Below are 144,179 nucleotides of genomic sequence, written 5' to 3'. Positions count from 1 at the left end.
CATATATTTTATCACTACCCGTGCATTTGACAGTCTTAATTTTCTCTAAATGTTAACTAATTAATTAGTTTATTCAGCTATTTTATACTCCCTCCGTCTCATTAAATATGCAACATTTGTTTTTCAGCACATGATTTTATGTTGTGTTATTTTGTGAGTTAATGAAAAAGTGTAAAGTAAGAGAGAAGAAAAAGTTGAGAGGGTATTGTTTCTATTTTTAGAAACGTTTCATTTTTAATGAGACAGACCAGAAAGGAAAACGTTTTATTTCTAATTGGACAGATGGAGTATTAGTTATTTTTGGGTAAAATCGGTTAAACAAAACTCTACTAGTTTCTTTAATAAATAAAATAGTCAAATTAATAATATAATTTGGGTAGTGATCAAGCCTTAATTTTCTATTTGCACAAAATTGAACCAACTAGCTAGCTAGATACAAATCAGATTTTCTTCGTCAGTAGAACTCGATACAATTTCAACTCACACTCTATCGCTACTGACTCAATGCGTTGGTTTCTACTAGATAAATTACGATCCGGTCTTTAAAAGTAGGCATTTAAAATCATCGATACCGTTAAAAATGAGATCTATGGTGGTTCCCATCCATATCTACCATGTCAATGTGTCTACCTCTCATCACTTTGAGGTCACATCGCCAGTTTAATTGCAAAAGCAAGTTCGGCACAAAGTGCTAAAATCTATTGGATAACAATATTGACTCAATCTATATCCATATAAAAAAACTAATAGCAATAAATAATACTAATAAATAAATAAATAGCGGACATTATTGATCATCCATCTAAGTCTATAAATTTCAACCATTCTCTTCCCATCATTCATCAATTCATCATTCATCAATCAATCTTCATCTAAACTTTCTACTTCTCTCTTTCGAAAATCCTAAAAATGGCGAATGCCCGTCTAGCGAGATTCATGACCGAGGTGGCGCCACCGCAGTTTGTGAGCATAATGAGGAATAGGGCATCGAAGATGCTTGACACCATACATGAGGAGGAGAGAGAAGCAACAATCAAACTCTCCCTATCTCTGCCCTCATCTTCTCACTCTGCATCATCTGTCCATGCTCAACAACTCCTCAACAATGTTCATAAATCGTTGTCCCAATTCCATGAGTGAGCTCGTGTTTGCACACGGGCTCACTTTATGTGTATATGTGTATATGCCCGAGCATCGTAGCTAAGTGGCATTTTATTTCAACTCTAACTCTGTATGTGTTGTTGCTGCTTTTTTTTTCGGCTTTGGGAAATTGAATTATGGATCTAAATTTTGCAGCATATGGAATTTGGTTTGTATTTGTAATAGAATTAATTGAATATAGTTCACCTGTTTGACTGCTTTTATTGTTTCTTCTCTTGCAACCACCCAAGTTATGATATATTTATATATATTTCGTGTTAATATCATACTCAAATTAAACGTAAGAGGAAAAAATTAAAGAGTTAATTGTTGTAAATAACAAAAATACGTTGTAAGTAAGCTTTTAACTTTCAATCAAACAAAAAAGTAAGATTTTAACTACGAACTCTATTTTTAAAATAGCAAATTAAACATCGTTAGAGGGATTTATTTAAGGGTTGATATTGATTGACTTGTTGCACAATTTTCACCCCATTTTTTATTTCAACACGATTAAGTTAATATTCTTTATTTTTAATAAACAAACTATGGGTATTTTTTAACCATTTTACGATAAATATCACGAGTTACTAAAAATATTTAAATATTGTAATTGAAAGAAAAGAAGTGGTGTTTGTAGTTATAACAATTCATAATAGTAAAAATTACCATATAAATTTAGGTAAATTTGTATTATTGTGACCATTACTCTAAACATAAAGTGGATAACAAAAAAAAAAAAAAAAACGATGCTGGTCAACCTAAAAAATGAAAAAAAACGAATTTTCAAGCAACACAGCAGGTGTTAATCAAGAAACAAAGGGGTCAATTGCTTCTACTTTCCCAACATAAAAATAAACGGTGTTCATTCTGGAATTTGTTAAAATAATGAGATAATATAGAATAGGGCATATAAAAGGCGAGTTTTGACCTTCTTTTGAAATATTTATAAATTTTATCTTTATTTTAAAATATTTATTCAGTTATGGACCAATTTTAATATTCATGAAATAATTAATTCCTTCCGATGACCATTACACGTGAAAACGTATAGCTATCACTTATCACCATATTAATCAATCATTGATGCTTGCAGTTTTTTACAGTAAACCTGATTTCCTTTATGCTCTACAAAATTTACTTTATAGCACAAACAACGGTTACAACATTAATAATTTTGAATATAGCACAAACTAGACGTCCATCAATATATGATTCATATTCTTATCAATTAAATGTAAAGTAATGACCTTATAATCATAGTTTTACTAACATATATATACATACATATTACAAACAATTGAATTGCGTGCAATTACTATTAAAAATTAATATTGTCATTCCATATATCAAATTTATATAATGGGAAGTTTTGGAGGAGATAAAAATAATGACATTATGGAATTTTTTTTAGGAATGTGAAAAGATTTTTATAATACGAAAGGTTTAAGAAAGGATGAAGAAATATTCAAGAGCCATAGTGTATTCACCCTCCTCCAGTTTATTGTATTACATTTAATTCTTTTTATGCTGCCAATTAATTCCTCTCTTATAAACGTACACAAAAACATGATATATAGTGTGCGGCATGAAATACATTACATAGTGCATCTTAGGAAAAATATGACTAACGAGAGGACAAATATGATCGTCGCTGCTTTTCCATGGTATTTTAGTATGTTACGTTATTGGAATTCATCATTCTACCTTTCTGTTTATCTACATTTTTTATTTTATTTTTTTTGATAAAAAGAAAGGCTCAAACCATTCAACATGGTGAGGAGTACAAAACTTGAACAAAAACTACAACTCCCCAAAAGCAAAGAAACGCCACAAAACAACATACCAATCACCAGTGACGGATGCAGGAAATCAAACAAGCCGGGGCTGAAATTTTTAAAAATAAATGCTCCGTACTATTATTATTATTATTAAAATATTTAATTATAAATGTAATGTCCGCACAACTTTTACGACATATAAGATGATAACTGTTTTCGTAGTCCATGTCACTATTTATGTTTTTCGCATTAGATTCAACACTTGCAACATTAATTATTTGTTGGTTCACGATTGAATTCGGATTTGAAATAATACTATTAGTTGGGGCACTTGCAATTGAATATAATCAGTAAAATTCTTAGATAATACTCCCTCTGTCCCATTAAACTAAAATATTTATTTTTTGACATGATTTTTTGTAGTGTTGTTTTGTGAGTTAACGAAGAAAAAGTAAAGTAAGAGAGATGAAAAGTGAAAAAAATGTTGTTTCCATTATTAAAAAGATTTTCTTTTTTTGAGATAATTCAAAAAAGAAAAATATTTTATTTTTAATGAGACAAAAAGAATGAATATGAAATATATATTCACATACTAATCAATTTAGTTATTAATAGTCTAATACTCGCACTAATACAGTTAATTTTGCACAAATTCTAGTTCTACAAAAGTGGTGACAGTGCGGCTGCAAGTCTTACACGATGAAACATGATTTGGGTAAAAGACATCATTAGTTTTTTATAATCTGAAAGTAAAAGCAGCCCAACAATAAATATATGGCCCAAAATTAATAAGTCCAAGTCTTTTCTTCTCCAACCTAATTCAATATTACAGAATCAGCGGCGCTTGCAGTGGAACTCCCTTAGTATGGACGATTGGTGTGCACGGCTCGTTCTGGGGCGGAGGCCGGTCGGAGAGCGGTAGTATAAGGGGGAATTGGGGTTCGGTGCCGGCCTTGGCTCTATGTAGATCCGTCGCTGCCAATCACAACCAACAACCGCCGCAAACAAAGCCAGCCCAAAAGGAACACACGACAAACCAAAAACTACAGCAAAGTACCAAACATCCACGCCAAAGATGAAAAGCACAACTCACCAGATAAACTTCATTTGTGTCCCAACCGTCTTCTAGTTTTATGTAGGTCTTCGCATACTTGCTCGAAACCAAACATCTACATTTTTTAATTGCAAATACTTTTCATATTATTATGTTTCATTACTAAACTATACACTTTAGTATTTTCTTACGATGAGAATTGTCATAGAGAAGAAATTGGCTTTTCAAATTCTATTCGTTATGCTTCAAGTTCTAGGATTAGAATTAATCGGAAATCATTTTTTTGCATATCGATTATATATGCAAAACTTTGTTTTAGTTTTCAATGTAGTTATTACTCTTTAGCAATATTACATTTTATTTTCCATCACTTCATGCACTTTATATTTGTGATTATTATGTTACCCCTTTTTGCAATATTTGTATTCTTGCTATATGAAGAAACTGCTGAAGTTGGCGAGAAAGATAGAGAGAGTTGGCGGAGGAGAGGAAGAACATTACTTGAAGTCAAGTTGAGAGGATGAGCTAATATTTAATGAATTTTGTTAGATTTGTAATGCGATTATATAATTCATGAGGTTTCATACATTATTGTGTTTTTCAAGTGTATTGCATCGAGATATGTTAGTTTAATTGCACTTTTTTCTCACACTGTATATTCCTCTAATTGTTGAGAGGGACTTTGTTAATAAATAATTTCTATATTTTTTGATGTTGATACATAACAATTTAATGTTATTTAAGTTTTAATTGAAACGTGCATTCGCATGGGGTGATACTAGTTGACATAATAAGCAACTGGGGTATAGTTGTGAATCGTGATAGATGGCCCAGCCCATTTCAAGTTTAAATGGTCAGGTATTTACTAGCTTAAAAATGTGGAAATCAGGCCCAACTTCATACATAATCCATTAGATTTGATCCGTTAGAGTGTTGGTTACTTATAGTTGGGCCTGGTTATTTAAAAATCATAATATTTTTTCTTCATCCAGAGGATAGGGAATAGGTGGACCCCTACATAAAAATAGAAACATCAAAATTGATAGATCTGTATATAGCACAAGCTCAAAAGTAGCCCCACAAATCGGGTACATCTAATAGAAAGAGATCATAAACTAACTGTTAACTAAAATCATGGAGACAAAGCACTAACAAAATTTTGAACAATTCCTCATTTTAGGTTTTGAATTTGAGTCTTTCCTGCTATCTTTAAATTTATATTCATCTGTTTTTTAAAAGAAAAAAAATATTGTACAATAAAAAAAATTAATACTCTATTCATCTATCATTAAAAGAGCCATTTTGAGTCGACATAGATTTTAATAAATTGTTTAATTTTGTAAAGAAAAATAAATAAAAAAAGTGAACGGAATTAGAGACTCATTTAAAGTATTAGTTTTAGAGTCTCATTATTCACAAATCCAGTCTTAAAGCCCGAATTCTCCGATATTGTTTTAAAAAATTAATAAATTATGTACTCCCTCTGTCCCAAGATATTAGACCCATATACCATTTTGGGATGTCCCAACATACTTGAGCCATTTCTATTTATGGTAAAAATTTACTTTATTACCAACTCCATTTACACCATTAAACAACATCTCCTAAATTCCTGTGCCCAAAAGAAAGGGGTCTAATATCTTGGGACGAAGGGAGTATTTATTTTGATTTTCAAAAGTTTAAGTAATTAAATACTCCCTCCGTCCCACAAAAGATGTCACATTTCCTCTTTTGGAAAAAGATCCTCTCACATCAATTATAAAATTATATTTTTTCTCACCACTTAACACACAAAATAACATTTTCTAAAATCCCGTGTCATTTTCCAAGTGTGACATTGTGACATTTTCTCTAGGACGGAGGGAGTATAATTTTACTTACATGATTTCATTTTAGGTAATAGTTAACCTATTAGAGTTAGTGATATAGGGAGTTAGAGTATACCACAAAATTCACACCGCCTCCCTCCCCTCTCGCTTGTGCCACCCTATGCCGTTGCCAATTGTCGCCTTTTTTTTTATGAATTTTGTATTTCACAAAGTTTGTAATTATTTTCTTTTAAATACATGTTTGTATATCTAAAAAGGTGTAGTTGATTTTTTAAAAAAATCAAAATCACAATCGGGAGTGGATACCCGAGTTCAGTAATTGTGATAGGATAAACCTCCTATCGGGCTGACCGGCGTCCGTACATCGGCGATCGATAAATGTCTGTCGCGGGTAGAGATGCCCAAGGTTTTCGGTTCAGGCGGTTAACCGCGGAACCGTTACCGCCGGTTTCGGTTCCGAAATGGAACCGTGACAGTTTTTTTACGAACCGGAACAACCATATTTGGAACCATGGGCCGGTTCCGGTTCGAGATTTTAAGAACCGAAACCGTCACCGAACCGCCGGTTCCGGACGGTTCTGAACCGTCGGTTAACCGGCGGTTTCACGGTTCCGGTGAGGTATTCGAGGCGTCAGTTGTTGGTAGCCAAGGAGCGGCTTTTTCAGACGGTTTTTTGACCGGAACCGGCGGTTAACCGTGAAAACCGACAGTTAACCGGTGGTTCCGCCGGTTTTCTTCGAAATTCAAAATTTTTTATTTATTTTTTAATTTTGATTTTGAATTCAAATTGATCCATTCCCCCCTCCCCCATTTTTATCTATAAATACCGTCTTCTACCTCACATTCACCCCATTTCATGTTTTTTATTAATATTCCGACGATAATATTGATATTTTTGATTGATTTTATCAAATGATTACAATAGCTCCTACCTATAATGCTAATAAATAACTTAAAGAACAAGAAAACAAAGATATGGAAAAGATACGCAAATCCTTAATATAACTAACTAAATAATGCTTGTATCAAATTGGGTACCCCAAATCAGTTTCAGAGGTACCCCCTCCGTCCGACATTAGGAGTCTGGGTTGACCATTTTCATCCGTCCTACATTAGGAGTCCCGGTTAGACATTTCCATAAAAAGTGAAATAAAAATATTTATAAAATAAAACACTAAAAAGCACAAGTAAAAGCACATCCAAAGGATAAAGTAAATAATAATGCAAATGGGTCTCACATTCCATTATCACAGACTCCAATTATTACACACTCAAACATTTCTTAAAACCCGCATCCAACTTAGCCGGGACTCCTAATGCTGGACGGAGGGAGTATTATTTTTTAGAAATTTTGGGATCGGGTACCGCAAATTTTCGAATCGGATATCCGCGGGTATTCGATTTGACAGACCTACATATGATATTTTCCTTTTAAGCATTATGGGACTATATAGCCAAAAATCAGAATTCCTAGTTTGGAGTAGATAAGAAAATGCCAATTTATTTTTGAGGTATCGATATCGGAGTCCGATTAAGTCAGGTTGAGAAACTCACATAAGGTATTTGTTTATCCGAAAGTCATCGGGTCAAGTATTAGGTGACATGAATGTTTAACCAAATTTTCAGATTAGATATCTGATTTTTTTGGTCGAGTACTGATAAGGCTAATTTCATGCATTGGTTATGGGGTTAAATTCAACAGTCTCCTGGGTCTAACACAGGTTTTTAAGCCATGTGTGTAGAGGAAAATGCCAGATCCAGGAAGAATGAAGGAATTACCTGGTAAAGGAATCTGACAGGAAAAGTGAGTAGAAAAAAGGAAAAATCGCTAGATGGAGGAGAATTCTAGAAGAAGGCAGAAAGGAGAATTCAAAGAAAATTCTAGAAGCTCAACTCCATGCTTATAAATAAGAGCACGCAACACGCCTGAGGGCATTCATCATCCATTTTTGCTCTTAGCTCACTTCTCACACTCTACACACACATTAGGGGTACCAAACTCAGGGGGTTCGGGTTCGTATTAGCACCATCGTTGTGTACCACCGTCTCTGTGAGAGGCGAAGAAACAATTTATCGCTTTCTGTTTTTCATTTCTGTCTTGAATTCCCCGAGTCTTCGCTGTTCGAAGCTTTGCCTTATTTTGTTGGATCGTTGTTGAATTCGTACTAATTTAGCTATGTAAGTTTATGCTATGTTTTTGCACTTGATCTGAGTTATTTGAGTTGAATGGTGTTAAATTGTAGTTGATCGGTTGATTTTGGTTGGATCGGTGAAATCGGAGATGGGAATTGTTGTGGTTTGTTGTGGATGGCTTGGATCCAGAGTGGATAAAGCGTCCGATGCTTAGATCTGTTAAATTCCTGCATGGTTTTGAAGTTTAGTTCTTGTTTTCTTATTTGCCTCGTCTAGTAGTAGTAGATCTGTTTTATTTCCTTAGTTAAATCGTAATCTGATAGTTGATACGCCCGGATTTTGCACTGTTTTAAGGCCATTATTTGGTCCGTTTTTGTTATCAAAATCACTCTACGTGTCCATTATTTGCATATTCTATACATTTTGGTATTTTGACGTGTTTTGTGAGAAATGTGCATATTTGAGCCGAAAAGGGGAGTAAAAACGCATAGTCTGGAAATCTGGAGTCAGACGGCGACCAGCGACCGCCGCGAAGTTGTACGGCGACCGCCGGCGCCCGGCGGTCAGAGCTATGTGGCGGCCCGCCTCGGAAATTTACGCTAGGAGAAGAGTCTCGCCCGGCGACTGCCGGAGGACATGTGGCGGTCCGCCACCGAAGGGTCAGAATCTCTGGACTCCAACGCGGCGACCGCCGGCCAAGGTGCGGCGGCCCGCCGGAGAAAGGCGGCGAATCCGACCAGCCCTAGATTTGCTCCAAGATTTACCAAATTTTGAAGATCTTTTCCTTCTATGATGAGGAATAATCTTCCCCTATAAATAGGACCTCAAGCTTCATCAAAAGAGAGTTTTTTTTTTCCACACAACAAGAACACATTCATAGAGATCAAAAGCTAGAGTACTTCAATTGTGCAAGGAGTTGAAGAAGGATTTCAAGAACATCAAGAACGACAAGGATTCAACCTATGGGTTTTATTTGCTTTAGTTTTATGTTCAGATTGCTTTCCCTTCAATCTATGTTTTTAGTTTATTCAGTCATGTGTAACTAAACTCATAGGATTCTAGGGATGTGTTAGTAGCAACTTTGGTTATACAATTCCGTTTTCTATTTAATACCCGTTTTGTTTTTACTTTGTTTCTTCCCTAAGTTAATCATGATGCTTCATAATTGAGTGACACAATTATGTATGATTCAATACAACTTGCTTCATAACTGTGACAGAGTTCTAGCGAGTTAGATCCACTTAGTAGACACTACAGTTAGCTTCCTTTAATACGGCACTGTTAATTGAGAGTGAGGACTTTTCAAGGGTCTTAGGAGCTTTTTGGAGTTACGTGTTAGGATTGACAACCCTAATGTTAGTAATCAACGTTTGTATCGCATGAGCATAAGCTAGGTGACTCGTCCTTTCAAAGTATTAACTGTGCTAGGGTATTGTAGTTTGGAATTTGTATAACCATAAAAGTGAACGCACATCCCTGGAATTCCCCTTATCTCTATACTTTTCTCTCCGTGATTTGCTTGTTTTTAGTTGTTTACTGTTTTCAAAAAGTTACAAAAAAAATTCTTGTTTCTCCAGATAGTAATTGAGTTCTAGTAGAAGATAGACACTTTGTGTACATCTTCCCCGTGTTCGATACCCGGTACTAACCTTTTGCTATACTATACCTACTCTGTATACTTGCAGGTATTTATAGTGTAAATAAAAAGTGCATCAATAGTTTAATTCGACATGCTCTGTTTAGATATGTTGTTTACTCTGTTTTCTGCATTTTGTGATCGAGAATCGTTGGTGAAGATGAAGCTAGTTGTTAGTTAAATCCTTAGTTAGTTATTTGCAGCTTTTCATTCGTACTTTTGCTATTTTAGGAAATGGTCCCCATGGTTTGTTCTTCACCTGTCTAGGCATTTTAGAGAAAGTAATTCACTAGGTCTGGTAAATTTCGCCGCTGGAGTGTTGTTCTGTTTGCATCTCTGTTTTCGTCATACATGCCTTCGTTATGTTTTCCTAGGTCTTGTTAGAATAGATCATTTACATTTCCCGAGTCTAGTAGTTAAGTTCTCAACCCAAAGTTGCGTGGCAGCAGCCAAAACCCTTGTCCAAAGTCTCTTGAATGCTTTCTTACGCTTCCATCTCTGTGGGCTTCGATCCCTACTTCCTTATACTAGTTTTTAGTATTGTGGGTTGAGGGTTTTGAACGGCAGAAAAGATTGTTTGCCCAACGACCAACGGTTTCAAAGGTTCTCTGAGTTCCTAGACCTTGTGATCTAGCGGATTCTCTGGATCTGAGAAATTTGACCATTATTTCAAAAGCACACATCGACAACATCTTGTTCTACCGCTTCAAGTACCTGATGGTAAATGATCCGTCAACCCTAACCAAGACTCAAAGCTCCGTTGAGTCATTGACAATCATGCCCATGTAGTGAAGGGGCTTAAGCCCTATTAAGATATACTCCCACGATCCCATTAGAAATCAAACATTTACTTTTAGCACGAGTATTTTATGTAGTGTTGTTTTATAAGTTAATAAACATAGAATAAAGTAAGAGAGATGAAAAACTAGAGATGATGTTGCTTCCATTTTAGAAAACGTTTCATCTTTAGTTGGACAATCGAAGAAGGAAAACATTTCATTTTTAATAGGATAGATTGAGTACTACATTCATCCCATAAAAATAGAAACTCTTTTCATTTTGATTGTTCCAGAAAAGTATCCAATTAAATTTTCAATAACTTTCTTTCATTCTAATAAGATGGATTCATTCTAACAATACTTCAATCACTTTTTATTTTTATTTTTTTCTACTAACTCATATTAATATTTTAAGACTATCTATATTTATTAAACGGAGGGAGTATAACTTTATTAAACTTACGTTATTTAGTGTTGATTGATGTGTGAAATTCTCTATCATCTTTAAAGAATTTACAATACTATAAATATTCTCTCAGATTGCTAAACTCAAAATTAGTAGATAAGCTCATATCAAAATAATTTTTTGCATTCGCTCTGTTGAGAATACACACCTCGACCAACAAATATTAGAATAAGAGAGTGGACTAGCTTGTTAAGTGAATACGAAATTGTGACATAATCTGATCAATTTTATATTTTCTCAATATTAATCTAAATTGTTCAGAAATTTATGAACTCACATAAATTTAGCGGAAAAGGAATATTAATAAAAAAGAAATTTTATTCTGAATTAGGATGGCCAATTCATTGTTGCGCCGAATGTAGCATACCAAACTTTTAAAAAGTCACATATATTCAATAAAGTTATGTTACTTTATTTCGGAACTTTTTGACCGACATTAAAAGCCATATTAATATTTCAATTTAAGTATTTTAAATTATCTGGTTGTTCTTCAGTTGTGGCCTTGATAATTTTGTCGGCCTTAGTCAAAAACTTAATATTATGTCGTAATATACTTTCGGCACGCGAAATAAAGTTGTTTTTTCAATCATTTTTACTATTGTTTTCATACAATCATTTAAATTGAATATCTAACACACCGTTGACAAATTAATCTTTTAGCTGCCATTTGTTTTTATAGTTTTGTAATAGTTAACAATACATAATTATTGGCAACTATATCGCTCAAGTTCATTTTCTAGTAAAAGTAGAACTTTTAAACAAAATTTTGATTTGCAATGCACAATATCATAAATTTACTTTATTTAATTTGAGTTTTATATTAGTGCAGGAAAATTTCATAAAGATATGTACCACCATATTTGATATGAGATTATCCAAACTGACATTCACTACAAAAAAAAAAATCATCATACATAAACCAGCCATTAATTTATTACAACATCTACTACAACCAACATTTTCTTACAATAATTCAATCTTACATATCAAAATCCTCAAAGTATCACCATCACATTGGAGGCGATGGCGATTGCTTAATGGTTCTGAACTCTACATTCCACTAAATTAAAGACGTTCATGATTGATCACTAGATGTCACTCTTCATACCTCCACATCCGACTCAAGCCACCAAAAGATACTCAACGGCACGAAACATCTAGAGAGGTAAACGTTGTCCAAGCATCCTAAGATAACGACATCGAAGATTATTCTCAAGATAGTCATGATAAAATAATCTATCAATGCATGATTAAACTCTACATCACGCAACTGCCAATAGCCTTGGTAGTGGACAATATAACTTTAAAGTAGATTAATGGAGTATGACATAGATAAAAAAGTAGGAGAGAGAATGTTTATAACAACTCGCCTGAAGAGCGACAAAGGCCTTTTCCGCAATGTACTTGTGTAAGAGTGAGGCTCCCCGTTGTTGTAGCTTGTCCGGATGCAAGCACAAAACGGATTTTTGATACGCTTTCTTAACCTGCGAGCTCTCCATTAAATTCATTAGAGGTATTGCGATCCATCCACTATTGGGCCATAGAATCTGAAGATGCCAACACGGTAATATTAGGTTTTGATAGTAATTTAAAAAATTGAAATTAAAGATCATATTTGTTGTCGTCTCACATGATGTAGGGAAGATAATAGCAACCGGATGTCGGATTCCTTGCCGGTCAACCAAAGCCTTATCTTCTCATCGAGTATGCTCATGTCATCTTCTAATAGAGAGCTATCCTCAACTTGATTTGATGAAATAAACCAAGATTAAATAGAGCCGAAAAATCCAACCAATATAAAAAATAACATGAAAATCAGTTAATTAACTATTTACCTAACTAACGAACTAACTAACCAACCTTGTTTAATTGGTTTCTCTTGAGAAGAATATTTGTGAATCCTATCCTTGGCCCATGCGATGGCTTCATCGACATCGGTGGATTCGTATGCAGTGTCTCGGCTACATGAATCAAGCTCTATCACGTACGAGCTCATCAACTCATCTTCATCTATTTTTATTTCCATTTCCATTTCCATTTCTTCATCGATTATTTCGCAGCTCTCTGCGTTTGATATCGCAGATGATGGTGAGTTGAACTGTACGTCGTCGTTTTCAGTCACTCTGAATTTCATTTGCTCAATATCAAGATTTTCTTCGATTTCTTTGGATCCCCATAATTTCTCTAGAAACTCATTTTCACAATCCATGTTGGAAAACAGTGGCTGTTTTTTGTGATGTGAATCCCACTTAGTCTTGATGTTTATTGGCCTAAATATGTGCATAAAGTTAGTATCATACATTTATCTAAATCTAAGTATATCATATAGTCAAAGTAGGGTTGAATAAAAGAATATATGTACACATCTTGTTTATATTAATTCGACGTGTTTTCTAATAATTGTCTCTAATTGAAAAAGTAAAGCAATTTCGAGACCAAAAAATCAAAATTTTAGATTGATTATCCAACATGCTAACCGGAGTTCATTTGTTTTTTTTTACATAAAAAGAAATAATTGGGATAGCCCGGAACAGAATATTACTCAAATACCTTGTGACGAATGGATTAATATTTTGTCAAAAAAAAAGACTAATTTCATGTAATAGAAAAAGTAGTACTCCGTAGTATAATTTTTACTACTTCCGTCCACCATTTATAGTCATATTTTTACTCGGCACAAATTTTAAGAAATTGTTTGATTTTGTAATGAAAAATGAAAAAAATTAGTTAGTAGAATATAGGTCCCAATTCATTTTATAACCGAATGCGAGTGTAACTGGTTAGTTGAATGAAGGGTCCATATACCTAAAATGAAAAAAAAACAAATTAGACTTTAAATCACGAAAATCTCAAAATTTTAAAATGAGACTTTAAATCGCGGGCAGCACACACCTGAGCTTGGAAGCTAATAAGGAAACGTCGTCGGATACGGGAAAGCGGACAGGGCTGAGCTCCTCGGAGCTCAGCACCGACGACGAATTCGTCTTCGACCTCGACCTCCAGCTCATCATCTTCGTGGCGTCCCATCCGAAAATGTCGCTGAAAAAGCCACTCCTTTGGCGGCTGCTACGATCAATACTAACCTGCTGCAAAGATGGAATATCGAAAAGGGGCAAATTCCGGCCCCTCCGCCTCACCAGCTGCGCCGCCGCCGATGCCGGTTTCTCAGTCGGCCAAAATATGTCGTCGTAGAAGCAACTGGCGGCGGAGAGGTGGTGGGAGAATATGCTGCGGGGAGCGCCCCCGAAGACGTCGGTGAACCTGTCGTCGGAGACGCCGATGTTGGCGGCGGGCCGCTGTATTTCCGATCTCAATCGCCGGAGATCCTCCATTTTCTTGTTAGTGTGATTTGATTGGTATCAATTTACATGATTGTGTTTCCTTTAAATAGACAGTTTTTTTTGTAGTTTTGTAATTTCCACCGTTATTTGGCCTTTCATTTGTTGAGCTGTAGACACGTTGGAATAAAGGAGGATTCACTTCTAGAGTGCGGGATGAGTTGTTATTGGCTCGATCTGTTAACGATCCAACCCGTTAAAGCAGATGCAAACACGGCCTTTAAGAAAATCTAAAATCCGAATATGAACTCAAACATGATTCGGATACTACGTACGAACCAGGATGTATTCTTTATGGGACCGACCCAATAAGAAATCGACGGTTTCGTGTTGGGTTAGGTCTGGTTATTCGTTGATAAATAAAATTATTATTTTAATTATTTTTAATAATTAAAAAAATGTTAAATATTACTTTTATTATTTAAATTTAAACTATGACAAATTTTAATCATGTTGTAATTGGTTTTAATTGTGTAATTTCTTATTTTATCGTATAATTTCAAGTTTTAATCATGTAAATATCATGTTATGATCGTTATCATGTCGTGTCAAGCTAAACTATATAGTAACTCACTAATATTGACAATAGGTCTGATCTTTTTTTGCATGAGAGGATAACTTGTACGAAGTTTTTAAATTGAAACTCGATAAGAATTAAATGATTTTGAGATTTTTATTTGACAACACTCAATCCTATTTAATCCTATTTATACTTTATACATTTTGACTTGGGGAAATACCATAACATGCCAGCAATGCAAGTGGCACCGTAGCAGTTCACGCCGAAGCAAAGATTCATCATATCCAATTTTACGTAGTTTTTGAAAGCGTTATGACTTCCATCGTATCACATTCATAGTCATAGATATGATCCTAGGGTTAGGACGGTAGGACCGTAAGATAGTACTAGTTGATGGTGGAATATTCTTGATTGTTTTCATTCGTCGTAGTCACATATTTTCATTTAGGCCATCGTATCACATTCATAGTCATAGATATGATCCTAGGGTTAGGACGGTAGGACCGTAAGATAGTACTAGTTGATGGTGGAATATTCTTGATTGTTTTCATTCGTCGTAGTCACATATTTTCATTTAGGTTATCCTATATTAAAAGTCGTATTTCACTTTTATCATAAATAATACTCCCTTCGTTCCATAGTAATGAAAATGTTTCTTTTTGGCACGGAGATTAAGAAAAATTGTGTTAGGTGAGTTAAGTAAAGGGAGAATAAAGTGGAAAATAAAAAAGGTGGAGAGATGAAGAGAGAAAAAAGTAAGAGAGAGTAAAGTAGGTGTGAAAAAATATGTTGACTTTTACTAAATAGAGAAATAACTCTATTACTATAGAACGTACCAAAATGGCAAAATGACTCTATTACTATGCAACGGAGGTAGTAAGTAAGTCTCATATTCCACTAACTCACTTCACTCCCATTATTAAAAAACCAATATAAAAAGTGGATCACATATTCCAATAACTTTTCTAATCCACTATTCATTACATTTCTTAAAATCTACCACACCAAATGTGATTTCTATTGTAGAACGGAGGGAGTATCTATGTTAAGACCCTATTTCATTTTCATTATTGTTGTGTTTAATTCTTAAGCAAAGATTCACTCTATCCATTCTTGATTTCTCCCTCCGTCTCTAATAATTTATCACTATTTGAGTTGACACGAGTTTTATAAAATGTAAATAAAAAGTGGGTTGAAAAAGTTAGTGGAATGTGGGTCGTACTTTCATGGAGTATATTAGTTTTACTCCATAATAAAATGTGAGTGGAAATCAGTTAATGGAATATGAGGCTCATTATAAAAAATAGTAAACTTAAAAGGAGACAAAATTTTGGGGACGAACGGGAATGAAAATAAGTGACAAATTTTCAAGGATTGAGGGAGTATTTGATATTTATGTTAGAGCATCCCCATCCGTGCTCTTAGCTAAGAGCATGGAGGTGGGCCTGGACCCACTTTTACTCCTTGTCCTTAGCTAAGAGCACAACACCCACATCCATGCTCTTAGCTAAGGACAAGCTCAAGGGTCTCACCATTCTATTATTCAATTTAAATACTCTAATTATTAAAAACATTTCTACATTATAAAAATACATTAAAAAAAATTACATAATTAAAATACTAAAAAATAAAAATACATAATTAAAATCCTAGAAAATAAAAAATACATAATTAAAATCCTACATATTGAAAATTACACACGTGGAAGACTAGTCATCTATCCCCAATTGCCTCTTGAGACCCCGGATCATTTGCTTATGTGTTGCAAGTTGATCCGGAGTCATCCGAGACGTATCTCATATAGAGTTGACTCAAGATGGCCCACAACGTGTTGTTCGGGGGTGGAGGAGGCACAAAGGGAGCGGGGGCGGCGGGGACGGATGGAGTCGAGGCGCGACAGCGGGGACGGTTGGCCGCCGCCTTCTTCCTTCCTTGCGGGCGGGCACTGCTCGGGCCAGCGTCGTGCTACCCAAGTTAGCTCTGGCAAGCTGGGTAGCCACATCATCGGAGGCGCCGTCGGATAGGGCAACCGATCTGGACCGTTTGCTGGAGGAGCTGGAGGAGGATGCTACTATGCCGCCCCTATACTTCGGATGTTGGCGCCCCTCCTGCCAACAATCGAGGTACTTGAACGGTTTGAACTCCTCCCGTTGGTATGCCGCCAAGGCGGCAGTGATGATGTCGAGCTTGTTTGTGCCGCTCCCCGCCGACCGCTCTTCCTGGAGGTAAATCCCCTGGAACTTCCCGATTGTCTCGTTGCATCTGTAGATGCAATTGCGAACCATACTATCATTGCGATAGATGGTTCGCGCCGGCCGGGTTTCATTGTAGAGGCGGGTGATGCGCCACCAATACGTATCCCCGGTTTGGTTCGTGCCGACGTCCGGATCTTCGGAGACTGCCAAGTAGGCTTTGAACATCGCCATCATCTCACCCGGAGTGTACGGGGTGCGGGTGCCACGAACAGGAGGAGTATGAACAGAAGTAGGAGTAGGAGTAGAGCTACTGCTCCCTCCCGATCCGGGTTCGGGTGCCCACTCGAACCCGGGGGCGTTTTGGTCGTGCAACGGGTAAGGACGGTAGCCACCCGGAGCTTGCGAACCTTGGGTTTGAGGAGGGGCCGTAAATTGGCTTTCCGGACTATATCCGGCCTCGGAGTCGAACCAATCGTGGTTCCAACCGCAATTGCCGGAGGGGTGATCGCCGGAGCCGGACATTGTGTAGTGTGGTGGGAATTTAGATTGCAGAGTATGAGGAAAAAATATGAGAGAATGTAGATGAATGTTGATAGAATAGATGAGAATGTGATTTTTTTTTTTTTTGTTGAAGTGGGGGTATTTATAGATGAAAATGTGAATTTTGGGGGAAAAAAATTGAAAAATAAATTAAAAGTGGTTAGAAAATGGATATAATTTTTTGGGAAGTGGGAAAATATTTTTTTTTATTTAAAAACATTTTTTTAAATAAATTTCTAATTTTTAAAAAATAAAAAAATAAAAAAACGAATTTGCCAATGGCTATGCCGTTGGCCAATCAGAGCGTGCCACGTAGGGCTGCTCAACGACACGGACGTGCTCTTAGCTAAGAGCAGCGCCGTGCCGCTGGCACGGACGGACGAGCTCCAGCGGCGGACGGACGAGCTCTGTAGCGGCACGGACGGACGAGCACCAAAATTCTCACCGCTGCGGATGCTCTTAAGACCCTACTCCCCACGGCCCACAAAAATATGCACTCTTCCATTTTTAGTCCATCCCATAAGATATGCACTTTCTAATTTTGGTAAATCTCTTTTCTCTAATGAGGTGAGACTCATTCTCCACTAACAATACTTTATTTACTTTTTCTCTCTACATCTCTCTTACTTTACTAATTTTACATTAAAACACGTGCCGTCCCCAAAGTACATATTCTTTGAAGACGGAGAGAGTATTTTATTTTAATTTTTCATAAACTAATAAATAAATAATGACTTGTGCTCAATCTAATATAGAGATTGAGAAATAATAATAATTTTCAAAATCTTGGACTTAAACAAAAATTGTAATATATTATATTTTATATTATTCTTTTTCTTAATTTACTCTTTCTCCACTTTAACTATTTATTACTACTATTATGTATCCAAAATAAATGCAGAAAATGAAACGGCTATTAACATGGAATGGAGGTAGTACTTTTAAATCTTTTTATGAAAGTAAAGAATTTTAGTTTACTAACTATAATAAAAAAATTTGACCTACAATTTTTTTTTTTTTATTTTAGCTCTTGTCTACAAAATTTAGTCTACTAATGTTCATGGTAAATTTATCTCTCCAATGATATAATCCTAATATTTATTAATAATCTTTTAATTATTATTTTTTATTTCTCTTATACTTTTATCCAATTTACATTGAAATATTGACTGAACTTATTTTAACACAATTAATACCCGCAAGTGTACGGGGCTAGTGTAGCAATTAGCAAGCAAGAGTATCGTACCACAGAGACAAAATTGTATCAACTCAAGTACCACGAACAAATTTCGACTACTATCTAGACAATCCAAAGAGAAATGGTTTTGTTCTAACGCTACTATAAGCATAAAACAATGAAAAAGAAATTAAAAGTAACAAGAGGGAATAAACACAAGTGAAAAGCTACCACAAAGAGGAGAGTAGAGTTTTGGATCCAATTACAATGGAATTGTATTATGATTGATTCAGCAACTTCGATTACCCATTTTATGTCTCTAGGATTACTAGGAAAGTCGCTAGTCTAGGTTGAGCCCCCTCGCGAGTGTACTCACCCCGTTGATTAACCCTTAATATCGAAGTCTCCTTCTAATATGTTTAGATTAACTCCATAGAACAAAAGACCCAAGCCCTCACTAAGGTTCCCCTCTCTCGAGTGTAGATTATCAAAGCGATGCTCACTCTTTTATCAAACCTAGATAGGTATCTCTCGATTACAACTATAAAGGTAAACAAATCCAATTGGTAGCTAAGCAATTAAATTGAAAAGGCACAAAAATGAACAAAGGAATAACAAGAGCTAAGCAATCAAAAGAAGTCTTTGAATTAATCAGAAACATCCATTGTAGTCTTCACCAAAACTTCACAATAAAAAATTTAGCTACTCACGTTCTTCATGAAAACCAAAACAATGGATTCAATCAAATACATCAAAGAAAGCAAATAAATACTCATGTGGAATGATTCTATTGATTAGAGACTCAAATCTTTCGATTTGTAGTCTTCAATCTTCAAATCTCTCTTCAAAGTGCTCTTGGGGAAGTGTCGAGTGTGTGGTAGGCGGTGGAATTGTTGAATTATAAAACCTAGATCCCCTTTTTCTTCTCTTCTTCGAAAATCGTGTAAACAGCGAAACACGCTCGCTGATTAGACGGACCCGACCAGGTGGATTAATGAACTGAAAACTCACCCGGCCGGGTGACACTTTTAGGCCCCTCGCTGGACTGCGAATTAGTACCCGACCGGGTATAGTTTTGTCTCTATAAATCCACCTGGCCGGGTGATATTTTCTGTCTCCTTGCTGCCCTCTTAGCTTCCCCAATCGATTTTTCACCTTCTTTTATCTGTTTTTGCCTAAAATACTCAACAAACAATAAAACCCAAAATGATAGAATAAATGGCTAGGATTAGACAATCTCGAGTGAAAACTCGGCATTTAGTACTTGAACAAGCCAATTAAACCGACGAAAACATGAGTTTGAAGAGTGTCCACTATAAGTGAGCCGCAGCCGGGCCACGGGAGAGCCGCGAGCCGCGGCTCCCTATAGTGATGGGGATGGGCAGCCGCGGGGGGGGGGGGGGGGGGGGGGGGGGGAGGGCTGCCCACGAGAGCGCCACGATCGTGGCCCAGCCGCGGCTCTTGGGCGGGAGCCGTGGCTCTCCTATTGCAGCGGCCACGGGCCGCGGCTCTCCATATTTTCTGATTTTTTTTTTAATCTATAAGTATACACATTTTTTTACCTCATTCCTACACAAATTTTATAAATATACCCATTTTTAATTAAAATACACAAAATGAAAAAAAAATAAATTATTTGGTGGCTTGGGCATGTCCACTATAGTGGAAAACATGGGCGTTGGTGGCCCGACCACGATTTTGTGGCCTGACCACACTTTGTGGCTTGGCCCGGCCAACTATAGTGGACACCCTAACACCAAAACTATTACTCTCTCCGTCTCATTCTAAGTACATAAGTGGAGAAAAAATAAAATAAAAGAGAGAAAAGGTAAAGAGAGTGACAAATCTAATTTAAGAAATATAGTACTTTCCTGTCCTTGAAAATTTGTGACTTATTTCTTTTTTCGTCCGTCCCTAAAAATTTGTCACTTTTACTTTTACTCCCTCCGTCCCCCATTAAGAGTCACACTTTTCCATTTCGGTCCATCCCCAATTAAGAGTCACACTTCATTTTTACCATAAATAGTAAGTAGGTCTCACATTCCACTAACTCAATTCACTCACATTTTATTATAAAACCAATATAAAAAAATGGGTCCCACATTCCACTAACTTTTTCAACCAACTTTTCTTTACATTTCTTAAAACCCGTGTCCGGTCAAAGAGTGACTCCTAATAGGGGACGGAGGGAGTATCATTTTTGGGCAGTGGACCACATACTCCACCAACTCATCTCCACTCACATTTTATTATAAAATCAATATATAAAAGTAGGACACACATACCACTAACTTTTTCAACTCACTATATATTACATTTCTTAAAATCCGTACCGAATCAAATGGTGATAAATTATAAGGGACGGAAGGAGTATATTACTTATCAGACATTCCAAAAGGTAAAGTATGCCATTTAAATTGGGCGAGGGAGTGTTAGATGTAGGAAGCACAGTCTAACAGTAACAAGCATAGAATTTCGGTAGAATTTCCGACAAAAAAATTACCTAACTTTGTCATATTTTCAACCCTATCAAATCTTATGTTAGGGCATCCAACGAAACCTAGTACTTAATTTTTTAATTTGATTGACCCTACACTAACCGTACGCTGAACAAATTATGTAATGAACATGCATTCTACGGAATATATAACATATACTCCACTACCACTACTATTTAGTTAAGTGACAACGAAGCTAATGCCAAACTTTACACTAAATGGTTACTGCATGATGTTTAAATAATATTTGGTTTAAATTTTAATGAGATGTACTTGTATATATATGCTTATTTCGAGTTGTGATATATGTATGCATAACTCAATTTTAATGTCAAACGGCACGATAAAAAATGATGGTTATTTTTAAAAAATACAAAGATCATTTTTAGATCGTTTAGAAAATTTAAATTTTAAAAATAGAAATAACTTCAAATGATAAAAAATTGACTTCTGTATTTTTCAAATCCAAACTTTCTAAATGAACTAAAACAATCTATAAATAACCTATGTGTAAATTAAAAGTGACCTTCCGTGTTTCGGTGATGTGGTTTGATTTTAAGATTTCAGTTTTCTTTTGATCAATTTGGTTTATTTCTTCTTTGTAATCACTTTAAAGTTTTCTATCTTTAAATTAGCCCATAAGTACTACTATCTCCGTCATCTAATAAGAATCAAATTTTACAATTTCAATCTGTTCCACAATGAGAGTCATATTTCACTTTTATCATAAATGATAAGTAGGTCTCGCATTCCACTAACTTATTTCACTCACATTTAATTATAAAACTAATATATATATATATTTATATATATATAGGATTGTGTTAAAAATGACAACACCTCTTAAAGTAACACCATACCACCATTCCTAGCCAATCATTTGTACATGTGGACGAATAATAAGCTGCCATGTGGCAATCAAAAAAATTGCTCAAGGGTAAATTTTCACGGACTGCAATATCCAATACACTAGACTGCAATTTTTCCCGACTGCAATATCCAATACGCTAGACTGCAATCTATAGATTGCAGTCTAGCGTTTATACTATTGCTGTCTAGCATATATTGCAGTCTAGCGTGGTGTCACAGTATCATTTTAAGAGTGTTGTCATTTTAACGCACCCCTATATATATATATATATATATATATATATATATGTGGGTCTCGGAGTCCACTAACTTATTCAATCCAATTTTTTTTTATTTCTTAAAACCGATGCCCACATCAAATATAATTCTTATTGTGGGACGGAAGTAATAAGTAATAAGCTCCAAGCTTGGGCTCACAAAATCAGACAGAGATTATTAAAAATCAATATATATACGTCACTGATTTTTTATTTTATTTCTTTTGGCACTATTTTTTTATTATATTTATATTTTTATGTTTATTTCACTTTTATATTCATAAAAGATGTTACAAATGAAGAAAATAGGTGAGTGAGCCCATCGGGTAGCGAGCACATGGGAACTAAGGGATATGCTTATATACCATGTTCCTCTATCTTCGATTCTCTTTTGTTTTTTCCTTCTTGTACAAAGGTGAAAGATGAACTTTAATAATGAAGAAAAGTTAATAATAAAACAAGGAAGATAGATCAAGATAAACAGAAGAAGTATTAACATTATTTTGGAACGTTTTTTTTAGTAAATAAATCACATGGAAAATTGGCCAATGACAATTGTCCAAAAATCTGTATAATTGAAAAGATATTTTGCTATGGGTCCTGCCTATATAGATATTTATAAAGTTGAGTCATCTAATTTGCTTTATTTTGAGAGCATATGTATTTGATCAAATTTTCTTTGTACATAAATTATTTAAAGCGTATGTATTTTATTAAACTATTGATACGACGTTTAAATAAAATAAAATGGAGGGAGCATTAATTTTTAGGTGTTCTTAATAGGGCTGGCTAAATATACAGAAATACCGAAATATCGCACTTACCGTAACGAAAATACCGAATTTGCGGTAAACCGCAAGTTGCGGTATGGTATGATACCTTACTGATTTATTTCGGTAAGGAGGTAAATGTATAGATTTTCGTATGCCGCGGTATACCGCATATATAGTATTTGCCAAATATTTGGTATATATATTATTTTTATAAATTATATAAAAATTGTTGAAAAGTTAAAATCTCTAACTCTACTTTCACATTTTAGTTCCTCTACCCCAACTCTAAACACACTTACGCATAGATGCAAATCCAGTGTACTGTAATTTGATTGTTGAAGTTTTGTGGATTTGAACTTTTTGAATCAGATTTGATTGTGGTGTAGTTTTAATGTTTTAAACATTATTTAAATAGATGATATTTTATTTTATATATTTGGTTATAAAATATGATTTTTTTGGTATGAAACACAGGTATAACGGTATGCCATACCTTATTTTGGTATACCGTACTCGGTATGCCATACATCATTTCGGTATACCATAAAAGTGCTGTATACCGAAATGATGTATGGCATACCGAGTACGGTATACCAAAATAAGGTATGAAATACCGCATAAACGGTATGGTACGGTATTGGAAAATTCAAATACGGTATACCAAAAAATTCGGTAAGGTATTGGTATGATATTTTCTCATACCGCAATTTGCGGTACGGTATGCGGTATGACATTCTCGGTGCGGTATACCGTAAAATGCCACCCCACTTCTCAAAATAACTCGACCTATTTATCTATGCCATGGGTTCAATTTATTATTCGTCAAAAACTGATTCCGAGTATTTAAACGTTAAAACTGATTCCTGAGTATTTTATTTTGTTTCTTAATTCAAGTACATGCAAGTACAGAAGAATTATAAAGATGATATGCCAATAAATTAGATCGAAAATGCAAATGGGAAATAGATGACAAATGTGTAGGACAACAGTAATATTAAATAAAAAAAATAGAAAAGCATCAATATGATTGAGAAGAAATATCCTAGGTTACACGCGGAGACACCCAATCATGTAATGAATATCTTGAACATGAATAGTTGGATAAAAAAGAAGTTTCCTATTTTCATTGCACATTGGATACATATTATATACTCCAGAAGAGTACGCACTTTTACCTTTTTAATTCGTTACTCCATTCATCTACGAATAGGAGTCTCGTTTTTCAATTTTAGTCCGTCCTTAAATAGGAATCCCAATTCACTTTTACCATAAATGATAATAGAGTCTCATCTTCCACTAACTTATTCCCCTCACATTTCATTTAAAACTAATATATACAAATATGACCTCTCTATTACACTAACTTTTTTCCACTCACTTTTCTTAATATTCCTTAAATCCCGTTCCGCCAAGAAATTAGACTCCTAATGGCGGACAGAGGGAGTATATAATAAGGGTATGCATTTTTCAATTTTAGAAACTCTTTTTTATCTAATGAAGTGGGACTCATTCTCCACTAACTATACTTTAATTATTTTTTCTTTCTATCTCTCTTTTACTTTATCAATCATGCATTAAAATTAGTGTCCAACTAAAAATTTATACTCTTATGGGATATGGAGGGAGGATGATTTTACTTATCAAGATATTATTAATTGGACACGACAACTAATGTTAGAATCTAAAGGCAGTCAAATCATTTTGATCAGGTCGTACTAGTGACATATTATTTAATTTTGCAAAATGAAATGATATTTGACATATCTATGTTCTAAGTAGATGATCATGTTATATTCTATTTATCTAAACCGATTCTAAATAAGGGTGAAATAATCAATTAAAGTTAATCACAGTGATCGAGCTATAAGATTAATAAATATGTGTGTTAATTAATCACATATTGGCTTTAGAGCCTTCATTAAACTTGTTTTTAAGAGGCTAAAATTATTACATGTAATAATTAATGTGCAATGAATGGGCTGTAAAGCTCACACATAAGCACGTGCGCGCTGCCGCTGCCCATCCGGCCTCGCCTCGACGAGGTTGCGTGCTAGGTTCCGTGGTCACGAGTCGTGGTCACGGTCGCCTGCCAGGAGTACTCGTGGGCTTGTGAAAATGATAATAAATAGTTAAAGTGAAGAAAAAGTAAAATAAGAGAGAGAATAATATAGAAGAGAGTCGTATATATATCATTATCTTACTAATTTTATAGAAGAAAATAATATAGAAGGCGAAGTAAATTAAGTATTCAAATATTTAAAGAATGAAGTAGGGAATCAATTTGACTATCGAATCAAGATGATTCAAAGTAACAGTGGATGCGAATATGTAGCTTCGTTTGAGAAATTATATAACGGAAGTAGTATAATTCATCAAACGTCTGCCCTATATTCACCACAATCTAATGGTGATGCAGAACGCAAGAATTAAAGTTTAAAGAGATGATGAATATGTTGTTGATCAATCCAAAGATTCTTCATAACATGTGAGATAATTTGTTTTGATAGCCAACATCGTCTTGAACAAGATTTCATTCGAAGGTAATGATGTTACCCCTCATGAATAGTACGTCCTCTGTTCCATGTTAATTGAATCATTTTTTATTTTGGAAAGTTTTAAGATAATTGAGTCATTTCTATTTTTGGCAAAAAGTAATCCCTTCTCTTACTTTATACTCTCTTCACCTCTCTTACTTTATTCCCTATCCACATAGTACACTATTTTTAATCTTCGTACCAAAAAGAAACGTTTCTATTAACAAGGAACAGAGGGAGTAGAAGGGAAGAAAACCATCATACAAATACCTCAAATTGTGGTGACATTTGCTAAGTTGATGGTTCCTTCACCCAAATAAGTTACAATAAGTCCTAAAACAGTTGATTATATCTTTAATGTGTATGTACTTAACAGTAGTGCACATGGATTGTTATCCTCAAATCTAAAGTACATCATAATATTGATGTAGGAACAACAATTAAGTAAAGGAATGTTGTATATTTCAAAAATATATTTTCTTGTAAAGAAAAAAAATAAGTTCAAAACCAAATCTAACACTAGAATTGAAGTTAAAGCCACTATTTCTAAATATGTGGAGGTAGAGCCATAATTGCGCAAGCGATTGATGCACAAGCCAAAGGATGTAGACCAAGACGTGGTAATAGGACCAGAATACTAAAGACATAGTGTATTGACTATATTGTTTTAGCGTTGGATGAAAATATCGATTAGAATAGCCTTTGGTGGCCCAAATGGACTACACTAGACACAAGCTGTTCAAAGAAAAATGAATTCAATTTTTGCATAATCACTTTTGGATGCTTATTCTTTTTTGACCACTAAAATGGACCAAATTGAATAGTCCTACTCTGCGATGGCTACATAGCCATCATATCGTGGCACTTGTAATGTCTATAGTCCCCAAGTGGTTACAGTCCAGCAATGATAGCAGATATAAAGTCTGCATCAATGCAGTGGATTCCGCTCATATAGGGTAGTCACTCCATGCATTCCACACATTGAAATTATTCTCTATATGTACACTCGCTCTCACTCTCTACAAACTTCGTTTTTAGAAGTTGTGCCCTCATCACCATTTTGTTCGTCGGAGCTCATTGTCAGTGGTGCTGCTACACCAGGGCTATTCTCATCTTGCAGAAAAAAGGACTTTTAAACTCAGCTTGATAAATTACGGTTCTTTCAGTTCCAGTTTTACGTAATTCAATTTCTATTCAATTTACATGCACTACACTCTTCTTTTAATCTCTTTTGGGTTGTATTACATCCGACGACTTTATATTTGCATTTAGTTTTGAACACATAGACATAGCATATGAAATTGAATTTTTATAATTTTTCTTCATTAATATAATTTGACATTTAAATTCATAATATTATTAAATGTTAATAATATTCTGACCAACTTCAACTAATAAAAAAAGTTATTTTTCTGATAATACTCTCTCTGCTCCTTGCTAAGGGATTCATATTTCTTTTTGGGATATTTCAAAATAAATGACTCATTTCCTTTTCTGACGTTCTCTCTCTTACTTTTCTCTCTCTAGTAATTAACAAAAATTCATTTTCTGAAATTCCGTATCGAAAAATAATTGTCTCACTTAATGAGGGACATAGATAGCATGAGGAGTATAATTTTTTTGAAAAGCTGAACCAGAAAGTATGTCACTGTTCTCATGAAAAAATAGAACTACAGAATAAAGTGCTCAAATCATAATAAATAAATAAATATATATATATAGGGGAGCACTAGGGTGCCTCCTTATTTAGAGTCACAACGTACATCCAATCTGGTGCTGCCATGTGGCACAAAACATGCAATATTTTAAACACAAAAATGCAATCTAGTTGTATATGCATTTTCGCAGATTGCATTTTAGTTGTATGTAAATTGCATTTTATAGTGTTGAGTTTTGCATTTTCACATAAATTGCATTTTTTATTGTTAGGTTTTGCATTTTCACATATAAAAATGCAATTCGTCTATATATAAAATGCAAATTAAACAGTCAATATCAAAAATGCAAAACTCAATGATAAAAAATGCAATCTGCATATAACAAAAATGCAATCCGCCGAAATTCATTTATAACTTCTACAAATGTGTATTGCATTTTTCTGTATACAATATTGCATTTTTCGTGCCACGTGGCAGCACGTGGTTGGATGTACGTTGTAACTTTAAAATTAGTTGTTATACTAGTACATCCCTATATATATATATATATAAATATATTCGAGATTGCAATTCTAAATGGGTGATACCTATATTGATTAACTACTTCAGCCGTCACATTTTAAATGACACATTTTCTACCGTTGCTGCTGTTTTGTGTCTTAGGCTAATTGGGCTGTTGGCGTTAATTTGTCTTTTGTTGTTGTTGTTTAATTGAGATGTTTCACTATTTCTGACAAAAATGACATTTAATAGAATATTTAACCCCTCAAAATTCATCAATATTAATCTTATATTAACCATTTGAATAAATCAAACATAGAAGGGAGAGGGAAAAGGATCTGACAATACTTGTCTGCCACGATGACTGAACTTATTGAAAGATTATCCAGTTCATGATCTTTCCTGATAATAGATCCATGTGTTTTTAGATTTTTCTCTTTATCACTATTTTCAATTTAGTGATATTTTTTAGCATTTGTAAATATTTCTTGAATCCTTCCTAGATGATCTGAATGCATCTCAGCAGCTGTATTAACATTGGTTTATGTATAAATAACAATTCTACTGTATTTACTTGAGTAGCTCCATAATATTTATGAAAAATATCCATAATAATTTGTTAAGCCGTGAAGATTATGTATTAGGTCAAGAAAAGGGAAATCAATTCACCCTGGATGAAAATTTAAATATTGATGTTTCTGTGTAAATAAAAATAAAACAATTATTGTCTAGAGAAAAGACACCTTTCATTTGATGTGCCATTAGTTTGTAGGAAAGTGCATGTATAAGATAAAGTTTTATATATGATTATTTTCTCGTGTAAGAAAAAATTTTCACCTTAGTTTTGGGCCAATAATGAATTTATATACTGGCAAATTCCATTGACCATTGGCAATCAGAATCTTGTATTCCCCTCATTACAACATATTTAGCTTAAATCCTTTTTAAGCCCACGAACTTTTTTGCTTTTAACCCATCGATAATCCATGATATTATTTACCTAGATAAAATTTGTTAGTTATTCTAAATGCTCATTGAATGTTATAACAAAAAAAAAAATGTATTAAGACGACGATGTAATTACAAACTAAATTAAGTTTTAAAATCAAACAGGAATGAATACTATGTAAGAGCGAAATAGAAACGTTTAAATGATTAAAAGTAACTGAATTAATGTAGAAATTATATTTTTAACTATACATTATCGTAAAACTGATGATATATATTAACTTTTTTTTTCTGTAAATAGAATTTATCCACAAGAATTCAAATAGGTATTCTATTGTATCATAATGACGCCACAAAAAATTGGTATCGTTAATTTTTTATACTATTATTGCGGTATAGCACACTTTTACGGTTTACCAAAGTATGGTATGGTATACCCTAATACTGTTATAAAAAAAAATATTTTATACACAAAATATTAAGGATTTTCAGAGAATTTTTTTTCTTGTTAATTCAATTTTATATATAAATGTATTAAATATAATATAGTATATATTATATTATATTATATATACCGCCTTTTCGGTATGCACCAAGGATTCGGTATACCGCAGTATAGGAAAATTGATACCGTTATTGTACCGAAAGATTACGGTAAGGTATCATACCATACCGAAAATTGCAGTATTGGTGTACCAAAAAACTAATATTTTCGGTATTTTTTAGTAGAATAAGTGCAATATTTCGATATTTTTTCCCATTCCTAGTCTTATTTAGCTTTGGCCCACATCATGGTGAGTGTACATCTCGCCCTTTTAAGATACTGGAGTAGAATTTTTAGTATTTTATACCATATACTATATTTGTACGGAATAGAGTAATAGGAGCATTTTATTCTGTTAAAATTGTTATCTACACAATAATGCAATTGGATTAGTACGTCTGACGGTCTTAGAGCATAAAAAAATTGTTTCTTATTTTAAAATAATAAAATGACACTTTTATTTATGGGCCATCTTTTTTATCTTTAATAATTGAAGGGCTACCTTCATAATGGGATTCGAAAATTCTCTTTCAATCCTACACTTGTTGGGCCTATTGACATTTTAAAATTCCTTTCAGAGAAAAATCAGGTAGTTAACTCATTCGCTAAAAATAGACTTAATTTACATGCATATTTTCTTTTATTTCAATTTCTACCTAAAGAGGTAATTAAACTGTGTTCAGCAGATGTTATCGGTATTTCTTTTTCATGATTTATTAGACATTCATAATTTAAATTAAAGGGCTACGACCCTCTTTAGCACCAAAAATATTGGCTAAAACTAAATGAATAAATAAATAGACTTATTATTGTACTCTTATAATATTTACTAATTATGTATAAAATACTCCCTCCACATTTCAAGAATGGTCTCTTCTTTGGATGACATGAGAGTTTATGTAGTTGTGTTTTGTATGTTAAATGAGGAAAATAAATCGAAAGAGAATAAAATAGAGATAAAAGTATAACAATTTTTATTAATGAGTCATTTTAGTTAAGATAATTTAAAAAAAAAAATGAATCGTCTTCAATAACAAAACTGAGGAGTAAAAATGAAATGGATCAATTAATAAAGATCGAACTATTATGAAAATTTGAGATACATATAACATAATAAAGGAGGAAGAAAGTGTTGTTTCAATTAGTAAAAAATGTTTACCAACAATTTACAGTTTAGAAACTGCATGCGTTGACTATTTGATTGGATTTAAAGCATTCCACAGTCTATTAATTTCAAAATATGAAATTTCCCTTCGCGCTAAGCTGATTCATTTCTTTCCGATAAAAAATAAAATATTTTATCATTCTTAGAGCATCCGCATTGCTGCTTTCCTTGAAAGACGACGTCCGTATCGTTGGTGCGGCTTTGTGTTGTCCGCTGCTGGCACGACGCTGCTCGATGCATCAAGCACGTCCGTACCGCTGAGCAGGATATGCCGTTGGAATTTTCATTTTTTTAAAAATTCGAATTTAATTTAAAAAATCTTTTTTAAATTTAAAAAAATATTTTTCCACTTCCCAATAAATTATATCTGTTTTCTCACCACTTTTAATTTATTTTTCAATTTTTTTCCCCAAAATTCACATTTTCATCTATAAATACCCCCATTTCCACACAATACACAATTCTCATCTAAATTCTCTCATCAATTCTCAATCTTTCATTCTTACAAAAAAAATATCCGGCTCCGGCGATCACCACTCCGACTCCCGCGGTTTGAACCATGAATGGTTCGGCTCATAACCATTCCCTAGTCCGGAAATGCAATTCTCGGCCCCTCCTAAAACCCAAAGTTCTCAAATTTCGGGTGGCTACCGACCTTACCCGGTGGACGACCAAGATGCCCCCGATGGGTGATACGGGTGGGCACCCGAAACCGGATCGGGAGGGAGCGGCGGCACTAAAACTCCTCCTACTCCTACTCCTCGTGGTGTTCGTGTTCATGGTCGTGGTGGTGACACCCACGTCTGCACCCCGTACACTCCTGGGGGAGATGGATCAGTTATTCAAAGCCTATTTGGCAATCTCCGAAGATCCGGAGGTTGGCACGAACCAAAGCGGGGATAGGTTTTGGTGGCGCATCTCTCGCCGGTACAATGAAAACCGACCAGATGGAACCATCGAGCGCAATGAGAGTATGGTGCGCAATACCATCTTCAGAGCTAACAAAGAAATCCAAATGTTCCAGAGCTATTACCTCCAGGAAGAGCGGGTGGCGGGGAGCGGCAACAGCGAGCTCGACATCATCAGTGCCGCCTTGGCGACCTACCAATCCCAACATTACAAACCATTCAAGTACCTCAACGCATGGTGTGCATCTGAAGTATAAGTGAGGCGTATCATCCTCTTCCAACTCCTCCAGCAAACGGTCGAGGTCGGTATCCCAATCCAATGCTGGCGAGGATGAGGTGGCTAGCCAGCTTGCCGGAGCTAACTTGGGTAGCCCCGACGCCGGCCCGAGCAGTTCCCAACTCCGGCTGCAAGGAAGAAAACAGGCGATGGCCAACCGTCGTTGCACCGCTCCCGCTCCCGCTCCCTTTGTGCCATCTCAACCACCCACCAACTCGTTGTGGACCCTCTTGGCTCAACTCAATATGGACGAGACGTCTCACATGTCTCCCGAGCAACTTGAAGCGCATCTGGCCATGATACGAGGTCTCGGACAAACATTGAGGGTAGGGCCAAAGAACTAGTCTTCCACAAGGGTATTTTTTAGGTTTTAATTATGTAATTTTTAATTTGTAAGATTTTAATTATATATTTTTTATTTTTTAGGATTTTAAATACATAATTTTTATTTTTAGAATTTTATCTTTGTAATTTTTGTTTTTTAGGATTTTAAGTTTGTAATTTTTATTTTTTAGGATTTAATTATGGAATTTTTGTAGTTTTTTTATTTGTAATAGTAGTTCGAGTATTTTTAATGTATTTTTATACTGTAGAAATGTTTTTAGTAATGGAAGTATTTAAATTAAATAATGGAATGGTGAGACCATTGAACATGTCTTTGCGGAAGAGCATGAATGTGAGTGTTGTGCTCTTGGGCAAGTGCAGGGAGTAAAAAATTAATAAAAGTGGATCCGGGCCCACATCCATGCTCTTTGGCAAGAGCATGGATGGGGATAGAGGTGCCCACGGTTCAGTAATCGGCGGTTACGGTTCGGAACCGTCGGTTCCGGTTTTAGAAATTGTTGAACCGGAACCGAACCGCGAGAGTGTTTCGCGGTTACGGTTCCGGTTCAAAAATTTTTGAACCTGAACCGAACCACGGTTCAAAAATTGACGGTTTCGGTGTGGAACCATAACCGACGGTTACGATTTCGGTTTTAACCGCCGGTTCGGTAAACCTTGGGCAGGTCTAGATGAGGATGCTCTTACATTACTCTTCTAGTTTACTCTCTCTTAGCTTTCTATTTTATTTTATTTTCATTTAACCCATTTGACATAATTTCTTAATTTTCTTGACAAAAATAAATACCTCAATTAGCATCCTAAAAGAATATATCCACTTTGGGTTCGGCACGAGTTTTAATATAAAATTGGTAAAGTAAGAGAGATGTAGATAGAAAAAAGTAATTAAAGTGTTGTTAATGGAGAATGTGCCACACCTTCATTAGAGAGAAAATAGTTTCCAAAATTAGAAAGTGCATATGCTTGTGAAATGGACTAAAAAGGAAATAGTGCATATTCTTATGGGACAAATGGAGTAATTTAGTACTCCCTCCGTCCCAAGATAAGTGACCTACTTCTTTTGGGCACGGGATTTAAGGAATGATATTTAAATAAGTTAAAGTGGAGAGAGTAAAGTATGAGAGAGGAAAAAGTAGAGGAGAGAGGAGAAAATAAAGTAGGTGGAGAATAAAGTAAGAGAGATGACTTTTTGCTAAAAATGGAAATAGGTCACTTATAGTGGGACACCCAAAAAGGAATATAAGTCACTTATTTTGGGACGGAGGGAGTATGTGTTCGTTTATACGACAATAGACGGAATAACTAATGAGATGTAAAATTGAAAGTGGCGATATTTCTTAGAAAATTGCTTAAAACTAAGTTGTAAAAGTTATATTCTCCCTCTGCATATCTCATAAAAATAGAGACAATATTTAGGATGTATGAGATTAAATGTGTAATGGGTTAAGCAGAGGAGAGATTGTAAGAAAAAGTTATTATATTATATTATGGAAAATGAGACTTACTCTATTAAAGAGAAAGAAATTATTAAAACTAAAACGAATTACTTTTATGGGATAATCTAAAATGAAAATAGTCTCTATTTTCATACAACCGTATATAATTGTACTTTGAATTAGAGGTGAAGTTTTGATACTTATGCAATATATATGCATCCGGATATTCTTTAGTGCTTGCTTTTATTTGAGCATACATGACGACCAATTATTTAATAGTCAATTGTGTATATTTCCTAGTTGGACTTTTGGTTGCGTATATATTCGGTTAAGTAGTTCAAAGTTTTTTTACTATTAACTTTAGGCCTGTTAAAATGGATAGCGTGTATTGGATATCTGATATCCAAACCCAAAAAAATCGGGTAAATGAATACCCCAAATCCGATTTTTCGGGTTTCGGATCGGGATCGGGTATTTAGAATTTTGAATTTATCCGATACCCGATCGGGTATACCCGAATTATCCGATATTTTTATAAATTACATAAATAGTGTATTAATTCTAGCCAATATTTTACAAACCCAATTTCCGCTTATATTCTTAATTGAATTCTATTTTTTAAATATTTAAGTAATTAAATATTAGTAGGATTATTAGTTTTTACTGAGTTAGTGCAGCAGAGACACGCCCTTCTTCCCCTCTCCTACTCTCTCGCCTGCACCTCCCAGCGCCGCCGCCGTCTCCTCTTCCAGCGTCGGCCATAACGAGCTCTCCTCTACTGCCCATCTGCGGCCAGTCTCCTCTCCCAGCGTCGTCGCCCTCTACCTACTGATCATTTTTTTATTGCAAGAATACTTAACATTATTCTCGTAGTTAACATTATTATTTATACATGAAGCAAATATACTATAGTTTGTAGTTAATATTAAAAAAAATAAAATTGAAATTGAAATTGGGAGCGGATGCCTGATTATTCGGGACTGGATACCCGAGTCGGGTATCCGGGTACCCGAAATCAAAATCGGATCGGGTATCGGATACTAGAACTTGGGAAATTCGGGATCGGGTATCCAAAATTTTCGGATCGGGTATCCGCGGGTACCCGATTTGACAGGCCTAAAGGACATGTTTAATAAGATGGTAATATTAAGATAGAGAATTATATATAAACATTTTTAATTGTTTGATTTATTTAGTTTTAACTTAAAGCCCAATATAAGATAAGGGTCATTCCCAATCTTGCCATAATTATAACTCTAACCATGTTTATATAACCCATCAATTTTTCAAATTAAGCCACTATTATTTAATACTACTATACAAATTTAGTTAATTTCTCTTCTAACAAATAACAGTAAAAAAAATTCTTATCTCTACATATTTTGACATGAAGCCCGTATTTCTTATCTTGTTTTACTTATTTTTTCATATCCCTGATACGCTCGGATTTTGCACTATTTTATGGCCCTTATTTGGTCTATTTCAAGTGCTAGAGTTCCATTACACGTCCATTAATTTGCATATTTTATCTCTTTTGGTATTTTGACGTGTTTTGTGAAAAATGTGCATATTCTCGCCAAAAAAGATACCCAAAAGTCGAAGTTGAAAATCTAGAGCTTTCGAGACTTCCAGCGGTTCGCTGCAACTCAACCAGCGAGCGCTAGCGGCCACCAACAGCTGAGCCAGTAGCGGTCCGCTCCCGGAAAATTGTGCATGAAAAGAAGAACACGCCCAAAGACTGCTGAGGTGTGCGCAGCGACCGCTCCGAACGATCCACAAGCTACATGACGACTGCAAGCGACCGCTGAAGCAGAGTATAGCGACTGCTGTTCAAGAGGCAGAGGCTACAGATCAACCCACAGCGACCGCTGGCCAAGATGCAATGGTCCGCTGGGAAAATGCGGCGCACAAATTTAACCTACTTTCCCTCCAAGATTTACCATACTTAGCCACTTTTTGCCTTAGTTGGTGATGGACAAAATTGCAGCTATATATACTCCCTCAAACCTCTTCAAAAAGGATCTTCTTTCTGGTACATAATTCCAGAGCATAATATTTGAGATTTCTTACTTGTTCATCAAGGTGCAAGGGTTTGAAGAAGAAATCAAGAGAAGTTCAAGGCTACAAGGATTCAACCTTTGGATTTTATTACTTTAGTTATTATGTTCACTTTGTTTTCCCTATGAACTATGTTTTTAGCTTATTCTTTCATGTGTAACTAAACTCATAGGATTCTAGGGATGTGTTAGTAATGACTTTGGTTATACAATTTCATTTTGCTATTTAATATTCATTTTGTTCTTACTTCGTTTATTCTCTAAGTGTTGGATAATTACTTCACGTTTGAGTGACACATTCTGTGATGATCTAATATAGCTTGCTACATAATCGTGAGAGGAGGTTGACGAGTTAGATCTGCTAAGTAGACACTACAATTAGCTTACTTTAAAATGACACTGTTAATTGAGAATGAGGACTTTTCAAGGGTCTTAGGAGCTTTTAGGAGTTACGGATCTAGGATTGACAACTCTAGGATTAGTAATTTACGTTTGTATCGCATGAGCATAATTTACGTTTGTATCGCTGCAAGAGAAGTTTGAGTTATGTTGCAGTTTGGTTGGTCTATGCAAGAGGGATTGAGACAACTTGGTTGGCCAAGGTGGATAATCGTTATCATGGTTGCATACTAATGTCAGCTGGATCAATCACTCAAAAGAAGTTAGAAGGAAAATCGATTAACAACTGATGAGTAGTAATAATTGAATAAACAATTATATCTATGATGGTTAATCAGAATAATGAAAAGGAACATAAGGCATAAAACGAAAATATACCTAATCCATATTAAATCGAATGATGGAATTGCTTTATGGTTTTGAATCTTCCAGACGAACAGATAGGTTATTTGCAATATGCTGCAGAGGGAATACAAAGATAGCAAATCATTCTTGTGACGTATGGAGACCATAAATTAGCTTATACTTATATAAAATATAAGACCATTTATTTTCTATTCTGTCTCTCAGGCCATGTCCAACCAATTACGCTAAACTCAAACATATTTTTGAGTATGTGTCACACCAAAAAGTAATTTTACTCCAACTATTTACAATATATAAAAAATTTACACCATTTTTGGGTATCTGTCTCACAAAAATTTTGCAGTAACACCAAATACGGTGTTATTCCATTGAAAACCCCAAAAATGAGTTTAGGTTTGGTGTATAGTTGGAGAAATTGTCTACACCAAAAATGAGTTTTGGTCTATGATTGGAGATGGTCTCAACAAATAGAAAATCTCTTATGGTATTTACGCATATTTCCATTAAGAAATTAAATATACTCTAGTCCAAACTTTAATCTTTATTTGGTCACTTTAGTTGAGCAACTAAAAGATAGTCAAACAACTTAAATTAGTCATGTAGAAGCCAAAATTCCAACAATTTTCTCATTACAACATACTCCCTTTCCTTTTTAATATGTCTCTGAAAATTATGAAAATTCTAATTCTGGAAATCCAACCGCACTAGTATTAATGTAGAACTCACTCTCCACTAATACTACTTTCATTATCCCTTCTATTTCTCTCTCTAACTTTACCAATTGTGCATTAAAATCCATACGTTTATACTACTTTTCAACAGATGAAGTATTAAGCTTAGGGACTGTTCGGTTTACACTATATCTTATAAATTAAATATGTATTATGTTTGGTTCTAGAGATTGACTCACAACTTCATCCTATATGGATAATTATGTGATCATTAGTCATAGTCACCCATTTCAACTAAAATAATCTCACTAACTTAATCCTAAGGTGATGTTCAGTTTCCTAGATAAAATAGCACCAAGATATAATCTAGGATTAAGTTGTGAGATTATTTTAGTCACAATGGGTTAGCTATGACTAATTATCCCATGATTATCAATCTAGGATTGAGTTGTGGGATTGAATCTCATGAACCAAACACACTACATATTTAATCCGATATACAATCTTGCAAGCCGAACACCTCCTAAATGGATTATCATGCAATAATTAATATGACAATCGAACGACATCTTAATGTGTTCTTATATCCCCTTTAACTTGATGATTTTTTTGCTTTTACTATATCGATAACCCAAAATTTAGAGAATTGCTACGACATCTTAACAAAAGACATTAATTTAAAAAAGGAAAAGAAAAAACATAGATGCGCGTTGCCTACTTTGTTACTCCCTTCGTCCCATAATAGATGACACACTTGGGAAATGACACGAGATTTTAAGTGATGTTATTTTGTATGTTAATGTGAGAGAGAACTTTTTTCCACAAAAGAAAATGTGACATCTTTTATAGAATAAACTAAAAAGGAAAGTGTGACATCTATTATGGACGGATGAAATACTATTTTTCTAGATAAAATTAGTTAGTTATTCCGTAGTAAGAAAAATCTTTCGTGGGAATTCGTAAGAAGGTAAATAGTTCTTTGAAAAAAACCTAATTGTTCTTTGAATGTTATAACAAAAAATAAAACTGTATTAAGACGATGATAAGATTTTGGAAATACAAACTACTATATTAAGTTTCATAATCAAACAAGAAGGAACACTATATAAGAGCAACATAGATATGTTTTAATAATTAAAAAGAACTATATTAATATTCAAAATGTAAACGAGATTAAATTATTAACTGATATTCTGTAAATAGAATTTCACCACAAAAGAAATACTATCAAATAGGGGTTAAAATTATTAACTGATCGTCACTATTTATATACTATAATATTTCCTTCTCCTTTCTCTTCATTTTGATTCTAATATTTACTGGCATGTATTTCTTTCAAATATTAATAATAACAAAATTCTACTATTATTTTTTTAATAATTTTGTCTTTAATTAGTGATGTAATTATTTTTCAAAACAGAATGTCTCATAATTCATGTAGATCTTTGTAAATGAACGTTGATATTAACCCAAATTTTGTCGTATAACCACTTTAAGGACTCGTTTGATAAAAAAGATGGGATATGAGAAGATATGTAAAACAAGATAAGAAATACGGGCTTCATGTCAAGATATGCAAAGATATAATTTTTTTCCGTTGTTGTTTGATAGAAAATAAATTATCTAAATTTGTATTGTATATTAAATAACATGACTTAACTTGACAAATTGGTGGGATATATAAACAAGGTTAATGTTATAATTTTGGTAAGATTAGATAGGGCACTGGTCTTATATTAGGCTTTGAGTTAAGCTTAACTATGATATCAAACAATTAGAAATGTTCATATATAATTCTCTATCTTGGTATTACTAACTTATCAAACATGCCGTTAAATGTACGAAGTCTAATCAATATTGAAAACAAATTTTCTAATTCGTTCGTATGCACTATGCAGCATAATGAAATGTCACTTTTTTAAAAAATATTGATGGGCCATCTTTCTGAGCTTTAATAATTGAAGGGCTTACCCCATAATGGGATTCGAAATTTCTTTATCAACAAACCTACACTTTTTGGAACCATTGACATTTGGAAATTCCATTCGCAATCTTAGTTTTTCTCTTTATAATCGCTAAAACTAAATAAATAAATAGTCAAAAGACGTATAATTGTATCCTAACATTTCTAACACTACCTCTTCTCTCTCTCCTACATGCATTTTTTAGCGGGGTTCATTTAGCCTGCATATCGATGAATAAAAGAGCTTAATTGAGCTTATAACAAGTGGGCTTCATCAACGTAGAATATTGGGCCAGAAAAAGAATAATTGCTTAGGACCAAAATTATATATACTAAATAATTTTATAAGGATTATAACAAGATATTGATTGCATATGTTTCGACGACGTTCGGATAATAAAATTTGATAATTTTTATTTCAATTTTCGTAAATGTTGATAATCAGATTTTTAAATGCATCAAAAAATTTCAATATAATGCATGCAAAATATCAATAAAATTGTGTTGATATTTTTATTGAGATTTTCATGTACTTGTGTTGAAATATTCATGTCATTGTGTTGATATTTGTAATATAACATTGTAAAAAAAAACTATGAAAATTATAATATAATAACTAAATGATAATCTTACCCTTTTGTTGATATTTTGTCTACTATTTATTGAAATTCATAAAATTTAATCTCATCCATTCATTTTAAAATCTAACAGTATAAACTTGGTCTTGAATTTGAATTATGATGATAAAACAATATAAGAGGACTCTTCAACAGCCGAACTATTCTCTTTTCATCATGATGATAATTAACCCAAAGTGTGTTAAAAATATTAGTGGAACGTGCATCCTACTTTTATGTATTAATTTTATAATAACGTGTGAATAAAAATGAGTTAGTGAAATATGAGGTCCACTGGTAAAAGTGGTAAAAGTAAAGTAAGACAATTAATATGAGATAGACCAAAACGAAAACTGGGACACAATGAGTCAATGACGGGCCCAGGTGGGGTCGACCGATCCCATCGTGGTCTGACGAGCGCCATCAGAAACTTCATTCACAGACCTCCGACCAAAGGAAAATTTCTCCTTCCGACCCCACGAAGCTCCGTCTTGACCTCGTGCAGTGGACATCCACCTCATTCATTCAAACTTTGCAGAAAAATGAAAAGAAGAGAGGGATAATCAGTGGGAAGATTAGATGAGAGAGATGGAGAGGGGACTTCAGATCGGTTGAGCAGTATTCAGATTTTACACCGAGGAAGAAGAAGCGTTGAAATGGGCTTAGTATGTGGGTCTCAATGAGCAGGCTTCTTTTACATAAATCTAATTAAAATGATTAATTAAGTACAATTATGTTTAGAATTTTTCTTCCATAAACAATAATTTCATTACATTCTATTATCTTTTTCTAACTTATGATAAACCATTAAATAATTATTTATAAAATATTTAATTATTGACATTTAGAAATTCATATTTAAGTGAGAAAATAAAAAAATTAAATTGTACAATCTCTACTCAATAATAATATTCATTTTACCATTTTGGGTATGCCAGATAATAGAAGTCTCATTTTACTATTATTAAATATATATGTAGACCTTATATTCATAAATTTATTATAGTTCCTATTTTTATTATAAACTAATTATTTAAAAATAAGATTTAGATTCCATTTTTAAAAAAAAATTTGTGTTTAAAAAGGGGTTCAAATCATGGATGGAGGGTGTCATATTTTTTAATTAATTATTTAAATAATATATTATATATTATAATTATTTAATTATTCGATCCCACGAGTTTCAATTTATGCGTCATTGCAATGAGTAATAAATATTAGTTAAAGTGAAGAAATAGTAAAGTAAGAGAGAATAATAGTCATTTTCTCATAATTCGTACAAAAAAAAAATACATCTATTACCGTGGGATGGAGTTATGGAGAGAGTACGAGAGATAAAAACTTGTTAATTGTCATTCTGCATCAATTATTGATGCGAAGATGAAAAAAGGATGAAGCTCCAGCTCATGGCGACGGAGATGACAATTTTCACTGTGCATCGAAGTCCAATATTAGAATTACAACTATTAACAATTTTAATCATTAAATTTACAGTTTATTGATAAAGCTATATTGTTTCGTGGTACGTAAAGGACCATATGAGATGAGAAAAATAGGGGAAAATATTGTTTTATGTAAATATTTATACTTACTTTTATCCTCATTAAATGTCTCATATTTTCTTATTTGGACAGTCCCAATAAATATCTCATTTCACTTGTACTATTATAATATTTAAGCTTCATATTCAATTAACTTATTTTACTCACAACTCTTATAAACTAATGTATAAATTAAAGGTAGAGTCCACGTTCCATTAAATTTTTCCATCCATTTTCCATCATAAAATCGAATAATTTTTTAAAACATGCACGGTCAAATACGAGGCATTTAATAAGGATAGGTTATTTATTATACTCCATCTGTTCCACAGTAATTGAGGTGTTTCTTTTCGTCGCGAAGATTAAGAAAAATTGTGTTAGGTAATTTAAGTAAATAGAGAATAAAGTGAAAATTGAAAAAGGTAGAGAGATAAAGAGAGAAAAAAGTAAGAGATAGTAAAGTAGATGTAGAGAAATGTGTTGTCTTTTACTAAAAAGGAAAATGATTCTAGTACTATGGAACGTATCAAAATGACAAAATGACTCTATCACTATGGAACGGAGGGAGTATATAAATGGAAAACCCGACACAGGTATATCACTGAAAACCAAAGTATATATAATATGGAATTCAAACATAATATGAGAAATATAAATATACAACGTACATCAAAATATATATATCAATGTACCCTTTAACAAAATGAGGTTTTATTTGACAAGAAAATGGACAAAATTAAACACTCAAAATTCTCACAACTTATTTTGAATAGAAGAGAACCCGAAGTTGCGGTTCCATGCATCTCAAGAGAACAGAATCTGATTCGCGTGTTCCTGCACCACATCCCACGCTAGGTTCACATGCCGGTCCTCGGTCAAGGTCGCCCCGACCGCGACCCGGATCACATACACGCCCCCGACCACGGCATGCGTCATGAAGACCTTCCCAGAGTCGTTGACCGACTCCAGCAGCTTCGCGGACAGCTCATTCGCCCCCTGGTCCCCAAAGACACGTGTCGAGTCAGGATAGGTCCCCATGGGTGAAACGCGGAAAACTGTAGTGGAGAAGTTTCTAGGCACCACCACCTCGAATCTCGAGTCCTTCCTCACAAAACCCTCGAATTCCTTTGCCATGCCGACGTGGCGGCGTAAGAAATTCTGCATATTTGCCACTCCGTAGGTCCGGAGCACGATCCAGAGCTTGAGCGACCGGAACCTACGGCTCAGGCAAATTTGCCAGTCCTTGTAATCAACGACGCACTTCAACTCTGAGGCCTTGTTTTTTAAGTACTCAGGATTCGTTGACAGTGCGTCGTTGAGCGCACTCGGGTCCTTCACCCAGAGGCAACACATGTCCATTGTAGTGAAGAACCATTTATGAGGATTGAAACTAAATGAGTCCGCCTTCTCGACGCCGTCGAGGAAGTGCCGGAACTCGGGGCATATGCACACGCTACCGGCATAGGCCGCGTCGACGTGGACCCACATCCCGTACTCCTTTGCCACGTCACACAGCGGGCCGAGCGGGTCCACGGCGGTGGACGACGTCGTGCCGACGGTAAGGCACAGAAACAGGGGAACGAGCCCGGCCTTAACGTCGGCCTCAATCACGGGCCGAAGCCCGTCCGGCCTCATGGAAAACGCGTTTTGGGCCGTGGTCCCGACGGCTCGGAAATTTGCACGTGGGATCCCGGCGATCTGGCAGGCCTTCTGGAAGGAAGAATGCGTCTGATCGGAGGCGTAAACGACCAATTTCGTGATATTCTCAAGCCCGATTTTCTGCAACATCCTATCCCGGGCCGCCACGACAGTGCAGAGGATCCCCTCACAAGTCGTCCCCTGAATCACACCGCCGCCGCCGCCGGAAAATAAAAATTCACGAGGAAGCTGCAGCATCTTCCCGACCCAATCCGTCACGATGTTCTCGAGCTCGGTGCAGGCAGGTGAGGAGATCCAGCAGAATCCCGGGATGTTGAAGGCGGTGCAGAGCATCTCACCGAGAAATCCGGCCGAGCTCATGTTGATCGGAAAGTAGCCGAAGAAGTTCGGGCTTTGCCAATGCATAAGGCCCGGGACAATGTCGTTTCGCACGTCGCGGAGGATGTCCTCCATGGGCTCAGGCCCGTGGGGGGCGGAATCGGGCACACGTTTCCAGAGGTAACCGGGCTCGACCTGGCTCCGGACGGGGTAGTTTTCGATGTTTTTGTAGTGTTCGACGATGAAATCGACGACTAAATGAACGTGCTTTCGGAACTCTTCAGGCTCAAATGGTTTGATTGAAGTAGGAAAGCTGGTTTGGGGCTCTTGGGTGTTTAGGCTGCCCATGATTGGATAAAGTATAAGGTCTGTTATGTTGTTAATCGATAGGATTCGATGGCGTTTAAATAGGGGGTTGTGAAGGAGAAAAATTTGCACACACTATGCATACTAAAAGCGTGACATTCTTGAAGATTTTGCAGCAGATATTTTTTCATATTTTGCTTATTGCTTTTCTAAAGGACTTCATGGGTTAGAGGCTCCGCCTATGGGGTTACGGATTTATGATAGCATATGTTTTCTTACCTTCATTAATTGTGTTAGTTTCATGCTTTTTCTTTACCAAAAATAAGTGTCAATATTTTAAAATAGATCATAATTTTCTTTTTTTTGTTTGTTTTATAATTATTGCCTGTATTTGTTTATGGAACCAATGTTCCATCTCCCTTACTTTATTATTATGGGACTCACTATTCCATTAATATTATTTGAACTATTTTTTTTATTTTCTTATTTACTAATTATATATTAAAATTCGTGACTATCTCTATATAATCTAATTCTATAGGATGAAGAGTGTATAATCCTATCAATCATTTTTTGACATGTGGAATGGTATAAGAACCTACCTTCCAGCTAGATGGCCACACAAAGTGATACAGTAGTTCCTCCGTTCATGATTAAGTGTTTTAAATTTTCTTTTCTGTTCATCCGCGATTAAGTATCTTATTTATCTTTTTTATTTTTTATTATGGATCCCACATTTCTTTTACTCATCCGCTCACATTTTATTACTATAAAATTAATATTCACCCTGTCTCATTCGTAGTGGAGTATTTCTTATTCGGCCTGAAGATTTTATGTAGTATTGTTTGTGTATAAAGTGGAAAGAATAAAATAAAAGAGAGGAAAAAAACTAAAGAGACTGATGTTTCTATATTTTAAAATATGTCATTTAGAGTGAGAGATCACAAAAAGAAAATATGTCAATTAGAGTGAGACAAATGGAGTATACAAAAATAGGACCCACAATTCATTAATTTTTTTAACATGCTCTCCATTACATTTTTTAAAACTTGCATTGGATCAACTTCGGACACTTATTCGTGGAGGGAATGAGTATATGAAAGTTTTCTTTAGTAATCTATTTGTAAAATGATGGCAATATCGTGATCTATGTGGAATGAATCTAAAATTTTTTGGAAATTTCTCCATGTACGAGGTTGCTCCGCTGGGCGCCTGCATAGGCTACATTGTACGCCTCACGCTACTTCCTTTTGTCAATTTATTATTTTTAATTTCTTTTACATTATGAAAGTTTCTCCTATTTATTGACAGCCAAATTCCAAGAAACAACCTCCTGGGAGCTGCTATCCGCCATTTGTACTCTGAAAAAAAAAGTTTCCAAACAAGGGAAAGACGCGTGAGCAAAATGCGTGTATATTAATACACGCGTGAGCAAAATGCGTGTATACTTATACACGCATTAGGCAAACGCGTCTTTGTCTTGGATTCAACTTCAGTCCACACAGCAGAAACCTTCATTTCCAGAAGACGAAAACGCTCGCCCCCTTCACTCCCAGCGCGAAAATCGAAACTTAATCCAACATTTAGCTGTTCTCATTCCAATTTGAAGTGTTTTCAGGTAAGTTTCTACCCTTTGTTGGAACGCCTCTATAGCTGGCCCAAATGCCCAAAATACATAGCGGAACACCTTTTTATTACCTTGACTCAATATAGGGTCATGAAACCACTCAACGATTGTCCCAGCATTTTGACTTTGCAACTCAGTCAGGTAGCTGGGAAGTTGTCTGAATGACCCCTCCCATCCACCATATACAAGCTCAATTGCTTTTGTGCGAGCATACCACGCTTTCTTGTAGCTGATTTTCACGTGAAATTTATCTTTGATATATGTAACTACTGCAGAAGGCTTGAATTCAGCATCGTTTTCAATTTGACTCCGAATACAAAGAGCAATCATGGATGATGTAAGATTAGCATGCTCACTTGGATCGTGATCTCCCATACAACAATGACGATCAACCCATGAGTTGATGGACCAACTACCATCGCGTTTCTTAAACGTTGCTTTAACCTCCCAATTACACGGGTATCGTTGGCCTAGTTCTTCGCCTTTTCTTTTCGGACCAAATGGGTCCCTACAAACTGCATGCCATCTTCTTTTTTTACTATCCATAACCTCATACATCCGACCTGTTCACACATGCCATAATGTTACAGCAGTTTTCAATTGCAATTTGCTATCAAATTTCGTTCCCACATCTATACGTCTCGGATTATCCTCATTCCAATACCACATATCTTCTTCATCCACTCCATGGTCATCTGAAACATAACCTCGGCTGCCTTCACATGGTAATGATCGAAAAAATGGTAACCCTTCAGGCACATAGTCGGGAACAGGTTGCTCCCCACGAACAGATGGTTGTATATAGTTCTCAACCATCATATCAAGTGGCTCATCATCTGTAGAATCTTCACATGACTCTGCACTATAATTATGATCACTTGATTGAGAACTACCTGAATTATACACCTCCGGAGTGTCATCTCGAGGGGGGGACAATCAGAACCATCAGAACTATCACAATTATCAGAACCATCTGAACCAACAGAACCATCAAATGTCACATTTGGTACATCTAGTTGGTCATCAACATCCCTCCCAAATGTGTTGAATTCAAAGCTATGATGCTCATCCTCCCTCCTAGTTCTCCCGACATCAAAACTATGATAATCATCCCTCCTAGACGTTCCAACATCATGATGAGTGGTAGGTGGTTCAAATTGCAAAGTAGTAGTAACAGGAGTATATTCAATAAACAGTTCAATTTGACGTGGATTTTCAGCAAACATATACTTCAACAAATTCTCAACCACTGGTGTAGCTATATAATTCAACACTCCACTAAAAGCCACAGGATGCCTCCATGTTAAATCAATCGTATGTGCATCCAAATCAATTCCAATTTTTTCACATATCGTTGAAACTAGCTGATGATAAGGTATCATTTCATTCAATATGATAAATGATTTTGCACAAGGGGGGTCATAAGCAACCCCCAAACCTGGGAGCTGAATAATTTTCTCACCCCAATATAAACTCACAAACACCATCAATCCTGCAAAATAAGTACGATAAAACATCATATTCTAAATTCAACAAAATTAAATAAATATTCAACAAAGTTCAATATCAAATTTAACAAAATTCAAATAAATTACCCTAATTCTATAACCAATAATTCAATGCTAAATATAATAAGTAAATCAATGGCCTAAATTCAATGTTTTTCTTGTAAAACAATGTCACAAACCATGAACCTTAAATCTATACCCAACTAACATATAGCAATGATAATCGAAATCAATGGTCAAAAATTACCTAACATCACTTAAAATAGGAATGAGAGCATCAAAATGTCTGATTCACTTCGATTTTCGCCGACTAGAGACGTTGGGAGTGAAGGGCGTCGCTGAGAGTTAGAGAAGAAGAAGGAGGCGTGAGAGGTTAGAATGAGAGATTTTGCGTTCTGGACTGGAATTTGAATCCAAGACAAAGACGCGTTTGCCTAATGCGTGTATAAGTATACACGCATTTTGCTCACGCGTGTATTACTATAAACGCATTTTGCTCACGCGTCTTTCCCTTGTTTGGAAACTTTTTTTTTCGGAGTACAAACGGCGGATAGCAGCTCCTAGGAGGTTGTTTCTTGGAATTTGGCCATTTATTGACAAATCTTTTACATCTGCAGAGGCTTTTTATTTCATAACATATCTGCTCAATTCTCTCTCCATGGTTTTCTTCTCCAAATTGATAGTTCAAAAGTTTTTCCAATAAACTCAAATTCCACAACACTTCTTAGCTTGTAATTTGTCACTCCTACTATTTCAAAAATCTTAAATTTGCCTAGAGATGTAAAACCCAGAGAGAAATTGAGATTCCACAACTTTTTTCTCCAAACTCAAATTCTACGATGAATCGGAAGATATATATGCTTCTTTACTTCTCCTAAAATTTTAAATTTTAAAATTCGGATAGACTATGAAATCAGAGAACATTTTTGTGAAAAAACCACATGAAATATCAAATTTAGATGTGAGGCTAATAGTTTTAAAAAATTGGAGAGTCAAAACTTGAGAATAAATCTGACACTCAGCTTATGAAGAATTGAGCAAGAGAAAATAGGCAAAGAATTGAAAGGGAGAATTGTAGAATGAAAAATAGTACTCCCTCGTCTTATAAAGGAAGTCTCTTTCCTTTTTAATTTGTCTTATTAAAGATGTCACATTTTCATTTTCATTCTCTCTCACATTAATATAAATATTATATTTTCTTTATCCGTTTAACACACAGGACAAAACATCTTAAAATCTCGTGCCGTCTCATAAGTATGACATCTTTTATGCGACGGGGGGAGTACTACTATTAATAAGAGAAAACGGAGAAAATTGTGAAATTGTGAATAGAAAATACTCTCTCCATTATGATTTTGTTGCGCTTTGACCGGACACAGAGAAATGTAATGGAAAGTGAGTTAAAAAAGTTAGTGGAGAGTGAATCTTACTTTTATATATTTTTTTTATAATAAAATGTGAGTGAGAATGAATTAGTAGAATATGGATCCACACAAAATATACTCCCTTCATCCCATAAAAATATAGGCAATGGGGATGACATGGAAATTAAGACAAAATTGGTAATGTAAGAGAGGGGAAGATAATGATATAGTAAAGTAAGAGAGATGAGGAGAATTGTAGTTAAAGTAATGTTAGTGGATAGTGAGACCTACATTATTAAATTGATACTTCATCCGTCCACGAATAGGAGTCTCATTTATTTCCGACACGGATTTTAAGAAATGTTAAGAAAAGTCGGCGGAACACAATTAGTACTCCCTCCGTTCCATAGTAATTGGGGCGTTTCTTTTCGGTGCGGAGATTAAGAAAAAATGTGTTAGGTGAGTTAAGTAAAGAGAGAATAAAGTAGAAAATGAAAAAGGTAGAGATATGAAGAGATAGAAAAGTAAGAGAGAGTAAAGTATGTGTGGAAAAATGTGTTAACTTTTACTAAAAACGGGAAATGACTCTAATACTATGGAACGTACCAAAATGGCAAAATGACTCTATTACTATGGAACGGAGGGAGTAGAATTTAAAATGATATGTGAGTGCAACGTGTTAGTGGAATGTGAAGTCTTTTTACCATTTATGATAACTATGAACCGAGACTCCTATTCGCGGACGAACTAAAATGGAAAAACAGGACTCCTATTTCGCGAGGGAGTATAACTTTTCAAAAATTAATGCACATACTTTTATGGGATGGACAGAAATAAAAAGTGCACGTAATTTTATGGGATGAAGAAAATAGTAAAATACTATGAAATGCGACAAATTATATAAAATGGATGAAAATAGAAAAATATGAACAAATTTAAGAGCCCAGTGAGAATACAGAAAAAAAGAGTGAGAGTTGAACAGGGGAGGCTTCTAGGCTAGTACACATTCTAAGCATCCTCAGTTCTCTGTATATGTATACACTCGTAGTCGTAGTGTCCAGCCATCTTTTCATGTGAAATACCAAAAAATATCATATTGGTATCGACATTGAATAAATAATTATTTAATGTAGTTCTTATTTTACTCCCACTGTTTCAGTTTAGGAGTGTCAATTAGTTATGACACGAGTTTTAAAAAATTGATGGAGTATATAATAAATGAAATGAGATGGTGGAGTGTGTAATAAATAAAGTGAGTTGGTGGAAAGTGAGATGGTTTGACTTTTGAGTTTTTTTATATTTGATTTTTTTTATGTAGATAATAGCATTTGGGTGTAATTTTGGTGAATAATGGGGTAAAATTTTATGTTCAAATATGGAAGATTCTAAATGTGACTCCTAAACTAGGACGGACTTTTATGGAAAAATGTGACTCTTAAACGGGGACGGAGGAAGTATTTTACTATAACACTTTAATTATTTACTCCCTTTGTCAAACTACTAAAAATTAAACGTTTTTCTTTCTGGATTATCCTATTAAAAATGAAATGTTTCCTAAAATGGAAATATCTCTATCTCTACTTTTTCATCTCTCTTACTTTACTCTCTCTTCGTTAACTCACAAAACAACATTATATTGAAACTCGTGTCGATTCCCAAATATTGCATATTTAATGGGACGGATGAAGTATTTTATATGTTACTTCCTCCGTCCCACCAAAATATGGGCAATGGGTATGGTACGAGAATTAAGACAATTGGTAAAGTAAGAGAGATAGAGAGAATGGTATGGTAAAGTAAGAAAGAGTAGGAGAATGGTAGTTAAAGTAGTGTTAGTGCATAGAGGGACCTATATTATTAAATTGATATACTCACCCCGTCCAACAAAAGATGTCACACTTATGGGACGACACGAGATTTTAGGAGGTTTTGTTTTGTGTGTTAAATAGAGAGAAAAATATAATTTTTATATTCATGTGAGAGAGAATTTTTTCCAAAAATGGAAATGTGACATCTTTTGTGGAACAAACTAAAAAGGAAAGTGTGACATCTTTTGTGGGACGGAGGGAGTAACTTTCTAAAAATGAAATGCACATATTTTTGTGGGACGGACGAAAATGGAAAGTGCACATATTTTTATGGGACGCAGGGAGTATGTTAAAATATAAAAGAAGTTAGAATATAAAAAATTGTTTATTTTTCTCTAATGAGGTGAGACCCACTTTCTACTGACATACTTTTCTTTCCATCTCTTTCTTACGTTATCAATTTTGCATTAAATCACGTGTCATTTCAAAAGTTTCTTTTTTTTAGGATACTAGGAAATACTCACTCTGTCCCACCAGAAATGAAACGCTTTCCTTTTTGAGTTGTCCCATTAAAAATGAAATATTTTTTAAAATAGAAAGAACTTTATCTCTACTTTTCTCTCTCTCTTACCTTACTCTCTCTTCTTTAACTCACAAAACAACACTACATAAACTCTTGTGCCGAAAAGCAAACGTTTCATATTTATTGGGACGGAGGGAGTATTTTTTTTTATTTTAGGTAGTGAACCTTATACTCCATTAAATTCTTACACTCACATTCTATTATAAAACTAATATATAAAAGTAGGACAAACATTCCAATTTATTTTTTCCACCACTTTTCTTTCACTTTTCTAAAATCAATGCTAAGTCAAATCGGGACATCAAATGAAAGACATGGATTAATAAGAAACAAATATTCTTTCTTTACCAAGGTAGATGTTACATTTCTTTTCTTTTTTTACAAAAAGATACTCCCTCTGTCTTATTAAATGTGACACATTTTCTTTTAGGCACTTGTTTTTAAGCAGTGGTACTTAGTAGTTAAATGCGGAGAGAAAAAGTAGGAAAGAAGATAAATTAAGAGAGAGATAAAGTGTTATTTTTTTGCCATAAAAGAAAATGTGTCACTTATAATGGGGAAGACCCAAAAAGGAATATCTCTCACTTATAGTGAGACTAAGGGAGTATCTTTCAAACTAATTCTCCATCCATTCCATAGAAATATGCCATTTAAGGTTGACACGTTTTAATGTGTAACTGATAAAGTAAAAAAGAATGAGAAAAAATAGTTGAAAGTATATTGTGGATGGTAGGCCCATGAATGATAAAGTAAAAGAGAAGAAGAAAAATATACCATAAATGGATATGGATTATTTCTATGGAATCGATGAAAAAGAAAATATGACATATTTTAGTAAACGAATGGATTATATAAAAATATATTCTCTCTTTTCAATTTACAAACAAAACTAAATCTTCTAAAATCTAGTGTCATCATTTGACGTCTACCTTGCTACATCACCTAATTGCCAACTACTACCAATTCATACACAATAGATCTAAATGATCTAGTGATATCTAACGGTGCCACGTGAAAATTCAGTTTGTATTAATAAATTCGAAAATGGTCTTTTATTCATTTCTTATACATTATGGTTTTGTGATTTTTATTATGTCAATTTAGTAATTCCTCTGTCCCAACTAAGTTGAGTCATATTCCTTTTTGAGATGTCCCAACTAAATTGAGTCATTTTCTTTTATAACAAAAAACAAAACATTCAATCACTCTTACTTCATTCAATCACTTACTTTACTCTATCTTTATTTTTCCTACTTAATTCTTTTCTCATACTTTTCAACACAATTTCTTAGTCTCCGTGCTCAAAAGTTTCGACTCAACTTCATTGGGACGATGGAAGTACTCCATAGTAAAATGTTGACTCAATGACTTGAACAAGTAAACTAAATTTGATTGACATTGTGCATGCATTAGATTAACATTATACGTAGTGTGTGTTGATATTGACCTGATTAATATCAAATAAAATTTTATCATCCAAACATAGTCAATTAGGATCTCATTGGAATTTTTAAAAAAATACCTTCAATTTGAGTATATATTTTGTGAAAAATAGCTATAATTAATATGGTTATACAAGTTCAAAGGTTTAAGATTTTTTTAAAAATTAGTTATAAATTCAGTTCGTATTAACTTGACTCTTACAATACTATAGTAGAAATATGATACTCCCTCTGTCCAAAACAATAAGGACATTTGGGATGGCAAGAGATCTAATGTATAATTTGTTAAGTAAGAAACACGAGGACAAGAATAGTTAAAATAGTGTTAGTGGATAGAAGGTAGGGATAGCAGGTGGAATTTGTAAAAAGTATGGAGGACATTGATGTCCAACCACATGCAAATATTTGGTTAATGGGCGTGCAATTAATGTAAAGCAAACGCCAACATATGAATACCAACGGGTGGGGCCAACTATATATATTTCTTCCTAGAATTATTTCATGAAAATGCAATTCGTCCCAACCGAACGTGCCCTTAGTGATTAATGGTTGGCCTAGTAATATAAGTAGTAAATATATTGATGTATATGGATAATGAGTTTGAAAGAATTTTTCATAAATAAAAGTGAGATATTCTTATATGATAGATGAAATTGAAAATAAAAAATATTCTTATTTTTATGAGATAAAAAAAATAATTAGAAATTAGTCACAACCAACTCCAACCCTTCCTTCTACTAGTGGGTTTGCTTGGTAGCATCACAAAATACATGTGCATTATTGTGGTGGTGGTGCAACCATCACATGTGCAATAAATGTTTAATTCCCTCAAAAGCTATAATATTGCAGATATTTGTGGTTTTTTTTCGTAGTTAATTAATTGAAATGTTCTTCATGTTTGGCAGTATAAGGGTATTTTTAGACAACCTAAAAAAATGACTAAAACGTGAAAAAGTAGTTTAAATGTATTAATTCAAAGTTAAATGATCTGTTATGTTATTTTTAAAGTTTTAATACTCCCTTAGACTTTAGGAAGATGATCCTTTCTTTGGGCGGTACAAGATTTTATGCTATTTTATTTTGTGTGCTAATTAAAGAGAGTAAAGAAAGAGATTGTGATTGAGACATCTTGATTGAGACAAAAAAAAGCGTAGCATCTTTAGTGGGACTGGGGAAATGACTAATTTGATATCAATACATGACACGATAATCCTACACGAATCCACATGAAATTATTGGGTTGAGGTCAAGTCTTGTTGGGTCCGTGTCCTTATAGGGTTGACCCATTGAGGACTTGATAATTTCGGGTTGGGTTCGGGTCGGATACGGGTAACCCATTAAGAAATAATAATATTATTTTTATTATTATTTAAAAAAAAAATATATTACTTTAATTTTTTAATTTCTTATAAATTAGGTTTAAATAGTATAAATGAATTTTAATTGTGTAAATTATGTTAAAAATTAAAGTTTAATCGTGTAATATCAAGTTCGGGTCATTATCGTGTCGTGTCAACCCATATTGTATCGTGTTGGGTTCGTGTCGGGTGTGGGTCGTGTTCAGATTTGAAGGTTGTAGGTCGGGTTCGTATTCGGATTTACAGTTTCTTTAACAGATCGGGTTCGGGTTAGGCCTTATTGGATTGGGTCATTATCAGGTTGACCCGATAACGACCCAATCCGCACAATTCGCCAGCTCTAAATACATAGTTGAAGGACAAGAAAAGATGTTTACTCTAAAGTTAAAAATTAAAAAAGAAAAAAATCATCATTTTTATGAGATAAAGAAAGTATTAGAAATTAGTCACAACCAACCCCTTCCTTCGACCACCTAGTCTACACCACCTTCTAGTAGGTTTGCTTGGTAGCATCAGAAAACACATGTGCATTATTATGGTGGTGGTGCAAGCGATCATATGTTCAATAAATGTCTAATTCCCTCAAAAGCTATATTATTGTAGATATTTGTGGTTTTTTTCCATAGTTAATTAATTGAAATGTTCTTCATGTTTAGCGGTATAAGGGTATTTTCAAACAACCCAAAAAAATAACTAAAACGTGAATAAGTATTTTAAATGTATTAATTCAAAGTTAAAGGATCTGTTATACTATTTTATGCTCCATTTGTCTCATTAGAAATAAAACGTTTTCCTTTTTGGTTTGTTCCATTAAAAATGAAACGTTTCTAAAAATGGAAACAATATTCTCTTTACCTTTTCTTCTCTCTTACTTTACTCTATCTTCATTAACTCACAAAACAACACTACATAAAATCTCGTGCCGAAAAGCATATGTCGCATATTTAATGGGATGGGGGGGAGTAAGTTTCAATACTCCCTTAAACTTAAGGAAAATGATCCTTTCTTTGGGTGACATGAAATTTTATGCTATTTTATTTTGTGTGCTAATTGAAGAGAGTAATGAATGATATCGTGATAAGTAAAAATATGTTTGCATTTTAAGTAATGAGTCATCTTGATTGGAAAAACAAAAGGCAAATCATCTTTAGTGGGACTGGGGAAGTAACTAATTTGATATCAATACAGTTGAAGGACTAGAAAAGATGTTTACTCTAAAGTTAAAAATTAATTTTATTTACCAATTTAAATTTAAAAAAGTCTAATTAAACAAATGTTGAATTTTCAATTAATTAGATTACTAATTTATGGATAGTGTGTTCTGATTCATTACTATATTTATTTATTCTACAAAATTGTAATAGCGATCTGTGAATCATTATTTTGTTTATTAAGTTTGGAATTAGATATTTTGAAATTTAGGTTGTAAACCAAAGTACTAATTCCTAACTACCAAACACACTCGTATCAACTAGTGTTCAATATCAAAGAAATGAATTTAACAAAATCTTAAAAAGTTGACTTCAACATTGTGCAAAAAATAGTTAGGCATAATTTTAGAGTGGATCTCTAATACTATATATTAGAGGAATAATGTTGGAAGCTATGTATAATTTGCATATAGAAGGGAAGAAGGGCATTTTGTAAGGGCGGTCATATTTATAAATATTGACAGAGGCCGGTTAAATTTTACATTAAAATATATTCTTAGGTGATTTAGATTATTTGCAGGATTTTTTACATAATAATTTAAATTGAATTTAGTAGAATTTCAAACTTTTATAAAAGAAAAATGTTCATAATATTAGTTAGGGCTTTAACCCTTCTCACTGCCACTTGGTCGTCTGCCCATGTTTTAGTTGATGAGTGGGCAATTTTTCATTTTTTGAAGATGACAGGCTGGGATATATTTGTATAATTCACGCAATATAGTGATAGGGATATAATTTAGGATCTAATCACCATACAAACAACTACCACATGTTGATTGTCCCTAATTTTAGACTAGTCCCAATCTAACATAATACTTCCTCCGTCCAAAGAAAAATGACCTATTTCTTGAGTGACGTGAGAATTATGCATCGTTATTTCTTGTGCAAAGTGAAGAGAATAAAGTAAGAGAGAGGGGATAAGTAGAGATAAAGGTGTTTTCATTATTAGTAATGAGTCATCTTGGTTGAGCTAAACCAAAAAGGAAAGTGGATCATCTCCGATGGGGACGCAGGGAGCACTACTTAGTTTTCAATACATTGAGACATCCAGATTATCGGTATGAACCTGAATATCTTTGGAATATTCGCCAGCAGAGTCAGTTCATCGTTTACATGGTTGGTACAGAAGAGCTGGGATACCCAACCAAATGGATGTTCGCTATGCCGATGAGGCAAGAGCTCCTCATCCGTGTTGCATCTATGGAGAGACTGATAATAAATATGGGTACAACGGAAAGATAACGTTGAGTCGCGAGGACGTAGAACCTCGACGATCAACCCAAAATTGACAGATTTGCAGAGAAAATAAAAGACAAAAATAAGGCAAAGTTGTTATTTCATAGCCGGGAAAAGAGAAATAACAAGACTTTTAAATACTAAGGACCCTAGGTTGATTCGACCTACGATTTGAGAAATAATCAGCAAAGAAAATCCGAAAAGAAGCTTTAATTATGTTCGACCCAAAAATAGAGCTGAATTTAAAGGAAACAATCCATGCAGAAAATAATTAGCAAAAATAGATTATGGAAATTAACTAAATCAAGTCTTCTAGATGCTTTGATTTCTTCCGAGCTCGTTGGAGTCATGATGGCCTTGCATCTTTTGATTTCTCTGAGCCAATATCTCCACGGTGTCGAATGACGCTTCTGGCTCCAGCTCCAGCAACGACGACTCTTCTAATTTGGCTGCAACCACTGATCTCGCATCACATTACTTTTGTTATTTCTTCATATTTTCCTAAAACTTCCTCACATCTCTCTTCTAGGAGTATGTCGTAACATTTCTATATCACATCACATGTACACTCTCAACCCATACTTCAGGTTCCGGCTGTGATGGGATACTGGTCTAGTGCCTTCTAGGAGCAGATCCAACATTTTTTATTTGAGTGTACTATAATACAATTTCTCATATCATTAAAATTTAAATAATCACTTTTTTCAGCTTATTCAATCCTTCACATAAAATCTTTGTTTTAAAAATATCATTGTATACAAAAACGGATTAACTTCTGGTATTACTATTTAGATAACTTTCCCATTCACAATGAAAGGTCTTAGATTTTATATAATATATATGTCGTCCTCTAATAAGATTATTTTTTGTCGACGGAAGGTGCATAAGAGTAAATTTTTAATGGTTTAATTGGATTGTCATTGATAAATTATAATTGGATTGGATATTAGTTATCTGAATAGATAAAAATTAATTAGATATTGTAAAAAATGGTTGAGTGAATTGAATTGGGCGGTTAGTGTTAGTGTTAGTCTTATCATTAGTCTAACCAGATTTTTAACTTTTCTAATCATATCTTTATTCATCATTGGGTCATCTACTTTTCTATAATTATTGTAGTGTGTGATTGGTCGTTCACCATTTAATGTAGTGTCAAATAATTAGTCCTATACCATTTAATGCAGGGTCAATTTGTCCTCTTCCATCTACTAGTACCAATTAAATGTTTTAAGAAAATAATTTTATTTACCGGTTTAAATTTATTTAAAATATAATTGAAAAGGGTTGATTTTTCAATTAATTAGATGGCCAATTTAAGAGTAGTGAATTTGGACTAATTACTTTATTTATTTATTCAATATAATTTTAATGGAAATATAGTAAAATTAAAACTGAGAAAGGCTAGGTACAAATTAGACAAATATATCCTATTCAATCCTTTAGACTATCTCTATCGGCAACCTATTTAGGTGCCATGTCGTTATTTTAAATTTGAAAAGAAATAGCAATATGGTTGGTTGGTGACAAACTCATTTGGAGGTAATCTACGACAAATTGGTCTTCATTCTCATTTATTTTATCAACCAATGACTATATTAAAATGTGTTTTTAGTATAATTTGTAATGACTATAAATATATTTTTTAAAATTTAAATGTTTTATATTATATTAAAATGAATATTTTTCAAAATTCATAATTTTCATCGTCTATTAACAGAGACCATATTTGCTATAATTTTGCACACAAAAATATCCTTATTTTCTCTACATACAATCCTTCTCCTTTGATATAATTTCTTATTTTTTTAGTATAATTCTAATTCACTATCTAGGATGATGCGTACAATATATTCTCTGATTTCTAAAATTTTCAACCCAAAATTTCAATCTTTCCACGATTATTTTCCTAGCTTTGATAATTTTCTAAATTTCGGTGAATATCAAAGTCAATTTCAAAATATCTTTCAGAACTCAAACAAAGTCATACTCCCTCCTTCCCCAAAGAGTATGAACATTTGGTTCGGCATGAGTTTTAATGCATGATTGGAAAAATAAAAGAGATAAAAAAAGAATTTTTTTTAAAGTATTGTTTGTGACTAAAGAGGAAATAGTTCATACTTTTTAGGGAAGGAGGAAGTATTACAAATCAACAAGAATGCTTTGAACACTCCACAAGGTTGGAGTGCGCAAGAAGATATGACACTAATGTCTGCTTGGTGTTTCGTCAGCATGAATGCAATTGTTAAGCACCAAGTACGTATCTTCGATTTCATATTTCAATTATTGAAATTTATGTTTTTGTTTCTTTGTTTTTATAATTTTTAGTTTGTCATTTATTGTAATTTTAAAATTTTGCAATAATAAAATATTTTAAGCAATAACATTGTTATTAGAAAATAATATTAAAAAAATACTCCCTCCGTACCATAGAAATAGGCCATTTGGGGCCGGGACGGGTTTTAATGGATAATTGGTAAATTAAGAGAGAAGGAGAAAAGTAGTTGAAATTGTGTAGTGGATGGTGGGGCCATAAATGATAAAGTAAAAAAAAAAAGGAGAAAAATATTACTCCCTCCGTCCCGGATAATTCGGGTCACTTTGACCAGGCACGGGTTTTAAGAATTGTAATGAAAAGTGGGTTGAAAAAGTTAGTAGGAAGTGGGTCCTACATTTATATATTAGTTTTATAATAAAATGTAAGTAGGAATAAGTTAGTGGAATATGGAGTCCACTACCAAAAATGGTAAAAATGAAATAGGACAAATTATGTGGGACAGACCAAAATAGAAAACTGGGAATTATCTGGAACGGAGGGAGTACTATATATTGATGATATAAAAGATACATAAATTAATTACAAATTTAAAAAGTGATTGGTTGGATTGAATTGCTCAATTGCTGATAAACATGGCATTGTCTCCGTTTCAACCAAATTTTTATTTTTCCTATCCTAATTTCATTACTCATTGTGTTATCTACTTTCGATCTATGTTGGTCCTTTTCCATCTATTTCCTATTAAAACTAAAGAAAATAATTATATTTACTCATTTAAAAATAATTAAAATACAATTAAAAAAGTGTTGATTTTTCAATTAATTAGATGACCAATTTATGGTTATTGAAGATCCGTTTTTATGAAGCATTTTGGAGGTATTTATAGGGAGAAAATCGCCTCTCTTCAAATAAGGAAAATGGTTGCAAATATGATAAATCTTGGAGAGAAAGTAGGGAAAATCTGTTTGCCACTTTTTCCCAGCGGTCGTTGTGGGTTGGTCCAAGGCTTTTAACTCTTGGGCAGCGGTCGCCACGCACTTCCCAGCGGTCGCTAGGCGTGTCTTATTCTTCATGCACAACTTTCACGGAGCGGGCCGCTACGGACTTAGCGGCTGTTGGGCGCCAGCGGTCGCAGGCGGTGTTGCAGTGGACCGCTGGACATGCAGAACAGCTCCAAATTTTCAACTTCACTTTTTGGACTCTCTTTTTAGTATATCAAATATGCACATTTCTCACAAAACATGTCAAAATACCAAAATAGATCAAAATATGCAAATAATGAACATGTAATGCAACTTTGACATTCAAAACGGACCAAATAGTAGCCTTAAAACCGTGCAGAATCCGAACGTATCAAAAACTCATGACACAAATTGTGGTATATCGTGGGGAAGTGATAGGGTTCGTTTCAAGCATGGATTAATAGTGGTTGTTATACTAATCGGGGCATTTATGTTAGAAAAAAATGGATTTAAGCATGCAGGAGCTGAGAAGTAACAATGTGACTAAGTTTTGACACGGCTTGATCAAGTGAGGATAAAAGCGGAAAATTTGCCCAGAACTGAAGCAAACTAATCAGGCGAAGGCAGACGGAGCAACTGAACCTTGCAGATGTGAAGTTGATTAAGAGAAGTCGAAATCAGGAAGCAACGAAGAATGAGTCAAGGGAGAGAGAAAGAAGAATGCCTTCCTATGCAAGGAACACCAGATCTATGAAATAAAAACACGAAATATCATGGATCAATGGTATCAGACGTTAAAAACACAGAAACTAAAATTGTTTCTTCGCTCCTCGAGCGGTGGAACCACGATTACAACTAGAGAACACATGGCACTGAGATTTCTCCCCTCCTCCAAGTGTGGAGGCAGAGAGCTTGAACTGGAGTTGGAGAGATGTTGTGAGTCCGGAGAATTTTTTAGCAAAAAAGGGAGCTACCTCATTCATCAATATTCGTCCAATTATATAGGGAGGCTTGTTACCCAAATCCCTAGGGTATGCCTCCCATGATTTGACAATTGTGCCCTTAAATAAGGGTGTCTTCGAGTTCCTTCCCTTTGTCCTACTCATTGCTTTTGCCTTATTCTGCTAAAATTCTCCTTAGTCAGTCTGGCGGCTTTTAGCAATTTTTACTCCAATTCTGCTCATTTTGCATCTGCTCGACCCAGCAGCTGCCTGCACACCTAAACTCAATCTTGCACATTATTTCCCCAAAAGCATGCAATTTCACCCAATAACCAGTGCATGAAACGAGCCTTATCACTTGCCTTCAAGCAAGTTCAGTGAAGTGGAAAACAGGATGACTAGTAATTACACAAAAAAACACAGAAAGACAGAAAGCATATAGAACATAGAAAATGAATTTTCTCACACTTAAACTATACAATTGGCTAAGTGGGAGAATATATAAGACTTATCCAACGAAAATCACATAACAGAAGGAAAATTCCTAAACAGCCTAAACACATATATACGTTGTAAACCTCTGCCTTCTCACACTTAGACTATGAAATATTGTAAGTGTTATGAAAATGGGTATACGCATGCTATCGCAAACATATTAATACATATAAACATAAAACAGACACACATAGAAAAGAAAACTATAATTATGAAAACCTAAAAAAAGTTAACTTGTCGGTATGTGGGGAATGATCATCGTTTCCTCTGGCTCTTCCTCGGGGTGGAGCCCTGTGCAGTTGGTGTACTGGGTGTTTCAGGTGGGACATCTCGGAGTGTTCACTGTCTCCTTCTTCTGAGTCATGGGTTTCATTCTCGTCCTCTTCAGTTCATTCTTTTGATGTGTTTGGGGGGTTTGGTCTCCTGGCTGGCTTGGGCACTTGATTCAGCCCTTCTATGAATTTTTTCACCAAGTTCTCCATCACTTCCGCCAGCCAAATTATCTGATTCCTCGTCTCCTTGTTTTCTTCCACCAGTGTTGTCATGGATCTTTCAAAGCTTACCACATGCCTCTCCCCCTGTCCACCTTAATCTGCAAGAATTCTACCAACGGGAGGGGCAGCCTCACCCATTGCATAAAAATAGGGGACCCTTCCCTCATATAGATAATGTTTTTCCATATCCTTTGTCCTATCGGTAATGAGCTTAGACATTATTGTATGAGGTGCCGAGTTCGAGCCCTCTAGACATTAGTTGTAATTTCCTCCTTTCTACATAATTTTCTCCTTCATATATGAGTTTATTTATAAAAAAAAGATAAAAGAACAAACTGATCTCAAATTAACCAGAGAGATCAACCATGAACATGAGACTTAAACCTTCAGATTCTATGATGACAAAGTTGCAGACATAAAGGTTTCGGGTAGGAAAGTTGCTATGAGGTAGCATTGGTAAGCTGTCCAAAATCCTAGATCTACCTTTCGTCCTTGCTTAGCACACCACACTAGGTAAAATTCTGTAGTAGATGTCCTAACGGCTGAGTTTGTTTGGCCAAGTAGGTTGAAACCAAGATAGAGCTGAACTAGGTGTAGCACTGAGTCATTGAAGTGGGTGGATAATTTTCCAATTTCTAAAATTTCTATTCAACCCAAAATTTCAATCCTTCCACGATTATTTCCCTAGCTTTGATAATTTTCTAAATTCCATTGAATATCAAAGTCCATTTCAAAATATCTTTCAGAACTCAAACAAAGACATACTCCTTCTGTCCCTAAAAAGTATGAACATTTGGTTCGGCATGGTTTTTAATGCAGAATTGAAAAAGTAAGAAAGATAGATTAAAAAAAGGTTTTTTAAAAGTATTATTTATGGAAAATGGGTCACACGTCATTAGAGAAAAATGAGTTTCCAAAATTAGAAAGTTCATACTTTTCGGAGACATATTAAAAAGGAAATAGTTCATAATTTTCATGGACGGAAAGAGTATTATAAATCAACATGAATGCTTCGAACATTGCACAAGTATGGAGTGAGCAAGAAAATATAACACTAATGTCTCCTTGGTGTTTCGTCAGCATGAATGCAATTGTTGAGCACCAAGCACGTATCTTTGATTTCATATATTGTATCAATTATTAGTATTTATGTTTTTTTTTCTTTGTTTTTTTAATTTTTAGTTTGTCATTTATTGTATTTTATAAATTGTACAATAAAAATAATATTAAAATAAATATATAAAGGTGTTGTTAGGTGGTTTATGATAAACCATCAAAAACTTTTAGTATTGAGATGAATGTACATTGATGATGTAAAAAAGCTATAAATTATTTATATATTCAAAAAGTGATTGGTTGGACTGAATTGAGCGATGGTTGATAAACATGGCATTGTCCCCGTTTCAACCAAATTTTTATTTTTCCTATCCTAATTTCATTACTCATTGTGTTATCTACTTTCAGTCTATATTAGTCCTTTTCCATCCATTTCTTATTAAAATTAAAGAAAATAATTTTATTTACTCATTTAATATTAATTAAAATCCAATTAAACAAGTGTTGATTTTTCTATTAAAAGATGACCAATTTAAGGTTATTGAGATTGGCTCATTACTTTATACTCCCTCCGTTCGTTATTAGGAGTCTCAATTCTTGGCTCACAAGTTTTAAGAAATGTTAAGAAAAGTGAGTGGGAAAATTTAGTAGAATATGAGTCCCACTTGTATGCATTAATTTGAAATGAAATGAGTGGAATAAGTAAGTGGAATGTGAGACCTATTACCATTTATAGTAAAAGCGAATCGAGACTCCTATTTGCAGACGGACTAAAATGGAAAAATAAGACTCATATTCGCAGACAAAGGAAGTATAATTTTTCAATAAAATTATGATAGTGATTTGTGAATTTAGAATTTGGTTTATTGATATTGGAATTAAATATATTGGAATTTAGGTTGTAAAACACATTACTCATTTCGTCTCGATTAAGTTGTGTTAAAAATTTCGGGCACCGAGATTAAAAAATAGTGTTGAATGGATTAAATGAAAATAAAGTAAAATAAGAGAGAGAGAAAAAGTAGGAGAGATAAGAGATAATAAAGTAGGTGATGGAATAAAGTAACGTGATAAGTCTCATTCTAAGCCTTGGTTAGTGGTCAAGATTACGTCCCTTAATTGGATATTTTGTGCAAAAATAGTTGCTTAAGTCTGCACGGTGAGGTACTAGTTAGGAGGAAATGGTCAAAAGGAATTTATGTTAAAAGAACACAGGAAGGGTGCAATACTGATCAGAATGCATGCTATGGAGCTTGAGCACGATGATAGAAGGGATCGCTACAAAATAATCATCTATATTGATAGGGTAGAATTGTAATTCCAAAAAAAGAAGCAAGCTTAGGGATTGGGGAAGACCGCCCTATAAATAGAAGATCAACATTAAAGAAGAGGGACACACCTGGGAGATTAGCTCCATTCCACTCTCATAGCTTGCTCTAGTTAGTTTTCACTTGAAGCCTTCAGCCACATGAGGAGGAGGGAGTTCACCGTCCGTTTTAGCCAGTTTTCCGTCGTAGTTTAAGAGATTATCAGTTCCATCGATCCGAGGAGCTCAAAACAATATTTATTTGCTTTATTCACGAATTTTAAGTTTTAGTACTCCCTCTGTTCCATGTTAGAGAGTCATTTTTCTATTTTTGGAAGTTCCAAGTTGATTGAGTTATTTCTATTTTTTGGCAAAAAGTAATTTTTCCTTTTACTTTATTCTTTCTTCATCTCTCTTACTTTTTCACCATCCATTTAACACACTATTCTTAAACTCTGTGACGAAAAGAAATACATCTATCAACAAGGAACGAGGTGATTACTTGTTTACCTTGCACTCAACACTGATCTTGGTTAATCTCCTGTTGGAAGCATCTTTTCGTTTGAATATCCTGAATGCAATGGATTTCTTTTAATTTATTTCAGGTTTCAATATACTATGATTTCTTTTTGGCCTAGTTAGATGGATCTAGAGTTTTTACTTTGATTTCGGTTGTTTGCATGTTTAAATCTGTCTAGTTAGTTAGATCTAGTAATTTCTCAAGTGTTTGCAAGTTTTAATTGGTAAAGTTCATCCAAAAATGCATGGATCTCTACTTTGTTTCATTTCTGCCACCTTATACGCCTGTAAGTTTACGTAGTTATCAGTCTGCATTGTGAATCGATTTTGAGTTTAGATCTGAGTTTATGAGTTTTATGAGTCTGATTTTGAGCTTTCATCAATGTAGTCTTGATTTTATGAACGTTTTTGTTGCTTGATGAAGAATACAATGTCACAATTTAAGTTTGGGACCATCTTTTTACCATTTGTTACTTTATGCTTTTTGTCCTTCTACTTGTCAACTTCTAGGTAATTAGTTAGCCAGCACTGTCTGTTATTCTTTTTACTTTTATCTATCTACTTTTAGTATGTTTTCACTTTTCATATGCACACTAGCAGTCCAGCATACACCTTCACGTACACATTCCAGAGCATGAAGCATTCAGTGTCCTACTTGTCAGGATAGGTATAGTTCTATTTGATTTTACCTCTAGCTTAACTCAACCCTAAAGCGTGGTAGCAAACCAACCATTTCAGAATATCATCACTAATGTATAACGTTTTTATCCATCTCTGTGGGATCGATCCTTTAATCCACTATACTAGCCAGTAGTAGTGGGTTGTGGTTTTGATAGTAAAGATAGGCACAAAACCAACGACACAACTATGTCTAGGTACCCTCCTAGCCAGTTGACACACAAACACGCGTCTACTCTGCTTTCTTAACTATCAGAACGTCCCAAAAAGAAATACAACTCAACTTAGTTGGGACTGAGAGAGTACTAAATTCCTAACTATCAAGCACTCATCGAGTATTAACGATTGTAAGATATCAAAGAAATAAATATAACAAAAACTGAAAAAGTTAGGCATGATTTTGGAGAGGGATCTCGAATCAAAATGTTCCCTACCATCTAAAAAGCCTATATTATAACCGTTGACAAAGTCTTTTCTGATCTTACGTTTATATTCACATTCGACTAGAGGAGATGTTTGATTTTGAGCAAGCCTATGGTAAACATTTCTTGTAACTTGTTTTGAGTGATTATATATTTGCTTATACACTTGAGAGTGAGAGGAAGAAAGAAAGAAAAAAATTTGTTAACAACCTGACTTTTTCTATCTTTTTAGTAGAGCTCAAAACCACATTGAATTTTGAAGCTGATTTTTTTTCGTTAAATCCTTGATTCTTTTTGACGACTAAATTTTTTATTGTCGAGCAAGAGGAATTTCTTTCGTATTTGGGCTTGTCCAAATCAAATGGCAATCTTTTGGACCTTACAATTATTTTATTTTCTCTAGCCCAATTCTTTAATAGAGCAAGTCATTTATTTGAACCCAATTGAATTAAAGCCTTGTATATTTCTTTGAGGCCAAATTTTGTCGTTTTAACTCCCAGATCAGTGTCCCTTCTTCTCCCATGTGTGACTTTTGATCTCTCAAACTACAATAAAAAGTCACCAAATTAAAACCTCATTATTTCATGTTTGTTTTCATCTCCCAAAGCTGATTCACGTTACTACACACATACACCAAATTTTCTCTACTTTATCTTTTTTCTTTCAAAGCAAGAAAGAGCCAATTGAAAATTTTCAGCAAGGAGAAGTCCCATTCTTTCGACATCAATTTCAGTTTCACAAGAGAAGCGAGCCGGCTGTCCTAATAGCAGCGGGGCAGGACGGTGACAACGTAGTGCTGATCGGAACGCTGCTGGCTAACCCGACAAAGGCATGGATCGGCTTCTCGACGGGTCTCTAACAGCAGCGGCGGCGCTGCATCCACCGGACAGCGGCTCTGACCGAACTGGTTTGCGGAATGCGACGGCGAACAGTGCTGCGTGCGCGACGGTTGTCAGGAAGGGCAGCAACCGAGTAGCAATACAGTGTCAGTCTTGACCGCGGACAGCAGCGGCGGCAATGAACCAGCAACAGCATGGCCCCTACTTAGGCTAGTGCACTGATAGGGTCCCTTCGGGGACATCCGATAAAATTGCAACGATACAGAGAAGATTAGCATGGCCCCTGTGCAAGGATAACACGCATAAATCGAGAAATGGTGCACTGATAGGGATCATGAGCCGTCTTTTAGATCGATCATTCCAGTGATCAAGTTTGTGGCCACATTCTCATTTCACATGATGGTTCAGATATCGTATATGATGGATGACGACGACGATGATGATAGATGGTTGCGCAACCATGTTTTTAAGATGGAAATGATTTTTAGTCTTCTCGGCATTTTTAAAGTAAAACTTGAGATTCACTTAGCATTGGCTTGACATAATTTTATTGATGAAAATATTTTTGGCATGAGTTCACTAAGTCCATCAAGTACTCAACTCTGCATGTGTTTTTCCTACGTGCAGGTTGAGCATTGACGGGCATAATGGATGTTGAATATGAAAGTGAAGAAGATAGCAAATAAGATATTTTGAATATATTATGTCTTCATACAAAATATTATTCTTTCCTCGAATTCTTTTGCTGAAAGTTGTTTCATTTATCTTTGGATATATGTTGAATATTGTTCCTTTTCATTGTCAAACTTTTATGGCTTGACACTCTGATTTGAATGGTTATTCCACTTTGATCGATGTTTCGAGCCATATGTGTTTTCCCTTTTCTTCCCCGCTCCTTTAATCCCACACTAGTCGTGATTCAACCGAATTTTCAATCTTTAGAAATGACGGTCGTGACAAAATTACACTCGATAAGCTTGTGAGGGCATTGACAACAAGTGATATACAATATATAACTCAAAGTGATGTTTGATAGGTTTTGGATGTTTCCATGCCATGAGAACTTGTTTTTTACTTCCTCCGTTCCATAATAGTGGAATCATTTTACCATTTTGGTACATTCCATAGTAGTGGAGTCATTTTCATTTTTAGTAAAAGTCAACAGATTTCTTCTAACTTACTTTAGTCTCTCTACTTTATTCTATGTTTATCTCTCTATCTTTTTCATTTCCTGTTTTATTCTTCATTTACTTAACTCACTTCTCTTAATCTCCGTGCCGAAAAGAAATGTCTCTACTACTATGGAACAAAGGGAGTGAAATTTATTTATGAAATAAAGCCCAATTTTACCTCTTTGTATGAGTTTATTCTTTGTGATCTTCAACTTCTTATTTGAGGACAAACAAGGATTTAAGTTTGGGGGAATTGACAAACTCATATTTTTATCGGTTAATTAGTCTGTTGATTTAAATATCATTGGGTTTTATTGTTTGATTTATGTATTTCCAGCCAATTATATGTTATTATTGAGTTTGATGTATTTATTGAATTATGAAGAGAAAATAGTCAACAACAGGCAGAAACCGGTTCCCTGGAGCGACCACCCACACCGAAAGGGCACTAATTTTAAATAAGCGGAAGTCCATAAGCTTATCGCCCGACCGAGTGTGTTTGTGGCTAATAACACCCGGTCGGGAGTTTGACCTAAAAACATACTTCCTCTGACCCATAAAAAGAGTGAAATTAGGGATGATACGAGTTTTAATGCATAATCAGTAAAGTTGGAGAGAGACAGAAAGAAAAAATTATTGGAGATGTTAGTGGGGAATGTATCCCGCCTCAATAGAGAGAAAAATGTTACTACCAAATATAAAAGTGGACAATTTTTATGTGACATGTCAAAATGAAAAGAATTTATATGTTTATGACACGAATAGACTACTTGAAACATAGTTCATATTGTATGAAGAAATTCCATTCCCGTCTTAAATAGTGTGCAAAAAGAACTCTTTGTTGAAAAAAGAGAACATAGTAATCAGACTTAAATAGAATGCATGCATCCTACATGGGGTTCATGCAATTAATCTACATCTATAGGAAATCACATAAAAAACACACATGTTTAACATGCTATTTGATGTAGATTTAATTGTTAGTACCTTTTATCCATTGAAGGATTGACGTTACTTGATGTATCTCCCGGCAATCCATGAAATCTCGATCACGAATCTTTCATTCTATTACCACGTCCTTGATTGTTCATCCGGGTGGTCGGATCTTGAAGAATCAATAATAGTGATATGAGATCTTGGGGAAACCACACAAAACACGAGATTGTCTTGATCTAATCCAATGAATTAGGATAAAACAAGAACAAAATCCAAAACCTTAATCTCCCTCCCTAGAGCAAGGTAGGAAAATTGATGCAAGAGGGAGAGAGGAGTTAGTTGTGTATTGTGTGCTAGGGTTTCCACATCTTTTCACTATTTATAAGATGAACATAATGGGCTAGAGGAATGGGGATCCATGAAGTGATTAGATGTTGGGCTAGCCCATTAAAAAATAAACTTATTAAATCAATTAACCCATGATTTAATATATTTTCTAATGGAATATTATTTTATTCCACTGAAGAACAATATTAAACTCTAACCTAAATCACCAAATTACGAAGAACTTGAGTTCCATTTTATTTTATAATATTTTCCGCGTTTAAGATTATCTGAATCCATTAATTTAATTCTTTGTCTGCTATGTGACTTGAATTAAATTAATTCTCCAAAGAGTTTTTCTTGTTTAAACTTTATTTATTATTCGTGAAGTAAAATTCCAACTGTCCAATTTTCTGAATCATAAATTTCTTTTTCAAACACCTCTTGGGGATAAAATAATAACACAATGGGCATGCGAATTCTATGAAATAATATTCTAATATTTTCATGTTATTCAATTACTAAAACTCAAGATACCATGATTAGGTTGTGCAAACTTTTACTGATAAGTCAAAGTGGCTTCTAATAAAATAAACAATATTAATATTATTTGCAGACACAAAGATATTGATAAGGATCCATGTATTTTGTGATCCATTTCCCAAGAATTTACCCATTTATGATGTTTTGATCTAACAATTTTTTTGTGAGACTATTTTCAATTTCTCAACACAAAGCAAAAGATAATAAAAAGAGATCCAACCACAAAAATTGAATCTAAACAAGAGTGTATGGAAGATTAGGAATGGAAAACATGTGTATAATGATGAGATAAAAGAGTTATGACCATAGGACCTTGACCAAAAGAGTGGAAACAACCCTAGGCAACTTTCAATAGCTCTATCACCCCTTGGCTCCACTACTCAATGGATACACCACATTGATGCATACCTCTACTTGAATCAATCAATGATGGAGACAAGCAACTTTCAAGGAAGGAATTGGATACAATCCTCAAAGAGGAAACTCTCTAGGGTAGAAACTTTAATTCAGCAAAATCTAATGAAAAAGATGATATCAAAAGGTATTTATACTAGGGTCCAATTCCCAAGGAAAAGGCCCACAAAATCTTGTCTGCGTCACTCTACTTGGCCAGGTGGAATTAAGGGTGTGAAATCACCCGGCCGGGTGAAACCGTCTGACTCCTTCATGCCTTCGACGGGCCACCCGTGCAGGTGGCAGAAAGGGTACCCGGTCGGGTGGCGACGTTTGGCCTGGACTCCTCCAGCAGATCATACCCAACCGGGTGAGGCAGCGCCTTAAGAGCCATCCGGTCGGGTGAGTTACCCGGGCGGGTGGCCGAATAGTTACCTGGTCGGGTGGCGACGTTTGGCCTTGCCAACTCCAGTGGATGGCACCCGGCCGGGTGAAGCAGTGCTGCAGAACCTACCCGGCCGGGTGGAAGCTCCCAGTCTTCAAATTTCAGCACGAGTCTTGTCGCGTGCTCCTCAGTCGTCGTAGACTCCTCCAGCATGGCTTTTTGGATGAAAGTGGAGATCCCCTCATGTAGGCGCCTCATCATAGACCCCGTCATGGGCCTTCCGGGCATGGTCGTATCATCCTCCCCTTCTTGGAAAGGATTTTTCCTCAAATCCGGACCTCTTACAAAGTCAAAAGGACTCAAATCAGCCACGTTGAAAGTGCAACTTACATTATACTCATCGGGCAAGTCGATCACGTATGTGTTGTCATTGATGCGCTCCAACACGAGGAAATGACCATCTCCTTTCGGGGCAAGCTTCCCCTTGGTCTTGTCGGGGAATCGGATCTTCATAAGATGTATCCAAACCCAATCACCGGGTTCAAAAACCACCTTCTTGCGCCCTTTGTTCACTTGACGCGCTACTAGCTCTCCCTTTTCTCGAATCCTCTCTTGCACTTGCATGTGCAACTCCTTCACGAACTTAGCTTTCTCCTCTCCCCCTACATCAAGCATAATTGGCAAAGGCAAATGCAGCGTGGACAAATCCAACGGAGTGAGGGGGTTAAATCCATAAACAACTTCAAAAGGGGACAACTTGGTCGTGGAATGCAAAGTCCTATTGTATGCAAACTCGTCTATAGGTAGGCACTCCTCCCAAGACATCTTACTCTCAAATACTAGGGCACGAAGGAGAGTACCTAAGGACCTATTCACTACTTCCGTTTGCCCATCCGTTTGGGGATGAACGGTAGTAGAAAAGAGGAGTTTGGTTCCAAGACTTTCCCAAAGGGTTTTCCAAATGAAACTCAAGAATTTGACATCCCTATCACTCACAATGGGTTTTGGGATCCCATGCAATTTGACCACCTCCTTGAAAAACAAATTTGCAATGAACATAACATCATTTGTCTTCCTACATGGAATGAAATGAGCCATCTTGGAAAACCTATCCACTACTACCAAAATACTATCATTCTTTCTAGAAGACATGGGTAGGCCTAACACAAAATCCATGGAGATATCTACCCAAGGGTGTGTAGGTGGAGGCAAAGGAGTATAAAGCCCAAAGTTATTAGACTTAGACTTAGCTTGTCTACACTCTATGCATTGACCACAAAATCACTCAACATGTTTCTTCATGCAAGGCCAAAAGAAATGCTCACTCAAAATATCAAAAGTTTTTAACACTCCAAAATGCCCCATCAATCCACCCAAACGAGACTCCTTAATCAACAAGTCACGAACAGAGCAATTAGGAATGCAAAGCTTATTCTCCTTATACAAATAACCATCCATCATATAGTATTTATCAAAAGAACCCTTTTCACATGCTTCAAAGATAGTGGCAAAATCATGGTCATGCTCATATAGTCTTTAATGAACTCAAAACCAACATACTTTGAAGCACACACAACAAGCACTTATTTTCTCACATGCATCACATGATTTCAATCAAAGCATCATCATCTAAAGGCACATGAGGTTTCCTAGAAAGGGCATCGACAACGACATTCTCCTTCCCCTTTTGTACTTCAATACTAGAACATGGATCTTCTCTCTAGTTCTCGAACTGTATCTCGATATCAGGGTGGACTGATCTTATCAAAATACTAGGCCTCGAATAAAGAAGACAGAAAATTCCTCACGGAGGAGGAGCTGATATTCTCACGGAGGAGAATAATTAAGAAAAATCGTTCCCTTCTTTTGAGAGAGAGGGACGTTATTTTCATTGTAAAATCATGAATAATTCTGTCTCCTTAATTCTCCTATTTATATTAAGTTCCTTTTGGGCCAAGACAGGGATCTATGGAAGGTTTTGGATATGGGCTCCCCCAATTAGCTTTTTACTAATTAAATTGAACCCACAATTTAATACAAGCTTATATTGGTATATTACAAACAGCCACTACAGAAGTAATATTGAACTCTCCTCATCCAAATCTGAAATTACAAGTAATCTGGGCTTCCATTTTGTTTATTATTTATTTCTCGCGCTTAAGATATAAATGTCCATTAAATAATTAAGGTCTGCTATGGACTTAATTAATTAACATCTTATTAATTCCAAGAGTGGACTCCGCAAAAAACATTTATTTATTATTCATAGAGTAATAAAACTCCAACTGGCCAGTTTTCCGAATAATAAAACTTTGTTCGAGCTCCTCTTGAGGACATTATCTAACGAGACTTCGCGCACGATTCAACATAATAGCAATCCTAACACCGCTAGATATTAATCACCACTACCCAATATATCAGGATTATTGGGTTGCGAAAAACCCGCACCATTTGATAAGTCAAAGTCGTGCATAATCAATACCGTATGCTCAATGCTAACATATGTAGATTAAGAAATAGTATTTTATCAAGACCTAGTCTTTCAGTAGATAGCACAAAAACACGTCTTGCTGTAAGATCCGTTCAGTGCTATACCACACCAATGTCATCTTATTTCAGTAAGGCTTAGAAATATGCAGACTGACATTGCAACCTTTCACCATAGGTAGTCTAAGCCTATCTGGGTTATGAAATTCTTCTTTTTCTATTGCAAAGCATTGCATAGATCTGACCGTGTTACCTTAAAGTGGATGTCGCTCACAACCGGTCTACTAAACAAAAGAATTAGACTTTGTTTGCTTCTTATACATTTAAATGTTTATAAAACATCTTATAAATGCACAAGCAAACACAATGTAATGATATACTGATTCTATTCGTGCAAAAACTGCTCGAATAATATTGAATCGGATTAAAAGTGGATTGTAGAGTTTTACGTATACAAGCAAGATTCTATTCGCGTGAAACTGTTCGAAACAGGCTTTTCAGTATACCAAACCTAAGGGCATCCGCAATGGTGCGAACTATGGGACGGACGATGCATCGTCAATCGCATCGTCCGCCACTTCAGCATCGCAGACGATGGGTTAACCATCGTCCGCGCCTGATACATCGTCCGCGGATGATGCGCGGAGGATACCCCATTGTCCGCCGCATCGTCCGCCACTGTGGACGACGCGGACGATGAGACGCATTTCCGTTTTTTTTTAATTTTATTAAATTTTCAAAACCCATATATACCTCTCATTTTCACTTCATTTTTCACTCTCTTCACTCTCAAATTCACACTACATTTTCTACATTTCAAGCAAAATGGATTCCGGAGATTACCCAAATCCGAATAGTCCGATCTTCGATGGTGCACGATGGTCGGGTACAGAACCCGACGAATACTGGCCATTCGACACCAACACCGAGTACCATCCCGACTTCAGCACCGACTCGTACGGGCTGTCCGACATGGAGCCTTCTCCCCACCGCCCCTCCGCCGCCGCCGCACCTCGCGGCCGGCCTGCCGCCTCGTCTGGGTCTGCCACCAAGAAGAAGCGGACCAAGGCACGAGCCCAGAAGTTGCCTTCAATGGAGGTGTGTGAAGAGTTCGCCCCGGGAAGACGAACTACTCCAACACCGAATCCATCGTCTTAACGAGATGTTGGATTGATGTTTCGGAGGATCCGGTGTACGCCAAAAACCAGAAGATGACTGCGTATTGGGAGCGCATCGCCGAGAAATGCAACGCGACCAAGCCAGCGTACGCCTACAAGCGCCACAGGGAGCAGCTCCGCAAGCACTGGGATCAAATAAAGAAGTAGGTAAATTTGTTCGCGGGGGAGTACGAGAAGTGCGAGAGGGAGCAGGGCAGTGGCGAGAGTCTTGCGGATGTGCGGGACAAATCGATGCAGTCGTACATTTCATTGTACGTCGATTTCAAGCACTACCAGTCCTGAGCGCTCTTGAGGGACAAGCAGAAGTTCGTTGGTGGGGTGATTCCCCCATCGACGGCGGCGAGGAGGAGGGCGTCGAAGTGCACCTTCGCTGATTATACAAGTAGCGATAGCGGCGCGTCTCCGATGGACCTCAACAGTCCGGTGTTCGAGGATGAGAGTTCCGGCACACCAATTTCCTCCCGGCGTCACCCTGGCGTCAAGGCTGCCAAGGGCAAGGGCAAGGCCACATCCTCCTCCGCCCCGGCCCCTGAAGTGGCCTCGTCGCCGACCCCAAGTTCGACGCCGTCCGCGACTTCGACTGCGGCCCATGCCTACTCGGATTTGGCGGCCTCCTTTGACTACAGGACATTGTTGGACGCGCACACCGCCCTCATGCAGGCGACCAACCCGGTTCAAATCGAAGGCATCCAGCGGATGATCGATGGCCTCAGCCGCAAGTTGGGACTGTTCTAGACTAGCCTCCTTTTTTTGTATTTAGTGTTTTATTTTATTTCTTCATTTGTAACTTTTTTTTAATAAAGTAAATTTAGAATTTCCCTTTAATTGTGTTGTTTTTATATGTTTATTTTTATTTACATTTGCATACATAAAAATATAAATATAAAATAGAAGTAAAATGCTTAGGGCGGGCTATAGTCCGCCCCACTGCAGGTGGAAGGGGCGGAGGATAAAATGCTGATGTGGCGGTGCATAGGGCGGGGCTTAGGGCGTCGCATAGGGCGCCCCATTGTGGATGCCCTAACAAAAAGTCTCTCATAATCCTCCTATAGAAGCTTGCTAGACCATTGAAAGATCGAATCTCACTCACATTCTTGGGTGTAGGACACTCCCTAATCGCCTACACTTTCTCCTCATCTACCTTCACACCATCCCTCCCCACAACAAACCCAAGAAACACCACCTCATCAACACAAAAAGTGCATTTAGATAACTTGGCATACACAACATGCATTCTCAACACTTCAAGAACATTTTTAAGATGACTAGCATGCTCTTCCACACTTTTACTATGAATATAGATATCATCAAAGTATACCACCACAAATTTTCCAATGAAAGGACGAAGCACATGATTCATCAAACCCATGAAAGTGGAAGGAGCATTAGTAGGCCCAAAAGGCATAACAAGCCATTCATACAAGCCAAATTTGGTTTTAAAAGCGGTTTTCCATTAATCCCCTTCTTTCATGCGAATTTGGTGATACCCACTTGCTAAATCAATTTTGGAGAAATAATTAGAGCCACACAGATCCTCAAGCATGTCATCTAGCCTAGGTATGGGGTGCCTATACGTACTGGTGATCTTGTTAATAGCTCTACAATCTACACACATTCACCAAGTTCCATCCTTCTTAGGCACCAAAATAACGGGTACGACGCAAGGTGAAAGAGATTCTCGAATCAAACCTTTGGCAAGGAGTCCCTCGACTTGCCTTTGAAGCTCTTGAGTCTCCTTTGGGTTGGCCTTGTATGCCGCCCGATTGGGAATAGATGAACCCGGCACAAAGTCAATTTGGTGCTCAATGCCCCTCAATGGTAGAAGCTCATCGGATAGCACATCCGGGAAGACATCCTTAAAACCTTGTAAAATACATGCAATCACCAAAGGACAAGGGTTAGTGTTAGCATTTAAACATAAATCGTTCTGGACCATGAGGAGAATGGTTGAACGGTTTTTTAGTGCCTACCCAAGGTCGGGAGCCCTAGCTAACAAGCAACCTTTTTCCTCCATTGCTTGTGGTTTTTCTTGTTTAGGTACTTTATTTGTGCTCTCACCACTTCCACTCTCACTTGGCTTTTTTTAGCTCAACCTCACTAACAAGACTTTTCTCTCTATCCCTTTCCCGTTCCCTTTGTAGATGTTGGTATGCCCCAAACACATCCTTAGGTAAGAGGGGCTTCAACCTAACCTTCAAACCATTCACCATGTAGAAATATTCATTGGTGAAACCATTCTTATAAACCCTCCTATCAAACTCCCAAGGCCTTCCCAACAACACATGACAAGCCGTCATTGGAATGATGTCACACATCACCTCATCCTCAAAGACATCATTCTTCAAGGGAACTAAGCATTGAGCCTTCACCTTTAGCTCAGCGGACTCCCCTAGCCATTGAAGCTTGTAAGGATTAGGATGTTTGTCAACTTTCAACCCCAATTTGGCCACCAATTGTTCACTTACCATATTAGCACAACTACCTCCTCCTGGGGTTCGGTACACCTTGCACAACGGAAGACTTGTATAAAACAAATAAATCAGACACGGATCTATTTGACCGATTATGCGATTAATCAATTCACATGTTAAACAGACAATTGCATGCTAGAACACAAATAATTCATGCTTAAAGAAAGTAAATCCTAAACATGAATACAACGGTTTAGAGTTACCGATTTGATTCTTCAAAGAATCGACGATTGCTTGCGCCTTCTCCACGATGATCTTCAATACTAGACCACGGATCTTCTGACTGGTTCCCGAACTGTATCTCGATATCAGGGTGGGCTGATCTTATCAAAATACTAGGACTTGAATAAAGAAGACAGAAAATTCATCACGGAGGAGGAGCTGAAAATTTCGTTCTCCTCCCTAGAGAGAAGGGACGAAAATTGAATGAAATAATGATTATGATTCTGTCTCTCCTTTATTCTCCTATTTATATTAAGTTCATATTGGGCTCAGTCAGGGATCTATGGAAGGTTTTAAATATGAGCTCCTCCAATTAGTTTTTTACTAATTAAATTGAACCCCAATATAATATAAGCTTTTAATTGGAATATTACGAGCAGCCACTACAGAAGTAATATTGCACTCCCCATCCAAATCCCAAATTACAAGTAATCCGGGTTTCCGTTATTTATATTATTTATTTCCCGCACTTAAGATATAAATGTCCATTAATTAATTGAAGTCTACTATGGACTTAATTAATTAACATCTTATTAATTCCAAGAGTGGACTTAGCATGAATCACTTATTTATTTTAAATAGAGTAATAAAACTCCAACTGGCCAGTTTTCTGAATAATAAAACCTTGTTCGAGCTCCTCTTGAGGACGTTATCAAACAAGACTCACCTCGCGCGCGATTCAAAATAATAGCAATCCTAGCACCGCTAGATATTAATCACCACTACCTAATATATCAGGATTATTGGGTTGCGAAAAATCCGCACCATTTGATAAGTCAAAGTAGTGCATAATCAATACCGTATGCTCAATGCTAACGTATGTAGATTAAGAAATAGTTATTTATCAAGACCTAGTCTTTCAGTAGATAGCATAAAGACACGTATTGTTGTTAGATCCATTCAGTGCTATACCACACCAACGTTATCTTATTTCAGTAAGGCTTAGAAATAATCAGACTGACATTGCAACCTTTCATGATAGGTAGTCTAAGCCTATCTGGGTTGTGAAATTTTTATTTTTCTTTTGCAAAGCATTGCATAGAACCGACTATGTTATCTTAAAGTGGACGTCGCCCACAACCAGTCTACTAAGCAAAAAACTTAGACTTTGTTTGCTTCTTATACATTTAAATGTTTATAAAACATCTTATAAATGCACAAGCAAACACAACGTAATAATATACTGATTCTATTCATGCGAAACTGCTCGAATAATACTGAATCGGGTTAAAAGTGGATTATAGAGTTTTACGTATACAAGCAAGATTCTATTCGAGCGAAACTTGCTCGAAACATGCTTTTTCAGTATACCAAACCTAACACCTCCATCTATAATCACCAAACAAGTTTTTGATCGTACCTTGCAATTCATATGGAAAATGTTGCACCTTTGCTCCTTATGTTCTTCAAGATCGGGTTGTACATTGAGCATCCTTAGCATCACTAGTGTCTTCGACCCCTCATCCTCTTCTTCTCCACTAGAATATGACATACGCGGTTCCACACTTGCCTCCTTGCCTTCCACCACTCCATCCTCCTCATCCTCACTATGCATGCTACCATCTTGCCCAATAACCATCACTCTTTGGTTAGGTCACTCATGTGCATAGTGACCATAGCTCTTACACTTGAAACATTGCACCTTGCTACTTTCCGTTGAAGAAGAATTTTTGGTAGCTTGTGGGCTTGGGTTTGGCGATGCCTTGTATGGTGCCTTGCCTTGAGTAATAGGCGGACTCTCCATCTTCTTGGAAGGGGTACTCCACATGTTTCCTCCCATCCCGGTTTGGTTAGAGGTCACCCTCGCCTTGCTAAGAGCCACTTTTTTTCCTTGCCTCTCAAAGGTTTCGGCAAAACATAGTACTTTCCCCAATGTGATTCCCTTAAAGCCTCAATTTGGACTTTATGCTTCAACAAAGTGTTGAGACCATGGATGAATCGGTCTTGAGTGGATTCCTCCGATTCATGCACTCCAATCTTGTTCATCAAGGCAAGAAGTTCATAGTAGTAATCCATCACACTCATGGATCCTTGCCTTAGGTCTTGAAGTTCCCCACGAAGCTTGTGATAATAGGACCTAGGCACAAAGGACTCCTTCATGATTCGGCACAACTCATCCCATGAACGCACATCCCCCATCCTAGCTATCCTCCTTTTCCTCAACGCATCATTCCACCAAGTATTATCATTACCCCTAAATTCGTCCAATGCAATCTTTACCTTTGTCACCTCAGAATAGTTGTGGAGGGAGAAGATTTTCTCCACTTGAGATTCTCACTCCAAGTAGGCCTTGGGGTCAAACTTGTCATGGAATTCGGGTAGGTTGTGTTTCAAGGTCTTGGACGGATCATCAAACCTCGGTCGGGGCTCCTCCTCATAGTACCTATTCCCCTCCTAAATCGATCCCTTTAAGACTCTATCCCTCCATGTTGGTTTCCTACCCCAAAACGACCATACCCTCCATTTCCTCCTCCAAACCACCTATTGGCTCCATCCCCCCCCCCCCAACCTTCCATTCTCCAAGTTGTTAACTCTATCCCGAACATTCCCTCCTTGCCACCCCTCATACTCCTCTTCTTCAATATTTTCCTCCGGGACCTCATTGGGCACGGCGTTGCCCATAGGATTGAGAGGCCTCGACCCCCGCTCTTCCTTCAAGGCTTTGATTTCTTCGAATAAAACCTCTTGGCTGGCATGGTTGCGAGCTTCGAAACTCCTCACCTCTTCTTGGATATCTTTCTTGATATCGTGCTTAAGATCACGTCTAAGGTCCGCCATCATTTGGAACACCATGCTCAAAAGATCCCCTTCGGGTTTGGAGCTACTTGAGGCCGCGCCCTTCCCTACCTCATCCTCATGGATGTCTCCCATCTTGTTGGAACGAGTAATAGGAGGCATCCAAGTTACCTACAAACACAAAGACAAAGGCTAGGGACTAGCCTTAGAGATTAGTGAAACAAGAAAGAGAGATTTAAGAAGCTAACTTACCCCAATGTAGTATCCCAACCCCCCCAAGTCACTCACCAATGTCACTCGGTAAGTTCAAAATATAGTGGGGCTTGTATCACACACTCTCGATCCAATTTCCACTCGTTGGCGCTCGAACAACTCAATCAAGGTATACACCTCAAGAACATATGGACACCAAGTAGTAAATACCAAACTAATAATGACTAAACATATGAAAGCAATGGAGAAAAGGACTAAGGAAGACACGCACACCAAAGACAACAAGACATGGGATGAAGCTTTTTACTGAAATTTGGCTAATCTTTATGGATTTTTTTGGTATTGTTCCCCACGCCCAATTTGGACGAATTTTGGTGGATAGATTCAAAATCAAGTATAGATCAAGGTAAAAATATTCATATATAGTCAGATTTGATAATTGGATAGGTTTTGTATGGTTTTCCCCACCTATGCCAAAATAGGGCAATGATGAAATTTTGCAGGTAGCTAGGACACATAACATAGATCATACACACCAAATTTCAGCTTAATCTAATCACATTTGATCAATCAAATCATCCCAACAAAAACAGAGCAAAACAAGGACAAAAAGAAAACTCAAGGAAGCAATAGATCAAACACCCAGTGGGTACTAGGCTCTAGATACCAAATGATAAGGATCCATGTATTTTGTGATCCATTTCCCAAAAATATACCCATTTATGATGTTTGATCTAACAATTTTTTTGTGAGACTATTTTCAATTTCTCAACACAAAGCAAAAGATAATAAAAAGAGATCCAACCACAAAAATTGAATCTGAACAAGAATGGATGGAAGATTAGGAATGGAAAACATGTGTATAATGATGAGATAAAAGAGTTATGACCATATGACCTTGACCAAAAGAATGGAAACAACCCTAGGCAACTTTCAATAGCTCTATCACCCCTTGGCTCCACTACTCAATGGATACACCCCATTGATGCATACTTCTACTTGAATCAATCAATGATGGAGACAAGCAACCTTCAAGGAAGGAATTGGATACAATCCTCAAAGAGGAAACTCTCTAGGGTAGAAACTTTAATTCAGCAAAATCTAATGAAAAAGATGACATCAAAAGGTATTTATACTAGGGTCCAATTCCAAATGAAAAGGCCCACAAAATCTGGTCCGCGTCACTCTACCCGGTCGGGTGGAATTAAGGGTGTTAAATCATGCCTTCGACGGGCCACCCGGGCGGGTGGCAGAAAGGGTACCCGGTCGGGTGGCGACGCTTAGCCTGGACTCCTCCAGCAGATCATACCCGACCGGGTGAGGCAACGCCTCAAGAGACACCCGGTCGGGTGAGTTACCCGGGCGGGTGGTCGAATAGTTATCCGGTCGGGTGGCGACGCTTGGCCTTGACGACTCCAGTGGATGGCACCCGGCCGGGTGAAGCAGTGCCGCAGAACCTACCAGGCCGAGTGGAAGCTCCCAGCCTTCAAATTTCAGCACGAGTCTTGTCGCGTGCTCCTCGGTCTTCGTAGACTCCTCCAGCATGACTTTTTGGATGAAAGTGGAGATCCCCTCATGTAGGCGCCTCGTCATGGGCCTTACGGGCATGGTCATATCAGAAATACTAAATTTTCGGAAGTATATTCTTTCGGTAGATAGCAATAAAGAACATATTTATTGTTGATCATTTCAGTGTTTTACCACACAAGTGTTAGTAATATCTTCTTAGGTAAGAGAGAATTATCACAAACATTGCAACCATACCAATAGGTAGCCAAGACCTATCTAGGTTGTGAACTTGTTTTTTCTTCTTACTAGATCCGGTCAAGTCCCCTACTAGAGTTTTTTCAGTGTATTAACCATTATATTATATTATTTATATTTCAATAAATAAATTGTTATATTATATTTATTCTCATAATTAGGTAAACAAGTGAACGTAGTGTTTCTTGTATCCATGCACAAGTTGAATGTACAAAGGCATGTTCGCTCGAAGCATCTTTTAGCATACAAACCCTATCAAACTACCATACTACTTTGTGTATGGTCTTGTCTCTCTTTAGTCAATTGTATTGTCGTTCCATTTATTCTGATCGATTAGACTCCTCTTTAGTACTTGGTTGCTGGTTTTGTTCTTAGAGCACTCACAATAGGGGCGCCGAACGGCAGTTGTGCGATCGGCACCGCAATCGGCGCCTATTGCGAGCTATACAACATGTATGGTTTTGCCGCCTGTGCGACCCCTTGACTCCATGGGGGCGGTAGGGTATGAATGAGTTTTACGATCCTAGAGTGGTGAGTGGTACCCCCAAAAGCGTAAGCGTCCATCCATGGATCATAAAACTTGGACACATAGGTCACTGAAAAGGTCTTCTCATCCCACTCATACTCCCGATACTTCTCAACGGGTCATCTTTTGTTCCTTTCGTATCGATTCCGCATCTAAGAAAATTATTGGTTAGCCATCTACATTAAAGGGAGCCTCAACGTCAACTCAAGGATAGAAAAGAAACAAAGAGGATATATGGCTCAAAAGGATGCTAAGAGTACGATGCATGCGGAGATGCATATACATACAAGATAGAGGTATTGAATTAGTGTCACGTCAAGAATTTAATTTTTTTTCCCAAGGTTAATGGTTCGCGCATTATGTTTATTTTCGTATTTCGTCGAATCGTAGTACGTCGACTTCTTGCCCTTAGTTTTTGCGATGTAGATACTTCTTGGTTCCCTTAGTCTCCCTGCCTCGGATTAGACATTCATCGCACATTTTATAACTATGTAGAGTAACAAATAAATAGTGCACCATCCATAGGAGTTATATATCATAAACAATACGTTTCGTTCCATTTATTACATAGTTAAATAATCGCAATCACACATGTGTCATACTTTCTGTTTCACGACTCCAAAAAAATCATACAATTACACCCATATATGGATAAAAATTTCCTTTTCCAACACTCATGGAATTTCAACATATATTAACAGATTTCCTGATCAAAGAATTCAGTTTCACATGCATAATACAATACCATTATATTCGACATAATCATGCTTCACGGTTAAGTAAAAGAAATTACATATTCAAATATCATCTCACATCTCGAACCATTATATTAACAGATTTCTTGATCAAAGAATTCAATTTCACATGCATAATACAATACCATTATATTCGACATAATCATGCTTCACGGTTAAGTAAAAGAAATTACATATTCAAATATCATCTCACATTTCAAACCATCACAATATTTTCCAAAAGCCGTAGTATTTATTTTACCTTTTCAATAAGAAAAGTTGTCATTTACACAAGGATAACATTTTTCCATCACAACTCCAAAAATTCAGGCATTTAATCCAAAAGTCACAAATATTTTTACCTCTTCTTTCGTGGTTGGGCGTGACGAGTTGTGGTGTTGAGACTTCAATGGTAACACTCTAATCATTGATACAAGGGGATATTACACTCAAAAAGACTCTTGGGTCCAGAGCGGAATGAAAAATTGCTCTTCTAACAAACTGTCACGACCGTCCTTTCTAGGGTTAATAAATTCGGGTGGACGCAACTAATGGGACTTAAAGAAAGGGAAAAGTACTAGGGTTTCAATAAAGAGTTTGACCAATTAATTAATATTCAAATAATGAGGAAAAATCAAAGTAAAATGCTTAACACATGAGATGGGACACGATCTAGCATAGGTGTACACTAATTCAAGTAAGGTTTGCGGCCCAAAATACGGCATAAACATATTCGCATTTTATTCCCATCAATAAAATAGTTAGGACATTGTCCTTATTTAAAAGAAAGTCCACCTCGAGTGCTTAATCCTTAATTACATTCTTTGCATTGTGATCATGATTCACTTGCGAGATATCACCTTTAACCTTTAAAATGATGCATATATCAACACAGGGAATCATAACAAAATAAGATGCACGCATCCTATGACTTTGATTATTTTTTACAAGAAAGATTATAAATTTTTCTTGATTAGAAACTTAGATATTTCGATAATTCCGGCCGCCTAAGGCGTCGTGGCAAGGTTGACCGGCCGCTCACGTCCACAACCATTTAGCGAAGAGATAACTCAGCTCATAAGAATTTTTAATTAACTCCATAGCCCAAAACAATTACATTTTCTAGCCCAAAGAAATAAAATAAGGTAGCCCAACTCAAATAATTAAGAAATAGAAATTCCCTAGCCCAAAGATTTAACATATAGGCCCAAAAGAAAAGAAGTACTCCCTCAATCCCAAGAAAGATGAGTACTTTTTTGGCGACACAAGATTTTATGCGGTTTTATTTTATGTGTTAAGTAGAGAGAGTAAATTAAGAGAAAAAAATAAAATAGATATAAATGAATTTTTATTTTTAGTAATAGATTATTTTGGGTGAAACAAACTAAAAAAGAAGATGAAAAGTAGAATGGAGCTCTTAGTCCTATTCACAAAATAATACGCGTACACAGCCTCCTCCATTCCCCTTTTCTAAAAAAATAACACTAAAATATTAACAGAATTCAACAAATAAACAAGAAAATGAAAACCATGACCATTACCAGAATTACACACGTACTCCCCTCAACTTCCACTTTAATTTAAACGTCCAGCACTAAAATAGGGATTTAAAGTTTATAAAACAAAAGAATGAATCAAATACCTCAATTCTAAAATCCAAAACCATTGGGCATCGGCTACTCTCCTGTCTCTCTCTCTCTACTGTGTCTCCTCTGCACAGAACACCCAAAATTGCACAAAGAGCAGCACTCAGATGGAAGGTTTCAAGGGCACACAAACCAAATCTATTCACTCTCTCACCTTCTATTTCTGTCACTAAAAGAATCAAAACAAAAATCCCAAACTATTAGATGGATTTCAGATTTTGGATGTGTGAATGCAGTAGTATGATATTGGAATACCTTCAAGAGATGTGATTGCAACTTGTGGATTGAGGATAAAGATTGGAGATGGCGGAGAATGGTGATGGATAACTTCCGGTCACTGTTACAGAATTTCATGAGTCTAGGGTTTATTTTAGGAATTAGAATGATAGGATACGCAAATGAATTACCTTAGTCGGATTGGGAAGAAAAGGGATTGAATGGACGTCTCCTTCTCTGACTCTCTACTCTATTGAATTTTTTTCAATTGTGGAGTTTGTTGTATGTGGTGGCTGAGAGTGATTAGGGCATAGGAGTGATATAGCAGTGTAAGACCATCTCCAACCATACTCCATAAATAAGTTTTGATGTAGAAATCTTCTCCAGCCATACACCAAACTCAAATCCATTTTTGGTGTTTTTTTGAAACAACATCAAATATGGTGTTCCTGCAAAAATTTTGTGAAACAAAAACCCAAAAATGGTGTAAATTTTGAATTTGGTGTAAATGGTTGGAGTAATACTACTTTTTGGTGTGAGCGTATACTCAAAAATGAGTTTGAGTTTAGTGTAAATGGTTGGAGATGGTCTAATGAGTGAATAATTTTGGTGGTGATTTCAATTGATTGTGGTCTAATTTTTGGAAAGGATTTTCCTTGCAGATTGAGGTGAAGAAGGAGCGTGAGACGTGGGAGGGAGAAAGTTTGGTATTTGATTGCTAAAGTAAAGTGGACTTAATTGTTGCATTTGACTGAACTAATTTTGGAATGGGATTTTGCAGATCATGGATAACGCGTGAAAGAGAGGAGGAAGATTTATTTTGGTGCATATTAAGTTGGGAGAGGCTCAAGAAAAGAATTGGGATTTTGGCTAGAGTTAGGATTTAATTAAAATTTGTTTAGGCACAAGACCCTTTGTAATTTATTTAAATGGTGTAGTCCATAATTTATGTTTCATAAGATCGGCTTTGTATTTTTTTTTTCTTTTTCAGATCCAACACGAATTCAGTACAATAAATAATCCTTAAGGAAATGAATTATTAGTATTGGACTTATGATTTCGCCATCGCAATATCCAGCTCATAAAATAAGTTATCAAACATTCGAATAACAATTAAATTCACCCTGCATCAATTATCCAAATAGTCACGTCATATAATCAACGAAGTTGACTCAGTCAACACATAGTTAAAACTCAAACTCAAAACTAGGTCACAACAATATCAAATAACCAAATTTACTCGTCAAATAATCCACGGACTTCACAGCATTAAATGCAAAAAATTTTAGGGTTTGAAAATTAGGGTTTGAAAAGTGATGTGTTACACATTTGATGGGCTCCAAGCACGATAGGCAATTCTCAAAGGCCCGATGCGTTTGTTCTACAAAGAGTGTGTCGTCGATATCATGTGTGCATGTATCATCCTGCATAACAAAACGATTGTTGACAATGAAGGTGAAGGAGTTACAGATTGGGCCAATTAAGATGTTGTTGGATCAAGCCACGCTATGGTTAGCGAACTCGTAAATCAGGGTGTACTTGTTATATTATACACGTGTTTTGGTTTAGAGTCAATTATTTAGTTTCATAATTAGTGGATAAGAGTTGGTTATTTAGTTTCCATAGTTCGTGGATTAGTGGTATAGTTAGTGGCATAATATTGCACGTTTCTCATCAATTAGTTATTGTATATTGTTCTCTATAAATATTTGTAATCCTTTGGCATTAGGCACAGAAGAATAGAAAAGTATATTTTCATTTCCATTAGTTTATCAAATTCTTTTTCTTTAGTTTATCAAGTTATCTAAATTTCCATAATTTAGTCATTTTGTTGGAGTTAGAATCCACTCGAAGGATTCATGTTCGTAACATTGATGCTTTCATTTAGTTCTCATTCTCCATGGCTTTCCCCAATTCTTCCACAACTCCACAGAGTCCACCCCTCAAATTGAAGGACCCCACACCTACGGCAGCTGCAAAGGAGGACGAGAATGATCGCATTGGTTCGAGCCAACAGGCGATCATGAAATTGATGGAGGAAAACTATGTGCATCAGCGTTTCGATCAACTTTCTGCCCTCTTCTGCTCCTCACCATCGTCTCATACACTTACTCCACAAGCAATACATGTACGAGATTGTTTTCCCAATCTTAACCTCGTGGACGAGGTTTGTTTTGATTCGGGAGGGAGTTTTACTCAATAGACGTGTTTGGTTTTGAGTCAGTTATTTAGTTTCATAATTAGTGGATAAGAGTTAATTATATAGTTTCCATAGTCAGTTGATTAGTGGAATAGTTAGTGGCATACTGTTGCATGTTTCTATCAATTAGTTAAATATTATTCTCTATAAATATTTATAATCCTTTGGCATTAGGCACAGAATAATAGAAAAGTATATTTCCATTTCTTTAGTTTATCAAGTTTTCTATTATAATTTAATCATTTTGTTGGAGTTAGAATCTCCTCGAAGGATTCAAGTTCGTAATAGTACTGCATGGCGAGTCTAAGAGGTTCCGCGCATTTATTACTACTCGCAAGGAACAAGCCCATTTTCGACTTCAGAAACGATATGATTGAAGAGATCTGGGCATGTAACCATTGAAGCGCATTTGTATATTTTTATTGTAGAATTTATTTTTTATTTTAGTGAAATATGTTTGATTTTTTTCTATGTTTTCATTTTTTCCAATTTATTTCGTATTTGTTATTTTATACTCCGTCCCATAATAGATGTCACATTTCATTTTTTAGAAAAAAGTCTCTCTCACATTAATATAAATATACTTTCTTCGTCCCATAAAAGATGACACATTTGGGTAATAGCACGGGATTTTAGGAGATGTTATTTTGTGTGTTAAATGGAGAGAGAAAATAGTATATTTATATTAAAGTGAGAGAGAACTTTTACCAAAAAAGAAAATGTGACATCTTTTGTGGGACAAACGAAAAAGGAAAGTGTGACATCTATTATGAGACGGAGGGAACACTATTTTCTCTCACCACCTAGCACACAAAACAACATCTCCAAAAATCTCGTGTCATATCCCAAGTGTGCCATTTATTATTGGACAGAGGGAGTATTTGATAAACATCAACAATTAATATAATTAGAGATAGTGATGCGGAAATTGAGTTAGGCTGAGATGGGTGGACGATGGGCTGAGAGACAAGTTGCTGACGTGGCAGGAAAAAATTGAAGATAGACTGTAAGACGAGTTCTCCTTATTGGTAATTCTCCTAAAAGGTTTATGAGGTTTAATTTGTAACGCCCAGACTTTTCTTTTGATTTTTTAATTTTTCTCGAAAGGGCGTTATTTTGTAAAGACGAATTAAGGCATGTCTATCAATAGGGTTCTCGGTTTATGTTTAATATTTGGAATAACACCAAAATATTTATTATTTTGTTGTGCGAAAGCAAGTTCGTACTAGGGCTGGCAAAACATACCGAAATACCGAAATACCTCATTTACCATACCGAAAATATCGAATTTTCGGTATACCGCACTTTTCGGTACGGTATGATACCTTACCGGTAGATTAAGGTACGGTAAAGGTATGGATTTTGCATATATCGCGGTATACCGCATCATACCGCAATTACGGTATGTACTGCAAAATTACGGTATATACCGTAATTTTGCGGTATATACCGTTAATAAATATATTTTTTTAATATATATATTATTTATAAAATTATAATATTTATATTTTAAAAACTAAAGAAAGATTAGAGGCATAATTCGTAAATCAGTAGCAACCATCATTAATTCATTATTCTGCCCTAATTCTAAATCTCAATTCTTCAATATTTAATATATCAAACAGGTATGATTTGCGGCATACCGCAACACGGTACGGCATACCGAAATATCGGTAAGGTAAAGGTTTTCAAATATTGACATACCGAATTTTCGGTATACCGCAATGCGGTATACCGAAAAATTCGGTAAGGTATAGGTATGGCATTTAGTCATACCGCAATTTGCGGTACAGTATGCGGTATGACATTCTCGGTGCGGTATACCGTACCGTGCCAACCCTAGTTCGTACAATGGAACTATATTCTAAGGTTTTTCGTTGGATTTCAAGAATAATAAATAAATAATTTTGGACCGATCCAATGAAATAATAAGTCAAAGTCCAATTTCAATTACAAGTATTGGGGCTAATGTAAGTATAACAAAATAATTTAGTTTTAGGTCTAGCTAATTAAAATAAAATACTATGTCTTCTGCTCCAATCTTGTAACCAAAATTACATATTATGAGCCCAATGAACAAAAATCATTTTGAGCCTAATCCTATTCTTTCAGCTCCCAGCGCCAATTTCAACGTCAATGTGCTCCAACTCTCTCCATCCGTTACAATGCAAAACAAATTCAGCAGTTAATCCCAATAATGGCCAATTAATCCATCATTAACCCGTAATTGTTAAGGGTGTTTCACTTAACGGTTGACGGCGGGCAATAGACGATCGGTGGTCCGGTTTAGGCTCGACGATCAAGAAGCGGCTGCGCGTGGGACGATTTCTTACCACAATTTCACAATCCATCTCTGCTTCCAAAATTTCTTACCACAATTTCACAATCCGTCTCAAGAATTTTAAAGGGAAATTGAGAGCTAGAACAAAGACATCTTCCAATGAAATCCATCAACTATACGAAGGTATAATTCCCTTTTCTCCTTTGTAATACTCTTAGCTCTGCACAAAATACTTAGCATAGGAATTGACATAGCAGTGTACCAAATCAGTGGCCTTAGAATCACCACCAAACCTTTTGCTAATAAAAATAAATTTCAGAATTTAGAAGCCCCAACGAAACTCAGTTCAGAACCTAAATGTAATCACTTTTGATACCAAGACACATCCTTATGAGTCTGCTAAGCTTACTTAACTCCAGGCCTAGTCTTGACTAGGACAGATGTTGGCAATTCTTTTATATTTAAAATTTAGCATTTTTTTAAAAAGGAGTTTTAAAATTGAATTCCATTTTTCTTTTTATTTGAAAAATAAATATTCAATGGAATTTCTAATACTAATTGATCTTGTTGTGACTTTTTGGTTTAATACGAAACAGTTAATAAATCATTCACAAACAGGTTAAAATTATATACTAAATGAATTGTTACGTAAATTTGTTATAAAGTTAAATTTCTTTCGTATGAAATGATAGTTTATTTGTATATTTCTTTTGAAAATAGAAAACAACCTTATGATGTTATACGCATAATAGTTAGATCATAAAAAATGGATTGGGGAAATAATTGTTGATTCAAACCATCACGGTTGAAATATTCTAAATACTTCAGAAAACAAAGCTCGCAAATTTAACATTGTTTAAATCTTAAAATCAAACAATGTTTCAAATTATGTTATTTCAATTCAATATTAATTCAATTAAGTTAGATTTATTAGTATATTAAATTATATAAAAAAAATTAATTGTAATTCGGTTCCAGTTCTAACCGGAACCGATTTTATAAAAAGATGGAACCGGTATCAGAACCGGAACTGGTTTTTCAGTTCTCGATTCCTCAATTAACCGACCGGTTCCGGTTCTGATTCCGGTTAACCGAGAACCGGGGAACCGTTTAAGCTCCCCTAGATATTATACTTAAATTATTGTTTGTGTTTATTGTTTATAGGTAATAAAAAAATTGATGGGGGCAGGGGCCCCCTAGCCCCAAGTAACCCTTTGCCACTGGGAGTAGGTGAGAGGCCACCGCAGAATCGGAAGAGTGAGGCTAGCGGCGCTAGCTGATGTGAGAGCAAGAGATAGAGGAAGCCTATACTCATGCTAGTGTACACCATGGACTGTGTGCCGTCTTTCAAGTTGGTTGGTGGCTACATTACTGGCACCGGGAAGAGGATATAGTATATGTTCCAGGAAAATGGACTAGCCTGTTGCTTTTTAAAAGTTTTAATATGCTCGGGCCTTTTTAAGTCAAAATCTCGAGCTCATTCATTGTTGGCATGGCAAAACCAGTTTTAAAGAAAAGTATATTTTGGCATGTGACCACTGAGTAAATCAAGTACTCAGCCATGTATATGTTTTAAAAATATGCAGGTAGAGGGATGACGACAATAAGCGGTATTGAGCAGAGATGACGAATATCATTCGTCAATATAGTGCTTGGATGCATCATCTCTCCATACATGATGTCATTCGGTCTTGAAACGCTTTTGCTAAATCGTTAAATTCCAATTATATTTTGCTACGTAAATGTTTGAATAAGCCAGTACTTGATATATCTCCGTTCCACAAGAGTATGCAACTTTGGTTGATACGAGTTTTAATGCACAATTGGTAAGTTATTGTTAATAAGAAGAGAATTTAAAAAATTTGTAAATGCATACTCTTATTGAACGATCTAAAAAGCAAAAAGTGCATACACACTCGTGTTGGACGGACTAAGTATATTTTTTTAAGGTTATCCTAGTATTGTTCAGTTGTACGAATTGCTCAGTCGTGATTGACTAAGCTTTCTATCCGGGCGTAACACTTTTTCTTATTGCAGGTTGATGCGGAATGGAAAAAGTGGTTGCTGTCTTGGGCTTAACTGAGACTGTGTGGCAACAAGCTTCAAATGGGCTTAGGGAGAAGAATTCTTCTTATTAACTCCATCCGTCAGCAAATAGGAATTCTTTTTTTCATTTTAGTTCGCCCGCGAATAAGAGTTCTGGTTCAGTTTTATCATAAATAGTAATAGGGTCCGTGTTTTCACTAACTTATTCCACTCAACATTTCATTTAAAACTAACATATACAGTGGGACTCGTATTCCACTAACTTTTTTCCACCCACTTTTCGCAACATTTTTTAAAACTGATGCACTATTTTTTATCACTATTAATACCTGCAAATATACAGAGTAGGAACAGTATAGCTAGGTCAGTACAGGATATCGAATACGGAAAAAACAAACACAGAAAGTCTATCTTCTACTAAAACTCAATTACTATCTGGAGAACTAAAGGGTTTTTGAGAATTTTGAAAACTAAAAGCAATTGAAAGCAGTAAACAACTGATTGCAAATAAATCACAGAGATGAAATATAGAGATAAGGGAATTCCAGGGATGTGCGTTCACAGTTACTGTTATACAAATTCTAAACTACAATAACCTAGCACGGTTAATACTTTGGTAGGACGAGTCACCTAGCTTATGCTCATGTGATGCAAACTACTAACATTAGGGTTGTCAATCCTAAATATGTAACTCCCAAAAGCTCCTAAAACCCATGAAAAGTCCTTACTCTCAATTAACAGTGCCGTTTTAAGGGAATCTAATTATGGTGTAGACTAAGTGCACCTAACTCGCTAGAATTCTCTCACAATTTTATGAAGCGAGTTATATTAGATCAGCACAGAATGTGTCACTCAAACGTAAAGCGTCAAGATTAATGGAAGAAACAAAGTAGAAACAAAACGGATATTAAATAGCAAAAGGAATTCTATAACCAAAGTCGTTACTAACACATCCCTTGAATCCTATGAATTTATTAAAACATGATGTAATAATTTAAACACATACATTGAAGGGAAAACAATTGGAACATAAAACTAAAGCTAATAAAACCCGTATGTTGAATCCTTGTCGTTTTGATGCTCTTGAATCCTTCTTAAACTCCTTGCGGAATAAAGTACTCTAGCTTTTAATCTCTGGAAAATATGTTGCAAAAAGAGGATCTGTTTTGATTAAGCTTGAGGGCTTATTTATAGGGAAAAATCGCTCTTCATCCTAGAAGAAAAAAATCTGCAAAATATGGTAAGTCTTGGAGAGAAATCTAAGTCAAATCTGATTCGCCGCTTTTCGTGGCGGAACGCCGCACTTCGGCTCGGTCGCCACACAGCAGTCCAGAGTCTCTGACTCATTGGTGGCGGGCCGCCACGCATTCTCCGGCGGTCGCCGGACGAGAATTCGTTTCAAGCACAGAATTTCTGAGACGGACCGCTGCAGACTATAGGTCGGCGGTCACCGGACATGTTTCGGCTCAAATATGCACATTTCTCACAAAACATGTTAAAATATCAAAATGTATAAAATATGCAAATAATGGACATGTAATGCGAGTTTGACATTAAAAAAAGACCAAATAGTGGGCTTAAAACAGTTCAAAATCCGAATGTATCAAAAACTCATGCCGCCAAGAAATGAGAAGTAAACATTCGATTTTACTGTTGTAATAATTGAATGAACAATTACTTAAAGTTCTCTATGATGATTAACCGAGAACGACGGAGAAGGAGCATAAACTGTAGAACGGAAGCGTACCTTGATCCATCTAGAATTGAAACGGTGGAATTGCTTTGCAGCGGCTATGGATCTTCCAAACGATCACAGACATTCTTCGCAATAGTCTGCCGAGAGAATACATAGATATCGAATGATCTTCTGGCGTCTGGGGACCATAACCCTAGCTTATATTTATATTAAATATAAACCCCTTTATTTTCTATTCGGTCCCTCATCAAATAGAAAATCGCATATGGTATCTACACTTATTTCCGTAACAAATAAATACACTTTAGCCCAAACTTTAATCTTTAATAGATCACTTTAATTGAGCAACTGAAAGATAGCCATACATATTAAATTAGTCATGTGAAAGCTCAAATTTCTAACATTTACAAAATCCAGGAATTAGCTAGATTATTGTTATGGTAGAATCGTGACAAACAAACAAGGCCTGAAGATATTTTAATCTGAAAATCTAAAAATGGATTATATTTTATTTCTACGAAATTGATGATTAATTACTAATTATCTATTTTAATCATCACGATTTTTGCTCTATTATCTTAAAGAAAAGACACCACTAATATACATATGGTCTGATCAACAAACGTTTAAATACCTACGTCTTCCATTAAAAATCGACAAACCACATCATCCACTTACAATATTCCTTATATGGATTCACAAAAACAAAGGTTGTTCGAAACAAAAGGCCACGCATACAATACCATCTTCACAACCCCCTATTAAATCGCCAACGAATCCTATTTATTAACTCTTCTTCTTCACAAACTAAAATTACGAAAATAAAATAAAACAACTCTTCTTCTGATAAAAACAAGAAGAAGAAAAAAACTAAAAAAAAACGTGCCTTCCAACCTATCCCGGGCCTTACAGTTTATCCAATCATGGGCAGCCTAAACACCCAAGAGCCCGAAATCAAACCATTTGAGCCCGAAGAGTTCCGAAGGCACGCTCATTTAGTCATCGATTTCATCGTCGATTACTACAAAAACATCGAAAATTACCCGGTCCGGAGCCAGGTCGAGCCCGGTTATCTCTGGAAACGCGTCCCGGATTCCGCCCCCAACGGGCCTGAGCCCATGGAGGACATCCTCCGCGACGTGCGCAACGACATTGTCCCGGGCCTTACGCATTGGCAAAGCCCGAACTTCTTCGGCTACTTCCCGAGCAACATGAGCACGGCCGGATTCCTCGGTGAGATGCTCTGCACCGCCTTCAACACCCCGGGATTCAACTGGATCACCTCCCCTGCCTCTACAGAGCTCGAGAACATCGTGATGGATTGGATCGGGAAAATGCTGCAGCTTCCTCATGAGTTTTTGTTTTCCGGCGGCGGCGGTGGCGTGATTCAGGGGACGACATGCGAGGCGATCCTCTGCACTGTCGTGGCGGCCCGGGATAGGATGTTGCAGAAAATCGGGCTGGAGAATATCACGAAATTGGTTGTTTACGCCTCCGATCAGACGCATTCGGCCTTCCAGAAGGCCTCCCAGATCGCTGGGATCCGGCGTGAGAATTTCCGGGCCGTCGGGACGACGGCCCAAAATGCTTTTTCCATGACACCGGACGGGCTTCGGGCCGCGATCGAGGCCGACGTTAAGGCCGGGCTCGTTCCCCTGTTTTTGTGCCCGACCGTCGGGACCACGTCGTCCACCGCCGTGGACCCGCTCGGCCCGTTGTGTGACGTGGCAAAGGAGTACGGTATGTGGGTCCACGTCGACGCGGCCTATGCCGGGAGCGCGTGCATATGCCCCGAGTTCCGGCACTTCCTCGATGGCGTCGAAAAGACGGACTCTTTTAGTTTCAACCCTCATAAATGGTTCTTCACCACAATGGACTCTTGCTGCCTCTGGGTGAAGGACCCGGGTTCGCTCAACGACGCACTGTCAACGAATCCCGAGTACCTGAAAAACAAGGCCTCAGAGTTGAAGTGCGTCGTTGATTACAAAGACTGGCAAATTTGCCTGAATCGTAGGTTTCGGTCGCTCAAGCTCTGGCTCGTGCTCCGGACCTACGGGGTGTCGAATATGCAGAATTTCCTTCGCCGCCACGTGGGCATGGCGAAGGAATTCGAGTGCTTTGTGAGGAAGGATGCGAGATTCGAGGTGGTGGTGCCTAGAAACTTCTCCACTATAGTTTTTCGCGTTTCGCCCGTGGGGACCTATCCTGACTCGCCACGTGTCTTTGGGGACCAAGGGGCGAATGAGCTGACCGCGAAGCTGCTGGAGTCAGTCAACGAGTCCGGGAAGGTGTTCATGACGCATGCCGTGGTCGGGGGCGTGTATGTGATCCGGGTCGCGGTCGGGGCGACCCTAACCGAGGACCGGCACGTTAACCTAGCGTGGGATGTGGTGCAGGAACACGCGAGTCAGATGCTCTTGACGCTGACCTGAAAGTGTTGGAGTTGTACTCATTAACTAGGGTTTGTTGTTGAATTTAAATTTTTAATTGTGTTTTCTTGAGATGAAGGGAACTACAAATTTGGGATTTCTATTGCAAATCGTGTTGTATCTTTTGTTCTAAATATGTTGTGGGAATTTTGAGTGTTTACTTTTGTCCATTTTCTTGGTCAAATAAAACCTCCTTTTGTAAAAGGGTACATTGCTATATGTTGTGGTGTACGTTGTATTTAATATTTCTCGTAGTGTTATGTAAGAATTACATATGATACAAACTTTGGTTTTCAGTGACATATTTGTATCACATTATCCAGCTTAACTTGAAGATATAGTTTATAGTTATACATTCATTTTGACTTGGTATAAATTTATAAGTAGTGTGAAAAAAAGTGATTGGAAAAAAAGTTAAATGTAGGTGTTAGTTAGGGATTTCTTTTGGAAATAAGATTTAATAAATTGATATATTGAAGGTTAAAGTGGAGGGAGTAAAGTAAGGTCATGTCGCTTTATTAGATTAAATAGTACTAAGATTGAATATGGGATAGACCAAGATTAATTAGACATAGAAAACGTGTTTGGTTGGCCGACAATTTTATAGTAATATAATTTTAAAATATATTTAATTTATAATATTACTTACTATATTTACTTATATGCCCTTCATACCCCTCTATTCTCAATTTAATTTTACAACAACCACCTCTCCACTCAATCGCCGCCTCCGCCGGCACCACAGAAGACGAAGTTTCCAACAACATCCATTTGATCAACACCCCAAGCTTTGATCCTCTCTATCACTGCAACATCCCCCTACGCCCATCTTTCCGTCTTCGTTCGCCACCATACCAGCAAATAGCTGCTTCGACAGCGCAGCGTCGGGCAGCAGCACCACCGCCATCCCCAAATCCTTCACCATATATTCGCAAAAACGAAACCCTAATTAATTCCATCACGTCGTCGCGCCGCTGATTTGATTGGAGAACCCTCACTTATTCCAATCAAATCTCCCCCCCCCCCCCCCCCCCCCCCCGATTTGGTTGGCAATCAAACATGAACTCTGCCACTCCATCACCTGATTGTCCTCTTCGACGAAAATCGCCAATTTTCTAGGCATCGAATTCGATAAAATAGCAGCGTTTGTGTGAGGGCAAAATTTAGGTCTGTGGTTGACGAAGGAGAGAATAAAGGGCAAAAATGGAACTAGAGGTTAATCTTCCCTCATATTATTTTATCGCAGGGGTGAGGCTCCGACACACAGTCGGGAGACTAACCATCCGAGGTAATGTCATGGATTAATTAATCCTCCAATTTTACTTACCGAACATAGGATTAAATTTAACATAGTATTCAGTCGCACCAACCGAACACTGCCTAAGAGAACAAATAAAGTAAGAGAGACGAAGAGAGAGTAAAATATGAGAGGATTAAGTTTTTGCTAAAAAAGGAAATGACTCAACTACCTTAATATATTCCAAAATGAAATACGACTCAACTACAGTCAACTACCTTAGGACGGAGGTAGTATTAATTTTTAAATAAAAAGTGAGTATAATAATTTATAATGGAATGCGAGTATACCGATTTATTAGATTGTAAGACCTAGATACCTTAAATCAAATAAAAAGTAAATGAGATAGGAGTATTAAATTATGGACATCCTAATTTGACAATAAAAACAATATTTCATTGCAACAAAAAGGTGATTCCATCGCTTTGGCAGCCCCTACACTCCGGCCTGACATCATATGGGGGGTTCAATCAGGGTACGCAGTAGCCCTTTAAGAGGGAGACCTTAACCCAGTGGCTGCTTGAAGCCCATCTCCCAAGGCCTAAAACTTGTGTCTGATAGATGGAAGCAACTATACGGCAGTAGTGAGATTCGAACCCAGGCTCATTGTAACAAGATCTTCCCCTCCGTTGACAACTGCGTTACCCATGCGGGTCCATAAAAACACTATTTCATGACTGGGGGAGTAACATGCAGTTTGCAGTACGACATTTTTTCCCAATTTTCCTCATCTCATTTGGTCTTTTACGTACCACTAAACAGCATCGTTTTTTTAATCAACTGTAATTTGATGATTGAAAAAAGTTGTGAATAGTTGTATTAATAATTTACATAAAACAATAATTTCCCCCGTTTTTTTCACCTTTATGGGGATAATACTTAAGAAAACTATGTTTAAAATTCATTTGTACTCCATTTGTTTATCATTAGCAATAAATTAATCCTCTAGATTAGTAAATTTGATAGTTATACTATGCATGTGTGATTCACGGGAAACTAAAGGTTGTGTGATTCATGTGGATATGATGAATCCCTTTGGAAATACAAAAAAAAAATGATCATGGGAAAATCATCATCGTGATTCCGTCGCTACACATCACATGCTCACCATTTCTCTCTTGATTTATGTGATAATATTGATTGGAATTGGGTGATAAGTTGTTGCGGTAGTATTTATTCATGGGATGGTATGCTTTAGGAAAGGATGAATGTTCACAGTCATCTATCGGAATCACGGATTCTAGGCCTAAATATATTTCATCACTTAACCCTCTACTTGGAAACCACTGCATCAAGCATTTACATTGTTATTGTGAGGATTCATCGATGCACACTTGGACTATATTGGTATGACATTGTCTGTTTTAAGCAAATATCTCAAAAAAAAAAAAAAAAAAATTTGGGATATTTGCAAAAAGCCTCATACTAATTAATTGAGTAGGGTTGCACTTATATATTGCTTGCACATTTTCTAATTCTCGGATGTGAGATTATTCGAAATCCAACAGTTATTGTTGCCTTTCCAGTTGACCCAAAATTCTATAGACATACTAACTTATTGGGATGTCAATTGAGTCAGTCTAGCGGGTTATCGATCAACTCTACTAAAGTTGTGGGTTAATCGTGTATGAGTTAGTCGGATTGTGATTTTATCGGCTTAAAATTTTCATCACTAACTTAAACGTTCAGGTTTTAGGGTAGCCGGCTAATCAGGTTGCTACCGATAAAACTAAAATTTGATCAATCCAATACATAATTATGAAAATTAGTCATATACTCATTATGTCCCATAATATGAGTCACTCTAGTTATAGGCACGGGTTTTAAGAAAGTTAGTAAATATGAGATCCACTTTTTTATATTAGTTTTATAATAAAGTCTGAGTGAAGTGAGTTAATGGAATGTGATAGCTACTTACTATTTATGGTAAAAATTGAAATATGACTCTTATTGTGGGACGGACCGGAATTACAAAATGTGACTCTTATTGTGGACAGTGGGAGTAGTATATCAATATGAAAAAATATTTAATTATGATAATTTTGAGATATATGATCAAAATCAAACATGGTTAAATATTAATTTAAGATTTGTATAAATAAAATAAAATATGAACACATTTCAAGAAATTTAAAGCAAATTTTAGAATTCAAAATATTTCTTATAATGAATTTGAATTTTCTAATTTATTTATCGTTATTGATATGTTCGGATTTTGCACTATTTTAAGGCCCTTGATTGGTCTGTTTTCAATGTCTAAATCACAAATCATGTCTTTATTTTACATGTTTTATCCATTTTGGTATTTTGACATGTTTTGTGAAAATTGTGCATATTTGAGCCAAAAAGATAGAAAAAAGTCAAAGATGGAAGTCTGCAGCGTTCAAGACGTCCAGCGGCCCTCTACGTGTGCCACAGCGACCACTACGCCTATAGCGGCATGCTTCGGAGAAAGTTGTGCTAAAAATCTGAAGACGTCCAGCGACCGCTGAGGAGTGCGCAGCGACCGCTCGAGAAGATCCCGAAGCCACTGGACTAATTTGCAGCGACCGCTACTGTAACAGCCCGCTCTCCTAGGGTACAATAAATGCGGCAACTGCTGCCAACCGGACTCGAAGAAATGAACAAGGCTAGGGTTTCATTTAAAGAATTTTGACCAAGAGATTTAAAAGAACTATCAGAGTATTTAAAGCGACAACTTAGCCTAAAAGCTTGAATGAGAAAGAGAAAGGGGTATCATAAATAACGATCAAATTCTCAAGAGTACGACATAATGTTTAAGATAGAATCACAAGAAAAAGTCTAAGGCCTCAAATCGAAGGAAAGATGTAAATATTCAAAAACGACGAACTCTAAGGTGCAGCAGAACTCAGCGGAAAACGACCAAGAGAAAGAATAGCCATGTATGAAGACACAACTACGCTTGAAGTTCATACCATCCATCTTAATTAATTATCATGCTCAACACCCGCCACCGCTCGTCGTCATTCAACCTGCACATAAGGAAAACACATGCAGGGCTGAGTATTTTGAAATACTCAGTGAGCTCGTTGCCAAAACATTTTATAAGTTATGCCACCCTTACCAAGTGAACTCGAGTTTTACAATTTATCAAATAAAATATCATCGAGTATCACAAAATATTTTCATAGATTGGCCAATCAAACAACCCCCCATTTTCTCATCAAAATAACAATCATATCCATGGTGCGACGAAAGTGTGGCCACACTTTTCGCCCATGAGACCGGCCGACTAGCAAGGACGGCTCATGATCCCCTCGTGTACACAGCCTGGTAGGGTTCGCGGCCCGTACTCAGACCCGAATTCGTATAACATATCCAAAACCTTGGCCCAATGGGCGAACTCACAAACTAGGCTTCAGGCACAATATCACAATAAAACAAATATAGGCATGGCATAACAGTTAAACCACCCTTATAACACCAATCAATATTTTGCAAGAAATAAAAGAGTTTAAGAATAAAGCCCACCTCGACTGCTTAGATTTCAAGTAAGTTTCTCTTTTCCTTTATCTGACTTTGCAACCGGGGTTTCACCTTTTAAATCACATAGGTACATACAAATCAAATTCACAATTCAAAACCTAATTCATGCATGTCTCGACGTTTTTCCCTTTTCCCAACAACTTAACTTAATATGACCAAACATAAACATGTTCACTATATATAGTTCGTTCGCATAATAAATCTAGATCTAGCATTAATATATATCGCGCATGAGTATTTCACCAACACACAACACACACACATATTCGACACACACACACACATAACACACTCGCATAACACACACACCACATGCATACATATTTTCTATGTCCTTTTTATCCCACTCTCGCTTAATTAATATGCATGAGGGTTCAAGAGTACCGATTAATCGGTTAGAAAGAAGATGAATCAAGTAGAAGAAGAAGATAATTATAAGAATACCTTTTTTGAGAAAAACGATCGGTAGAAAGTAAGTAAAGACTTGGTTCTTCAAGAATTCTTGGATCAAACTTCAATTTCTTCTCAAGGGATGCAAGATTAATGGAGTAAAGTAGAAGAAGATTGAGAGAGTATGAAGAAGAAGAGAGGGGGACGAAAATATGAGGGGGGGCGAAAATAATGAACTAGGGTTGGGGTCTTGGCTCTTATTTATAGAGTCCAATAAGATCTTTAGAATATTTGGTAAGATTCTACCACAATTAAATAAATAAATATTATGAAGTAGGGATGAAGAATTAACAAAAATAGACTAGGTCACAAGGCATGAAGTTTTCGAAAATTAGGCTATTTAATTAGCCAAGATTTCGTTTGGTATTTTTCCGGAGTAGAATAAAATATCACGGAGCAAAATAAATAAAATAAAAATCTCCGAACTTGAGATTGGTATTAGGCGTGTAGTATGCCTATTTAAATAAGGCATGGGTTTGTTTAATTAAAATAAGATATGGCATAATCTTTTGAGCTATGGAAAGATTTGGTAGAATATTTAAATTCTAGGTATGGAAAGAAATCAAATAAGAAGTCAAATAAAATAACTCCTTTCCTTCTACATGTGATTTTCAAAAATCACAAAATAATAGTAGTGGCTAGTATTTTTGGAAATTTTCTCTAATATTCTCACTCACCCTTAATCAAATAATTCATCTCATAAATTAATTAATCACATATGCCACATCATAATAGTCAACAAATTTGACTTTTCAAACTTCTCAATCAAATAAACTCATGTAATAAATTCACTTATCAAATAATTCACATCTTCCACGGCATCAAAAATAAATTCTAGGGCTCTAAAATTAGGGTTCGGAAATTCGGGGTGTTACATCCTACCACACTTAAAAGAAATTTAGTCCCGAAATTTGGTACCTTTACGGAAAGAGTTCCAGGTATAGTTCCATCATCTTATCCTCAAGCTCCCACGTGGCTTCCTCGGGCCCGTGGTTTCTCCATTGTATCTTCACGAAGGCAGTGGTTTTATTTCTCGAGGTTTGGACCTTTCGATCTAAGATTATCCGGGGTTGCTCCTCGTAGCTCCAGATTCTACCAAAATTATCCAACCTTTTCCTTATATCCATAAGACTCGAATTATCCCCTATATATACCCCCTCAAACCTCTTCTTTAAACACACTCGTACTTTACTTTACACACTTTTTGCCTCACAATTCTAGAGCATAATATTTGAGAATTCTTCGTTGTACAAGAGGTTGAAGACTGATTCAAGTGAAGATCAAGGCTACGAGGATTCTACCTTTGGGTTTTATCGTTTTAGTTCTTATATTTACTTTGTTTTCCCTTCAAACTATGTTTCTAGATTATTCTATCATGTGTAACTAAATTCATAGGATTCTAGGGATGTGTTAGTAACGACTTTGGTTATACAATTCATTTTTCTATTTAATATCCGTTTTGTTTTTACTTCGTTTCTTCCTTAAGTTGTTCCGTAATACTGCATGCTTAAGTAACACATTCGATGCAGATTTAATATAACTTGCTACATAATTGTGAGAGGAGGTTGGCGAATTAGATCCACTTAATAGACACTATAATTAGCTTCCCTTAAAATGACAGTGTTAATTGAGAGTGGAGATTTTCCAAGGGTGTTAGGAGCTTTTAGGAGTTACGAATCTAGGACTGACAACCCTAGTGTTAGTAATCTATGCTTGTACCGCATGGGCATAACTAGTGTGACTCGTTCTATCGAAGTATAAACTGTGCTAGGGTATTGTAGCTAGAATTTGTATAACCATAACTGTGAACTCGCATCCCTGGTATTCTCTTATCTCTTATATTTCATCTCTCGTTTGTGTTGCAATCAGTTATTTACTTCTTTCAAAATTCTTGTTTCCAAAAGTTTTCAAATCATTGTTTCTCCAAATAGTAGAAGATGCTTAGTAGAAGGTAGTCAGTCGGTGATATTATTCCCTGTGTTCGACAACCCGGTACTGACCTTTAGCTATACTAGATCTACCCTGTATACTTGCAGATATTTTTAGTGCTAATAAAAAGTGCATCAGTTATATTTTTTGTTTTCCTATGATGCTTCCATTTGCATCTCCTAATTTTAGTTGGGACATCAAGAATGATGATTTAAGAGTTGGTGGTAGGCCTGCTTATTCGGCCGGTTCCGGTTCTAACCGAACCGGTTGATCAATTAACCGGTTTTAATTTTTAATAAGTCCTAGAACCGGAACTAACCGGTTCCAGTTTGGAACCGGCCGGTTAAGAACTGGTTGATTCCAGTTCGAAACCGGAACCGATGTTTAATTTTAATCCAAATTTATTTAAAATTTTAAATAATTCAATACTAATAAAAATAATAATCCAACATCTGGATATATAACAAAAAATACCTAAAAATTCAAATAAATACACAAAAAATACAAACCAACGATACAATAATATTCATATATGGGTAAGAGTTATTCCAAGTGTAGTAGGTCCGGACTAGTTTATGTTGAAAATTCTTTTATAAAAAAAGGACTTCTAAAATTTAGCATTTTTTAAAAGGAGTTTTAAAATTGAATTCCATTTTCTTTTATTTTTTGCTAAATAAATATTCAATGGAATTTTCAATACTAATTGATCTTGTTGTGACTTTTTGGTTTCATATGGAACAGTTAATAAATCATTCACAAACAAGTTAAAATCGTATATTAAATGAATTGTTACATAAATTTGTTATAAAGTTAAATTTTTATCATATGAAATGATATTGTATTTGTATAGTTCTTTAGAAAATTAAAAAAAAAAAACTTATGATGTTCTACTCATAGTAGTTAGTACTCCCTCCGTCCCGCTTAAAATGACACGTTTTCCTTTTTAGTTTGTCCCAACTAAGATGACACATTTCCTTTTTTGGTAACTTTCTCTCTCCAATTAATACACTAATCACTTTTTCTCACTCCTATTAAAATATTCATTTTTCTTTATCTCTCTACTTTAATACTTACACCCACATTCTCTCTCTCTCCAATTAAACACTTTAACCAATAACTCCTAAAACCCCGTGTCGGCTAAGCAATGTGTCATCTTAGCCGGGACGGAGGGAGTAGTTCATAAAAAATGGATTGGGGAAATAGTTGTAGATTCAAAGCATCACGGTTTAAATATTTTAAATACTTCAGAAAAATAGAGCTCGCAAATTAACACTATTTACATCTTAAAATTAAACAATGTTTCAAATTACTCCCTTCGTTCCCTCGTAGTTGAGGCGGAACTTTTCGGCACGGAATTTAAGAAATGAATGTTGAGTGTGTTAAATAAATAGATAAAAAAGTAAGAAAGAGAAAAAGGTAGAGAAAATAAAGTAAAAAGTGAATAAAGTAGAGAGAATAAAGTAAGAGTGAGTAAAGTAAGAAAGAGAAAAAAGTTACTCCCTCCGTCCCAGAGAAGTTGGCACACTTTCCTTTTTAGTTTGTCCCACAAAAGATGTCACATTTCCCTTTTTGGAAAAAGTTCTCTCTCACATGAATATAAAAATTATATTTTCTCTCTCCATTTAACACACAAAACAAAACCTCCTAAAATCCCGTGCCATTTTCAAAGTATGCCAACTTCTCTGGGACGGAGGGAGTACTATATATGGAAATGACTCAACTATGAGGGAACTTCTCAAAATGGAAAAATGACTCAACTATGAAGGAACGGAGGGAGTACTTTATTTCATTCAATATTAATTCAATTAAGTTAAGATTTATTAGTATAACAAACTCTTAAAAAAATAAAATTGACTTGTAATTTGATTCCTGGTTAGGAACCAGTCGGTTCCGGTTAGAACCGGAACCAGTTTTATATAAAAAACTAGAACCGGTACTGGAACCAGAACCGATTTTTCGGTCCCGGTTCCTCAATTAACCTGTCGATTCCGATTCCGATTCCGGTTAACCGAGAACCAGGAAACCGTTTAAGCATCCCTAGTTGGTAATATATTTAGAAATACAAATTAAGTCATTAATTACATTAAAAATGTCCTAAGATACTCATTCCATCCCACTGCATGCGATTGATATTCTTTTTTGATTGTCCCTTAGTGATCAAATACTATTTTAATTAGCAAAAAACAACTCATTTACTCCCTCGTTTTTATTCTTTTCACTTTTTTCCTTTATTCTTTGTAATACTTTATACTCTCAATTTGACTCCATAAATATTATTATTTTAAATCTCATATCAAAATATATTAATCACTAATAATGGGGACGGAGAGAAAGTCATTATCTCACAGCTTCTTTGTTCGAAGTATCCTATCTTACCTTCAATTCACCATCGCTACCCTTTCTAGCCGTGAATAATCAAGTTTAATTTACAAACCTTCTTAGTTGTGAATTGACCCGTATTTACTATTTAGTCTACAATTTTTACAACCTTAGAAACCTCGTTGTTGTGAATGAAAATATAAGCCGAGAAATAGTTGTGTTTAAGCACTAAAACTAACTAAATAATTTATATATCGAAATTTGATGTTGCAACTGCAAACCCAAGACACTCCCTAGCCTTGTTGAATTATACCTCGACGATACCTGGTCCAACCCAACCCAAACCAATAAGGCAGTGGATCAATCTCCATGGCTTCACTCTCTCCTATTTGGGCCCCGTGCTTTAGTCATTTTCCGACTTGAGCCACACTTAACATGAACCTGATAAGTCCACAAAAGTGCATAATTAATGATGAAAAGATCTAGTACGGAGTATTATGTTTTTGTTTGAGTTTAAATTAATGCATTGATTTAAAGGTTAAGTAAAAAGTGCATAATTAATGGATTGTTTGTTTTTCTTGTATCACTTTTATACACTGTGAGACTAGAGCTATTATTTTTCTTCTTATAGCTAGTAGGAGTAATTTATATATCTAAACTAATGACATTGCCACTCAAAATATTTTTCTTAAACTAGCCATTTGAGCCTTTAAACATTTCTTTAGAAGTTTAAACATTTGCTTAAATGTAAACTTTCAATAGATATTTTGTGGTCTGAAGTAGAAACTTTGTTGTACATATGAAAGAAAAAGAATAAAAAAAAAAAAGATATACAAAAGAAAAATGAAAAGAAAATCACATAAATTTAGAAAGTGAGAAGAAATTTAGTTAAAGTTTAAAATTTACTAAATTTGAATTGTTGGTTAGGTGTTAATATTAATGTAGTAGAAATTGATCACTTTTGTTGTGTTGGGTTTAGTCACATTTTAGCCATATTTTCTCATATTATCAAAATTAAAGATCTTTCTGATATTTTATATTAATCACAAAAAGTATAGAAGGAATTAGACTTTGAACAAGTTTATCGTAAACTTTGCATGTTGGATAAACTTTAGAGTGTACACTTTTTCCTATATACACTTGAGAGTGAGTGAATGCGTGTACTTCAAGGTAATCAACAAGTTAGTAATGAAAGTGCACTAGTATCGTTGCTTGATTTGATTTGAATTATTATTTTTAATCAACTTAATTTATAAATATAAATATAAAATAAATTTTAAATTTATAAATATAAAAAAGTACTACATCATATATGCTTAATTTCTTAGTGTTATTATCCAAGTAAATAAGATTAGTATTTTGCATATATTTATGTTATTATTAAATATTCTTAAAATTTCAAGTTATAAAAACGATTCTATGCATATATATTTAATTTTTTAGTATTATCATCCAATAATTTAATAATAGTATTTCACATTCAATTATTTTATTATTAAATAATTCTAAGTAATAAAAATAACTATTTGTATGTATACTTAATTTCTTAGGGTTAACATCTAATAATTTAATAATAGTATTTCACCTTCAATTATTTTATTATTAAATAATTTTAAGTAATAAAACTAACTATTTGTATATATACTTAATTTCTTAGTGACGATGTTTTAGGAATGAGTTTTAATTGCATTTTCTATTCAATTTTTTGCATCAGTATTATTTTATAATATTCAAAATTATTTAAATTATTAATGTTGAGAATACTTTAAATAAACAATTTGAACAACATTTCTGAAAATCAAAACCTCAGTAAAGAGAGATATCCTTCAATTAAACCACTAAATTAAGCGGTGGATTCAAAAAATTTCAAAAGTATGGCCGCAGATCTAAAAAATTAACAATTCAAAAGAGATCCAAAATTTATCATACTAATGACGCCTAAAATGTCAGCAACATGGGTTAACCCACCCACTATTTGGCACATCGTCGACGGGGAGAGGCGTTTCAAGAGAGAGAGGAGTTTCAAGAGAGAGAGGCGTTTTTCTAGGATTTACATAGAGATAGTTGGAGGCGTTTTTCTAGGATCGTGGTGGAGAAAGAATGGAGGATTTACAGAAGAATAGAGGGGAGAAGAATGGAGGATTTAGAATGGAGGGAAGAAGAATGGGGGAGTTTCTAGGATTTGCAGAGAAGAGATAGAAACGTAAATTAGAAATGAATTGGGGTTGGTGGGGTTGGTGGGGTTTGTGGTTAATTAATAAATGTCATTAAATTAGCTTTAATTAAGTGTAATAAAGGGAACTCTAATTTTTACTAAAAATGGAAAGAATGCAAATAACTTGGGACGCCCAAAAAGGAATATAGTGCAAGTAACGCGGGACGGAGGGAGTATTAAATAAATTTAAAATTCCAAATCATATAACGACTGCATATATTTATAGTACATACATAATTTTTTAGTATTATCATCAAATAAAATAATCATAGTCATTCGCATCCAATTATTTAATTATTAAATAATTTTTTAGTTACTACTAAATTATAAAAATGACTAGATGTCTATATACTTAATTATCATAGTGATTCGCATCGAATTGCTTTATTATTAAATAGTTTTAAAAATTTTAAATTATAAAAATGACTATACGCATATACATAGTAATTTCTAAGTAAATAATCATAGTCATTCACGTCTCATTATTAAATAATTTTTAAAATTCCAAATTATAAAAATGACTACATGAATACTATATACTTAATTTCTAAGTGTCATGATCATTAAACGAAATAATCATAGTGTTGAGGTTTGTATACAAAAAGATGTTTCGAGCGTACTTGCCTTTGTACAGTCAGCTCATGCATGTATACAAGAAACGCCACATCCACTTGTTTACCTAACTATAAGAATAAATAATATAATATAAGGGTTTATTATTGAAATATAATAAACAAGTCTAAGGCTTCTTAATAAGAAGGTCAAGTAGGGAAATTCGATAAATCTCCTCATAAGTTTTCCAGTAGGGGATTTGGCCAGATCTAGTAAGAAGAAAAACGTATTCACAACCTAGATAGGTTTTGGCTACCTATTGGTATGGTTGCGGTGTTTGTGATAATTCTCTCTTATCTAAGAAGAGATTAGTAACACCTCAAACATGATATCTTGGGTGGTAGTAATTGAATAACATGAAGGTATTGAAATATTATTTCATATAATTCGTGTGCTCAGTGTGGTATGATTAAATCCCTAAGAGGTGATCCCCAAAGAGTTATTTGAAAAAAAAAATTTATTATTCAGAAATTTGCGCAGCTGGAATTGTATTCCACGAATAATAAATAAAGTTTCAAACTAGAAAACTCTTCGGTGAATTAATTTCATTCAAGTCACATAGCAGACAAAAGAATTAAATTGATGGATCAAGGCAATCTTGTAAAATAAAATGGACCCAAGTTATTTGTAATTTGGTGATTAAGATGGGACTGCAATATTATTCTTTAGTGGAACAAAATAATATTTCATTGATAATATATTAAATCATGGGTCATTTGATCTAATTAGATATTTATCTAATGGGAGAGTGATGCACTTTTTATTAGCACTAAAAATACCTGCAAGTATACAGGGTAGATCTAGTATAGCTAAAGGTTAGTACTGGGTTGTCAAACATGGGGAATAATATCACCGACTGGCTACCTTCTACTAAGCTTCGTTTACTATTTGGAGAACCAAGAATTTTTTGAAAACTTTTTAGAAAACAAGGAAACTGAAAGCGGTAAACAATTAATTGCAACAAATAATAGAGATAAAGGTATGAGAGATAAGAGAATTTCAGGGATGTGCGTTCACAGTTATGGTTATACGAGTTCCAACTACAATAGCCTAGCACAGTTTATACTCCGATAGAACGAATCACACTAGTTATGCCCATGCGGTACAAGCGTAGATTACCAACACTAGGGTTGTCAATCCTAGATTCGTAGCTCCTAAAAAAGCTCCTAAGACCCTTGAAAACTCCTCACTCTCAATTAACAGTGTCGTTTTAAGGGAAGCTAATTGTAGTGTCCATTAAGTGGATCTAACTCGCCAACCACCTCTCACGATTATGTAACAAGTTATATTAAATCTTCATCGAATGTGTCACTTAAACATGAAGTATTACGGAACAACTTAAGGAAGAAACGAAGTAAAAACAAAATGGATATTAAATAGAAAAAGGAATTGTATAACCAAAGTCGTTACTAACGCATCATGATAGAATAATCTAAAAACATAGAATGAAGGGAAAACAAAATGAACATAAGAACTAAGCAATAAAACCCAAGGTAGAATCCTCGTAGCCTTGATCTTCGCTTGATTTCGTCTCCAACCCCTTGCAAAGGGAAGAACTCTCTCAACTTATACTATAGAATTATGAGGCAAAAAGATGGTAAAAAGCAAGGTATGAATGAAGAGGTTTGAGGGGGTATTTATAGGGAATGGTTCGAATCCTATTGGTAGAAGGAAAAATGCGGCTTATTTTGGTAAAATCTGGAGAGAAAATTGGTCAACTCGTGCGCCGCATTTTCGCAGCGGACCACTGCACTTGGCCAGCGGTCGTTGTGCGATGTCCGTAGCTTCTGTCCAATTAGATAGCGGAAGTTGCATGTGTTGTAGCGGTCGCTGCAAATTAGTCCAGTAGCTTCTGGAGATTCCCGAGCGGACGCTACTAGCTCCCCAACGGTCGCTAGGCGTCTTCACTTTTTCAGCACAACTTTCTCCGGAGCAGACCGCTATAAGTGTAGCGTACGCTAGGCTCCAGCGGCCGCTACGCATGGTGCAACGAACCGCTGGATGGCTTGAACGCTCCAAACTTCCAACTTTGACTTTTTCATGTCTTTTTGGCTCAAATATACAAAATTCTCACAAAACATGTCAAAATACCAAAATAGATAAAATATACAAAATATGGCTATGAATTGCAATTTAGACATTAAAAACATACCAAATAAAGGCCTTAAAATAGTGCAAAATCTGAGCGTATCAGTGAACCCAACATCTATTTCATTCCATGGATCCCCATTCTAGCCCAATAAGTCTTTTGTAAATAGTGGTGAGATGGGGAAACCCTATCATACAATTGACACAATTCACAACTCAAAACCCGAATCCTAGCCGCCGATAACTTGGCCTCTCTCTCTCATTTTTGTCTTGATTTTTGAGCCAATAGAATAAGGAGATCTAAGGTTTTGGTTTAGCCTTGTCTTGTTCATTCTAATCCATATAATTGAATTGAGATAGATTGTTTTGTGTGGAGTTCTTTCTAGATCTCACCAAGCTTTTATTGATTATTCAAGATCCACCCACACGGATGAATTACATGGACAAAGGATAGAGTGAAAGATTTGTGGTCGATAAATCAAGGATTACCGGGAGATGCAGCTAGCAACGACAATCCTATGATTGATCAAGAGGTAACAATCGACTAAATCAAATTGCATGATCATGTGTTTTGATGTGTTTTATCTATAGATCTAGTTTATTGCATGAAATTGGAATCGAATGCACAATCACCTAAATAGATCCGTAAGGATTTGTTTGTTTTCTGTGTCTTCTGCTGTGGTAGTCCCAACACATAGTAATTCGCATCCAATTACTTTATTATTAAATGATTTTCTAATATCTGATTATAAAAAATGACTACGTTCATATATTTTTAATTCTTAGTATTTTCATCTAGCGAAATATATCAGTATTTGATCGGGCTCGTTGCAAGCATGGTTTTATAGGTTTTATTACACTAACGTGGCTAATAATGTACAAAAGGAATGGTGAATTTGAGTGTGCAGGAGCTATAAAACGAAGAAAATGGCAAGTGCTGGAATGTCCGGAGCTAAGTTGATCCGCTGCGCCGACAAGTTAATCCAATGGAGTCTATCACCTGAAGTGATGAGTCACGGGAGAGAGAGAGAGAGCAGATGCTATCTCAGAGGGGCATAATTGTCAAAGATAGGATGGGCTTGCCCTAGGGATTTGGACCTAACATCATCTTATAAATATGGAGAGAGTGCACAAAGTTCATCATCATCGATCATCATTTCCAGTCACCTTAAAATTCACTTAGTTTATTTGTATGGAGTAAGGAGTCAGCTAGCTGCAGCAAGAGTTACCGTTTTCCACCTCAGAGTTCATCTCTTCTATCTCATCAAGGAACGAGAGACTCAGATCTACATAGAAGTCGTCCTAGTTCGAGTTTTCGTAGCACCCCAAGGGGTTAAAACAATTTCAATTTTGTTTTTAGTTCATCGCTTCCACAGATTAGTTGTTTTCCATGATTATTTTCAGCTACTCTCTAGTTTCTTTTCTGTTGTCGTTTGATCTTTATATTTTGTGCTGGAATTCTGTTTTCATCGCTTTTTATCGAAGATCCTTTTATGAAATGGAGTTTTTAGTTCAAGTTGTTTCAGATCTGGTGTTTTCTGCTTTGATTGTTTTTATTTTCTTTAATTCAGCTTTGTTTATGCTTTCGTGTAGGTAGATTTACATTTCGGTTCGCCAACTTGCATGAAGTAGTTTAGATCTGCTTTTATTTACGTAATTTTCATATGGATCTATGTTTGTTTTGTCTGATTTCATGTTTTTACGCTTGTGCTCTGTTCTAGATCTACTTTCATTGTTTTTATTTCGTTGCTTGGTGAAGAAGAAGATAAAAATTTGTTAGAAATGCAGTATCTGTTACCTTTTAGACGTTACAGCTTTTAGATAGTGCGCGCGTTTTGTGTTAGTGGTCCCGAGTACCCTTGTCTTTCCATTTTTAACTTAGTTGATCAAGTTACTTTTCTCTAGTTTAGCTTGATCCGTTTAGTAATTTAGTTGATCAATTCTCCCTCTTAGTTTACACTTAACCCACTTAAAGTGTGGCCGCAGCCAACTTCCCAAATGTCTCCCAACTCCACTCGCATCCATCCCTGTGGGATTCGACCCTTATTTCCCTTTACTAGATTAATAGTATTATGGGTGTCTGAGTCTCTTTGTTCACACACCCAGCGACCAGTAGTTGTCATCCAGCACAATGACGGACCCAGAAAATAGAATTCGTGGGATCGAATAAAAGAATATATAATTTATAGTATATAATATTTAAATTATTGTTATTATTATTATTAAAAAATATATAGTATTTTTTAAAATAATTATTATAATAAATATGTGAGTAGAAATAATGAACACATCATACAACTTCGTAGTATAATTTAATTATCTAGTGTGTGCTAAACTTTTTAATATTTCAATTTATATTTAATTTCTTATATGTTGTGCATATTATTTAATTTATTTGTTATTTTACAAATATTATTATTATTTTTTTAACTACAACTAGAAATAAAAAGAACTGTTAACGACACAACTACCTTGGGATGGAAAGATTAATTATTAATGTTTTAGGCAAATAATAGTGTTATCATCCAATTTCTTAGTGTTACCTCCATTTATGAGATTTCCCTTAAATAAATGTCTCTGTTTTCTTTTTGTAATGATCATCCATGTTTAATATTTCCATATTTTCATATATAAACCATATAATTTGATATTGATTAACTTTACAAATATAATAAAAAGGTAATTAAGTAAAGGGATAATAGTTAATAAGAAAATCGGTTTAAATAAAAACCAGTTTAAAATTAAAGGGCAATTTGTGTGAATAATTTTTGTCAATGTTTCTTCTCTTTGGGTTATTAAATCCATACATATCTAATTAAATTAAAGACAAAATTTAGTTAACCTAAATCAAATTATGAAAGCATCAATAGGAATATTCATTAAAGACCCATTCCTACATTCCAAATTAATTTGAAAATTTTCACCAGGTTAGTAATTAATTGAAATTACCATTATTAATATTATTAATCTATTTGATATATCAATCAACAACAAAATATATCAATCAACAACAAAACTCAAATAACTTAGTCAACTTGTAGGAAATATTAAGGATTACATTTAATCCCAATCAATTAAACCATGATTTAAAGCAATTAATCTAATTAAATTCAAGTAAATTGAGAATAATTTGATTGATTTGAAATCAAAGTAATTAAATCATAATTAAAGTAATTAAATCGTTAGGTTTGAAAAAACAATCCCTGGCAGCCTCTGACTGAAACCGCAATTAGGGTTTTGGGCATACACGTTCACAAGGCACACGGGCTGCCACCCTGGCAGCCTCTGTTCCACGTCGCGATGCCAAGCCCGAACAGCCAGCCCGTGATCAACTCCTTGCCGCTGTCAGTGGTGGATCTAGATCGGAGTGCGATAAATAGTTATAAAGATTTATAATTTCAAAATCCGACCGATGTTTTAATCATTTTGTATATTTTTCGACAATAAACATCATTATACATAAAAATGAGAATATTTTTAGTATTATATGAATAATTTATATAAAGTTTATAATTGCATGATAAGATGCATGCTATTATTTGAAATCTCTATCACATTATAACAGCATTATTGTAAATTTATAATTTTGATAATATTTTGAAGGGATGGTTGAATTCTTGTCAGTCACATTTTTCAAAATCTGAAAAATTAAATCACGAAATATGCAATGGTGGGTCAGCTGATTTTTAACACATCGCCCATGACATAAACAAGTATCAAAGCTAGCTAACACAATCATAACACTTCCACGTGTTTAGAGTCAGGTTGCTATATCATCGCATATTTCACCGAGAATGAGATGGATGAAATAATTGCGAAATTTTCATGTTTACGTGATTTGATTTTCATATTTTGAAAAGTGTGAATCAACTAGAATTTGACCATTTTTTATTTATTTATTTGACAATTTACCATATTTATAATCATGGAAATGTAGTACTATTATAATATCGAGAACCCTAATTACAAAATGTTTGATGGTGAAAATTTTGTAAACCTTGGCCGGTCATAATTAATGTAACTATATCAGGTAGTAGACTACAAAGACTGGCAAATCAGTCTAAGTCGCCGCTTCCGCTCCATCAAGCTATGGATCCTCCTCCGCAGCTACGGTGTCGCTAAGCTCCAGCAGCTCATCCGTCGCCACATCAAAATGGCAACGGATTTCGAGCTGCGGATAAAAGCGGACAAGCGGCTCGAAGTGGCGGTGCCTAGAAACTTCTCCACCGTCTGCTTCCGCATTTCGCCGATCCAAATCAGAGGCGAAAACCACGTCCCCGACGACAAAACATGGATTAACAATCTCAACGCAAAACTGCTTGAATCGGTAAACGAATCCGGCAAGATTTTCATGACGCACGCTGTGAATGGCGGCATGTATGTGATTAGAATCGCCATCGGAGCGAGCTTTACTGAAAATCGGCACATTAACCTGGCGTGGGAGGTGGTGAAGGAGCATGTTGATGAAGCAATGTTGCTCGCTGCCGAAAATGATATGCTACACAATTTATGCGAGCATCACCACTGAGCATCATACTCATTTAATATATGTACTCATTTAATATATGTAAGTGTTGTTTATTTTGTTTTATATATTTAGTTTGATTATAATATATTTTAAATTATTATTGACCTTTTAATTTTACAATTTTCATAAAATTCAAAGCTCAATTTGTTATTTTATTCAATTGTTGAAGTTAAAGAGAAAATAAACAAATCGAGCCCCTTTTTTGGAAATTAAAAAATTAAAATGTCAATAATTATTTTTAATGTATTAAAATTAAATTAAATATATAAAATAAAATAAACACTACTAAACATGCATTAAATGAACATAATACTACATATGGTACTTACATTAAATACGTATGATATTATTTCTCATGGTTAATATATGTAATAAAATAAACACTACTAAACTTGCTTAAATGAGATACTTACATAAGATACATGTGATATTATTTCTCATAGTTAATACTATACTAGTATGCTATTATTTTAAATTTTATTATACCTTATATTCAGTTACTCAGAAGACAAAACAAAGTCAAGGATCCATCCTTGAAATAAGACAATCAAATTTCTTTTAAAATTAAAAATTAAATATTTCTTTAATTATAAGATCTATAATAATAAAGTTTATACAAAATACTTCTTCACAACTACTAATTTACATTTCAATTAGTTAACACCCATGCCGTGCCGACCTATTTTATTTTCTTTACAATTATTTTATACTATGAAATAATTTAATGAAATGATATCGTCATATGAAATAATAAATATAAATAATAATAATTTATTATGAAAAAATAAATAGTCAAATAACTGTCCAAATAAAATAGTGTACAGAAATATATTGATTCATGAATTTAGCAAAAAAAAATACGTACATATTTTTGTTAATATTAAGATAATTTGAAGTGAAGTATTTATATTTATTTTAAGAATATTCGATATTAACAATATCAATACATTAAGATTTAATTGAAGAGAAATTAAGAGCATTTGTTTATAAGTTGGAGCATAAATAAGGTGTGATAATATGACTAATAATATAATTTATATTTGAAGTCTTAAGGTGTTCAAATATATTTTATTCACTTATATTTTATACTTCATCAATCATATCTATATGTTTTATTCAAATTACAAAATAACCCCGTAGTATTTTGTTAATATAATAAGATTTTCTTATTAATATATTTATATTATAGTATACTACTATTATTTATTAACAAATTATTTTGTTTTGCAGTACAATTAACTAAGAAAAAATAATAAATTGTAAATTATTAATTAAAACAAAATAAATAAACATAATTGGTCACAAATTAATGGAGAATAGTAATATATTAAAATTAAAAAAAGAAGTAAAACATCCAAAACAATTAAAGTCCAATTGGATTTGAATACTCATTTAGCATTATGGAATTTGTCAATTAGTCCATTAATTTTGCATTTAATAAAAATTTTAGCCATATTCTCATTTGAAAATTATTTTGGATATGCTATTGTGTAAACTCATAAATGGGTAGGTGCAGTTCAAAAATGCGAAAAGAAAGAAATAAGATGTGTATTGGAGTATTTTCAGCACCAAAAGTGAATTTTCCCGTATGAATATATATAGATGCTCCAAACACGATCTCGATTTTTGTATCGGCAAAGGGCTTGAGAATCCATGTAGATTCAAGTCGCTGTGACAGGAACAAAATGTGTTATTAAGCTTGTGAGAAATTGGTAAGAATTTTCTATATATGCTCAACCTTGTTCGCAAGAGGTTTATGACAATAAAATTGTACTATAAGAAGTTCAATATTGAAAGACTTTTTTTAATTTCCACAAAATAGTGACCAATTTCTATACCAAATTCAACGATGTTCTCCCTGGTTAATTTATATGATACGTAACACGAACAGCTTTCAATTCATTTTGTCCATTGTTGTTTGTGAATGAGTCGTTTATATAGATTTCCTTAGATAGATTGTTTAAAATTGGCTTAATAGTCTCTTGGATTCTACTAACCATTCGTATTTCTGTGTTAATTAACATTGATCAGCATTGATTGTTGTAAAATGAAGAGAAGACTGAGAGATGCATTCTTTTATTGTTACCAAGTACTTTTTTTTAATTTTAATTGAACAATTTCAATGGGATGTAATCAATACATGCTTATGAAACTGCCGTGAATCACCAATCTGTCGCATGTTGATATATAAATTCATTATTAAAAATTATTTTAATTAAATTATAATTTCAATTTAAAATGGCATTCTAACAAATATCCCTAAAACTCCAATTTTATATATGTATAGATATAGGTATAGGAACTGAGCAATATCTCAACATGATAACATAAACCCAAATTGTATCTCATAAATCAACGATACCAACAACCTAAAAATCAATTTTGAACCTTATTTAAGAACTTCTCTAATTTAATTGAGCAATAAATAAAAACCAAAAATGAAAGAAATTAGGATATATCAGCATAGAGACGAACGAGGAAAACGTGTTAGCTCAGCCTTGGACTGCAGAAAGTGGCACCACACACATGGTTCATGGTTCGGTTGTAAAGCGATTGTTGATCATCCCATACCTTTGTAATCTTCTTAGCACAATTCATAGAGGCTACTATGCCTCGTTGGCCCAAATAGATGACTATCTACATAGAAAACACAAGTCTCTTTAGCATGCTTTGTTCTCACTCACAAGTCCCCCTAAAAAAAAATTTCTAGGCTCACCTATCCCAAAAATTGCTTGAGCTAATCATTCTTTAGAAAAGAATATGCATCTTGTTAGAATGATTAGCCCCTATCAAATATATTTAGCTCTCCTCGAATGTGGAATGTCATTGCATATTCCCTTAATCCCTCTCTTTCTGGCCTGTTTCATTTCATTTGTGTAACCCTCTGCTTTATAATTAAGAGTTGCTCTTTGTCTGTTCCTATGTACTAGCGTCACCTCTACTTTTGCTCATGATGTTACATTCCCACCAGCTTCCGTTCAGTTCATGTCAAAGTCACATCGTAATGTGATAGCTTTGGCTCTAATACCATATGTAATGTAATGATCCTACCAGATCGACAGTTGTCCGCACAAACCAAACCAACACAAGTCTCTCCAATATATTTTGTTCCCACTCATACACCCCCTGAAAGACTTTCTAGGGGTCAACCACCTCAAAATTGTATCAGGTTAAGTTGGAGTTCTTATGAGATGGTTGTGAGAAAAGAAGATACATCTTGTTAGATGATATTTTTCACTATTAATACTTCAATCATTTTACTTTTCTATTTCTCTTACATTTTGATGAGATTGGCTATTTCGCATTAAAGACTAGTATCGTTCCAAACCTATTTGGATGAGATTGGTGTATTATGCTCATGAAAGACACAATAGGTCCGTCCAATCTTAGAACCAGTGTTTTAAAAACCGGATGGACCGGCTGGTTGGACCGGTTCGGCCGCGAACCGATAGTCTTTCCGGTCCGATTTGGCATCTTAAACCGTCAGACAATTGAGCCGTTTTGAACCGGCGAAACCGGGCGGTTCGGCTGGAAACCGCTGCTCGGTTCGACCGGTTCCACATCCAAACATTAAAAAAAGAAAAATTCACAGCTGCGATCCTCTCCTTCTCCAGTGCTTCCATGACCACAGCTCCTCCTTCTCCGGCACTTCCATGGCGCCGCCCCCTCCTACTTCAGCGCTGGCGAATCTAGTAACTTTCAAGAGACATTTTGGCTAAAAAATGAAGTAGATGTAAGGTCTGATATTGAAGAGGAGAAGAGAGAGAGATATGAGTGTGAGGTATTCGAAATAGAGAAGAAAAGAAGAGAAAGTGATACTTGATGTGATGTAATTGGATAGATTATCAAAATTAATTTAAATAAATAAATGGCTTTCTACCTTCCCCATGCATTGTTCAGAGAGAAACGTGACTCTTCATTCTACCTAATAATTGTTGGAAAGAATCAAGTAAAGAAGAAGAAGATTGGTGTAGATTACAGAAGATTGATTGAGATCACATAATTAAGGGAATTAATATATTCTTCCTATTATGTAATTAGGGTAAATCTTACCATGTGAATATCCTTCTCTAGCCTATTAAAGGGCGTGTACATTGTAAAGAGTAGAGAACAAGTTGAATGAATAATACACATATCTTTCAACATGGTATCAAGAGCATGGTTTTCGATTTCAATCAGTAAACTCAGAATTTGATTCATCATTGTTCGATACCCTCCTCAAACCTTCGACCAAAAACAGGGCAGAAATCAAATCTCAAACAGACAGAATCAACATGTCAGACGGTGAAAAGGAGAAGCCAAACCTAGACGATTCAAGGTTGAGAATGAGCAAACATGTCACCTTGGCAGTCAAGCTCAATGGGAATAACTATCCCCTCTGGCACAAACTGATGAGGATAGCCATTGGAGGAAGACGAGCCAATCGACACATCACAGGCATACCAGCGCCACCGGAACTGGGAACGAAGGGCTATACCGAATGGGAAGAAACCGACATGATCGTATTCTCATGGATAGTCGACAATATCGAAACTGATATTGTTGTGGACTTCACGCACCACCAAACCACAAAGGCTTTATGGGAGAGTCTGTTCGTTACCTTCGCGAGCACCTCCGATCCGTACCTGTTATATGATCTGGAGGAAAAGGCGAGTAAGATAGTACAAGGAGAACAAGGGCTCGAAACTTACTGGCGACGTCTTCACGGAATCTGGATAGAAATAGATCGATGCGAAAATCGCCCGATTGACTGCTGCGACAAAGGAGTCGGGCAATTCCGAACATACATGGGGACAAGGCGGTTGTTCAAGTTTCTCACAGGATTGAGTGAGTGATATGACAGAATCCGGCGAGACATCCTGAAGGAACATCCACTGCCCTCAGCCGAAGTCGCGTATGGACGAGTGAAGCGAGAGGCTACTCGGCTCAAGATCATGCCGCCGGCAGCAAGCTCAGATTCCTCGACCGGTGCGACTACCGGTGACTCATCATCGGGCGGTATCAGGCAAGGCTTCGCAGCTAGAAATCGCGCACAGCAACGCCCAAACCACCAGCCGCCGCCGCCACCAAGAACCGCCACACAGACACCCAACCGCCGTAGATTCAAACCCGAAAAATCAAAAATGTGGTGCTCACACTGCGGAAAGAACAAGCATAAAAGAGAAACATGTTTCCTCCTCGTCGGATTTCCGGAGTGGTGGGATGAGAATCAGAAGGACAAAGCTCGTCTTGCAATTGGAATGGATGATGGAGGAGGGATGTTCCCGCAAGGGGCGGGCAACCGGGAGGTCGCCGTCGCCCGTGGGAGAATAGGGGACGGCGGCCAGCCGCAGGGCGGAGGCGGCAGAACTGGTGAGGCGGCGACCGGAATCGCAGAACAGAAGGGAGGCGGCACTTCGTGTGGAGGTACGGGATTGGGGTTGAAAAATCCTAATCCCCAATTTAAATTGCTATTTGGTCCCTCAAAAATTTGTGATGCTAGAAATATACCCCACTGCATGAATCATGTTCAATCTAGTCCCCCAAGTTCCAATTATATGCAATTAGGTCCGCAGAATAAGGAAATTCAAGATAGGCCCCCTATAATTGCTGAAAAATCCTTTTTGAGTCCGAATCGTTTTGCCCCCCTTGATAGTATTCCAATTGCGTGTGTTGCCCAAAGTACATCTGATTCTAAAGAGAAAGGGTGGATTTTTTACTGTGGGGCGACGGATACTATGTCTTATGATAAAAATGATTTTTCTGAATTTGATGGAGTAACGAAAAGCCACATACAAACTGTTGATGGGGAATTGACTGTTGTGAGAGGGAGTGGAACCATTGAGATTTCTCCGACCTTAAAGCTCAAAAATTGCCTCTATGTCCCAAAATTGTCTCATAAGCTCATGTCTATTAGCCATGTGACGAAAGAATTAAACTGTACGTTACTTATTCATCCAAACTTCTGTGTATTACAGGATATCAGGACGAGGAGGATAATTGGGCGTGGCACTGAGCGTCAAGGCCTCTATTACGTGGATGAGATTGCTCAACAAGGTGGCACCGCAATGCTTGCTCACGGATCTGCTAATCGGGAAAATCATGGACATTTGGAGATCCACGGGTTTACAGATGCTGATTGGGCAGGAAATCCAAATGATAGAAAATCAACTGCGGGTTATTTCACCTTTGTAGGGGGAAACTTGGTCACATGGCAGAGCAAAAAACAAAAGGTGGTAGCGCTATCAAGTGCTGAAGCAGAATTTCGAGGAATCAAGAGTGGTTTAACAGAATATGGTTGAAGAAGTTGATGACAGAGCTGGACTTGAACTCGCAGAAATCGTGTAAGTTGTTTTGTGATAACAAGGCGGCAATCAGTATATCTGAGAATCCAGTCCAGCATGATAGTACCGAACATGTCGAGGTGGATCGACATTTCATCAAAGACAACATAGAATCCAAGATTGTAGAACTTCCCTTTGTGAGATCTGAAGACCAGTTGGCGGATATCCTTACAAAAGTCGTTGATGCTAGGAGCTTCCGTGAGGTATTGGGCAAGTTAAGAATGGGTGATCCCATTACTTAACTTGAGGGGGAGTGTTGAAAAGAATCAAGTAAAGAAGAAGAAGATTGGTGTAGATTACGGAAGATTGATTGAGATCACATAATTAAGGGAATTAATATATTCTTCCTATTGTGTAATTAGGGTAAATCTTACCATGTGAATATCCTTCTCTAGCCTATTAAAGGGCGTGTACATTGTAAAGAGTAGAGAACAAGTTGAATGAATAATACACATAAATCTTTCAACAATTATGCCTAGTCTATATCTCTACAAATGATAAATTAGCTACTGTTTAATTCAAAGTGTACAAGTAATATGTAATTGTTCATTTAAATACTGTATTTTATTCAATTTATTGTATATATGGACGTTTTTTTGCACGTTGAGGTGATGAAAATCATATGTTTTATAACATAAATATTTATATATATGTTTTATACAGTATTCTGGTTCGACCAATGGTTCGACCGGTTGGACCAGTTGAATCGTGAACCGATAGCCTTACCGGTTCGCTTGTCGGTCCGGTTTTTAAAACATTGCTTAGAACTCAAACATTCATCTAAATTAGATAAATTATACTCTCTACATCTCTCATTATTCACTTTTTTATTTTGATTCGTCCATTACTAATTATTTTCATTTTATTTTTACTACTTTTTGTGATAAATCTCATGTTCCACTAAATCAATCGCTCTCATTTTTATTATAAAATTAATAACACAAAAATAAAATTCACATGCTACTAACTTTCTCAACTAGATTTTTTATATTTTTTTAAAATCTGTGTCAAATTAAAATGAGGCACATATGATGGTATTATGGGACTGAAGAAGCAAAAATATGGTTGGATAGCCCATGGTTTTGGGTAGGAAAATATCTACGTTAATAAATGGAACAAAGCAAAATCATATAAACATTGGGCCTACACAAATTAAAAGCCTCCAATAATATGAGTCCATGTTTTAACAACCACCAAATATTTACACTTAATTATTTCTTCAAAAACGACACTTTCTTTGAATTGTCGGCAACTCAAATTATCTGTCACGCTCTGTTACACCAACATTCTACGCCTCGTAATCTTGTACCTTGAGGTACCACACATTAGATCAAAATCAGTTTCGATTCGAGATTTCTGTGTTTTTTTTTTCCTGCATGCGGATTCCGGAGATGATGAAGCGCCGGCTCCGCCGCGGCGAGGCGGTGGAGTCCGCGACCACGACGTCGTCATCTGCTGCTGCCGCAGAGCCGGTGGAGTGGGAGATGCGGCCAGGAGGAATGCTGGTGCAGAAGAGGAGCGAAAGCGCTCTTGTAGACTTGGCGACGCCGAATCTGCGGATTAGAGTCGTGTACGGAGCTGTTTCGGTTCAGATCTCGGCCAATGCGGAATCAACTTTCGGTTAATTTCTCTCTCTCTCTCACTCAATTGGATTGAATTTATGGTCTGATTGTGGTGAAAACTATAATGTGGCTTGAATTTTGTGGTGAATTGTTTTAATTTTGATTGTAATTTGAATTTGGGAAGGCGAGCTGAAGAAGCTTCTCACGGCGGAGACGGGACTGCAGCCGGCGGAGCAGCGGCTTATCTTCAGAGGAAAAGAGAGGGAAAATGGGGAGTATTTAGACACGTGTGGAGTCAAAGATAGATCAAAAGTCGTCTTAATCGACGATCCAGAAAGCAAGGAGCGGCGGATGGTCGAGATGCGGCGGAAGGCCAAGATCGAGACGATCCAACGGCTGCTAGACCACGTGTCCACGGAGATAGATAGGCTCGTGGAGCAGGTTAGTATATCTTTCCAATTTTACCCCTAATTTATCTTAGACCAAATTTAAGTTCGCATTTATCCGAAAATGAATAAAAAATAGTGATATTAGTTCATTTGTATTTTTATTAAATAAGCGTTTGGAGAAAAAATCTAAGTAGATTTGTTGTCCACAAAGCATAGATTATATCTTGACAAATTTTAAATGTTTGCATAACTATTTTTTTTAATAATTTTAGTAATGTAAAATAAGAAGATGGGAATTGGTAGGTGATAAGGCTATTACTACTGCAACGGTTTAGCTGTCTATGATCGGTTTAGTGTAATTAAATTAAACAACCTGTAACAGCTGTTAATTAAATTTGTGGCTAATTAGAATAATTAATTTGACTGTTTGGTTTACATTTATTTTTTAAAAAAAGATTAGAGGATTATGCTCTATACATGTTGGCATGAGTACAATTAATTTATTTACGCGTACCTATGAAATTTCTTATCTTAGGAGTAATTAATAATTTATCTAATACTATAATTTTCGTGGTCCCTCATTTCGTTGTCCTAATAGCATAATTAATGTTCCATAAATTACACGTGGGGCTATGACATGATCCTATGGCTTGTTTTAAATTAGAATTCATCTTCAACTTTTCTTATACTACAGAAAAGGGATAGTTAATGGAGTACAGTACAATCACTTAATTTACACTTATTAATTGTTGTAAAAATTATCAAGTTTAATCAAACTCTAATCAAATCTCATAATTTTCAATAGCTGATTAAAATCTCCATTGGGATTTAGGTAGATGTAATAGAGAAATCAATTGCAAATGGGAAAAGAGTAGCAGAGCTGCAGATCACAACGTTGATCGAAATGCTGATGCAACAAGCTGTGAAATTGGATAACATTCCAGCTGCTGTTGATGTATGTGCACACAAAGACTCACAAGTATGCCTATCCTTATTCCTCATTATCTGATAAAATTTCAATTAATGCAAATATATTTGAAAAATTAAAAGTACAAATATTCGTTGCAGGGAGAAAGAGTGCAGAAATGTGTTGAGAAACTGGATGTTCTCAAGGTACTAAACGCGAAGCAGAAAGTACCACCTTCAGTTGTGGCATCTAAATGGGAAACATTTGAACCATCAAACCAGTGGGAACTCTTTGATTGATTGATAATTAGTTGTTTCCTAGTGATTATTAACTCCAATTTATTTGGTGAGTATGTTTGTGTGTGTGATATACATTCCTTCGATGTTTGATCATATGCTTCCATAATCAAAATTTCTGCCAAGGGCTTCATCTTCTAAAGAAGCAATCTTTTGTAGGTTGCCTTCAAACAAGAAGACTATGATACATCTATTTACATGCTAATGGCATATACATCATCACAATGAAGCCCAACCACATCTTCAAACAATGCCATCACTTAAAAAAGTCCAAAACAAAAATAAAAAATAAAATCAACCAAAATTCGATTTAGTCACACAAAAAATCCTTCAGTCGACAATCAGTGCCCGGTCTCAAGCAAGAACTGAGGGCTTATATGCATTGATCTCGCCACTAGGCTGGGCGCAATCGCCCTGTATCTTCCCGTGCTTCTCCACCAGTAACTGGAAGCGCTCAAACATATCCTCCAACCCCTCAATCTCTTCCTGGAGATCGAGGGGGGTTTCGCCCCCAGAAGGGGACGACATTGTAGCTATCCGTTTCTTCAAACTCTTAACCCTCCCCAAACTTCCCACAACTTTTGTCCCAACCTCATCAACGGTCGAATGCAACACAACATTCTCTTCTTGCGATGCTTTGAGCTTCCTTTTCATTGACTTATAACCATCAAGAGACCTCATCAACTGCTCTGAGAGCGCCTTGTTCCTTGCTTGCAACACCAACGCCACGTGCATTTCCCCACCACCAGCCTTACCCTCCTTGTCATCAGAGAGGCATTCTTGAACTTTTTGGCGCAACGTCTCGTTTTGTGCCTTGAGATTGTTCAAAAACTCCTCCATCTCACTCAATTCATGAACTTTTTTAGAAAGCTCTGCCTCCATGAACTTCTTCTCCTTCCCTAAACTCGAGCACATCGCTCTTAGGGTCCTCTGAGCGGCCAGGCTTGAGGTCAACTCGCGCCTCAGCCGCTCCTTCTCCTCGTCTGCATCCACCACCTCCTCCTCCTCCTCCTCTATCACCGGCACCACCCCGACCCCACCACCAGGCTTCTTACCCGGTGGGACCAGGTTGCGACGCACTTCAGTCTTGCACCTCCTTAGCTCAGGATCCGGTTTCTTGAGGCCAAATGATTGGCATTTTTGGATTCTGTCCTTAGCATTATCCAAAATTGTCATCATTGTAGCAACCCTCAACATTCTCCTACGATCATTCTTGTCTTGATCACAGGCTATCTGATGATCTTGGATTAGTTTTAGCAGTAATTTCACATTTGCTGCTACCCCTAAAAATTTCATTCCAATATTCTTAATTCATCAATCAATCATAAACTTTAATAATTAATCACCTAATAAAATGCCTTTTTATCAAGAATCAAGATTTTGTTCATAGAAATTCCCACAAATATGAAACGTCATAAATGACCAATCAAGATTATTACTACAACAATGGAAATAAACAAGAAAAGAGAGAATCAAGCCAAATACAACATTGCATATCAAGAATTCCACCTAGAAATATGATGATAAAAATAATTAAGAATAAAATTTACAACAACATAGGAAAAAAATGAAGATGTATATACCTTGTAATGCCAAATCATCATATCTTTGGTCCTTTGCTGTGCTTGGAAAATCCAAGTCAGGGGATGAATTTGCACGAACTTGGCTCATAACTTCTCTTTTCAAAGAAACAAACCACGAATTAAGAAGAAGAAAAAAGAAGAGGGTTCCTTAATTGATCACTTTTGCAAGAAAATCGAATAAATATAATGGAAACAAAAATGGGCCATCAAATTACAATAAAAAGTATACCGACTTTTTTATTTAATTAACGAAGATATATTAAAATAATTTAAAGTTCCAAAGAAAGAGGTTGTTTTTGCAACTTCTCTCTCCTCCTATTTTATTATAGTCGGTGTTGCACTTGTGTGCTGTCAGTTAATGAGACAATTGCTGGGATTTTTTGAAAAAATTATTTGATTTTTTTAATAAATGGTTGATAATATTGCGAGATTGGTTGGGTGGTGTTACTGACTTTGACTTCAAGAGACAATTAGTTGCTGTGAGTGCAACTATTCTAATCAAGAAAATTACTTGCATTATATAGAGACAGATACATGCCTGCCACAATATGCATGCCCTGTTGTCTAATAATATTAGTCGCATTTTATTATTTCAGTCCAATTCCATATTTTATTATTTCAGTCTAATTCCATGATAAGAGTCACATTTTATTTTTACTATAAATGATAAGTAAGTTTGATACGATCATGGAAGTCGTGCATCAAGGATTTCAACTACAGCTGGATTCAACCGGAAACCGTCTTATCGAGATGATATCCGAAAGCTATGAAACTGCAACCATCGTCTTCTTCTTGGAAAGCTTCGCGTGAGTATCTTGAACATCCCAATCGGAGTCCGAATGAGAGAGTTATGGCGGTTTTTCAGAAGTCACGTAGAAAAGGCCGGGACCTCCGGGAAGAATGCCCGACCGGGCATTTTTGCTTGTGAAAAACGCTCGGGGACAGTGCAAACGCCCGGGCCGAGCGTTTTGACCTGTGTTAAACGCCCGGGCCTGGCGAAATTGCCGATACTTAGATTTTATGGGCCAATTTTCTGTTTTTGGACCCTTAGTATAAATACCTTTTGTTTGTCTTCATTTGCAAGATTGTGATTGAATTAAAGTTATCTCCTTAGTGAGTTTTCCTCTTTGAGGAATGTATCCAATTCCTTCCTTAAAGGTTGCTTGTCTCAATTTCATAGATTGATTCAAGTAGGAGGTATGCATCAATGGGGTGTATCCATTGAGTAGTGGAGCCAAGAGGTGATAGAGCTATTGAAAGTTGCCTAGGGTTGTTTCCATCCTTTTGGTCAAGGTCCTATGGTCATAACTCTTTTATCTCATCATTATACACATGCTTTCCATTCCTAATCTTCCATCCATTCTTGTTTAGATTCAATTGTTTTTTGTTGGATCTTTTATTATCTTTTGCTTTGTGTTGAGAAATTGAAAATAGTCTCACAAAAAATAGTTAGATCAAGCATCATCAATGGATAATTTCTTGGGAAATGGATCATAAAATACATGAATCCTTATCAAAGTCTCATACCCCACTAACTCACTTTATTTATATTCTATTATAAAACTAATATAAAAAATAATCTCATATTAGAATAACTTTTTCAAACCACTATTCTTTATATTTTTTAAAACTCGTGCTCACACCAAATTGTGGAATGATAGGAGTAAGATCTTGTAATTTTGTCATTTTACAGATAATTTTGGTTTTAATCATGCTCGAGTTGGTTAACCTAGATCTAATCTTGTCAAATGAAATTCATTTCTTCTTAACTAAACTTTTAGAAAATTAATAGTATGACAAACTTAGATGTGTATTAGAAATGGCTCACTTACCTTTTAAAAGGCTTTATAAGGGGGAAAGTTATTCATATTTTAATATTTTTATAGGTGAGCTAGGATTGTTACTGAGTCGACGTGAGACAAGATATTAAAAATTTTAATAATGCTTAAAAGTGTTGGTATGAATCCATATACTAAAGCTTGCAAAATACACATTTTAGTATTTTCCCACCAAGTCATTCTAAAGTGACGATTTGTTTTATCACTCAACAGTTTGATTACTTTGGAATTAGCTACTACTAGTATTTATCATAATTGTGCATCAAATTTCAACTTTCAAAAAATTCCTAAAAATTACTCACAAACTATTTCCAAGGTACAATTTGACCGACCGGCCTTCTAGATCGTTGTTATGTTTTTCATTTTAGATAAGAGTTGCGGAATATATGGAGATTTTGATGTCTAATGGATTTCATTCGTGTAAACACACTCCACGTCTATCGGTGTGCTTATAATAATGTCGTTAATTTACCCTTTTTTAAACTACTTTAATATTATGATCAATGTTTGGTCTACTATTTTGTGTATATAGGCTATGAATGTAGAGTGATCAAGTTATGCATCAAATCATCAAACGAACCAATTAAGTCCTGCACTCATGCATCAAATCATCAAACGAACCAAGTCGTGTATCAAATCATCAAACGAACACGCTACATGGCTAAGGTCAAATTAGAGCATGAGATTATGGTGATGAACCACCTAGGTAACGTCATACGCATGGTGGATGATAGGGTTTTACCTACCGGGGGAATGATTCGAGTAAATTTGTAGAGAGAAAAGAGAACAATTCTAGTTGAAGTGCTGGGAGTCGTTTCACGTAGGGGTGTCGAAACGGGTACCCGCGGATATCCGCACCCGACAAGTTGGGTACCCGCACCCGATTTCGCCCCAAACTCCCCACCCGATACCCGCCCTGCCAGCAACTCGGGATACCCGAGTCGGGTACCCCGCACAGGTTGTGGCGGGTACCCGCACCCGATTGTCAAATTCACAAATATTCTCAAGACTTACAATTGCAAACTACTGCTCTATCTCTCAATTTTCCACACACCACACACACATCACAAAAGCTTCGAAAAAACTCTTAGAATATTTGTTTCCCGCATCTTTTTTATCGAATCATAGTTACATTGTAAACATTTTTCACGCTTTACCATAAATTTTCTACAACCTGCGCATAAGTTTTTTCAAGATAAAAGATGAATGCATCAACATTTCATTTTAAGAATAGAAAATTGGAATATGGATTAATGAATATGCATTTCCTAATCCTTTTTCTTCAAACATGAAACAATTCAATCAAGTATGTGTTATTAATATCTATTGTTACAATCGCAGTAGGAAATCTATATTTAATTAGAGTAAAAGTTGTGCATGAATATTGGAGTTTAGGAGTTTTATTTAGTCCGAAATGGAATGCCCAGTCTTGCATGTGTGACGAGTGGCGACGGGACTTAAGGAAGATAATGTGAAGAAGGGAAACAAAATCTGTTAATTAGAACCAAGAGAGTCCTAGGCAGAGAGAGTATATTGACTAATTGCAACTAAAATTTTGGGTAATTGCAGGTGTCACGGGTATACCCGATTGGGTGTCAAGTAACCCGATACCCACTTCCCTCAAATATACAATACCCGATACCGTCTCGGTCCTGATTTTATCGGGTAATAGGTACCCGATACCCGTCGGTTATCGGGTCGGGTTGGGAAATTCTCGATACCCGCTACCCGTTACGACACCCCTAGTTTCACTCCAGAAGAGAGAATGAAATTAATAATTTAATTCTTCATTCTGCCAGATAATAATAAAAGACTCCACACATATTTATAATATGTGTGGTACAAAATGATTTTTTATAAACTAGGAAAGTAAGTCAAATCCTAATTACTAGATAAACTAAATCGAATAATCACAATTAAATAACAAAACATAAAATAAGCTAAATAATTATGCGAAGATATTATCAACTCCCTTCCCAAATAAAGTAAAAGTCTAGATCTCTATAAGTGAATTGTAAGATTTATTATTATTGAAAGATCATTTTATTCATTCAATTTATCTATACAATTATGTTCAACACGCCCTAAATAGGGCTATAGCACCACATATAGTGAAGATTTTTTAAACTAAGGACACAATCAATCACGATATCTTTGAGGTCCTCTTTCTCTTTATTCTTGATTTTTTACCAACACTCCTCCTCAAGTTAAGTATACACTAAAAAAAATATTGTTTATCGAGCAAACTATTCCGAGCACCGATAAGTACTCAGAATATATGATGGTTCCTATCATGCTTGAGTTAATTAGCATAAATCTAATCTTGTCAAATGAAATTCAGTTTCAAATACTATTTGGATAAATGGTGTTTTGGTTTGAAAACAAATTAAACAAAGAAGAGCAATTAAATAAATAAAGTAATTTAAAGCAAATTTAATTGAGAAAATAGATGAGACCAAGGAATTTAAGGGATAGGATTTTGAAATCACTATTAACATAATTAAAATGTCTCATGTTTTTTATATTTAAATGCATTCAACGGTGTATTCAATCCGGAATTTATTATCATATGGTTACATCTTAATTACAAAAAATATACTCTCTTCATTATAGTGCATTTGCCCACAACTTTCCCAAACGTTTACTCCGTCCCAATAAATATGCAATATTTGGTTTCCGGCACAAGATTTGCAGTGGTGTTTTGTGAGTTAATGAAGAGAGAGTAAAGTAAGAGAGAAGAAAAAATAGGGAGAGTGTTGTTTCCATTTTAAGAAACGTTTCATTTTTATTGGCACAACCTAAAAAGGAAAACGTTTCATTTCTATTGAGACAGAGGGAGTATATTTATAAAAGATGATATTGTACTCGAAAGGAATCTTAAAATGTGAAAAACTATAAATCTCTAAGAATTTGGCTTATACGATGATGGTTTTGCATAAATAGAAACACGAAATCCGGCTCGACCTTGTTCCAAAAGAGAACATTCAACTACTAACAAGCTCGAAGAATTGATGAAAATTCGTTTTTGCTAGGACCAACTTGAACAATACCATTGTGGCAATTGAAATAGATGCATTCCATTTAATCAGTTGTTTTGTGATTTTGCATCGTCTGCCAGTACTCCATTCATTCATAATAGATGTCACTTTTTCTTTTTAGTTTCTCTCCCAAAAGATATTACAATTTTTTCTTTTGAAAAAAACTCCCTCTCATACTAATAAAAATATACTCTTATTTTCTCTCTCCACCTAACACACAAAATAACAACACCTAATATCTTGTGTCAATTCTCAAACGTGACATCTATTATGGGATGGAGGGAGTAATATTTATGGTTTGAGCTATAGAAATGCCAAATGTTTTTTCAATTTCTGAAAAAATTTCATTTATTTCTGCTTCTTTATCTATTTCTGCACTTTATGAAAAAATATTCAATCATTAAAGTTTTATGTCTAGTTTATACCCAAAAGGTTTAAGTACGATACATCATACAGTTTTACAAATTTCAGTTGAATTCAATCAGATAATTTTACTAATTTCATGAAATAATTTTTTATCCGAGGGTATTTTTTTTTTTTAGCAAATCTATAAATTTTAGCAGTTTCTTTACAGTACACAACCCTTCAAACCCTAAAATATCTTACATTTCCTAAATCCAAAATTTATCCCAAAATTGAAGAGTCAGATGTCGTGCTCGTCCAGCTCTGCGGAGGCGGCGCCGCCGTGGCTCGAGCTTCCGCGGGAGATAACGGCTGCGATTCTGCACAAGCTGGGGGCGATCGAGCTGCTGACGACGGCGCAGCATGCGTGCACTGCGTGGCAGAGTGTTTGCCGAGATCCTTCCATGTGGCGGAGCATCGACATGCGAAATACCGGAGATCTCTGGGAAATGCCGTACAATTTGGATAAGATGTGCCGCCACGCTGTCGATCGCAGCCAGGGCCAATTGATTGACATCAATATTGAGTATTTTGGTACCGATGAATTGCTGCACTACATTTCTCAGAGGTAGATTTCTGTGTTTTTCGATGCATAATTAGCTGGAAAATCGATGATTTTTGAGCTGTTTTTGCTGTATATTAGCTTCGATTTCTTGCCGGAGCTGTCATTTTCCTTTTTTGTGCATAATGGCTGCAACTTTGCTGGAAAAGTGATGGTTTATGACCTAATTTTTGGTTTTATGTTTTCTTCGATTGATTGCTGGAGCTGTCAATTTCCTTTGTTTTTTTGTAGAAGATCAGTCTGTATGCAGGGCTCTCTGTGTTTGCTAAATTTTCGTAAATTCATCGCTTTGTTGTTGTGGATCTTGTTATATTTTGGTGTTAAAGTGTTGTTTCTTGGCTTAAAATTGTGTTTTTTTGGAGATAATTGTGGAAATCTATGTGGATAATTGTGATTGTAATTGATATATTTTGATAGGTGTTGTTTTTTTCATGTGAATTCCATATGATTATTTTGTTTCGAGACAGAAAGAGTAGTGATTGTAATTGGTACAATGAGAATTTGTAGGATGTAAAGAGTCATTCATGATTGTAATTGACGTTATAATTTAGAATCAATGTATACACACATTTCATATGGGCTCGTTGTTTAAGTTTGTCTGGCACTCTGCAATGGAAATTTATAGTCTCTACATCTCTTTTATATTTTCTCTCGTACTGACTTGTTGAACGAATCTTTACGTATTTGTTATTGATTTCTTATGTATGTATGAATCTTATTACTTCTATTCTAGTTGATTTTAAATATATTTGTGGTTTTACACCTATCTGACTTTGGTTTTACAATCCATTTCGACAGGTGTAGTCAGCTCAGACGACTTCAACTTGTATTTTCCTATGGCATAACAGGTGGTGGACTGGTCGAAGCAGTTAAAAAGTTTCCGCTGTTGGAGGAGCTGCATCTCTACTACACTTCTATTGATTCACAATCTATTGAAGCGATTGGCCGATCATGTCCTCACCTGAAATCATTTACATCAAATATCCGCTGGTACAGGCAGGAATATCTTGCATGCGATACGGAAGCCCTAGCAATTGCTGAGAACATGCCTCATCTGCGCCATCTCCAACTCTTTGGGAACAAAATGACAAACGAGGGCTTGCAGGCCATTCTCAACAGTTGTCCTCATCTTGAAACGCTTGATCTGAGACAATGCTTCAATGTCCATTTAGGCGGGATGATAAACAAACAGTGCATGCAGAGGATTAGTGACTTGAGGCGTCCCCATGACTCGACTTCTGACTACCCTTTTGATGCTGAGATAAATGATCACGAAACTTCAGATGATGACTATATAACCGGCTTCTCTGACATGGATATAGTCTCTGACTACGACGACTATCTTGAATTCTCTGGGGCCAGTGATTGTTCGGGTGAATATCTTGATTACCACGACGATTGGTGAGGTCATAACGAAGGTTGCTGAGCCTTTATCGATCTTCATATGTTGTGGTATGTTATCTGCAATCTCTAGCTTTTCATAGCTTGTATATAATACCTTGCTTTTCGACCATTTAGCTTATTAGATTTGGAAAAACGGAGGTGACAATTTGTTACGTATTACTATGAACTTCGATTAGCCGTTCAATCTTTGTAGTTAATTTAATGCATTGATTTCAAAAATATTTGTGGAGATTTGTTATGTATTGCACTCATTTATTTCCCTCTCCTACTTTATCCATATTTTCTCTTTCTCGCTTATTTACCCACATTATCTATTTCTCTCTCTCGTACTTATCAATTTCGCATTAAAAACCCTTGTTGTCTGTCCGTTGGATTATCTTTACAAATTTTGCATTAAAAACCCTTGTCGACTACCTATTGGATTATCTTTATCTATTTCGCATTAAAAACCCTCGTCGTCTACCATTTGGGTTATTTTTATCTATTTCGCATTAAAAACCCTTGTCGTCTAGCGGTTGGATTATCTTTGGTGGGGACACAGAGTTTTAGAAATGATAGCCCCTAAACGAGAGGTGAACATATTGGACATATGGATGGGCTCAATATTTTAAAATCCACAACCATCTCTAATGGTATCAATTTTATTTCCTCATATATCTTTCCCTTCATTCTGGATTTTATTGTTTATGTTTTTTATACCTTGTGTCCTCTATTCTGTTTCAAGTATCGTAGACATTTTGATTGGGGTGAAATACAAAGTTGAAATCGAAGCTACTTTCGAAATTAAATAAAATAACATCATCATTTGAAAAATTTATGAACCTTCATTATGCATATATCAACGTTTATAATCAATTCTTAACTAATAAACTAATTAGATACTCTAATTTGGTACAAATAAATCATAGCGCACTAGTAATTTTCAAGATACCAAATAAATACAAGCACACAATGAAAATAGGAATTCACAAATACAATATGATACCAAAATTAACGTGGAAGAAATATTACAATGAATCATTTGAGGTTAAGGAGAAGGATAAAACAATGAAAGGATGCAATTCCGCTAATTTCGAACTCACTATATATACTTACCTATATAGTTTAGCACGACACGTATATGTGGTAGTGTAAAAAATAGAATAGCATGACACGATAGGTACTATAAAATAACACTGCACAACACATATATAATACATACTCTAAATTTCAAAACACGAAATTCCCCAATGGTCAAGAACATGCGAAATGTAAGATTGAAGCACGATGATGAATCAAGGTATCTTAATCCACAAACTTTTGATTTTGCTTTTCCCCCAAAAATTTGTGGGTAAATTGCAATGATCTTATTAATAATGTCTCCATCAAAAGGAGATCACATCCTACTCGAGGTGGAAGATCCAAAATCTGGAATCAAGATCAAAATCAAGTTCGACAAGATCGTCACATGGTATAAGGTACATTTTTTATATCCCTAATTCTTCAAATTTCTATATATATGCAAAAATTAAGATATGAATAAGATGGAAACACCGTTTTGCGTTAGAATTTTATGTAATCTCATGAGAAAGAAATGTGTGTTGTTAAATAAATTTTTTGATTCAAATTCGACGAAGCAAATCACACTTTTTCCATCACTATCCACTCTTTCCCGCCATGGCGGAGAAAGAAATTCAGATTTCGGAGGCTGCCGGAGCAGAAGATTCCGGCAGCGGCGGTGGCGGTTGCTCCGCCGTGGATTGATCTACCATTGGATGTGACGGCGGACATCCTGCACCGGCTGGGGGCGGCGGAGATGCTGGAGACGGCAGAGAAGGTGTGCAAGACGTGGCGGAGCGTGTGCCGCGACCCGAGCATGTGGCGGGTAGTCGACGTCAAGAACTCCGGGTCGTGCTACGACACGCGCCGCCTCGGGAGCCTGTGCCGCCGCGCCGTCGACAGGAGCGGCGGCGATTTGATGGACATTAACATTGAGTATTTTGGCAATGATGAACTTCTTCACTACATTTCCCTAAGGTTGTTATTCCTTTTATATACAGTCTGACCACGATTTAAAGAGTCATTTTATTTCAGTGCAAACTTTAAGTAATTGTTCGACATTGTTTTAGGTAAAATGGTTAGTGATACGTGGAGTCTGCGTACTAAAAGTGTAAAAAAGTAATGGATTTTTAAATTGCGGACCGAAGTGTAATTCAATAAGTAGTGATACTAGTTTTATCATAACTTATCAATCATGCTTTCATCATTTCTCAACAAAATGGAAGTTTTCATGGGAAAAAACATTTGATTTTGTTGTGTTTGATAATGTGATTTGGTTGAGCTAGTTGGTAGAAATTTGTGATAGGTCAAGTAAGCTGAGACGGCTCCGGCTGTCGTGCTGCAGAAAGTTATCCGGGAAAGGGCTGAGCGAGGCGGCAAAGAGTTTCCCGCAGCTACAAGAGTTGCACATCTTATTCATGAACCAAATCGACATTGAAGACGTCGAGGCCATCGGCCTCCAGTGCTCCAGCTTGAGGTCTTTTACGCTGATTAAACACGATGCCATTTCCGGAGTCGGAAATGGCAACGATTATTTAGTAGCGATTGCAAAAGCCATGCCCAATTTAGTTCATCTTCGACTTGGCTTCTTCGGCTCTACTATCACAAATAAAGGATATCAGGCCATTCTTGACGGTTGTCCAATTGTTGAATCACTGGTAAGAAATCATATACATTGTGATTCATTTGGATTTGTTTGTGTTCATAAGTTTTCTTATTTGGTATGTTCAAGAAATCAAATCTGACAAAATTCAACTTGTTTTCTTTGTAGATATGTTGGTAGTCTAATTTGGAAAGTTCATCTCATTATGGTAATGCTTCTCCTTTCCATTAAGAGAACCTTTTGCTCTAATATATGTTGAATTTTGAATCTCCTTTTTTTGTGGATGATTGATTATTTTCAGAATTACTTGGACGACAAAAGAGTCGAGATGCGTGGACAGAAACTCTTGACAAAATACCAATATGATATGTGTCAAAGATGAATGAATTAATATGTATCAAAGAAATAGGTTAATTTGAAAATTATGCCATACTATAAAATAGTACTACTATTATAAATTTAGTTTATACTAGTACCATATAGTGAGATCCTCCCACAGAGTTTGTTTCTCATGTGAGATTTGTTGATTACTGTTATATATCGACAATTTATCAATGGAAGACCGGAAAAGAAAAAACAAACAAACAAACAATTTTGTCGATTAATTTTCTTCTTAATTTGTCCATTTTACAACCAACAAGCATAAAAATGTCACGCTTTGAAACTGATACGGTGCTCTCTTCACATTCTATGTCACGAGATTCGGTTGTTGTGATAAAAATAATGTACTCCCTTCCTCCTCATTAACAGGCGTTGATTGACTTGGCATATGCTTTAAGAAATATAGTGAAAATTAGGTAGAAAAGTTAGTGGAATATGTGTTATACTTTTATATATTAATTTTATAATAAAATATAAGTGGAATATGAGATTTACTACCAAAAGCAGTAAAAAGTAAAGGTATCAATTAATGAGTGACAATCGAAAAAGAAAATTGGTATCAATTAATAGAAGGCGGAGGGAGTAGTTTATATCCTACAATTAATTGGTTACATGAGGATTGACTAATGTAACTTATGTAGTGGTTCCGGTTTTCACTATATCAACGTGGGATATTGTTATACTTCATCCGTCCACAAAAAATAGACCACTTTGTGTATGGCACGGGTTTTAATGTAGAATTGGTAAAGTAAGAGAGAGGAGGAGAAAAGGTAGGTAAAGTAAGAGAGATAGGGAGAAAAGTGAGTAAAGTAGGAGAGAGAGAAGAAAAAGTGGGAAAAGTATGAGAGATAAACTTTCCATTTTAAGAAAGTAATCTATTTTTTGTGGACGTCCCAAAATGGCAAAAGTGATCTATTATTTGTGGACGGAAGAAGTACAATTTTATTTTTTTATATATTTTGTCGATTCCCTTCTCAAACTCTTCAAGATAAACTTTGTTCAGTTGGATATTTTTTTTAATTGGGTTGAACTAGTCTTCTATCAAACTAGTAAAAAAAATATTTTCTTATTCAGCTAGAATAAGGGCTATTAGTGAATTGAGCTGGGTCCGGCAAATATGTACTACCTCTGTATTTTAAAAATAGAAATTTTTGAAACAGTACAAATTTTAATGTATAATTTGTAAAGTAAGAGAGAAGAAGAGAAGGCATTCTCCGGATAATTCAAATCGAAGTAATTGGATGTCCAACTTGGAAATACTCCACCTTTGTCATATATTCGTACCTCACACTACGTAGATATCATATTTATAGAATATGATGCACTTTCAAGATGCCTTGGTGGTGAAATGGTAGACACGCGAGACTCAAAATCTCGTGCTAAAGAGCGTGGAGGTTCGAGTCCTCTTCAAGGCATAATATTGAGAATGCTCATCGAATGAGCAATTCAATAAGAGAGCTTGGATTGAATCGGTATTGGTGAAGTAATAGAGAGGAAGAGAAATGCTCATTAAATAAACAATTCAATAAGAGAGCTTGGATGGAATCGTTATTGGTGAAGTAATAGAGAGGAAGAAAAAAATTACTGGAATTAATGTTAGTGGGTTGTGGGGTGCGCTTTATTGTAGTGGTATAAGTGGTAAATAAATAGATGTATAGGGGTTTAAAGATATTCTAAAATAGAAAGTTTGAATGTTTCTATTTTTAAGAGACGGACCAAAATGGAAAGAGTTGTTATTTTTAGAAACGGAGGTAGTAGTAAAAACTATTCTCCCCGTTCGCCAAAACCTGAACGTTTTTCCATTTTATGGTGTGCGCCATTTAAAGTCACATTTTCCTTTTTTTTTTTTTTTCCTATTTTAGTAAGTGAGCATCATGCTCCACTAACTCATTTCACTCACATTTTATTATAAAATTATTATCTATTCATTCCATAAAAATATGAAATTTTGAAATAACACAGGAATTAATGTAAAATTGTTAAAGCTAGAGAGATGAGGAGAATAGTAGTTAATGTAGTGTTAGTGAATAATGAGACTCACATTGTTATTAGTGTTTAATGAGTTGTAATGGTGGACCATAGTGAATATAAATTGTAAATAAATTTATGTACATAAGTAATGAGTTGAGGTTAACTTGGCATAATTGGAAATGCTCATATTTTTATGAGACAGACATAAATTAGAAGTGCATATATTTTTATGGGATGGATGAAGTATATAAAAATAAGATCCACATCCCACTAACTTTAATTTTTATACATTTTTTTTATAAAATCAAATAATTTTTTAAAATTCGTATTGAGTCAAAATATGTTTTTAATTGAGGTCGGAGGGTACAGTAAAAAATATTTTTGCACACTAGTCATTGACTAGTGCTATCAAGGTACAAGTAACAATGCAAGGAGTATTACTCCACAATTCCACAATTCCCCTAAGTATTGAAGATGCTGAGCAAAGGAACGGAATCGAGCGAGCTGATGGTCCAAACCGAACCTCCAATACCCACGGTGGCTACTTCTTCCGCTTCCATTATCACCGCCATGGATCGAATTGACGGCGAATATCCTGCAAAGGTTGGATGTTGATGAGATTTTGGTGAGTGTGCAGAATGTGGGCGCTACATGGTGGAATGTCTGCAAGAATCCCGCCATGTGGCGCGTTATTGATTTTTATGGTGGACGTTGCACGCGGTTGGAGAAAATTGGGCGTTGTGCAGTGGATCGTAGCCAGGGACAATTGCTCGAGCTAAAGCTTTCCGGTTTTAGTGTGGATGACTTGCTGCTGAGCGGTACAATTCCTTGCTCACTATTCTCGGTGTTTGATTTAATTCTCTCTAACTTCTAACCTCGCTTATATCTTGCAATTTTTATTTGTAAGTGTTGTGTTTTAAATCTTTTGTAAAAAGTTCAGTGAATATAAACAATGAAATTTTGGTTGTAGAATTCTCATTTTCATTGCTTTGGAGCATTTAGGGATGGACCTATTAGTTTTATATCTAAGGCCGTGTTTGGTAGGGTAGATAACTCATCTAGGGATGGAATTCTATGTTCAAATAATACCCCCAAATACTTTTTAACTTTTTTTTCATTGAGTAGCAATATCACTAGTTTAATGGGAACTTTTACAGGTAATTCATCTAATTTATTTTGATTTTAAAGTTTAAGTAGTTTTTGTTGTTCTTCGTTGGCTATATTTTATTAAATTTATTCTTGTTCATAGTATTTGTGGCTTTTAACTTGTGTTGGATGCACATTTTCTCATTTTGCTATGTCCTCTGCCTCCTCTGTGCTCATTATTTTTCTTGTTTATTTAATAGTAGTAGTAGTAGTACTATTTTACTGTGGAGGTGGAGAAAGCTTTATAAAAATGTCATCGTTGTTTCTCTGGTTCCCATGCTTTGTTTTTACAAGTTTCCTCTTGTTCTTGGAGTTGACATTCTTTTCCCACAATCAACAGATCAAGTCAGCTACGAAGCCTTACACTTGAAGTGTATTATATATCAGAAACTGTTTTGACTGTGGCGATAAAAAAATTTACACAATTGGAAGAGTTGCATCTTACTATGATGCCAACTCTCAGCCCCCAAGGTTTTGAAAGAATTGGCCTCTCTTGTCCCATGTTGAAATCATTCACATTTAGCAACCTTTGTGGTGCTTCTCGTGAGGAAGAATTTTTAGAGCATGCGGTAGCCATTGGAAAAAACATGCCTAACTTGCGCCATGTCAGTCTTGTTTCATTTTGTATTGGAATCCAGGGGCTGGAAGCGATTAACGATGGCTGCCCCAACCTAAAATCACTTCATCTTCAGAAATGCTCCGATCTTGATCACAAGACGCTCTAGGCAAAAGATGTTCTGGCCAAATAAAAGATCTAATTCTCGATTCTGAGCCTTCTCAATCTGAGCGTGATCAGGTGGATTATGATTGGTATGCCGACAATGAATCAACAACTTCTAACTCTGATTATAGTGGTTATGAATATGATCCTGATTTTTATTAGGATTGAAGATTTTGAGGATTCTTACTAAGATTTGTAAATGATACTCCCTCCGTTCCAAGATAAGTGACTTGTATTCCATTTTGGGGTGTCCTACTATAAGTGACTTATTTCCATTTTTAGCAAAAAGTCATCTCTCTTACTTTATTCTCCACCTACTTTATTCTCTCTTCTCTCCTCTACTTTTCCCTCTCTCATACTTTACTCTCTCCACTTTAACTTATTTAAATACCATTCCTTAAATCCCGTGCCCAAAAGAAGTAGGTCACTTATCTTGGGACGGAGGGAGTATTTGTTTTGAAAATGCTAAGATTTTGATCCTTCACTTTTATGTTAGGTTGGTGAAGGATGATGCTACTTAGTTTTTTTCAAATGATTTTGTTGTCACCTTATTTGGAGTTTGTTTTTCCAGCACTTTACATCTAACTCAACTCGTCTCTGTGAATATTCAAGGTGTTTGATTTCGATTGCTACGATTTGTGAATTTATTTTATGATATTCAATTGTTCGATTTGTGAGTTCATTTCTCAATTTTTTGATGCCCACAAATTTGGTCCCAAGGCCATCGGCCTCCAGTGCTCCAGCTTGAGGTCTTTTACGTTCATTAAACACGATACCATTTCCGGAGTCGGAAATGGCAACGATTATTTAGTAGCTATTGCAAAAGTGATGCCCAATTTAGTTCATCTTCGACTAGGCTTCTTCGGCTCTACTATCACAAATAAAGGATATCAGGCCATTCTTGATGGTTGTCCAATTGTTGAATCACTGGTAAGAAATCATATTAATTGTGATTCATTAAGTCTTAGTGAGTATTGGATTTGTTCGTGTTCATAAGTTTTCTTATTTGGTATGTTCAAGAAATCAAATCTGCCAAATTTCAACTTATTTTCTTTGTAGATATGTTGGTAGTCTAATTTGGATAGTTCATCTCATTATGGTAATGATTATTCTCCTTTCCATTAAAAGAACCTTTTGCTATTTATGTTGAATTTTGAATCTCTTTTTTTTTGTGGGTGATTGATTATTTTCAGAATTACTTGGTCGACAAAAAAGGCGAGAAACGTGGACAGAAGCTCTTTACAAAATACCAAAATGATATGTGTCAAAGATGAATGAATCAATATGTACCAAAGAAATAGGTTAATTTGAAAATTACTATGTCATACTATAAAATAGTACAACTACTACAAATTTAGTTTATACTAGCGAGATTTGTTGATTATTGTTATGTATCGACAATTTATCTACGGATGACCGAAAAAAAAACACAATTTTGTCGATTAGTTTTCTTCTTAATTTGTCCATTTTACAACCAACGAGCACAAAAAAATGTCTCACTTTCTAATTTTGAAAAATTGATATGGTGTTCTATTCACGTTCTATGTCACGAGATTCAATGACAAAAAAATAATATACTCCCTTCATTCCTATTAATCAGAGCCGATTCACTTGGCACATGTTTTAAGAAATGTAGTGGAAAGTGGGAGAAAAAATTAGTAGAATATGTGTCTACTTTTATATATTAATTTTATAATAAAATGTGAGTGAAATAAGTTAGTGAAAAATGAGGTGCATTACCAAAAATAATAAAACGTAAGGGTGTCAATTAATGAGGGACAATCGAAAAAGAAAATTGATGTCAATTATTAGAAAGCGGAGGGAGTAGTTTCTATCCTACAATTAATTGGTTATATGAGGAATGACTCGTGTAACTTATATAGGTTCCAGTTTTCACTTATATCAACATGGAGTATTATTATACAATTTTATTTTATATATATATTTTGTCAATTCCCTTCTCGCTCTGTGTAACTTATATAGGTTCCAGTTTTCACTTATATCAACATGGAGTATTATTATACAATTTTATTTTGTATATATATTTTGTCAATTCCCTTCTCAAACTTTTCAAGATAAACTTTGTTCGGTTCGATATTTTTTTTAATTGGGTTGAACTAGTCTTCTATCGAACTAGTCCAAAAAAATATTTTCTTATTCAGCTGGAATAAACCCTCTATTAAATTGGCCCAAATTTAAAGTCTACATATACTATGGTAAGTTAGTACTGTTAGTTTCTAGTTTCAATCTGGATAAACTATTGGGTCAAATGAAGTTAGCCAACAATCAGCGACTCACTTTCATATCGTTATAGAAATCTAAATCTTAAAACCAATTTATTACTATAAAAAAGTGACTTGTGAGGAGTATATAATATAGTAGTCCCAATTCATTCTTTAGCCAATATGAAATATTATTATATTTTAAAAAAATTAAGTAGTATATATGTTGCAACATAAATATCGTTAGACAATTTTCTCATTGACTGTCAACAAAGAATGTGCAATTTTAGTCTTTTAACACATGTTTTTTAAAATTTATTCTTATAATATATCTTGTTTATAAAAAAAATGTGACATGTAAGCATCTTAATCCGCATTCGTCTTTGATGGATCAGTTTCTCTATTAATGAAAAACTATCTAGCTTTGTTCACTATCAATACTTTATATAATGAACTAACAAATTGTAATATAAAATTGATAAATAAAATATAACTGAAAATATTATCACGGACTTTCATCATTCAACATAAAACTTATCAAAATTATAATTTATGAACGAAATGTAAAACTAGTTTAGTATTAGTAGCAGTGGCGGAGCCAGATATCTCATCATGGGGGGTCCAAATTTAAACTTGAATAAATTATATAAATTAAATTATAAGGTTCAAAATGTAAAAGTTAAATGCAATCACATCATAACATTTGTCTTCTATTCTTCATCTTCTGAAATCGCTGCATAATAGTTTCATTGGTAACTTTAACAAACACATCCTTTTCATATAAGGAACTAAGCAACCATTCAACTGATGAAGAATCAAAAGAAGAAAGTTTCTTAAAATAACGATCCATATACCTACAAAAATAGTCAACATTGATTAAGTTTGCAAAATATAAATCATACACAAAAAAAGGATAAAATTCATCTTATGCTTCACAACTAAAAGAATAAAGAGTAAACAAAATATACAATATGCTCAAATCTAAAATATTGTTGTCACAAATCAAATAGTGTAAAACTATTAATACATGCACATCAAATTAAGAATAGGGGTTAAAGATTTTCAACACAGAACCGCCATAGCCATTGAATTACATAAGCTATCTTCTTTCTCCCCATTTGAATTTTATGTGTACCAATTTAGAGCTTAAATATGATTATTTAGGTCTCAATTTACATAAATATTGCAGCCAAACAAAAAAGCAACATATATAGAAAAATCAATTGAATTATATTTGAGTTGTAATGGTGGACTATAATGGATATAAGTTGTAAATAAATTGATATATATGAGTAATGAGTTGAGGACAACATTTCATAATTGGAAATGCTCATATTTTAATGGGATAGATATAGATGGAAAGTGCACATATTTTTAGGGGACGGATGGAGTATATAAAAATGAAATCCACGTCCCACTAACTTTAAGTTTTATACATTCTCTTTAGAGCACTCCCAATGGTCTCCCTAAAAACTCTCTTATTTCTCCCTAACTCCTGCCACATCAGCGCCACATCAGCACCAAAATTTATCCCCAGTTTTTAGCCAACTTTTAGCCAACTGCTCCAATGGTTTCTCCCTTATTTCTCCCTATAACTCAACATTTCATTTTTACATCATCATTTTTAATATTATTTAATTTTCCCTACAAATGTGTTTAATAAATAGATTTATAAATGAACAATTCGTCGTTGTATTAATCATTGGAAAATATAATACAACGAGGAAAAAAAAACTACAAATAAAAAACCATAAAAAATAAGGATTTAAAAAACTAAGAGGGAGGAGCGTCCGGCGAGAGGCCCATCTTGATCTTCATATTTTGGATGGTCGACCAGAGGGACTGCTTCTCTTCTGGGGTTCCGCCGCCGGTGAAGTACAGCGTGTATAACTGCGCCAGAGTGGCGGCATTGGAAGAGAACGTGGCTTGTTGTAAGAACGGGGATTCCGACTGGGCATCTGACGATGTGCCCTTCCCCTTCCGCCTCCCCTTCGCCTTCTTCGCTCCCACAGGGCGCTCGTGCGGACCATCCTCAGACAAGTCGATGGGGATCGCGCTGCCCTCACTCTCCGCACCGCTAAGTCGCGAGCGCACCGATTTCCCGTGCAACGCGCTGTGCATCTCCGTCCGGAATTTGGAGAGATCCTTCAGCCTATCATAGATTTTCCAATACTTGAAGCCCTTCGACAAGAACTGGCCACTATACATCTGGATGGCCTCATCTCGGACCATGTGCTCGTTCTGGCCACTCGTCATGTTGGTCATCAAGTTAGAATATATACCGTTGAAATGGCCGCAGTCCCTCATGAGGCGCTCCCAATGCCGGCGGATCGCTTCACTGCCATGCTCCTTCATCGAGGCAGTCTTGTTGGTCGTGTACTTCTCCGTAACCTGCGCCCAGAACATGATCTCAGTCCGGTAGTTGCTGCGCTCCGCGTCTTGCGTCGTGTCCGCCCAGCAGTTGGCTATCAGCTCGGACTCTTCGAGAGTGTAAGTAGTCCATGTCCGCTTCGGCTTCTCGGAAGCCGTATCAGTCGCAGCCGTCGACGCCGGCGCCTTCCCCTTCCCGCTCCTGGAAGGCGGCTCGGCGGGCGTTTCTTCCACCTCGTAGTCGTCCGTGCTGAGTGTCGGATCCGTTGTGTACGTCGCGGCCTGAGATTCTTCGTCGCCTGGAGTTGATCCAGGGGTGTCGAACAACGATGTGACTATCTGGGGGCGATACACATCGTCGGCTGGAGAGGGCATGCTGAGGGCAGACTGGAAGTACGGAGAAAGTCTGCGTGGCGTAGGAGTCTGCAATGGGGATGGACCCGCATATGGATATTGGCCGGGAGGAGAACCCATCGACAACAACGAGCTCATCCACTGCTCATTTGCTTCATCAGTGTTGGGAATTTGCGAACTCGACTCTTTGCCCTTACCCTTACTTTTTCGGGAATTTTTCCTATTTGAACTCATAATTTTGAAGATTGAATATAGAAGATTGAGAAAATGAAGATTGTGTGTGATGAATGGAGGAGGAGGAGGAATTATATATAGGGGAGTAAAAATAGCCGTTGGGTATTAAAAAAAAAATGCCGAAAATACGCCGAACGCGCCCTACAGTGGCCGGCGTTCACTCGGCGAAAACTCGGCGATACCCGGCGTTAAAACGCTGGTTTTTATCGCCGAGTGCATTGGGAGTGCTCTTATAAAATCAAATAATTTTTTAAAATTCATATCAAGCTGTCTTTAATTAGAGGATGGAGGGAATAATAAAAAATATTTCTGAACACTCAGTCATTGACTAGTGCTATCAAGGTACAAGTAACCATGCAAGGAGTATTAGGGCATCCGCATCGCGTCTCGATGCGGTGCCTATCTCGTCTCGACGAGACGAGACAGCATCGAGACGGCGATGCGGCATGCATCTCGTCCCGAAGAGACGAGCCGTCTCGATGCGTGACGCATCCCGAAGAGGCCGGCCTCGAGTTGGCGAGACACGCGCGTGGCGCCACGTGTCGCACGCTGGCGCGCGGCGTGCCACCTACTCGCTGGCACGAGTAGGCGTCGTAATAATGACGTCATAATTCATTTTTTTAACAAAAATCAATTTTTCGAAAAAAAAAATTAAAAAAAAGGGTAATATGACCAATCAACGGTTATATTTTAAAAATTTTTATTTTTTTTATTCTATAAATACTCTTCTCATTCTCCATTTTACACACAAACACACATCTATTATTCTCTCATCTCTCTTCCTTTCCTCTCCAATCACTTCTATAAATCATTCCTTTATTTTTTTCTTCTCCCAAATTTAATCCATTATGGATCCATTTGAGCAAATGCGTCAAATAAAGGAAGAATCGCTAAAAGAAGATCGACGTAAGGAGGAGGAAGCTGTCGCGCCTCCTCAAAGGCGACCCCGGACTTACATCCATCGTAACCGGG

General features: G+C 35.7%; 8 protein-coding genes, 2 long non-coding RNA genes, 2 other non-coding genes and 2 pseudogenes across 16 annotated transcripts; 9 read left to right on the top strand and 5 right to left on the bottom strand.

Annotated features, from left to right (window-relative positions):
* Positions 1–11,704: 11,704 nt before the first annotated feature.
* On the bottom strand, positions 11,705–14,215 carry LOC125212929 (uncharacterized). Its single transcript, XM_048113231.2, has 5 exons — positions 13,711–14,215; positions 12,679–13,088; positions 12,449–12,561; positions 12,189–12,365; positions 11,705–12,003 (listed from the first exon to the last, which is right to left on the bottom strand). Exons 1-5 carry the CDS (start codon positions 14,148–14,150, stop codon positions 11,959–11,961), a joined length of 1,185 nt encoding a protein of 394 aa, XP_047969188.1. The 5' UTR covers positions 14,151–14,215; the 3' UTR covers positions 11,705–11,958.
* Positions 14,216–41,509: 27,294 nt separating this feature from the next.
* On the bottom strand, positions 41,510–43,418 carry LOC125211518 (tyrosine decarboxylase-like). Its single transcript, XM_048111347.2, has one exon. The coding sequence runs from the start codon at positions 43,236–43,238 to the stop codon at positions 41,718–41,720; it is 1,521 nt and encodes a 506-aa protein (XP_047967304.1). The 5' UTR covers positions 43,239–43,418; the 3' UTR covers positions 41,510–41,717.
* A 1,290-nt stretch (positions 43,419–44,708) lies between these two features.
* Positions 44,709–46,915, bottom strand: LOC148930349 (uncharacterized; annotated as a pseudogene). The gene is made up of 2 exons (XR_016136871.1): positions 46,579–46,915; positions 44,709–46,315 (listed from the first exon to the last, which is right to left on the bottom strand). The product of XR_016136871.1 is annotated as an uncharacterized LOC148930349 (transcript).
* An 18,631-nt stretch (positions 46,916–65,546) lies between these two features.
* On the top strand, positions 65,547–65,649 carry LOC125217308 (U6 spliceosomal RNA). The gene has a single exon (XR_007175720.1). It is a non-coding gene; the product is annotated as a U6 spliceosomal RNA (small nuclear RNA).
* Positions 65,650–82,085: 16,436 nt separating this feature from the next.
* On the bottom strand, positions 82,086–83,982 carry LOC148930348 (uncharacterized). Its single transcript, XR_016136369.1, has 4 exons — positions 83,458–83,982; positions 83,306–83,387; positions 83,205–83,219; positions 82,086–83,116 (listed from the first exon to the last, which is right to left on the bottom strand). It is a non-coding gene; the product is annotated as an uncharacterized LOC148930348 (long non-coding RNA).
* Positions 83,983–92,287: 8,305 nt separating this feature from the next.
* On the top strand, positions 92,288–94,236 carry LOC125212754 (tyrosine decarboxylase-like). The gene has a single exon (XM_048113001.2). It carries the CDS (start codon positions 92,413–92,415, stop codon positions 93,919–93,921), a length of 1,509 nt encoding a protein of 502 aa, XP_047968958.1. The 5' UTR covers positions 92,288–92,412; the 3' UTR covers positions 93,922–94,236.
* An 18,252-nt stretch (positions 94,237–112,488) lies between these two features.
* Positions 112,489–112,863, top strand: LOC125209496 (tyrosine/DOPA decarboxylase 1-like). Its single transcript, XM_048109095.1, has one exon. The coding sequence runs from the start codon at positions 112,489–112,491 to the stop codon at positions 112,861–112,863; it is 375 nt and encodes a 124-aa protein (XP_047965052.1).
* A 4,274-nt stretch (positions 112,864–117,137) lies between these two features.
* LOC148930347 (uncharacterized) lies at positions 117,138–119,144 on the top strand (annotated as a pseudogene).
* Positions 119,145–120,408: 1,264 nt separating this feature from the next.
* On the top strand, positions 120,409–122,465 carry LOC125216446 (BAG family molecular chaperone regulator 3-like). The gene is made up of 4 exons (XM_048118158.2): positions 120,409–120,806; positions 120,933–121,189; positions 121,970–122,116; positions 122,206–122,465. Exons 1-4 carry the CDS (start codon positions 120,563–120,565, stop codon positions 122,341–122,343), a joined length of 786 nt encoding a protein of 261 aa, XP_047974115.1. The 5' UTR covers positions 120,409–120,562; the 3' UTR covers positions 122,344–122,465.
* LOC125216445 (uncharacterized) lies at positions 122,456–124,133 on the bottom strand. Of its 2 annotated transcripts, none has more exons than XM_048118156.2 (2): positions 123,924–124,133; positions 122,456–123,623 (listed from the first exon to the last, which is right to left on the bottom strand). In XM_048118156.2, the coding sequence occupies exons 1-2, from the start codon at positions 124,009–124,011 to the stop codon at positions 122,695–122,697; spliced, it is 1,017 nt and encodes a 338-aa protein (XP_047974113.2). In that variant the 5' UTR covers positions 124,012–124,133; the 3' UTR covers positions 122,456–122,694. The 2 variants fall into 2 exon arrangements, with proteins under 2 accessions (XP_047974113.2, XP_047974114.2); XM_048118157.2 differs by having other exon boundaries at positions 122,456–123,573; positions 123,924–124,129.
* A 5,242-nt stretch (positions 124,134–129,375) lies between these two features.
* LOC125214474 (F-box protein SKIP19-like) lies at positions 129,376–131,431 on the top strand. Its single transcript, XM_048115517.2, has 2 exons — positions 129,376–129,769; positions 130,562–131,431. Exons 1-2 carry the CDS (start codon positions 129,447–129,449, stop codon positions 131,166–131,168), a joined length of 930 nt encoding a protein of 309 aa, XP_047971474.1. The 5' UTR covers positions 129,376–129,446; the 3' UTR covers positions 131,169–131,431.
* Positions 131,432–131,569: 138 nt separating this feature from the next.
* LOC125214475 (putative F-box/LRR-repeat protein 9) lies at positions 131,570–134,320 on the top strand. 2 transcript variants are annotated; one of them, XM_048115520.2, is made up of 6 exons: positions 131,570–132,446; positions 132,539–132,624; positions 132,837–133,183; positions 133,551–133,863; positions 133,977–134,016; positions 134,110–134,320. In XM_048115520.2, the coding sequence occupies exons 1-5, from the start codon at positions 132,434–132,436 to the stop codon at positions 133,986–133,988; spliced, it is 771 nt and encodes a 256-aa protein (XP_047971477.1). In that variant the 5' UTR covers positions 131,570–132,433; the 3' UTR covers positions 133,989–134,016; positions 134,110–134,320. The 2 variants fall into 2 exon arrangements, with proteins under 2 accessions (XP_047971477.1, XP_047971476.1); XM_048115519.2 differs by having other exon boundaries at positions 133,512–133,863.
* A 1,203-nt stretch (positions 134,321–135,523) lies between these two features.
* Positions 135,524–135,604, top strand: TRNAL-CAA (transfer RNA leucine (anticodon CAA)). The gene has a single exon. It is a non-coding gene; the product is annotated as a tRNA-Leu (tRNA).
* A 933-nt stretch (positions 135,605–136,537) lies between these two features.
* LOC148930346 (uncharacterized) lies at positions 136,538–139,429 on the top strand. Of its 2 annotated transcripts, XR_016136737.1 has the most exons (3): positions 136,572–136,978; positions 137,647–138,957; positions 139,087–139,429. It is a non-coding gene; the product is annotated as an uncharacterized LOC148930346 (long non-coding RNA). The 2 variants fall into 2 exon arrangements; XR_016136736.1 differs by lacking the exon at positions 139,087–139,429 and having other exon boundaries at positions 136,538–136,978; positions 137,647–138,633.
* Positions 139,430–144,179: the final 4,750 nt, after the last annotated feature.

This window comes from Salvia hispanica, chromosome 3, assembly GCF_029641045.1.
Source record: "Salvia hispanica isolate PSC_SH4W2 chromosome 3, Shi_PSC_v1, whole genome shotgun sequence".
In the NCBI taxonomy this organism is placed as follows: Eukaryota; Viridiplantae; Streptophyta; class Magnoliopsida; order Lamiales; family Lamiaceae; genus Salvia; species Salvia hispanica.
The sequence above is the reverse complement of the archived record's forward strand: the minus strand, read 5'-3'. Positions and strand labels throughout refer to the sequence as shown.

Bases quoted from the DNA above. Each gene is read 5' to 3' on its own strand.
- LOC125212929 (XM_048113231.2), bottom strand. From the start codon at position 14,150: ATGGAGGATCTCCGGCGATTGAGATCGGAAATACAGCGGCCCGCCGCC. The intron at 12,562-12,678 runs GTTGGTTAGTTA...CATCAAATCAAG, and splicing joins AGAGAAACCAATTAAACAAG to TTGAGGATAGCTCTCTATTA. The intron at 12,366-12,448 runs GTGAGACGACAA...TGGCATCTTCAG, and splicing joins TATTATCTTCCCTACATCAT to ATTCTATGGCCCAATAGTGG.
- LOC125211518 (XM_048111347.2), bottom strand. From the start codon at position 43,238: ATGGGCAGCCTAAACACCCAAGAGCCCCAAACCAGCTTTCCTACTTCA.
- LOC125212754 (XM_048113001.2), top strand. From the start codon at position 92,413: ATGGGCAGCCTAAACACCCAAGAGCCCGAAATCAAACCATTTGAGCCC.
- LOC125209496 (XM_048109095.1), top strand. From the start codon at position 112,489: ATGGCAACGGATTTCGAGCTGCGGATAAAAGCGGACAAGCGGCTCGAA.
- LOC125216446 (XM_048118158.2), top strand. From the start codon at position 120,563: ATGCGGATTCCGGAGATGATGAAGCGCCGGCTCCGCCGCGGCGAGGCG. The intron at 121,190-121,969 runs GTTAGTATATCT...ATTGGGATTTAG, and splicing joins TAGATAGGCTCGTGGAGCAG to GTAGATGTAATAGAGAAATC. The intron at 122,117-122,205 runs GTATGCCTATCC...TATTCGTTGCAG, and splicing joins GTGCACACAAAGACTCACAA to GGAGAAAGAGTGCAGAAATG.
- LOC125216445 (XM_048118156.2), bottom strand. From the start codon at position 124,011: ATGAGCCAAGTTCGTGCAAATTCATCCCCTGACTTGGATTTTCCAAGC. The intron at 123,624-123,923 runs GTATATACATCT...TGAAATTTTTAG, and splicing joins TGATGATTTGGCATTACAAG to GGGTAGCAGCAAATGTGAAA.
- LOC125214474 (XM_048115517.2), top strand. From the start codon at position 129,447: ATGTCGTGCTCGTCCAGCTCTGCGGAGGCGGCGCCGCCGTGGCTCGAG. The intron at 129,770-130,561 runs GTAGATTTCTGT...CCATTTCGACAG, and splicing joins CTGCACTACATTTCTCAGAG to GTGTAGTCAGCTCAGACGAC.
- LOC125214475 (XM_048115519.2), top strand. The intron at 132,625-132,836 runs GTACATTTTTTA...TGGCGGAGAAAG, and splicing joins AGATCGTCACATGGTATAAG to AAATTCAGATTTCGGAGGCT. The intron at 133,184-133,511 runs GTTGTTATTCCT...AATTTGTGATAG, and splicing joins CTTCACTACATTTCCCTAAG to GTCAAGTAAGCTGAGACGGC.